Source organism: Hypomesus transpacificus, unplaced genomic scaffold, assembly GCF_021917145.1.
Source record: "Hypomesus transpacificus isolate Combined female unplaced genomic scaffold, fHypTra1 scaffold_143, whole genome shotgun sequence".
NCBI classification, from domain to species: Eukaryota; Metazoa; Chordata; class Actinopteri; order Osmeriformes; family Osmeridae; genus Hypomesus; species Hypomesus transpacificus.
In genome coordinates this window covers 38,419-182,597 of record NW_025813715.1, presented here as the reverse complement: position 1 = coordinate 182,597, position 144,179 = coordinate 38,419, and the positions used below count along the sequence as shown (strand labels likewise).

The window sequence follows — 144,179 nt, the reverse complement described above, 5'->3', positions numbered from 1 at the left end:
ACAGGTAATCTATATTAATTAAAATTCATTGAGAGGATATATATTATGTATATATTATGTAAATGTGACTATGCTGGGTAAATGTACCAATCTAGCCTTAAACAGAACAGTGAAAGTTAGGTATTCCTTTCCATTTTCACTGTGTACCGCAGGTTTGGTTCAAGGGACTGTGGATTTGCGGTTGATGAAAGTCAATTAATGATGTTTCCTGAGTCAGTCCAGACCATCAACTCATTTGGCGACCCAGACATCCAAGAGTATCTTGAACTCTCAATGGAACAAAATACACTAGTTAAACCAGATCATTGGGAGACCGCCTCAGAGCTGTATATTACACTTAAAGGAATAGCCGGACTTTAAATGTTTTCTGTGAAACAGCTGTCAAACACAACAGAACTGAGCAGGATATAATCCTGAAAACTCAGTTTTACTCGGGCATATGAGCCTTGACTACATGCACAACACCATGCTCTTTGTATTAGAGGACCCATTCATCTCAATAGTATATATGCATATCATATATAATAGTAATATATGTGATAAATGTCAAACAGCTCTAGTTTTTTGTAATACTCCATCTAAGACTCAGGAATTAATGTTCTTCACAATCTATAATGGCATCAGTGTTTCCCACACATAGACTAATTTGTGGCGGTGCGCCACAGAATCAACACCGGCCGCCACATATTGCGTTTCGTGAAAAAAATGTTTTATCGCTATTTAGGTTAAAACACGCAGCGTATTCGTTCAGCTGCATTTCCTTTCCCCTGCCCTCTCCGTCTCTCTGTCACTCATGCGTCTTTCTCACATATGCACAGTCACAACGTCAGCACACGTTAGCAACAATGCATACATACGCCGTTCTAGTAAGACCGACAGCTATATCAGCGAGCTTTCAGCATTAGTGCCGTAGCTAAAAGTCGAGGAAAGTTGAGGCTACTTTTCGCTAGGTACCTTACTCGAAGGTTCCCCTTCGTTCTTTTGGTGAGAAGTCTCAGGAGCTAGTTACTTACCCGGCGTCCTGGAGCCGACCAGTTAAATAGTTGTTTAGCACTAGCGTGGCTACATGCATAATGCAGAAATGATATATTAGTTGTTGTTAATTTTGTGAAGGTGTGAATCATTTAGGATTAATATTTAATGTAACAAATTATTAACAAATTAACTGTGTAACGAATTAATAACAAAGGAATTATTACGACTCCCCCCCCCCCCGGTCTGACAACCCCCACCCCCCTCCCCGGCCACAACGATTTCTACTCTGTGGGAAACACTGATGGCATTATCAAAAGACTTAAAGGAGACATGAAATGCTGTTTTTGGATGCTTTTAAATAGGCCTTAGTGGTTCCCTAATACTGTATCTGAAGTATCTTTCCCGAAATTCAGCCTTGGTGCATAGTTACAGCCACTAGGTTGCTTCCGGTGCGCCTAAGAGATGGCCGCGTCGACAAGAGCTCCGCAAAAACCCAGCTTTTTGTTTGTCTTTTTAGTGTTTGTTACTTGTTTTGTCAATGTTATATTGTCGTTTATTAAGTACGACCGGCAGACACTTCTGGACATTAAGTTGTCACTTGGCAAGGATCATTTTACGAACTTTAATTCCACTTTTCGGAGTGCGAGCTCGGACTGCAGCTGGCCCTTTGTTGTTTTGCCGCTCTGTTTACCCTTAAGACGGAGAAAGAAGAAACGTGGCCGGCGTGCTGGAGTCCTTGTTCGAACTCGGAAACGGTGCTTCAAACCTGCTCTTTCAACCATCTTACTAGCTAATGTTCAGTCCATTGACAACAAAATGGATGAACTTAACGCTCGTGTCAAATTCCAACGGGACATCAGGAACTGCTGTGTACTGGCGTTTGTCGAGACCTGGCTGTGTCCGGAGATCTCCGACGCAGCGGTTACCCTGTTGGGATTCACCATATACCGCCAGGACAGAACAGCTGATTCAGGGAAGTGCAGGGGCGGAGGGGTCTGTGTTATGGTTAACTCTCTCTGGGCTACGGATGTAGCGGTATTAGCATCTCACTGCTCTCCGGTCCTTGAGCTGCCAACTGTAAAAATCAGACCCTTCTATCTACCTCGGGAATTCACTGCGGTCGTCATGAGTGCAGTCTACATCCCCCCCCAGGTAGACAAGGCCGCTGCTTTGGATGAACTGTATGGGATTATCAATGGTCTGGAAAATGTGCACCCAGAGGCAGCCTTCATTGTTGTTGGTGATTTCAACAGAGCTAACATGAAGAAAGTCCTGCCCAAGTACTATCAGCACATTGACTTCTTCACACGTGGAGACCAGATCCTTGACCATTGTTATACAACATTCAAGGGCAGTTACAAACCCCTCCCCCGCCCTGCTTTTGGGAAGGCTGATCACACCTCCATTCTTCTCCTCCCCGCATATGAACAAAAGCTCAAACAGGTCAGACCGGTTGAGAGGTCAGTTCACCTATGGAGAGACGAGTGTGTGGCAACCCTCCAGGACTGCTTTTACACCACTGACTGGCTGATGTTCAAGGAGGCAGCAAATGGGGACATTAATGAATACTTAGACACTGTTTCCAGCTACATCCAGCACTGCATTGACAATGTTGTCCCCAAGAAGGTTGTCTGGTCTTTCCCAAATCAGAAGCCCTGGGTTGATGCCGCGGTCCGGGCCAAGCTGAGAGCCCGTACTGTCGCCTTTAATTCTGGGGACCCTGATGAGTACAGGAAGGCCGGACACGACCTTCTGAAGGCCATCAAAGCTGCGAAAAGGGCTTACAGGACCAAGGTGGAGTCCAGCTACCATGGCTCTGGCCCCAGGGGCATGTGGAGTGGACTTAAAGCCATTACAGACTACAAAGGGAGAGGCTACAATGAGACCCAGTCCTCTGTCCTACTGCCAGACGAGCTGAACTCCTTCTACGCTCGCTTTGAGAGGGACAGTGACCCCCCTGCAGTGGAGCTACCTGAAGGCCAAGCCAGTGGTGTGCCTACACTAACTGTAGCCGAGGTGAGGCCAGCTTTAAGAAGATCAACCCTCGCAAGGCACCTGGCCCAGACGGCATATCAGGTAGGGCCCTCAGGGGCTGCGCTGACCAGCTGGCAGGGGTCTTCAGTGACATCTTCAACCTCTCCCTTAACCTGTCTGTACTCCCCACCTGCTTCAAGAGGACCACCATCATCCCTGTGCCCAAGAACACCAAGGTCACATGTCTGAATGACTATCGCCCAATAGCACTGACCTCTGTCATCATGAAGTGCTTCGAGCGGCAAGTCAAATCATTAATCTGCTCCTCGCTGCCCCCCACACTGGACCCTATGCAGTTTGCATACCGGCCCAACAGGTCTACAGACGATGCCATCACTCTGACTATGCACACCGCTCTCTCCCACCTGGACAACGGGAATACATACGTGAGGATGCTGTTCATTGACTACAGCTCTGCATTCAACACCATCATCCCCTCCAGACTGGTCTCCAAGCTTGTGGACCTGGGACTAAGCACCTCCCTCTGCAAGTGGATCTTCCACTTCCTGACGGGGAGGCCACAGGTGGTGAGAATCGGTGACCGCACCTCATCTGTACTGATCACCAACACAGGCACCCCCCAGGGCTGTGTGCTCAGCCCTCTCCTGTTCTCCTTGTTCACCTACGACTGTGCGGCAACGCACAGCTCCAACCTCCTCGTTAAGTTTGCTGACGACACAACAATCGTGGGCCTCATCTCTGACAGTGACGAGTCAGCCTACAGAGAGGAGGTTGACACCCTGACATCATGGTGTCAGGACAGCAACTTTTCTCTTAACATCAGCAAGACCAAGGAGATAATTGTGGACTATAGGAGGCGGCAGGAGGAGGAGCATGCACCCCTATTCATCAATGGATCGGAAGTGGAGAAGGTCAGCTGCTTCAAGTTCCTCGGGGTGAACATCAGCAATGACCTCACCTGGTCTGTTCACACGGACAAGGTGGTCAAAGCGGCCCGTAAGCGCCTCTTCTTCCTGAGGAGACTGTAGAAGTTTGGTATGGACTCAGTCATCCTCACTAACTTTTACAGATGCACTATAGAGAGCATTCTGACTGGTTGTATCACAGTGTGGTATGGGAGCTGCACAGACCAGGACCGCAAGGCCCTACGAAGTGTGGTCCGTTCTGCTGAGTTCATCATCGGCAGGAAGCTCCCAGCCCTACAGGACACCTACCACACACGTTGCAGTGTTTCCCACAGATTAGAAATCTAATTGTGGCGGAGAGGGGTGGGGGTTGTCAGACCGGGGGGGGGGGGGGGGGGGGTCGTAATAATTCCTTCGTTAATAATTCGTTACACAGTTAATTTGGAAATAATTTGGTACATTAAATATTAATCCAAAATGATTCACACCTTCACAAATTAACAACAACTAACATATCATTTCTGCATTATGCATGTAGCAACGCTAGTGCTAAACAACTATTTAACTGGTCGGCTCCATGCCGCAGAGTAAGTAGCTAGCTCTTGAGACTTCTCACCAAAAGAACGAAGGGGAAACTTCGAGTACTGTAAGTCACTCTGGATAAGAGCGTCTGCTAAATGTAAATGTGAGTAAGGTACCTAGCAAAAAGTAGCCTCAACTTTCCTCGACTGTTAGCTACGGCACTAATGCTGAAGGCTCGCTGATATAGCTGTCGGTCTTACTAGAACGGCATATGTATGCATTGTTGCTAACGTGTGCTGACGTTGTGACTGTGTGCATATGTGGGAAAGACGCATGAGTGACAGAGAGACGGAGGGAGAGCAGGGGAAAGGAAATGCAGCTGAACGAATTTGCTGCGTGTTTTAACCTAAATAGCGATAAAAAAAAAATGTTTACGAAACGCAATGTGTGGCGGCCGGTGTTGATTCTGTGGCGCACCGCCACAAATTAGTCTATGTGTGGGAAACACTGCGTTGCCTAAGGAAAGCCAGCAGGATTCTAAGAGACTGTTCCCACCCATCCTTCAGTCTCTTTGCCCCGTTGCCTTCTGGCAGGCGTTACCGCAGCATCCGGTCGCGCACACGCAGACTGGACAACAGTTTCTACCCAAGGGTCATCAGGCTTCTCAATGGACACTGATATGGACATTTTTACTGCACACTAGTCACTTATACACTGTCACTTTCAGCTACTGGTTGCTCTTTCAGTAACATTGCACTACTGTACCTCACTGTACTTCGCCACCAGGCTCCTGTTTGGTCATTGACATAGTCACTGATCTGCAAATTTGCACTATTGCACTGTACTCCACTTAGATAGGTTAGATAGGTTATAGGGTTGAAACATGTTTTTTGTGCATTAGGGTTAGTATAGCATACTATTTATTGTTATCTGTAATTTAGGAAGTTTTAGTGTTAGGGTTAGTATAGTCGTTTATTTATTGCTATCTGTATATTTAGGAAGTTCACTTATCTAAGCTCAGCATAGATGTAAATTTGTTCCGTGTACTTATATGTTATGTTATGTCAGGTGCTTGCGTTGTCTTGTCTTAAGAATTTCAGTGCCCAGTCTAACCTTGTGTTGTTATGTGCATCTGACAAATAAAAGACTTGGACTTGGACTTAGAGCATTCCCTCAATGAGCTTTCCTCAAAACGCGCTGTTTCTGTGTCTGTAGCTTTAAATGCTAATGAGGAGGAGAGGGGCGGCAACATAAGCTAATGTTTACAGCGGATGTATCGCAATGGCTCGTAGCCCCCGTTGCTGTAAGATGCCTCAAATTTAGCCATTCTCATCTGATCACCCTGGTTTGCAAAGGTGCACACCTTTGGGGAAAGGCGGATATCGCGCACGCCATAACACCAACAGCATAACGGTTATCCAAATAACAAAGACGTGTACAACACTGGCGTTACAGCGTTTGTATTCACACACACACTTGATGCCATTTATCTTTACATTAGCAACAGTAACTCAGAGCTAATGTTACAGCCACATTCTAAGGATAGCAAGCTAGGTAACCATAAGCTAGGTAACCAAACTAGGTTGTAGCTTGACCAAGGAGATTTAGTAATGATCCAGAATTTTATTTCAGCAAGGCCAGCTTTGTGTTGGCTCAAGTTGAGGAAACAGTAGTGGCTGAAATGTTTGGCGCAGACATACAAAACTTTGGGAAGTTGTGTCAACGCATTTCCAGCGAAAATAAAATTAAGATACTGGTTGTGCCAAGGCATCGGATGAAGGAACTAAAAAAAGATTTTTCTTGCATTTGTACATCCAAGCACTGAGCAACTGTTATGCTTCGTTTGTTTGCTCACCATGATGTCTCTCCAGGAAAAACCGATATCGCACTCGCCCTTGCACGGTGGTAGCTCAGTTTCTCATGGGCGGGCCAGATGATCTGGGCGGCCAAAGCAGAGAGAGGGGAGGTAACCTTCCTCGTATCTACGTCACTTGGAGGAGATTTTCAAACAGAGCGTTTGAGCCTTCATTTTGTCAAAGGCGGAGAAGAACACCCAGGGCTTTGTTTAGACCTATCGAAAATTCTAGCCACTGGGGGACCAAAGGCAGGCTAGGGGAACTCATATCAATGTTAAATAACCTCATAAAATGAAGTTTTCATGTCATGTGTCCTTTAAAATTTGAGTGAATGTGGTTGAGCTTCATTTTTCTGTATAAAATAACATTTAATCAATCCTTCCATTAAATGTATTTTATTGCTGCAACACCTAAGCATTTTCAATAATGCAAAAGCCTGCCAGAGGCTGCCAAAGGCCTTACATGCCAGAGGGTCTTACAGATAGAACTTGACAAAGAAGATGTTGCTCTTATTGAGAGGAAAAAAAAAGGTTAACCAGGTACTGCTTAAATGCATCCAAATCCTGGAGAATTTTGTATCCCAAAGTCCATGTTTGTCTTAAACATGGCATATGATTGCAACAGAGGTAGCTTGACAGTATTCGCACAAGTGTTTGCCATTGGGAATGGTGAGTTGGTTAAAAACTCTATGCGTGGCTGTGGTACAATTCCAGCAGGTGGAAGTGATGACAGCCCTGTCGAAAACATCAGCAACTCCTCGAGGGACACCGTAGTTTGTTGTTGTTCTGCAAGAAGAAAAACAACAACATTGTATTGCATTATTCACATGTCCACTTAGTCTGACAAATATATATCAAGTAGAAACTTACAATTAATGGTTAAAGGTATGAAACCAGGAAGATTACATCAGAATTGATTACTGTCAAAATCCCTGACATACCTTCGCAATCAAGCAGATAGTCTGCCCAGAAGCTTAGTGCTTTGGCTTCCTCCAGCCTCCTGTTGCTTCCTACTGGACTGAGGTCTGCTCTGAACAAGTTTTATATGTCTTGAGTGGTCAGCTTCTTGTCTGAGTGGCACAGGATAGGAGCCAGCACACTGGAGTGCTGCTGAAGTGCTGTCAGAAACTGCAGGCTTTTAAGTCCATCTTTGAATCTATGCGGGCCAATCATGATGATGTATTTTATTTTTATCAAAGTTAAACATGTGTGACTGAATACTGTAAAAACGTTTACAAAACTGTCAATAATGGCCTATTAATTACACTTGTACATCATGAACAAGGAGGGTCTCTTAACTATGGCAATTTTAAGATTTAAAAATATTTGCGAATTTTCTGCTTTCAAACGTTACATGATTTCAAGTATTAGATTGTTAATGGAACATTAGGAATATTACCTCTCAATTACACCATGGTTTCTGTGGATAATGTACCACATCAGGTACTCCTCCACAATTGCATCCTTCTCTTCGACAGCGCTCACATGCCGGAAACACCCGGCGGTTTGAAGAAGTGTGCTGTTCTTCAGAAGGAGGTCTCTCAAAGATTCCAAAGAATCTGTGTTTTGAATATTCCCACAAATGAAAGAAAATTCCGACCTTGAATTTATACATCCAAAAGACTATTCTGTTGTAATGGAAATGTTGGTCATATGCATGGATGTATGTGTATGAAATCTATAATCTTCTATGTTCATTGGTAAGAGACAGGAAGGGAAGATAATTAAGTTGAGTTCAAAGGAATGTGAGGTGCTGATGGCTCTGTGGGCAGCTTGCCCTGGGGGATGGGTGAAGCATTTTATATGGCCTTCTGTCCTCTGGTCACTGTAAGGGGTCAATGAGACAGTTGCTCTGAACTTTGGCTAGAAGGACTGTGTCCTGTTTCATTGTTTGTGTTAATTAAAAGTATTGTTTGAAGATGGTCACACACAAAAATCAAAATTTTAAATTATTTATTTTTGGTTTGAACGTTTGTAATTTACGATTGTAAGCTATTCGGTAAGGGTATATGTCCATTGACAAGTTGTGAAATCGGAATTTGAGAGTAAAAAAAGAAAGGAAGGGGGTAATTGTGTCTTTATGTTCCTTTGTTGGTTATTGTTGGTTCAATGTGTTCAAATATGGATTGTAATTCGAAAGTTAATAGGGCTAAAGATGGTCTGGAGGCAGAATTAACCTGTCCAAACATCGATTACAGGAAGCAAAAGTATGGTAACGATAGTTTATTGCAAATGCAAAAATGGATTGATATATGTGGATTTAAGAGTGTGGGGTCATTTTGTTGTGAAATTATGAAAAGCTTGTGCAGAGAGAAATTGTTGCACGATTTGGAAAATAATAGATGTAAGCCTGATTGGATGGCTTTTCAGAATTGTATGGAGGCAGGTAGAGTCAAAGATAAATAGATATTAGAACAGATAGTGTGGGGAATTTGTCATCTATTTCCACACAGATTCACGATTCAAATTGTATGGCTGTTCCGCAGACAAACTTTGCGGTGGGTATTCATCCGTAGCCCGTAGTGGTTAGCGGGTGGATGAGATTTTGCTGGCAAAGCGAGAACAACTTTATAGATTTGCTTTGGATTCCCGCAAAGATTGCGGCTTGTGCTTTGACTTGCACTATTGCACTATTGCCTATTATTCAAAAGAAGGAGAAGTTAAAGTCCCCTCCGGTACAAAAGGGTTTGAGTCCCTGAACGAGTTTAAGAATGTTATGGCTTGGGTGGCATTGCTTCTGTCTCGAGGGACAGCACTGAGTTACAATTGATCAAAGTGAATGCAGAACATGTTTAAATGTGGTTGGAAAACATGTAGGAAAGTCTAAGACACAAAGTTAGGCCAACACGATTGGTTAGGATTGGCAATCTATGTTGAGCACAAAATGTGTGGTTTGATTGGGGGTATTTGAGCATTATGGACGTGAATGTACGGAGATGTGTCTTCACTGTTGAAAGTTTTCTGGAAATTGGGGGCAAACTCGCAAATTCGTGACCGGAAGTTGAGGTCCGAACTGGTGACGTACTATGTTGACACAGATGAAACACTTGGGAGAGACTTTGTTACTTTCTCTTCAGATTCTTATGGATGTTTATCGGTTATGACATTGTTGGTAGAGGAGAGACAATTGACTTGTTATATTGTTTTACAACTTTGTGTTAACCGTTATGATATTTGATGTTAGATTTTACATCTGTCTGATTTGTTTTGAGGATGGAGACAGTCTGTTTTTGAAAATGCTAATGTTAATTCTTTGGCTGAATTCTCCATTTGAAAAGAGGCGCATGCGCTTGAGTCTAACGGCTCATTCTGCGTGCAGTGGCCCACAGCATCATGAGTGATAAAAATAAAAGAGAGAGAAAAAAAAACACTCATCTGAAAGTGAATTTGACGTTGAAAATAGAAATGTATTGGTTTGAAAACACGTGTGTTTCTGTTTCTTTGTCAAAGTTAAGACAATATTGTGAATTGGCATACTTTTGATTTGGAAATCATGTACAGACCGATTATGTATCTTATGAGCTTGATTCGATATTGGATAGTAGGCTATTGCGCTGCTAAATTTCGGTTCTTGGGTCAGATAATTGGTAAAGGCCAGTTTTGGCAACAAAAGCGATATTCATTCGAAGAATTACAATCCAAGGTTATTGAAACGTTTATAGAAAGTTTTTATGTGTTCAAACGGAAATTTCAGTTCATGTTGTTAAAGGAATATTTTTTGTTTAGGCCTACGTATTGAATTGATCTGGAAATGTTGCTTTGGTTTTGTGTTATGTGAATGAGGTTAGTGTAATATCTACATTTGATTTTAACATGTGCGTACTAGATATCCATTGACATGGAAGCAATCGATGGTTTTTATTTTCATTTGTGTGGGAAATTCACAGATGTGATGGTTGTTTAAAGAAATAGCCTATGTAAAGGGTTGTGAAGACGTGATTAGAAAGGTTGATATGATTTTAGTTACGTTTTAAGCCAGTCTGTTGAACGAAGTCTGTTACATTTTGTTAGGATAGCTTTGGGATCTGAGAGGAAAAGATCAAAGCTGTGACTTTGTTAGCTAGCTAATGGCTAACAACGAAAACGTGGAGAAAGTGCATTTTGCTGTCCTGAGACCGAGGAGAGTCCAGGAAGTGGAATTTGCAACTGTGGTAACGACATTTGTAGCTAACAAATTTACAGACAGACTCAACAGCGATGGCGGCGGGTACAGGCTAGTAAAGGAATTACAGCTTGACATTTGAGATTCAGGATGAGCAACTGTGACGCATGCGCAGACGTAAATTAAGAAATTGACAAAGACGCAAATTTAGAGTAATAGATGAATTTGGAGCGAGTTTTACTAACTGATTTGGAAAATCAGTTACTTTTGGAAAATGTTACGTGATGAGTATTTTGATACATTTGTTAACAAGGTTTTTGTTTGTTTGAGTACATTTTATGTGTTAGAAATTCCGAGGAGAAATGGAGAAAGGTGGGGGCTAAAACGAGAGTCCCGTTACGTTGAAATCTTACAGAGGTGATAAGTGAAGAGAAGGTAAGCGCCAACCATCTGTGTTGTCAAAAGAAAAAAGAAAAAGTTTCAGAGTTTTGCTCTGTCCCAGAGCGCTTGTTTGATTCAAGTTTAAAATGCGCGCTGATAGACTAGGCTATGTATATTTGAGTTGATTCATTGAGTAAAAACTAAGAGTAAAAGTGAGAAGTGTTACATTAAACCATGTACAAACTACAAAATAGTCAAGTTAAATGTTTTCATTTTGGGGTTTTTGGTCCGCCAATTTGAGATTTGATTTGAGATCCGTGCATTACGCATGCTAAGGGTGTTTTGGCTGGTACATATAAGAATATTCAAAGGAGTATTCTGTATTACTCATAAGACATTTGAGAAGTTAAAGAACAAGGTTTTGTTTTATGGGGTTATGTTACTTTTGTTAAATTGAGAATTTAAAGGTTTAAAAAGAAAAAGGAACTATGTATATGCTTTGAAGAAGTATATGGGCAAACATTTTAAGTCAAAAAAGTAAAATCTAAGGTTTTTAAGAGTTTGATAGAGTATTGGATGTAATTTGGTTTTGAAATGAGAAAGAGAAAATTATTACAATGTACTTTTATTTGAGTTTGATTGTAATATGGTTAAGTTTTATTTGGGTGTTTTATCAGAGCCTGTCACAATGTTTGGGATGAACAGTTAGGCTGTGATGAGGATGTTTTATTGTGGTATCTGTGCATGAAGAGGGTTATTATAACTTTTGGGTTTGAAATGATTTGGGAAGACTCATTATGTCTGATAAATTGTGGTTATGATGGTTTGTGCTAATTAGCCTGTTTTGGACTGCAGCCAAAGCAAGTTATGAAGCTCTTCCTATCTAACCTATATAGAAATATACAGGGGGTATAAGTTTGGCTAAGGTCTATGTTTCATTTTGGAATCATACAAATCAAATTCTGATTTGGGGTAGTGGATGGTTTTCCTAATGTCTTGGACAAAGAGAGATTTGATTTGGTGAATTTAAATACAGAAAAATAGAAGAGAATCTAAAATATAAAGGTAGTAATTTGAACGGTTCCTAAAGTGTTTTTAAGAAAAGATAGGAGATTAAAGTTGAGGTTATTCGTAATTTGGTTGTTTTCTAAAATAGTTTGATTCTCTAAAGATTGGTTCAAAAGTTGGTTGCCTCAGTGTAAGCTTGTCAATTCATAAAAGGGAAAAGAGTTAAACACATTAGCTGATGGTTAAATACATCATTGGTGTTACATATGAATTTGGGAAAGGTATGGTAACAGAGAGTTTCTTATTTTCACCTGTAGAACAACTTGCTGTATGCAAATGTGGGGTTCACTCTAACAATGCTGATTATTTCACAGAGAAATGCTAGTTCTGAAACTAGCTGGGGCAGTTTCTAGACTACCTGCAAGCAACGATGAACTAACTTGAATGTGTTTTTTGATATTGACATATGTTTGCAGGAAGTGCTGAGATGGTGTTGCCATGTGCTGATAAGCTTAACGTAACAAATTTGGGTTTACAGGAGTCTTTCGAGGAAAATTGTTGTGTGACTTTGATACAATATTTGTCACAGATTCTTTAAGGGAAGCGCAGGCTCCTTAGAGAGGAAGAGATGACGTTCAGTAATTTATGACTGACTGATGACTGACTGATCCAAACAGAAAGTGACTATGGGGGTTTTATGGTTTTATGACTTAAGTGTCAGAAGTTTGGCTCTGTGGTAAGATTGTGGGGGTTTGATGAAATACTGCTAAATTGAAAATGTTTGACTGTATTTAACCCAGAGTGAGAATTTTGTTTGAGTCTATTTTACAAGAATTACAGAATGCAGCAGACAGATGGAGAAAGGAATGGTGGAATGGAGATTTGGACTAAACCACAAGAAAAAGCGTTTTGGAAAAAGGAAGGATATGAGAATGAAATGGAGGTTGTATGGTCTGCATAACACATTTATCTTGAGATTTTGCTCAGTTAACACATGGAAAGATCATGCCTCTACAGTTTGTGTGATATATTAATTTTAACATACAAGGGGATTTGTAATGAATGCATATTCATTTTGTCAGACTCATATGTGGAACAAGTAATATGGGAAAAGGAAATAAACACGTTAAGCTCCAAAGTTAAGGTTTGAGAAACTATTTGAGTATTGATAGATGGATTTTAGAGTTATATTTTGGAGATGTGATATTGTAATGGTTGTTAGATGGTAAGTTAAGACTTCTCTAGCAGATTTTGGCTCAGTGGCCAGCTTTGGTGAATTTAGATTATTCTTCAATTAGATTTTTCTTTGAGGATATATAATGATAATGGGTCACACTTGGTTAAGGAAGTTATTTTGGTGTTGATAGGAGTCAACATTGTGTTAATTACTTCAGTTGAATGAGAGAACAGAATCTTGAAGATGAAGTCAGACGACAAGAAGTCAGTTAACTTTTTAACTGACCTTTGTGAGAATGTGCTTGCTTATCACATTGCAACCCTTTGTAGTTTCCTTGTGTGAGATTCACAGGCAGGTGATGGTGACTGGACCGCTGCATAATTTGATACCAGGGGACTGGATCGTGGTGAAGGACCTGAAACACAAGTCCTGGTGCCATACCAGATTCTCCTGACGACTAATTCGGCGGTTAGGATCGAGGGGAGAGCGACGTGGATACACGCTAACTATTGTGAGCGTGCGCCTTGCCTGGAGACGGAAGGAGAGGATGGGCGTTCTGCGTGGTACCAAGGAAAACTCAAGAGTCTGTGCGTATAGTGCAGGTCTCTGAAAGTTGCTGTGAGCAATTTGATCGTCGTTTGCAATTGGTTCGACTAGACTACACTGCCTGAAAGAAGATTGCCTATAGCCAACTAAAGAAGAGGTCAATGTGAATGATAGTATGAAATCAGATTTACAGAAGAAGATATTAATGTGTTTGCTTCTTATGTTCTAAATATAAGGGTATGTTTAGATTGATGGGAATACATTTGCTTTGTGTATGTTTGTATTCGGTATGGATGTTTTTTACTGAGTTGCATTGCATACTTATTTTGATGTTGATTTTTATTTTTCTCAATGCACTGTTTGAGTTGTGGTGTTGTTTAAAAAAAAAAAAGAATGGAAATGTAATGGAAATTTTGGTCATATGCATAGATGCATGTGTATGAAATCTATAATCTTCTATGTTCATTGGTAAGAGACAGGAAGGGAAGATAATTAAGTTGAGTTCAAAGGAATGTGAGGTGCTGATGGCTCTGTGGGCAGCTTGCCCTGGGGGATGGGTGAAGCATTTTATATGGCCTTCTGTCCTCTGGTCACTGTAAGGGGTCAATGAGACAGTTGCTCTGAACTTTGGCTAGAAGGATTGTGTCCTGTTTCATTGTTTGTGTTAATTAAAAGTATTGTTTGAAGATGGTCACACAAAGGACAGTTGACCATTTGACTGGTCAACCCCTGTGGCTTTATTATCTACTGCTCTGGAGAGAGCTGTGACATCAAAGAACTTTGGGACACACTGGACACTTGGTATTGTTTCAAGCTGTCACTAAGTTGGGTTAGCCAATCACAGAGTTTGCTTCATTGATTGATTGACCTTATGGAATGCCATTTGATCTTAAGTTTATATAAGGCAGTGCATGTGTGATGGTTGGCCATCACTCCTGCGAACGACCTGTGTGGATGGCACCTCCTTCGTTGAGACTGATCAGCAAAGCTTTGTTTATGTAATTGTATAGTCTAATAAATTGTATTAAAACCATATCCCTTGACTATTCAGATCTACACAGTGCCACTCGAATTCTTCCTTAGCACTGTGCCATACTATGCTTCCACACAATATACTGAAAATGAATCCTCTTTCTTGCTTATATCCTCTACACTGTAGCCCCTAATTCAGTTTGATCTGGAAAAAAGATCTAATACTTCAGTGGAAGTAGACATTTCAGGTCCCCTTTAACAAACCTCATAGATCACAGAATACTTTATTCATGAAATCGTAATATTATTTGCCGATGCCTTTTTCAGATTATTTATGATCTTGTTCAAAAACTAGTGCCGCCTTTTTGCAGGGTCCCTTTTCCTACCTCCCGCAGAACTTTTCCTATCTCGTCATCTGTAACATCTTTTACAGTGGCGTTGAAACCAGCCTTCCCTATGATGTGATTCACAAGGTCCTTTGAGAGGAAACCTGGCCCTGGTCCTCCATGTACTACTGACCCAGCAATCATCTTGCCTGCCAAGAAATACTCGTCTTCCCTAACAGCTGTTATGCAAAGTATAGAAGTTCACATACAATCAATCACCATCTCATTTGTGAATGTTACATGACAATTAAACAGTTAGGATAAGAAAAGCATTACATTAAGCGGTTGCTTAACAGTTCAAGGGTTTCATGATTACCTGTAGAACTGTGAACAAGGTAACGGCTTTCTGGAGGCCCTGGAGATTCATCAGAAGGGTAAGAAATTCTCTTCTTGGACCACCTAAATCTATGCCCTCTTCAAAAGTGCCAGCATCATCGGTGAACTTTACAAGCATGTCTTGATTTTCAGAGAACGTGCCACGTTTAAACCCTCGGACAGCTCCATCCCATACATTTGACCTGGCTATGTTGAACCTGCTGATTTTTTTGTGGTCGATGGCAAGCGCCAAATTTTCAATGTCAGGCAATGATACACTTGTATGCCTAAAACATGAAAATGGTTGTTAGTAATATGTTTTTAAAAAGCTGTTAAAAGCTTAGTATATCACAATTCAAGCACAAAAGTAAGATTACTTCGATATAATATGCATTCATTACATTGTATTAAACTAACTGACCACACAGACACCAGTGTTAAATAAAAAGTTTTAAAAAGTTGTCTTGTTCATTTTGGTTTGTGTCAGTTATTCACTTACTCAGTCGGGTTCTCAGGGTTCTCTAGGACATCCAGACTTTTTCCAGTATCACTGAGATCCACCTCCTCGTCACTATCAGTAATGACAATCGGTGCATAGAGATCTGTGTATATGCTACAAAATGCACACATTTAGTACAGGTCTTTAAACATACACTCCCCCTTTCTTTCACTACAACTAAAACACACCTGTATGACGTGCTCTTGGTTGCTAAATGTGGTTGCAAAAATCATGTTTAACATTGTGGATTTAACATTGTAGTAATTTGTTTTGTTGGTGTTTGTCAATGTTGACTGCAAATAGAATATGGAACATTTCAGGTCAGATGGTAGAGTGTGATTTCAAAAATATAGTTTAAACAAATTTATGAAACTACATTTGGCCTGTAAACGATTAATAGCATAATACACACACACATAGTTTGAATTGGAGTGTGACAAGTAAGATCAAATTATAAATGACTACCTTTGGTGCTGCACTCTCATGAATCTCTTTCACATTTGAAGTGCTTTCAAGCTGAGGTTCAAATGGCTGAAAGTGGTGAATCCATAGTTGGAATCACATGATAAATATTTTTTAATATATGTTTTGCATTTGCTGTATTGTGAATAATATTTCTGAAAAATTTCACCTAAATGTAACACGACACTTACCAGTGTGTCAGCATGATCAAACTCAGCAGAAGTCCTACTTCTAATGACAACCTCATTGTCAGATTCGGAATTCTCTGAGAGGTGTTCATGATCTGCAAAACACAAAAACAAATATGTGGGTATAGGCCTAGTGTTAATTATAAACTGTGTAATAGAAAATAGTACAGACTAAATTTGTCACTGACCTTTCAAGTCTTTTTCAGGACATATAAAGAAGTTCAGTCGTTGATAGGTCTTTCCTATTTCTTCTTTGTATTCCTTTAGTATAAAAGGTTTTTATGTCCCTGGGACAGTAGTGACTTGGGATCCGTCTGGATATAGAAGGACGTACGGCCCTTCATCCATGTCTTTGTTGAAATCCCTTCTTTTTTTCACTGCTTGTGTGAGGAGTTGTGGTCCTGTGATTTCTATATGTGTGGTCAATACAAGGGAGTTCTCCCACGTACTGACTTCAACCCCCCATTCTGCATTGCCATGACTCCAACATTTATCTGCAAGAAAAACCATAAGCCCTATGGCAGCCACTGCATCGATGATTATAACTGATTCATACACAGCTTTATTAACTGAACACACTGCTTACCTGTACGTTCTTCTGTTTCTCCGTTTTTTTCCCTACCTTTCTAGGCAAGGAAAAGTTAGATCTTTCTTCCGATTTCTTTTGGCGGTAGCTCATAAACTGGTGTAACGTTGGGTTCAGTAACACTGTGAAAGCAAAACAATTGATGCTAGCTGTCGTTAAAATGACCCAAGTAGCTAGAATGATAGCTAAGTATACCCTAGCCAAGCTAATTTAGCTAGCTAAATAGCCAGCTGGCTAGCTTCATAAAACGTTACCTGAAGATGGTTCGTTCATCGTTTCAGTCGTTTCTTTTGGCTTGCTGGTGTCTTTTAAAATCTGCAACCCTTTGCCACAACCACTACCAAAATTTGGCAGATCAGAAAAATGCTTGCCACAGTAAGGACAATACATGCTTGCAACGTTGAGAGTTTTTATTTTTCTTGCCGCCGTGCAAAAGCACGTCATCCTATTTGGGGGGAGTTGACTCGTATGGGGGGGGGGGGGGGGGGGGGGGGGGGGGGGGGGGGTTCATTTGGAGGATGCTTTTAGCTTTCATGTTAGTGGGTGTGATTGCACTTCAGAGCCACCGTAGCTTTGGCCACTGAAGGGAAAACTGGGCAACTTTGACTTACTTTCCTCTTCCTCGAAAAACCCCTCCTTATGTCCATCTCGTCTGTGGAACAGTCATGTCTGAAGTGCTAGCTACATGCGTGATGCGTCGATCAAAGAGTATGGGAGTTGAATCTGCGTGCGTGATGCTGTTTTTCTAAAAAACGTGGAGTGGAATTCTATTGCTATGGGTATTCTCCCTACTGATAAAGTGGAACGGATTTGATTGTGAAGCAATGGAAAGATCGCTCGACTAGTAAACCAGTCATGCACTAATATTTTGATCACAAATGTGGGTGGGTCCAAACAACTTTTTTGGGGGGACCCCTCAAGTTACATTGCGGCGACGCCCAAGACTGTAGGCTACTACACACTGCCAGTGGCCGAGTCTGTGACTCTGAGGCTAACATCAAAACAAGACGCGGTCTCACTCAAATTCCAAGTTTTACACAAATAACAAAAATATGCTGACCCGCTGGCTGTCTTCACAATAGCCATATCTTTAAAACACTGCTCTCCATTTGGATGTATAATTGACCCTGGTACGAAATTAAGGAAAGACTCATCAGACGCAGATCGACAACACTGTTGTCGACGAGTGTCAACACTCGTCGACAACATTGTTGTTGCTGCCGCAATCGTCAATGGAGGAGGCTGACGGGCTCTCACGTAGTAAACAAATCAACGTTTTTACAGCAACCTACATTAAAATCTCACCACCTGGCTGTTTTCACAATAGTCATATCGTCATAACATTTCCCTCTCAGTTTTTTTGTGTAAAATTGAACTACAAAATTAGCTACGAAAAAACTACTATGACGCTTTCTAGCATGGCTGCCGCCTAAAAGACTAGGCAGTCTCACGGGCGACCCGCACTCGCTCAAATTACAAAGACTTTCACAACCTAACTCAGAAATCCGAGATGGCAGTTCCACTCGAAATCGCTTTCTCAACAAAGCCAAATGGTTGGGATTTTTTGGGGGTGGTATTTTTCACTCGTAATCCAAGCTCCAATTTGCGTGCTAGAACGTCTCTATCACGTTGTATCCATGCGTCGTTGCTAACGTGTGTTGACGTGGTGATGTAGCTAGCACAGATTACCCTTCGTCGACTAAAGGCACTTTGTTGCCACAAAAACGTTGTAACCTCCTAAACTGTGCAACGGAACGTAAATCCAAATACAAGTAACTCAATCGAGACCAAGACAAACATTTTGACACAGCTGTTATCTATGTAGTCCAAATATTGACTGAGCCTTAGGGGGCCAAAAAACACTAACTAGAAAAGGCTGTTCCTGCGAAACAGCAGTGAGAATGCTGCAAACCTGAATGGGGATAGCTGACCATGCTAAAAAAGCTGAAAATTGTCAGAATTTTTTGAAAGTTATAAGCTGAAACTTCAAAGTGCCCGAAAGGTATTTTAAATAGGGGCTGGAGCTGTGACGAAGGCATGAAACTATAGAAAAGAGAAGAAAAATGCAAGACAAAAAGTGAAAAAAATCTGAAAGAAGAGAAACAATGCATACAAATTTGAAAATTCAGCAGAATTTTTTTTGCTGGAGTTTCAAAAGGCCTGAAATGTATGTTAGAAAGGACCTGCAGCAAGATGAAGGCAGAAAAGTACAGAAAAGAGAAAAAATGCATAAGTACTGGCAGTTGGAAGATACTGCTGTGAAAGGTATTTTTGAAAGGACCTGGAGCAAGATGAAGGCAGAAAACAGAAGAAAAATGCTAAACAAAAAGGGGCAAATTTCAGAAAGATGAGCTGCAGGAAAATGTGAAAATTGAGCAGAAAACCAGTTACTGAAGTCTGGGTGAACGAATTTGAAGGTAAAAGGTCAACACTGGAATGACTTGAACTAGCTGGAAAAACTTAGCAACCGTTGGTCATTGGCAACAGACTGGCAACATTTCAAACCTATCAGGTTCAAGACGGAGGAGAAACTAATCATGCATGCCTGCACACCCTAGCCTGGCTTCCAGCCCAACTTAGCCCCGCCCACAAAAAAATGTGGTCGGGAAGTTGGGTCTGGAGGGGCTCGTATTGGGGACTAACTATATAAAACTGGGCGGACCAATGAAATTACCAGGGCGGGCTTTATACGATGATGGGCAGATGATCAACAGTAACCTAATCAACAACGTCACGAAAGAGCGCTTGGGTTGAATTTGTTTTCAACAAACAACATATTACGTTGCTCTGATTGGTTGTAGGTCTACTTCAAGTCTACAAGTCTTCAGGTCTTTTATTTGTCAGATGCACAGAACAACACAAGGTTAGACTGGGCACTGAAATTCTTAAGACAAGACAACGCAAGCACCTGACATAACATAACAAATAAGTACACGGAACAAATTTACATCTATGCTGAGCTTAGATAAGTGAACTTCCTAAATATAGAGAAAGCAATAAATGAACGACTATACTAACACTAAAACTTCCTAAATTACAGATAACAATAAATAGTACGCTATACTAACCCTAATGCACAAAAAACCTGTTTCAACCCTATAACCTATCTAACCTAAGTGGAGTACAGTGCAATAGTGCAAATTTGCAGATCAGTGACTATGTCAATGACCAAACAGGAGCCTGGTGGCGAGGTACAGTAGTGCAATGTTTGAAAAAGCAACCAGTAGCTGAAAGTGACAGTGTATAAGTGACTAGTGTGCAGTAAAATGTCCATATCAGTGTCCATTGAGAAGGTTTCGAGAACTGTTGTCCAGTCTGCGTGTGCGCGACCGGATGCTGCGGAAGCGCCTGCCAGAAGGCAACGGCGTAGAGAGACTGATCCAATTGAGCGAAGAGGCAATTGTTTTACGAGTTCGGTTGAAACACGCCCCATAGTCACAGCCCGACAGAGAGTTTTCAGACTCATATTCTGACTAGAATAATGAGTATGACAACGTCAGGCTATGCACACCCAGTCCTGTTCAGACACTTAATTTAGATGACATCAAAATAATCATTCATAGTGCAGGGTTGCCGATGTTGTCGTTGTCCCTGGTGAGTTTTTTTAATAGTAAATAATAAGATCATGCTACATCTAACCAGCGGATCATTTCTTGCAAGTGTGTCAAAGTGGTATGTATTAACACTATAGGCTTGAATAATAACCGAAGGCGTGAAGCTAGAGAGAGGATGCAATGGAAGATTTCCTTGATCTAGATCTACTTCAAATTGAAAACGGAGAAGATATTTAGAGTAAAGATGGGTCACTTTACATCTGTGTTCATATCGTCAATTAAAAGTAAAAACTTTCCAGTTACGAAGCGTTTGTTTGTAGGATTAACGCCAGCTGCAGCAAACACTTACCCCAGCCCTGGTTTGGCTGTTTGTGACGGTCAGCTATGACAGTCGAGCCTCCATTTTTGCAGATTTCTGTAAAAATTGTTAAAATTAAAACGATCTAGCTAGATTATGTACACTTTAAGATCAATGTACATACCTTGTTTGGCCAATTTGGTCGATACTGTAGTGGAAGAAAAAGTCGAACCGTTTTATGGAGAGCCATATCGCTAGCTCGATTATAAGGGACATTTACCTAGCATCCACACCTCAAACAAGTCAACCTAGACGCAAAGCTGTACGTCCAATCCAAAAAATAAGGATATTTTCCGAGACCCAAGACTCTGCCGAAACCATAGATATCCTTTAGGTGTGTGTGTGGTCAGAAAAACAACTCTTTTGCCAGTTTCCAAAACGTTTACCCAATTGCCTATATGCCACGTACCTCCGCTCCACGGTCTCAGCCACCACGTTCACTTCCTGTCTCTCTGTCAACGCAATAACAATGGCTGCATTTTTCACCCGCTCACTCCTGGATCTCCCAACAATATCCCTGACAGATGTGAGCAGAATTATCCAGGCTAATTCAGCCACAACCACCGCAAGAAAGGACAAATGATTTAAACTCTACGTTTCGAATTATGTCCATAATTATGAAGGTACGGTTAAAATTAAGTGTTTGCCTAGCGTACATGTTAGCGAGAGTAGCTAACGACGTTACTGTAACGCTCAGTTGCACTAATCATCCTTATTACTGTTGTATTTTGTCCAGTGTCTTATTGGTATAATGTATTTAACCGTAATTCAATGTTAATCACAGTTTCAAACCAGGGTCTGGCAGGGCTAACAATTAGGTGTCAGTGCTACCGATCAATGAGGATAAGTCAACCTTTATTAAGTTGTAAACAAATGTAATGCATTCCCAACAATCTTTTGTCATGAATTTCACTAACATTGCAGGTACCGGGAGACATTATCCTGATATTAACCACAGAAGAATTCACCTGGCATGACGTTTGAACAGTAACACAATGTTGGCATGTTGACTGTCCATGTGATGTCGATTCAACCTGTAGCTTCTCATGTAGCGAGCCACTTCAAAGCTAACAAGCACAACAAAAGTAGCTTGATACACGCTACAGGTTAAATCGACATCACATGGAGACTTAGCTTGCTACATTTACTGGTAGCTTAGCTCACTACATTTTCCAAGTAGCTTACCCAACACTTATTTTTAGGCTACACGTAGCCACGTACCCAATACACTGTCTTCTACAATCTATGTAACATTAGATTACATTGCAGCGGAAGTAAACGTGGTGACTGAGAGTTTTAGGCGGAAGTACGTCAGCTCACCGTGGCATATAGGCAATTCTGTTTTCATGGTGCGTGTCTGTTTGGTTGCCACGGTGATGGCGCAGCTGTGATCGCTAACGAGCTGGGCAGAGAGAATAACCAACATTTACCTAGCATCCACACCTCAAACAAGTTAACCTAGACGCAAAACTATACGTCCAATCCCAAAAATAAAGATTTTCTGAGACCCAAGACTCTGCCGAAACCAGAGATGTCCTTTAAATGTCTGTGCGGTCAGAAATACGACTCTACCGGCAGTTTATAAATCTGGTTGTTTTTTGCCTTTTCTGACGAATTTGTCACCAGATTTGTATTGGACTCGATGGGGCGAGAGTTGGACTTTGTCTTGCTTTCGTGGGGCTCTGAACAAATGTGTAAGTCTTTTGGATTCCACAGACAACTGTCTACGACCAGCACAAAATTAGCTATCTATTGATCCAAAAACGAAGCATAAAGAGAGAAAATTGTGGCAATGCTGGCAAATTAGAAATATGTTTTCAACGACATCTGAAGCTCCCCTCCACTCTAAGCGATTCAGTCTGCACTCTAGGCTTTCTCGTACACACGCATGTAAATCTCAGAAACGGTTTGAAAAAGTCATGAAACATAATCAGTGATATAAAAAAAAGGTTGAATAGATATCAAAAAGCTGAATTATAAAATAATAATTTAGGGTTTTGTCAACATTTTAAAGTTTAAATGGTGGCTGTAGCTGAAGAATTGAGGAAGAAGAAGGATTTCAAAGTTTAAGAAGTTTAAGAGGATTGAAAGGATAAAAAAAAAACTCAATTGGAAAACCATGTAAAAAATTTGATGAATATTGATTTATATTAATTCAAGCAAAAGAGGTACAAAACTGAAAAGTCATAGCGCCCATGGCATGAAACTGCTGAATTTTTTGATAGTAGAACGGTTTTAATAGCTGAAGATTTGAAGGCGCTGAAAGGTGGCGCGGAAGAAATAGAATAATAATATGAAGAAGTTGAATAAAGATTCAAAGAACAATACTTGGAATGCTGAAGCAGAATTCCAACAATAACTAGAAAAGGCTGTTCCTGCGAAACAGCATTGAGAATGCTGCAAACCTGAATGGGGATAACTGACCATGCTAAAAAAGCCGAAAATAGTGAACATTTAGTAGAAAGTTATAAGCTGAATGTCTTGTGAACATTGTAAAGGTTGAATGGTGTCTCCAGCTGAAAGTATGCTGAAGTAGTTACGTTTGAAAGAGGAGGAAGCTTTTTTAATGATTTGAAAGGATTTACCATTACTTTTAAAGGGAGAATAATTTGCACAAAAACCTTAATACTTTTTCAAGTATAAATGGGAGGAATACCAAAACACATAGCACACATCTCCTGAAGGAGCTGAACGTTTTTTTGAAAGATATTTAAATTTTTATTGCTGAAAATACAGAAATGAGAAAATACCCGCAAGCTGAAAGCTGAAATGAATTTCAAAAATGTGCGAGTCACACCAAAGAGGCAGTGTGGAAGCTGAACTGCATGATCTAATAAAGCTAAGAGCTAAAATAGCCTACAATGCGGGAGAAGCTGAAAGCTTTACTGTTAAACAGGAGAACAAGTAGGCTAGCTAGTCGTAACAAGAATATTATTGTTTTAACAGCTGAAATTATAGTTGGGATAGTAATAGCAGTAGCAGATGTAGCCTACCATTGAGTGCATTTACTCGGCTTTCTTAGTAGGATTCAAACATACAGCAGTAGGGCCGATACAAGAAGACACGGCGACACTTTGTTGCAGAAGGATGATGGTGCAAGTTTCGTCCGTGGAGCATACAACAATTAGTAAAAAATAATCATGTAGACGTGTTTATTGAGTAATCGCATAACTAACTACACATGTAAACGGAGTAATTGTATTATTGGCATAAACCGACAATTGCTAGTAATCGGGTTTGATGAATGATGAACTTTATTGGTTCGTCGAGAATAACAGAAATTTGCCTAGCATCCACAACTCAAACAAGTTAACCTAGACACAAAACTATACGTGCAATCCAAAAAATAAGGATATTTTCCGAGACCCAAGACTCTGCCAAAACCAAAGATATTCTTTATATGTCTGTGCAGTCAGAAATACGACTCTACCGGCAGTTTAAAAACACGTCTACTTTCGAAATTCTCTGACGAATTTTACCCACCTCTCTATTGAAGTTGGCGAGAGAATTTTGAAAGGCTGCTCTCGCTTCAAGGCTCAAAGCTGAAAATCTGTAAATGTGAGCTCTTTAGTAGTTACATTAGCTGAAAGAGGACAAGTTTTCCTACATTTTAAGGTAAAACTTGTTTCTGTAAGTTAAACTATATGAACGTCAGAGGAATTTGTTTGACAATTTAGTTGAATATCAGAAAAAGAGCAGCCAGCAGTGTGCCACTCTGCAGGCTGCTCAATCATAAAAATCAAGATGGAGCTACATTTTTCATGTATTTAAAACTGTCACAATTCAAAATTGGCTGAATATATTTGAAAAAGCTGAATCATTTGGGAATAGCTGAATGTCTTGTGAACATTTTAAAGGTTGAATGGTGTCTCTAGCTGAAAGTATGCTTAAGTAGTTACGTTTGAAAGAGGAGGAAGCTTTTTAATGATTTGAAAAGATTTACCATTACTTTTAATGGGAGAATAATTTGCACAAAAACCTTAATTCTTTAAAAGGTATAAAAGTGAGAAATACCAAAAGTCATAGCCATCATCTCCTGAAGGAGTTGAACGTTTTGATACAAACATTTTAGGAATTGGTGAAAGTATGCAGGACTAGTTAAAGGCCAAAGAACCTATGGAAGAACTAAGAAGTTGGAACTAGAAAAGGCATTTCTTGCTGAAAATGCGTTGGAATGCTGAAATCTGAAATCATTTTTTTTAAATGGCTGAAAATACAGAAATGAGAAAATACCTGCAAGCTGAAATTAATGTTAAAAATGTGTGACTCACTCTAAAGAGGCAGTGTGGTAGCTGAACTGCATCATCTCACAAAGCTAAGTGCTTAAATACAATGCGGGAGAATAAGTTTGAACGTTGTGAAGCAATTGAAGAAAAAGTTGAATTTCAAGAGGCAGTGTGGAAGCTGAACTGCATCATCTAACAAAGCTAAGAGTATAAATAGCCTACAATGCGGGAGAAGCTGAAAGTTGAACTGTTAAACAGAAGAAGAAGTAGGCTAGCTAGTTGTAACAAGAATATTATAGTTTTAACAGCTTAAATTAGTTGGGATAGTAATATCAGTAGCAGATGTAGCCTATCATTGAGTGCGTTTACTCGGCTTTCTTAGTAGGATTCAATGTGTTGATTGAATGAAACATTCAGGAAGACACAGCGACACTTTTTTGCAGAAGGATGATGGTGCAAGTTTTGTCCGTGGAGCATACAACGATTAATAAAAAGAATCATGTAGACATGTTCAAGTAATCCCATAACTAATTACTAGGGATGGGACACATGGCACTGATGCATCGATGCTTGTGTCGCAAAACCAATACGCACCAGGAGCTTGTGTGAAATGACGATGCCACGTGATCGATGACGTTCAATCCTCAGACGTCACAAACTGGTTCAAAGTTGTGGCGCACTTCTAAACTAATATAACTAGAGACAGCTACTTCTGTCTTCCAAGATGGCGTCCCCATTCATCTCTATGAAAAGTGCTCAGTGGCGCAGTGAGGCAAGCGAGAGCTCCTAACGGACTGCGCCATCTTTCCAGACCGACTCGTCCAGTTTTGCGCAGAAGCTTGTTCCTAGCTCCGAAACTCGTGCATGCTTGCAACTAGCTATATACGTCATACTTTGCGACAACCAGTCGCGAGCTTGTGAGCTGGAGCTAAGGCATTGCAGAAAACTGTCAGAATATGGTACAAGTCCGATCAAGAAGCAGATAGCCTACATGTGAACTTTACGAAAATCAATACTATTAGTACTGTAGTATTATACGTGCAGGGCCTATACGTTGTTCTTTTTGCTTTGTGTTTATAGTTTAACTGCTTATGTATTGTGTCGGATAAATAAACTGTAAACCTGAATATCTGGCTCCGTCGTTGTTCTAGCTTTGCAAAGCAAATTAAGCCTATACCTTTGTTACTATTATATTGATGATGAGTGTTGTTTACTATTACTAGCTTATTGTTAATGCCATCGTTGTGGTGTTAACTGACTTAGAGTTCTAACAATATAACGACCATAACAATATTGACGTTATCAAACATGATTTATTCATCTTTGTCTTTGCCTCAGAATAACATGTCAACAATATATAATGACGCCGTAACATGCCACGATATTATAACTAATTATGTTAGGCTATAATTACGTTTGTCATGCCATGAGCATAATAGCGTTCATTACAAAATGGTTAAATCTGCTTTAAAATAACTGAAATTAACTCTACAAACAACCATCATGTATGTGCAACCATTTGTAAAACGTGCTACAATAAAGGCAGGCAGATGTAGATGATCAAATCCTTTCTCCTTGTTCTCATTCAGCTCAGGAAAATCAGCGATTTGCTGATGCTCCCTTTAGTGCTCGTTCATTGTTCGTATCCGCGAGCACGTTTCCAGGCAACTTTTCTTGACGTAAGCAAATAAATGGGCTGCTAGTTTACCCATTTCGGATTGGTTTCAATCTTAGCAAAAATCTGGAAAAATTATTCTATGAAAAAGCTAGTGGTATGAGCCAGGTTCGAGAATCGAACAACATTTTTTGGGGGAGATGGTTTTAGATATGTTGACTGGAGTTAATAGAATAAAAACGACCGGACGAGTCGGGTAGAAAATCGGAAATGCAATACCACCTATATCCACCGGGGCTGTTGTCTCAAGCCGAGAGTCGAGTGGTGGGGGCTTGTTCTAAACCTTAGAAGAGGGAAAGAAACCAGTGCTTGTCGTTTTAATAGGAGGCGAACACTACATTAGCAGAAGCGCAAACAGTTATTAATAGAGTACATAGTTATTATTAGAGGACGATTAGAGAATTATCATTAGCAGACGAGAAGTAGGTTATATTAGCATAAGAGTATAGTTCAGCAGCAGAAGAGTAGTAGGTTATATTAGCAGAAGAGTATAGTTCATTAGCAGAAGAGTAGTACAGTTGAGAATTACTAGCAGAAGAGCAGAAAGTAAAAGACGATAGAGTATGGATGCAACCGGAGTAAGAAAGCGATTCCCCTGAACCCTGTTATGGTACACTGCCTTTGATATTGCACAAGCACACCCCCACTGTCCCCACAAGTATTCCCCCGATTCACAATACATATCACAAATGTAAGGAATGAGACAGCTATATAAGCAGAGTGGTTGTGTAAGCTACTAGCTGAATGAACACGAAAATTAGACCATCACGTAGCCTTACAAAAATGAACGACATTGAATAATTAGCGAGGCTACGTACCGCCAGAAACTACTGGTACATTGCATTCAGTTGGTTTAAACGGCTGCTATAATTTTAGCTGACCACTATGTCACTGTGCTCTCCAATTTCAATGAGCCAATAGTTTGGCTCTTTGGTTCGGAGCAATCCGGAACCACCAAAGCTTCACAAGGCATCGTTCGCCCATCCCTACTAATTACACATGTAAACGGAGCAATAATATTATTGGCATAAACCGACAATGGCTATCGGGTTTCTCATAGTCAAGTGAATGCACTCTGTGGCGTAGTAGAACAAAACAGTAGCCTACCATTAGCATAGTAGTTAGTAAAAGAGATATTAGCAGCATCTGCAGAATTAGTAGTTGTAGTAGTGGCATAAGATATAGCAGTATCGGTAGTGGTAGTAGTTGTGTTGTGGTGCTCTTAGTCTTTTAATGCGAAGAGGTGACTGAATAGCTTGTCTTGTGTCTCCACTAATCAGCTAATACCATAGAGTTAATATAATTAGAGTAAACTACTTTTGTCTTCCAAGATGGCGTCCCCATTCATTTCTATGAAAAGTGCTCAGTGGCGCAGTGAGGCAAGCGAGATCGCGAGACTGGACGCGGCCATCTTTCTACTTCCGTGTCTTCCTGTCTAGCTTTAAACCAGGGGTGTCGAGCTCCGGTCCTCGAGGGCCGCTGTCCTGCATGTTTTAGATGTTTCCCTGATCCAGCTCACCTGATTCGAATGAATGGTCGTTATAACAACCCTTTTAATTGAATCAGGTGTGTTGGAGCAGGGAAACATCTAAAACATGCAGGACAGCGGCCCTCGAGGACCGGAGTTCGACACCCCTGCTTTAAACAGTGGCTCTTTTTTTCCCTAGCTCCGAGAGCTCATGTAAATCGGCTATCGGCCAATGTGAACTTTTGTGCTCGTGCCCTGTTGGTATTCGCCAGCACATTTGCAGGCAACTTTCATTGACTAAGCAAATAAATGGGTTGCTAGTTTACCCATTTCGGATTGGTTTCAAACTTAGCAAAAATAGGGAAAAATTATTCTATGAAAAAGCTAGTAGTATGAGCTAGGTTCGAGAATCAAACAAAAATTATTGGGGGAGATAGTTTTGTAAATGTTGAATGGAGTTAATAGAATAAAAACGACCGGAAGAGTCGGAAACCTAACCGTACATGCAATACCACCTACATCCACCGGGGCCGTTGCTTCAAGCCGAGGGGCGAGGGGTGGGGGCTTGGCTAATACCAATCACCTGTGTAAGAGACTGGCGCGTGTTTGTGAGGTTGCCACGGTGATGGTGCAGCTATGGCTGCTAATGTGCTGAGGGCAGAGAATACCTAGGCTGTGTTTGAAATGTCTTAAAATGCGTCCTTCCTTCCTTTTAAGACAGCGAGGTCTGTTCGAAATGTCTTAAATCTTCTCTTCCTGTCTAATAAGATACCTTGAAATACGTCATATAACGTTAATTTTTTAAGAGAGCATATTATGGAGGATTACAGGGGCCAAAACAAAATAAATAAATACTTGGATAAATAAATAATTATATAACACAAAGCTTAAATAAATGACACAAAATATATAAATGTTACATATATTTTTGTGTATATATATATATGTTTACGTTTTCATGTGTTTACATTTATTTATTTATACTTACATTTATTTATTTATACTTACATTTATCCACGGTGAAACTTGCTGCAGCAAAATAAATCTGTCGTCCCCCCGTCACCAAGTCAGGGAGGCCTCACTCTACAGCTGCTAGGGGTGTGCGACACTGCACGATGTGGTATAGATCTGATACCAAGGAGTAAATACAGGGCCAGTATTGCCAATACCGATACTTTTGGCTTAGAAAAGCAGTGGAGGGGCAAAGTGAGTTTGAGCGAAGTTAGACGGTGTTTGCACAACCACTGATGTAAAGGGAGTTGTGTACTCATACTTAAGTATCGATCTTATCACGCTATCAATCAGGCTATTGATACCAACGTTGGTATCGATAGTGGCCGGGTCGATAGTTGCCGGGTTTCCCAACTCGGTCTTAAGATCGATATGCCCACCCCTATGCTGTATCATCTCGCTGAGGATCGTGAACACATTTTCATTGATGTCTGTGTCAGTTAGGGCATATATCATTCCTATAATTTCAGCGAAGCTCTCAATATGATGTAAAAAAGAAGTGAACTGGCAGGTGCCTCCATCTCTTCAGCTTCCGCCAACATTTCGGCCACTGTAGCATTCAATATTTAATTCATTGAATCCGCACAAGGTGCTGCCATCTTGGAATAGTCAAAAGCAGTCGATTCAAGTTGAACCACCAATCAGAGGCTTTAACCCGCCCCCTGACTTGGTGATGTGGGACGACAGATTTATTTTGCTGCAGCAAGTTACACCGTGGATAAATGTAAGGATAAATAAATACATGTAAGGATAAATAAATATATGTAAGGATAAATAAATAAATGTAAGTATAAATAAATAAATGTGAACACATTAAAACGTAAATATATATATATGCACACAAATACATGTAACATTTATATATTTAGTGTCTCATTTAATTTGTAATTTATATATTTTGTCTGTCAATTAGGCATAACATTATATAATTAGTCATTTATTTAAGCTTTGTGTTATAATATGTATTTATTTAGTTTTGGCCCCTATAATCCTCCATAGCATATGAGCTGCCTTGCTGTCTTAATGGCGGCACGTATTACCCATAAGTCTGTGCGCCAGAACCCAAATCAGAAATTTAAAAAAAAAGATGGCGACCGAAGTTCACATCAAAAGTGTTCATAAATGTAAGTTTCTTTGCTTTTTTTGCTTATTTTATTGAAAAGTTACCGAGAAATAAACAGTTTACTGTGTAATTATGCCATGATTTATTAACAAAAATAGTCTGAGTTCGTTAGCGAGGTATCCGTTAGCCAGGTCGCTATCGGTAGCTGAATATTGTTAACGGGCTTGCTAACGTTAGCTCTGGTATTTAGCACTATCTGTATTTAATTCAAGATAGTTAAAAAAGTGAACGGTTGTTTATGATGTGAAATTGTAAATGTGCACTGTAACTGCACACAAAATGTACTGTAAAAAGAACCTGCTATTTAAAAATATATCAAGGTGTCTTACTAAGTAACGCTAACTGTCAGTTGGTTGCTGTTAGCTAACTGTTAGCTGTAGTTCGCCAGCAAGATATCTAGTTAAGAAAGTGAACGATTGTTTATGTTCTAGAAAATGTGCATTGTGACCCCATACAAAATGTACTGTAAAAATAATCTATTTATAAATATCAAATGTTTTTCATAATATTTTATATCTATGTAGGGTCTTCAACAGAGGTATGTTTATTCATCAAGGCCAGAGGGGAGGCAGAGCACCTTTTTACGGGCCACAAGAACAGTGCCATGGACGGATGGAAGTAAGTGCCCAGCTAACACAGTTACGTCGCCCTTACGTAAGGACGTAATTTGATGACCAAACTTTCGTCGCCACAACGTAATTACATTAGGCCTACGTCGTGGCAACCAGAAAAGTGAAAGTCGTGAATTCGTAACGACAACGTAATTTGGTTACGTTAGGTGCGTTCGACATGACCCGACTTCATGCGGCGCCGCAGCCGCCTGCAGGCAGCTGACTTGAAAAAATGCATTCTGGTTAGACTTTTTGTCCGACTTGAGACGGCGCCGAGGACACGTCACTGTGACGTCGCCATCAAAGTACCGTGAGATCGATTCGCGAACTGCCGGCTGTGTAGCGCATTTTCTCAAGAGCAACTGCATGGGTTTAAGTGACGACACAGCTATTTCATGATTGGCCAGAATCACACAAGACAACTTTGACAACTTTGAAGCTGTTTTGGAATATTCGAAATATTCGGAATATTCGGCCAACGCTCAAAAAAGTTTAATTGAATTAAAAATGTGTTGAAGAAAGGGTTTTAGTCAGCCTCTTCACTAAAGGAAAGACCAAGTTAAATTATAAATAAAGTAAAGTAAGCAAACAGCGCTTGATCGGCCATGACTGACATCAACGCAGCAAACCACGAGAAGCTGGATTGTCCGACTTCACAGAGCCGTTTTCAACTCCTCCCCGACTGCAATCGGCTACTCTCGCCGGTCGTTTCATGCAGCCGCAGTCCATGTCGAACGCACCTGCTGGAATGTCCGACTTCACAGAGACGTTTTCAACTCCTCCCCGACTGCAAGCGGCTACTCTCGCCGGTCGTTTCATGCAGCCGCAGTCCATGTCGAACGCACCTGTTGTCAGATGGTCGTTGCAACGTCGTGACACCGTAATGTCTTCATAGTTGTCAGTTGGTCATCAACAGGTAATTGAAAACCGCAGCCTATTTTAGGGCGGACTTGCATTAGCTGCTAGCAGTCCTCATTTGCCCAAAACTATTCCGGCAGATAGCCCCTAGCCGTTTTTAAGCAAAGCCGATATTTTGCATGGCAGATAGACATAAATTATGAATGTAGTGTTGCTGTAGCAGTCGGCCTAGAAATTAGTTGGGATTACAACTAACTGTGTTGAGTCATTAATTATTTCGAGCTCCCTTAGCCATACCAACACACAACGTTATCCTATGTTGTAATTGTAAATGAGACAGGGACTTACTGGACCAAGTTATATGCAAGAACTTTATTTAAAAAGAAAACATGTCGAAAAGAAGGCCGTGGTTCCAGCAGCTATAGCGTTACTCCTCCAACTGAAGAGACCAGTTGCGCCTATCAACGAAACAATACACAAACAAAAAAGGTGAGTGTCAAGTCCACCCTATTTTACCTGTCTAGCCTTGAATCTGTCATTTTAAACATATGATACAATATAACTGCCCATTGCTATTTGTGACCTTAATGGTCTGTGCTGGAGTATGTTTCAAAGTCTCTCCTATCAGGATCTCAACCTCCTTCTCTCCCAGCCCTGTCCTCCATTTCATACCTGCTTCTGCAATTGGACAGACAACACAAACATATACATTCAGTGTTAAGTGAGATCATCAACATTTTAAGACATTTTATGTGATTCTTTCACAGAAAGAAGTGCTCAGACTCAACGTTTAATTGTTGTGCACACAGTTGTGCCAATGAAAGGCAACGTCTCCCTTTTCCCCTTGAAGCTGTAGCAACTCCAAACAGCATTTGTTGCCACGGACCGCATCACTCTCCTGACGCACTCTCCAGGAGTGGCCCCACCAGTGAGGCTGAGATGGTGAATCTGTTGAAAATAACCAGGCCTTGAAGGTAACCACATTCAACTGGCAATTTCAACAGTACATAATTCTTAGTTTTAAACTGTTTAATTTATGTTGGCAGTTAATATACCAAAATTAGGTAGGTTATAAATTACAGGACAGTTCAACTTGAATTAAGCATTATACTAGCGACCTATCACTCTCTTTCTGAACTCGGTCATCTTGAGGCGCTCCCTAAGATCCTGAAGTTCTTTTACGCATTGTGCCGCAACAAAGTTGAGTGCTGGCTCCTCACTTTGTCTTCCCTGGCTTCTGCGCAACTGAAGAAGTATCTCCCTCTGGCTTGCTTCAATTGTCTCCACCTTTCGAAGGAGAACTTGTAGTGTATCTGTAATTAAGAATCACCTTCCATTACCACCGCGGTCACAGTGTCTGCAAACATGCTAGCGATTATTAGGCTACTTTAGGCTATATGGTAGATTAAGTTTAAATATGATGTATAAAAAGGCATACCTTGCAGTTTTCTTGGCTCCCAAGCTGTCGCTGGCCAAGAGGGTCTCTTGTCTAATTTGGCAACATATTAATATCGTGATTATATGAAAGTCTGTGTTTTCTTAGGAAATGTTCAAAAATCAATTCATGTAAAATGGTCAGTTTACCTTCGACAAAATGCTGGGTCAGAGTCATGGAGTGCTGGGATTCTGGTAGTTCATCTGCAAGCAAAATACATATACAAAATACATGAAAATGATTTTGCAATGGTAGTTACATTATTAATTTAGATTATTTACCGTTAGTTCCATCTGTTGCCAGGGTCGGAGGTGGAGGGTTTGGGAATGGATCTGAGACTGTGGACATAGATGGGAAATACATTTGAGAATGTGTAGAATTATCGAATCAACAGTATTTTCTATGTTGTAGATTTGTAATTGATTACTGTGAAATATGTCAAATACTGTGTATCTTGAGTGACTTGGTAGTTTTTTGCCATACTTTTTGCTTTCTTTGGCCGGGGAGGGGTTGGAAGTTTAGCTGGAATCAGATTTGAAAGTTTGTCACAATGTAAAGTTTAAAGATATGCAGTTTTTCTATTAAACTGATGGACTTTCATAATGGCTAGTAAATAATAACTTTTTTATATACAACAAATAATTCACAAAGACAGGCGAATGAAAAAGTGAGGACTTTACCTATATCTATCTTCTTTTTTAAAGAGTCCGTAGTTGCTTTGGCTCGTGGAAATGGTCCATCTTAAGAGCATGCACATTATTAAGTTATTGCATTTAGCCATATTTCAATGGTCTATTACTCTATTGAATGAGTATACATTGTATACCTACCTCGACGTTTTGTATTTTTCATCGGCTCAACTTCCCATGATGAACCCTCATCTAAATAGGTCACATAACACACAGTCTTTGTTTTCCATGATCTCACTCTAAATCCTTTTTTCTGTTTCGTTTCAGCAGCAGACAAATGAGTACCACACCAAATATGTTTTTGGTAAGTTCTTACCTTCACTGCTGTCTCCAAATTTGTTAGGTCTTTTCTTTTTTCTCGGTTTGTCCTCCTCCGTTTCGACGGCAGACTTGTCCTCAGCGGTCTTGCTCCATCTAAGTGCTCTCTCAAAATCACCTTAAGTATCACATAGTAACAGTTAAGTAAAATCAAATAGCTACAGTTAGAGTTAAACAATGAATACATTTTTGTACAAAGCTAATGTCAATTTCAACTGACCAGTTGCTGCAAAGATCCGGACTCTTCTGCTGATCCACAGCTCCTCATCCGGGATCTCCTGTTTTTTTGCCCTTTTGGTCTGGTTGGATGGTGGCCAGTAGCTGTATTGTTGCTGAAATGCATAAAACACCATTGTAATTACTGTATAATATAAATATAAAATGTTACGTGCATACATTTTACAATTAATTATCCAAGATCTCCTTGTCAACAATTATTAAAAAGTTTAGCAACCAATCAGAATCGAGTATTCAACAACGCCACGGTATAAATAGTTAACAAGGGTTGTTAGAATATGACATTTACCTCCTTTTCTTCATAGGTCCAACACTGGGCCACTATTCCCACCAGGTTTTCCACAAGGAATTCTACAATGTAGTACATTCTGTTGAAAATAGTAAGACAAACAGTTACTTAAAACATTACCCTTTCCATAGTAAATAATATACTATGCGAGTATACTTTCACAACATTTATACATACTCATAGTTTGTGTAATATTTTCATGAAGATCGTTTTATCCCCCATTTGTGTCTTCATGGCGATACTCTTTATTGTTTCGCAGGGAATCCTTCTCATTGTTGTGGTTGTGTTCTTGTATTGAAACACTCCAATGATGGATGAGTTACAAGGCTCCAAAAACAGTGGTTGCGGATTACTATATACACGGCACAGGTGGCACCCATTTTTTTCTGTCTCATCAATGACATCGCAGCCTCCCTCACTATCCAGCCCGAACGCTCTGTCCTTTGGGCTATTTGTAATTTTCTGTTTTTGCACTTGCAGGGGTTCTTCTTTTCTCTTCTCGATCCTCTTCACCACCTGGGAAAGGGGGCATCTTCCATTCCTCACCATCCTCTTCATGGTGTGCAAGAAACTTTCAAATTTAAAGGCACTGCAGTTGTCCAACCCATCGAACAGAACGGCATCTGCAGTTATGTGGAGCATTGTGTGCGTATTGTACACAAGAAACGTCTTGCCATAAAGCTCCCGTCCTCTCACAACAAAGTACTGCAGTAGTTGTTGAGCGTATTGTGAATACTGCTTGAGAGTCGTAGAGCTCACTAAAATGCACATCGCCACACTGAAGGACAAGAAGTGGAGGTACAGGTCATCCCTCAGGATTCCCCTCAGCACCACCTTACCAGTGTACAGCATAAACTGCCGGAATTCCGTGGCTTTCCACCTTTCCAGCTCTTCAAGACCTCGTGGTTTGCGGGAGAAGATGGAGGGAATTTCAGGTTTAAGGTGAAGAAACCTGCTGCTCACCTCCTGTATTTGTGTCACAGACATTCTACAACCTTTCTCTCCTCTGCTCCAGATGAGGAGAAGCTTTTTCATGACACCCAAGCATGCCTGATGCATGTAGTCAATGGGGAAGGCTTTTACCATGTCGATAGGCAAGTTGAGCACATTAACTTTAAATGTTTTCTCTCTGTGTTGCAGGCCACTAGATTGTAGATCATTGAGGTCTGCCACCATGTCATCTAAAACATGCAGGTCGGTTGGCCGCTTGTTTCCGCACGTCAGTGTGATTGGGAAAACAGTGATGGGCTTGAGGTGGACAGCACATAGGACAGGCCACATAGCTTTCCCAGAGCTCTTGAACAGCGGCCATCCATCAATGTTGAAGGACAGATTAACTGTGTCGCAGTCAGACAGCTGTTCAAATGGGTATTTCTTCAGGGTGTCAAGCAATTTATCACGCAATGGATAATTCAGATACTCCATTCCAGACTTCTGTGTTGTATTTACCTGCCTTGGTGTTTTTAGCAGGGTACGAGCGGAGGATGGGAGATCCGAGTGGCCATGATTCTGAAGAATCTTCAACAACTGATCAACGGCATTGTTCTTCACCTGACAGTGAGTGGCCCAGGTTGCCAGATCTGATGCAAGTGATGTACTTTCTATGTTGTTTTCTTGGTCGGATTCCTCATCATTACTTTCTTCAAGGTCAGTGGGTACCTCCCCATCATCCTCAAACGCTACCTCCCTGTCGTCTTCATAGGCTTCTCCCCTGTCATCGTCCAAGGCATCCTGCAAGTATTCCTCCAACTCTAATGATGCTGTAATGGACTGTGGGGATGACATGTTTTCAGTGTCGTCCACATGGTTGTCCATGTGGCTGTCATGAATCAGATGATCTGTGTCTATCTTTTTGAGCACACGTTTAGCTGATCCCCAGGATCGGAGGTATTGCCTTGATCTTTCTTGCTTCTCATCACTCATTCTGTTGAGAAATTTGTAGACTATTTACTATTTAACAATTGTTGTGTTTTAGATTGTATCACACTCTGGGCAGCAAAGATGACCTTATTTCACTGGTTGCGCAATAAATGGAAACATAAATGTACATGAAACACAATAGCTGGCTTGCAGTGTCGTGAGACCTAAAGTAGCAAGCAAGCTTGTTCAGGGAAATGTAATTGTTGCTTGGCAACAGTACAGTCTGGAAACTGTATGTGTTGGCAGAGACAAATAATTTATTAAATATGCAGTAAATCATTTACAATTATTTACGGCACTCTTCAAAGAAGTTCCGGCCACTTGGCGTCAAACCTAGGAAGTTCTGGCCACTTGGCGTCAAACCTAGTTTAAGAATGCACTTGAACGAGGGGAATCATCCACAACACTCGGGAGAGGTAAGTTGTTTCATACAGAAGGATATGCTTGGTGTAGATTAATGGTGCCATTGTCACATAAATATTTGTTTATCAGGTATCATGATGTCGCGTATTTGAAGGTTACCGCGAGTAACGTAAGGCTGATCAGTACGTTAGCTCTAACGTTGACACCCAGCTCGCTAGCTCTAGCTTGTTCATTCGCTCGCGCAATTGCGTTTAGCCGTTAGCTCCGAGGTTATAACTGTCAGATTAGCATAGGGAACCTGACCTTACCAAATGGTTATAGTAAGAAAAATCTGATTAATAACTAAATCTTTCACATCCCCATCAACGCTTAAATACTTTACATTTACATGTACAACTACATACTAGTACACCAGTGTAGTCTCACCTGATTGTTGGTCATGGTCAGCTACCGTACCGTACAAACCTAGCTCTAGCTAGCTCTATATCTAACGTTAAAACTAATTTAACTACAATATACAGCAAAATATCTACAATAAATTACACTAAAAACACTAATCGAAAATAAAGGATTAAACTACATATAATATTAAACTATTCTTATGCTAAAAAATACAAAAAGCTAATCTATACACTATCTAACGCTAATAACAACTATCAAAAACGATTAGGCTACTCTATAAAAGATTAAATAACGACTGTAATAAAACTTAAAATTAAGTTAACTAAAAATACTAGCTAAACTCTAACTCTTATCTCTAGGTCTATAGACTAATTATTTGTTTGTAAACAATCGGGATGCGCGCGCACTGTGGCTGCAGAAAACCGGGAAAGGATAGCATTTTAAATGGCAAAAGGACCACACGGATAATACAAATAGTTAGATTTAAAAAGACCAAAAGCATCGGAGGGCATGCCTCTAGGAGAGAAAGCGATTACCCAATGATCTGTCGCATCAGAATTTTGATTTGGGTCACGAAAGTCTTGAAATTTGAGTGAGAATGTCGCCCGGTACAGACCGCATAGTCGAGCGGCAACTATGTCTTCACGTCATGTCACGAAGTTCATAATTTTACACTTTTACAGTTCATTCTACCAGTGTTTCCCACACATAGACTAATTTGTGGCAGTGCGCCACAACACCGGCCGCCACATATTGCGTTTCGTGAAACATTTTTTTATCCCTATTTAAGTTAAAACACGCAGCGTATTCATTCAGCTGCATTTCCTTTCCCCTGCCCTCCCTCCGTCTCTCTGTCACTCATGCGTCTTTCTCACATATGCACAGTCACAACGTCACACACGTTAGCAACAATGCATACATACACCGTTCTAGTAAGACCCAGAGCCATAGAAAATTTTCTATGGCTCTGGTAAGACCGACAGCTATATCAGTGAGCTTTCAGCATTAGTGCCGTAGCTAAAAGTCAAGGAAAGTTGAGGCTACTTTTCGCTAGGTACCTTACTCGAAGGTTCCCCTTCGTTCTTTTGGTGAGAAGTCTCAGGAGCTAGCTACTTACCCGGCGTCCTGGAGCCGACCAGTTAAATTGTTTAGCACTAGCGTGGCTACATGCATAATGCAGAAATGATATATTAGTTGTTGTTAATTTTGTGAAGGTGTGAATCATTTAGGATTAATATTTAATGTAACAAATTATTAACAAATTAACTGTGTAATGAATTATTAACGAAGGAATTATTACGACTCCCCCCCCCCCCCCCCCCCCCCCCCCCGTCTGACAACCACCACCCCCCTCCCCGCCACAACTAGATTTTTAATCTGTGGGAAACACTGTCTACATTTAAAAAGTCGAGCAGGGCAGCTTTCAAGAGATATGGGAATTCTGCTTTTAGTCAGCTTTATTTTTCTGATTTGTTTAAACTGGCAATCTGAGTGAGACTACATCCCAGTTACACTGTTTTGACGTTAGCCTCAGTCAGACTCGCTCACTGGCAGTGTGCACAATGTTGTATTTCACTCCATTCTACACCAGAAACGTCAGGGAGGACTGCCTTATGTAGATACGAGTCTGGTGAAGATAGCCAGAATCTCGGATTTCTTTAACCTGTCTGTGTCATTCGTCATTTGCCTGAGAAAGCGACCTCCGTTAGCCAGGCTAGTTTTGCCCAATCACTTGGACAGGCTATTTAAGGGTATCGGGGTCAAGTGACTTTTGTGCATAGACAAGTGAACGTAAATGTATTTGTCCAAAGGCCAAGAGCCTCAAAAAGCTAATATCAAGCCCTGCAATCCAGTGGCCAGAGATATATGGTGACCTGAACGACACTCCAAGAGTAATAGAACGGGGAGAAGTTCGTCTTTTGCAACCCACATGCGCAGTTGAGCCTGCTTGACAGTTGTGTGACGTAGGGTGATAATTGGTCTATACTGTACGTCTTGTTTCTCTGTAATCCACCAACAACTGCGAAGAATAACGTTAGCAGAATTTGAATGTTGTTGAACTATCCACGAGACGTTCCGACCATAGGCAGGTGCCGACCCGCAAGCTCAGTCTCTGGCTCTATTCAGACAGCTTGGTGTATTGCGTTTCTGTACCCAATATACAGACTTTTGTCCCATACGTGTTGTATAATCCAGTACTGTGTTAGTAGTTTATGTTGTTTTACTCATGGACTGTTGATGTAACTGACAGGCATTCTGTCAAAGTAACTTTGTGACCAATCATCTTTAATATATAGATGTTGATCTACCTGATAGCACTGTAAAACGAATATTACCCTCATAGAACATATCTTTGTCTCCAGTTTCAATTTCCCCGGTGTCCACATTTCTGAAGACGTCTCCTGGTCCCTTAAACCTCAGTGCAAGAAAGGTAAAACATTGGTAATGAAATGTGTTACACTTCAGTAGTTGTCTTAACTAAGACATTTATATTATAACATTACCCAAGAGATATATATTATAACATTACTTCCCATCATATGGCAATAGGATCACAAAGGAAGAGCTGCATCTCCTGAAATGTAACTCCAAGAACACTCACCTCGTGAGGCCATTTACCACTTTCAAAAAGTATACATTTGTATCTTATTCTACATTGAAAGTTTTGGTTTGCAATACAAAATTATGTTTTCTGACTCAAACCATCTGTGGCATGTGCGTGTCTGTCAATGATCACCTATGCCAGTCATTTTTCCCTCTGCCTCAGGAATGTCACACCAGACTGCCTACCGCTCCTCTGTTGTCCAACCACGCCACAACCTCGACAGTTCCACGTCTGCCATCCTCGCCTTTCCCTCATCAGCTGTCAGTAGTGTCTCCACAACCTTTAATACATTTACTTTTGCCAGTCCACTGATTGTAGCCAGAATATTGATTGTAGTCGAACATAGTGTTGTTGGGTTTGGTATGAACAAAAATACTGCTTCATCATTACTATAATGTTCCTCCAGATTTATTGACACACAAGGACTCAGACATATTGATAATTGAGCTTCCAGCTTGAAGTTACTGTCTGAATATAAATAGACTAATCATACTCAATAAATGTAATTCTCAGAATAATAATACCATAATGCGCCATAGTAAAACAATGAAACTGATGACAGTTTTTAATATGTGACTTGATAGGTAATATGGTTATGTTCTTACCCTTGATGCCACCAATGTTTTAGATGGTAGGCTATTCCACAGTTATTTAAAGGTAACAACGCAGGCTATTATTCATATAAGTTATAATGTGCTTGTATATAGCTAGGCCTACTTCATACTGTTTTAAACATTAATCATTTTATTAATCTTCATTCTCCATACAAAATATCTCAGAGGAATTGCAATTCTTGTGTGTAATGTTGGTGACAAAGGTTTGGTCATCAAATTACGTCCTAGTTACGTATGGGCAACGTAACTGTATTAGCTATAGTTGCCAGCTGGTGAGTTGTGACCAACGGATAATTGGTCACAAAGTTACCATTGGGAGACGTAACCACAACGTCATGGATTGGTAAGATCTGGTTTAAAACTCCTGGTAATGAAATGACCATCAAATGACATAACCACAACGTCTCTAGCTGGTAAGTCAGGAACCAACCAAAAAGTACGAACATACAACGTTGCCGTTACGTCGTGTGTTAGCTGGGTACTCCAAAGGCACTCTTCAGCCACAGAGCTACATATCTTATACAATTGGCTGTCTGTTCAGACAGGTGCTCGATACCATTGGCCTTGCGGGCGTGGTTAGCCCACTTCAGGCCCGTAAGAAGTGGGACAACTTAAAAACTAAATACAAGGTATGACCAGATAGTCACACATGACCCACCATTGGAATACTGCATGCACCGTTGTGGTATTTACTGTAGTATTTATCTGTAGGAGCTGAAGTGCTCACCTACGGGCACGGGGGCGAGCACAATGGGGAGGATACGGCTGCCTCGTGGCCATGGTACTCTGCCATGGATGAGCTGCTTGGCCAGAGGCCCGCGTGCCTCTTTGCCCTGCTGCTCATCCATGGCAGAGCCCAACTCTATGGGTGCCTTGTCCTCCCCACCAAGAAGTGCGTCTTCCTCACCACCGGGAGAGGAGAGCAGCCAGGAGGTTTCCAAGAAGAGGAGATACACCTTGGCCCTTGTGGGAGAAATGATGGAGAGGGCGGAGGCCTTGGAAATTGAAAGGCAGCGGAGAGAGGTGGAGCGGCAGAAGAGGGCCGATGTTCGATTGGACAGGCTTCTGGCTGTGATGGAGCGGTTGGCCGAAAAATAAAAAATTATAAACATTACCAATTAAACATTTACAGCATTAGTTTTTTTAAATAAGCACATGTAAATGAGGAGACAACAACATAGTTCAGTTAAGTTAAAATAAGTGTATTTTATTGGAAAGCTCCTAAAGCAAGCACAAGGGCAACAGTGACGAGGAAAAACTCCCATGTAGGAAGAAACCTCGGAAGGGCCCAGGCTTAGGGTGCGACCACCCTCCTTGGTCATTTGTGTGAGTGTAGTGAGTAGGGTGGGTGGAGTGAATGCGGTGTTTCAGGCTCCTGTCTGTGTTCCTGCAATGACATGAATGGTGTTATAACTTAATTAATGTAATTACAAAGTACAATCAAAGAACTATATAACAATGTATTAATCAAATAACTGTATAACAATGCATTAATCAAATAACTATATAACAATGTATTAATAAAATAACTATATAACAATGCATCAATCAAATAACTATATAACAATGTATTAATCAAATAACTATATAACAATGCATCAATCAAATAACTATTTAACAATGTATTAATCAAAGAACTATATAACAATTGATCAACAATAATCGTGTCCAGAGCGGAGACACTGAAGTGCGGACAGCTGATCTGCAATGCTGTCTCGCAGGGCACCACCACTTGCTGTTTCGCCATCCTCTCCCCGACGGGCTCCTCAGGGTCCTCTTCATCCACCGGTAGGACATCATCATTGCCCAGACATACATTGTGAAGCATAGTGCAACACACAATGACATCTGGCACAAATGAAACCTCCAAGGCACAGAAAAAGATGGACCTCCACCTGGTCTTCATCATGCCAAAAGCCTTCATGACATGTAATTACTCTACTTAATCTCTGTGTCATTGCAATTAAAATCACATATTTTAATGTACCAACCTCTGTTGTGCCACTCCCCTGAGTGGATTCTTGTATGGCGTGATGAGGGAAATGGGCCTCAGCAGACAGGGGTACCCCCCATCACCCAACAAGAAGGTATCAGGGAGTGGGTACGCGACAGACTGGAACCGGGGGCTGTGCCTCAGGACCTGGGTGTCGTGGACAGAACCTGGATAACCCACAAACACATCGATGAAGCGCCCTGCATGGTCACACACCGCCTGCAGCTGTATTGAATGGAAAGATTTCCTGTTGAAATAATTCTGGCCATGGGGCTCTCCCGGGGACTTGATACGAACATGGCAGCCGTCAATGGCTCCCATGGCCCTGGCAAAAGCCCCATGCCTAGCCAGTCGGGCAAAACCCTCCGATACTTCTCTCTGCCCCTCTGCAGTGGAAGGCAACCTGATGACCCTTGGCATCGCCATGACTACACAGCCACAGACCCGATGGAATATCATTAAATATCACATAATGGTTGTACGGTGATAATTTTACTTCTTTCTTACTTCTTACTTCTTTCTTCTACTTATTTTAAGACATTTTACTATAATAACGGATAGTATGAAGCTATCGTGAGCGAATACTGTACTGTATTTACCTCAGAAAGGTAAGGTCGACGGTAGCTAGCTAGATGCTGTACGTGGTGATTGTGTCTCGACGATAACTACATACTATAGCAGAATTATGTCACACACGGTGATAATTGACATTTTACTATAATCACGTATTTTCAAAATGATATTTTAAAAACTTACCTTAACTTAATTTCAATTTGAGCTAAATTTAAGTTTAAATACGACTATAACTTGACCTTAGTGTGACAATAAACTTGAGTGATAATGAAGTCTCGATATCAGTTGAAAAGCACGTTGAAACCGCTGGTCGCTGGAAGATGCAATGCAAATGACTGCCGTCTGACAGAGAACGCGAGTGCGAGCGCTTAAGTACACGCAGCGTGATGACGTACATCCTGTCTTAATAGGCTGTTCGAAAACAACGGTTTTTAAGATACCTTACCCCGAAGAGAGCTGTCTCGTTAGACACCTGTCTAGTAAGACATCAAGGATTAAGACAGCTGTCTAAGTTTTCGAACACAGCCCTAGCCTGGCTGCCAGCCCAACTTCTCCCCGCCCACAAAAAAATGTGTTCGGGAAGTTGGGTCTGGAGGGTCTCGTTTTGGGGACAACTACAGAAAACCAGAATCGGGACGGACCAATGAAATTGCCAGGGCGGGCTTTATACGATGATGGACAGATGATCAACAGTAACGTAATCAACAACGTCACGAAAGAGCGCTTGGGTTGAATTCGTTTTCAACAAACAACATATTACGTTGCTCTGATTGGTTGTAGGCCTATCCAATTGAGTGAAGAGTCATTTGTTTTACGAGTTCGGTTGAAACGCCCCGTAGTCACAGCCCAACGGAGAGTTTTCAGACTCATATTCTGAATAGAATTGAGTATGACAACGTCAGGCTAGAGAAAAACAGGAAACTGATTTCGAAGCTCCCCTCCACTCTAAGCGTTTCAGTCTGCACTCTAGGCTTTTCGTACACACCCATGTAAATCTCAGAAACGGTTTGAAAAAGTCATGAAACATAATCAGTGATATTTAAAAAAGTTGAATAGATATCAAAAAGCTGAATTATTCAAAAATAGTGTAGGGTTTTGTCAACATTCTAAAGTTTAAATGGTGGCTCTAGCTGAAAGATTGAGGAAGAAGAAGGATTTGGAAGTTGAAGAAGTTTTAAGAAGTTTGAAAGGATTTGAAAGAAAACTCCATTGGAAACCCATGTTAAAAATGTTATGAATATTGATTTATATTAATTCAAGCATACGAGGTACAAAGCTGAAAAGTCATAGCACCCATGGCATGAAACTGCTGAATTTTTTGATAGTTGAACGGTTTTAATAGCTGAAGATTTGAAGGCGCTGAAAGGTGCCACGGAAGAAATAGAAGAAAAATAATAAGTTGATTAAAGATTCAAAGAACAATACTTGGAATACTGAAGCAGCAGTCCAACAATAAAGAGAAACAGGAAAACAATAGTAACACCATTCTCACAATAAAGAGAAACAGGAAAACAATAGTAACAGCATTCTCACAATAAATATATATGTGAGATAACAATGGTTGTGCCCTTGCTGAAGGCAAAGCACACCCAATAATAATAATACTAACAATAACGTCAGCTTCGCTGCTTGGCCCCTAATAAATATAGCTGCAAGCAGCAATGGAGGGGCCAAGCAGTCCAGAGCAGGACAAGGCCTCCATAGCACTTGCGCAATAATTAAGTCACAGTAACCTGTTGCACTCATGCAACACACCAAGTTTAGTTGAAATATCTGTTTGCGTTCAAGAGTACTGAGTGTTCAAATTGTTTTTTTTTCTGGTATAACACCACAGGCCTCCTCTGCTCCTCATGGGAACGAAGGAACCCAAGTTGGGTGATGATCGGACACATTTTTGTTGAGTTATGCTCTCACGTGTCTTTTGCGGCTTCACCACCGCATGGTTTTGAAAATGGAAAATCCATCCGACACCTTTGTGAAGCTTGGTCTGAAGATCATCTGTGCCAAATTAAGTAAACATTGGACAAAATTTGGGGCGTGAAAAAGGTTTTTACACTTTTCCATTAAATCCAAAATGGCGGCCACGTCTATTCGGTTGTTATGAAATATTATCGATGGCCAAGCTTGATATCTCACAAGACATCAACAGACAAATAAATTACTTTATTAAGGTAAACACTTAAACAGTTATTAGCCAAAACACGTTTATGCTTCCGGCCACGCCCCCTTTTAGTCACATGACACAATTTTGGGAGGACATCCTTAGAATAAAGTTCCGAGTAGGCGTGCCAACTTTGGTGTCACTGCCTCAAAGAACTGCTGAGATATGACTTCACTTCCTGTTTGGCGGCTTTTCTGCTGAATTTGATTGTCTGTCACGGACAAACGGTTGTGAAGATTAATATTTTCTCCCATAACTTTTGTGAGGCTTGGTCTGAAGAGCATATCTGGTAATTTTGATTACCAGATTGTAGGATTACAAACATTTTAGGAGGAGTAGGCTTTCAAAGGTTTTTGATAAAACCGGAAATAGCGGAAAATCTATATAACCGGAAATTGACCCCATAGGGTGTGTTGAACTCGTCTTCATCCAGGGAATCCAATGGTACCTAATTTTTGAAAATGGGTCATACGGTTCAAAAGTTGCGTGTGTAAACACAAATCCAACTTTGACCCATTGGTGGCGCTAGAGTGCCCAAGTATGAGACATGAAACTTTGTGAATTGGACCAGGGGACTGTCCCCAATGAGTGCGCCAAATTTCACAACTTTCAACCATGCGCTTCTAGGGCCTGCCATAGGACCCCATGGCGGAAGAATAATAATAATAATAGAAAAACTAACAATAACAATAGGTGCCTCGCAGCTTCGATGCTTGGCCCCTAATAATACTAACAATAACAATAGGTTTCTCTTACCGGAGGAACCCTAACAATAGGATTCTTCCTTACGGAGGAATCCTAAAAAGCAGAGAAGAAAAACATTATGGGCAAAGCTTGTCTACATTGTATGCTTTTCGGCAGTGCGATACCACCGTCACCCCCCATACAGGTAGCATTGCTATCCAGGAATCTAAGTGTGCAGCTGCGTTGGTCTGAAGATAACCACGCCCCTCTCGTTTGCATGTGAGATCGGAAATAAATACAGCACAGAAATAAATGTGGTGTGGAAATATATGTGGAAATAAATGTGGTCCGTAAAAGTCTCAAAAAATAATTTATGTGGCATTAGGAAATAAAAGTCCCATGAAAGAAAGAAATGTTGTCTTTACAAAAACGTCATTTTGAAATAAATAAATGTATTTATTTATTGATGTCGGTAAATGGATTCAGCTACAGTGGGGCATAAAGGTATTTAGTCAGCCACCAATTGTGCAAGTTCTCCCACTTAAAAAGATGAGAGGCCTGTCATTTTCATCATAGGTATACCTCAACAATGAGAGACAAAATTAGAAGAAAAAAATACAGAAAATCCCATTGTAGGATTTTTTATGAATTGATTGGTAAATTCCTCGGTAAAATAAGTATTTGGTCACCTACAAACAAGCAAGAATTCTGGCTCTGACAGACCTGTAATTTCTTCTTTAAAAGGCTCCTCTGTCCTCCACTCGTTACCTGTATTAATGGCTCCTGTTTGAACTCGTTATCAGTATAAAAGATACTTATCCACAACCTCAAACAGTCACACTCCAAACTCTACTATGGCCAAGACCAAAGAGCTGTCGAAGGACACCAGGAACAAAATTGTAGACCTGCACCAGACTGGGAAGACTGGTTCTGCAATTGGTAAGCAGCTTGGCGTGAAAAAAATTAACTGTGGGAGCAATTATTAGAAAATGGAAGACATACAAGACCACTGATAGTTTCCCTCAATCTGGTGCTCCACGCAAGATCTCACCCCATGGGGTCAAAATGATCACAAGAACAGTGAACAAAAATCCCAGAACCACATGGGGGGACCTAGTGAATGACCAGCAGAGAGCTGGGACAAACGTAACAAAGGCTTCCATCAGTAACACACTACGCTGCCAGGGACTCAAATCCTGCAGTGCCAGACGTGTCCCCCTGCTTAAGCCAGCACATGTCCGGGCCCGTCTGAAGTTTGCTAGAGAACATTTGGATGATCCAGAAGAGGTTTGGGAGAATGTCATATGGTCAGATGAAACCAAAATAGAACCTTTTGGTAAAAACTCAACTCGTCATGTTTGGAGGAGAAAGAATGCCGAATTGCAGCCAAAGAACACCATACCTACTGTGAAGCATGGGGGTGGAAACATCATGCTTTGGGGCTGTTTTTCTGCAAGGGGACCAGGACGACTGATCTGTGTAAAGGAAAGAATGGGGCCATGTATCGTGAGATTTTGAGTGAAAACCTCCTTCCATCAGCAAGGGCATTTGAAGATGAAACGTGGCTGGGTCTTGCAGCATGACAATGATCCCAAACACACCGCCCGGGCAACAAAGGAGTGGCTTCGTAAGAAGCATTTCAAGGTCCTGGAGTGGCCCAGCCAGTCTCCAGATCTCAACCTCATACAAAATCTGTGGAGGGAGTTGAAAGTCCGTGTTGCACAGCGACAGCCCCAAAACATCACTGCTCTAGAGAAGATCTGCATGGAGGAATGGGCCAAAATACCAGCAACAGTGTATGAAAAGCTTGTTAAGACTTACAGAAAATGTTTGACCTGTCATTGCCAACAAAGGGTATATAACAACGTATTGAGATGAACTTTTGTTATTGACCAAATAATTATTTTCCATCATCATTTGCAAATAAATTCTTTAAAAATCAGACAAAGTGATTTTCTGGATTTTTTTTCTCATTTTGTCTCTCATAGTTGAGGTATACTTATGATGAAAATTACAGGCCTCTCTCATATTTTTAATTGGGAGAACTGGCACAATTGGTGGCTGACTAAATACTTTTTTGCCCCACTGTATATAATTACATAATGCTATATTTATATATTCATTGCAATCTTTTTTTTTTTTTAAGTATTTATCTATTTATTTAATTTTGACTAACTCTGCGTTCCATACCCGCCCTGCTCTGCTTCTGGTAGGCTTGTAACGTTAGTTATAGCTGCGTTCCTGTCATATGATTGGTAGGGGAAATCAATTGACTCAGAAATATTAAACCGCATGCAAGTTCCCCCCCCAAAAAAATTATGGAAATCCGGCACGGTGCCGGAATACTTTAATTCCTGTAGCCTCCCTCTTAACTTTGGTCTTCTCAGCCAAACATCTCTTTTAGCCATATTAAAACAATGTCACTGGCAATGCAACAATTGTTAAGATATGCAATGACAGATAAGTGAGACCGGACACTAGGAAATAAAAAGATATTTGTTTATTTTGGTTCCTCCCCACCAGTAGTTTGTCAACAATCATACTGAATTTTTTTTAACAGAAGGTACATGAAGAAATGCATTTTGTGGATTTATTTTCTTCAAACACTAATTGAATTTAATGAAAACAGTATTATGTGGAATACTTAAGAGAAATATACCTCATCAATATATCTTCACCATTCAATGTGTGAGTATGGGTAGTGGTGGAGGTGTGGGGGTGGGGGCAGTGAACAGCAAACTAAACAAAGCCCAACCATTGACGAGTCAGTTGCATACCAGGGAACAAAACAAGGATCACCAACAGCTTGTTATTAATAAATGAATAATCTTTCCTGCCATCCAGAGGCTGCATCCAAACCAAACAGATCCACTCATGAAAGCCCAGTAATTGTCTTATTACATCCAGGGAATAAATATATCGCCCCTTTTGTAGTGAAGAATAACAGTTAAAGTGCTTCCTACAGACATAAACATAGATATAATTTCACTGAGAATGCTGCTTCTTTCGTCACCTGACAGGATTTGATTGAGATGTCAAGCTCAATATTTCGGCTGATGTGAGTTCAGTGCAGGAGAACAGAACGTGTGTAAGGCATGACCAATAGATCCCTTGGTTGGCTATGGTAAACATGCTTTTTTCATATGTGTTTATACTGCATATGAACACATACACAAAGTACAGTGGCATTCACAAGGGACAGAGGTGAGACTGGTTTCAGTTTGAACCAAACTATTTAACGTTTTCCAGCCATCAAGCTTACATTGACATCAATACATTGAAGGATTAATAAGAATCTGCACCAATATTTATACATTAAAAAGATATTCCAACAGTTTAACACACCTCATCACACCTAATTTTCCACTCACCCTGGTCCTTTGTGATAATTTCCCCAGAAACATCATAGGTCTGTGTTGAACCTTTTTCCATTAAATATATATAAATATATATATTTGAATAGGATAATCACTTAGCAAACAAGACAAGAGCTCGTCAGACTTCGCCAGGGTCAAATAGAAAATGAGCAGTAATCGTTCAAACTGCTGGAGCATCCCTTCAAGGTGCCTTTGTGTTTGTAAACTTTGTTCCACATTGTTCCTGACCTCACTAACCTCTCCACTGACCAATGACATGATTGCAATTGCATTTAAAACTAAATATTAAGGTAAAAGTGAATGGGTGGGGGAGGGGAATAGAGGGATAATGGGGTCATCTTTATCAGTCCGTTATATCTGGAAAGAGAAAGTGTGAGATGGTCACTAAGCACCACGTCCTGTCTTGAAGGACGTTGTTTTCTCAGCTTCGCAGCCAAGCAGATCACTCTGTATAAAAATATAGACATTTCAAAACCCTGAATAAATGTTCATATGCAATTTCCTCTGCAGCAAAAACAAAACATCAACAACAACGACCAGATATAAAGTCGTTCCACCACATGGATAAAGTCTTTACACACCTTGCCTCACCCCATCCCACCCACATATATTCTCCCACTGCTTTTAAGAAGAGGGAGAGGGGGTGTAAGGTGATGTTGGGTTCATTAAGAACTACTTTCACATCACCACAGAACAGAGATTGGTCAACTAGAATATTGTTCTCATCATGATCTTCTTCGTTTACAATGGTCGAGGTGTTCCATCACCTTGTTTAACTGTCTCATGTGAAGCAGATCGACAATAGAGAGGAGCGTCTACGTGAGCTTCTGGCCTGTGGTCTCCTTCCCAGGTCTACATCAGCATGTCCTTGTGGTGGCGAGCTATGTGTTGGCTTTTCTCAGAGGGCCGCCTAAACCCCTTGAGACAGTAGTCACAGCGGTGGGGGTACTCCTTGGTGTGGATGGAGATGACGTGACGTTTGAACCCCGAGGCGTCCGTGCTGTTGTACTCGCAATACTGGCACTGATACACCTTCCTGCCACTGTGAGTCTTCATGTGCTTCTTCAACTCCACTGGCTGTCTGAAACCACGCCTGCAGCGCTTACACTTGAAGGGGAGGTCCTTTGTGTGCACTGACAAGATGTGCCGGCTCAGGGTGAAGGGGTCGGAGGTGGTGAAGTTGCAGTGCCGACACTGGTGCACCTTGTTGCCCTTGTGGGACTCGGCATGCTTCTTGAGCTCGGAGGGCCTGTGGAAGCCCTTCTCGCAAACATCACACTGGTGGGGGAAGTCCTTGGTGTGCACTGAGATGATGTGGCGTTTGAGGTCAGAGGAGTTGGTGCTCTTGTGCTCGCAGTGTGGACACTGGTGGGTCTTGTGGCCTTGTACCACCTCCATGTGTCGCTGCAGCTCCAGCTCGTCGGCATAGGCCTGAGGGCAATGGCTGCACTTGTAGGGGAGGTCTGCCCCATGCTTGCTCTTAATGTGAGTCTTTAAGTTGGACTGGTCAGCGCACCGGAATTCACAGTGCGGGCAGTGGTAGGGCTTCTCTCCTGTGTGCGTGCGCATGTGCTTCTTTAGCTCTGATGGATGTCGGAAGCCCTTGGCGCACTCCACGCACACGTGTGCAAAGTTCTTGCTGTGCACGGCCAACAAGTGGCGGTTGAGCAGGCCCTGCTCGGCGGTCTCATAGTCACAGTATTTACAGTGGTGGAGTTTGGGTTCCTTATCTCTCAGGATGAGCTTGTTAGATCCTAAAGGACTTGCCTCATGGTAGCGCCGTGTGTACTCTGTATACTCAGGGCTGCGGTCGCCACGCTCGCCTCCACCTCCACCGCTGCCACCACCTCGATGGATCAGCAATTTGTGGCTCTCCAGGTGGTTGTGGAAGTTGACCTTCTTGTTGGTGGTGAAATCGCAGTCAGTACACTGGTATTTCTTCTTGAGCAGATGGTCTGGGTGGTTTTTCATGTGGCACTTGAGGAAGCCTCGTGAGCGGAACTTCTTGCCGCAAACGTGGCAGGGGTAGACGGTGAGAGGCAGGCCGTCGGGACCAATGATCACTGCTGAGAAGCACAGAATGACAGGGAGTTATAGCACACAGCTTTCTGAGAAATGTTTACGGGTTGCGCAAGCCTGTCATTCATCTATGACCCCATTCACGCCTTGTAACATCAGCTACTTTCATACCGGTCTGGAATTGTCGAGCCTCCCCTTTCTTCTTCTTCTTGGTCTTTTGTTTGAGCATACGGTTGGCCGCAAGACTCTCTCTGATCTGGAGGTAGGGTGTGGCTGCGCCGTTCTTCAGGGCGTCTGGGTTGTTTCCTACACCTGTTACCCCTGTAACACAGAGATACACACATGCCGTTACCTACAATGGTCACATCAGCAACACAAACTAAATGATACCTTTGACATAAAGAGGTTTTCAAATATACAGTATAACACAGTCACATGTTTATCTGTATACATATCAGTGTTTCCGCTATGTTGATTTTGCGGCCCGCCATGGCATAATTTCTGCCGCCACGGTATCAGAAATAGGGCTGTACAAAATGTTGGGCCGTCGATCAGCAGTGATTGTTAGAGTGCATGTCGGAGAATAGCAGGAACACGCACTTCACAGCGCAGTTGAGATTGCGTGTGTGCGTCCTTGAGAACTGTAAATCGTATAATTTATGTTGTCAGTTCATTTAAGCCTGTTATTGTATTAGTCCATAGTTCCTGCAAATATAAATCCAGTTCACTGGTGATTTTTGTTGTTTGTATCCTTCCCTTGCTAGCGAAATTGCACATGTCGATTCGATAGCGATTTCTGCCCTGGCTTACGTTTGTATTTTAGGTGCATTATTATGCTCAAGTATTTTTAATTAATAAATAGTGGGTATATTGTTATTATTTGCTACAGAATGCTTTGCCTATCAAGATCAAATGAAGCAGACAGTGTACATGCTTCCGAGTGGTCTACCTTAATCGATAGGCTAAGCTACTGACCAGGGTTTTTCCTGGGTCAAAATGGGTCTTCGGTGCTCCCCAAAATTATGTATGTATATAGACATTCTTCCCCCCCATTAATGTAATGGTCTAATTGCTAATTTAATATTGCACATATTTTCGTCCTATTTCCCCTAAGGCAATAAAGTTAGGCTACTTAAAGACACCTTACACTCAAAGTATGTTTTGAATGGCATAAATGCTGCCAATTAATACTTGACGTTACAACTTATTGTAAATGGTCAGTAGCCTAGCCTATCGATTAAGGTAGGCCACTCTGAAGCACATACACTGCCTGCTTCATTTGAACTTGATAGGCTAAGCATTCTGCAGCAAATATTAACAATAAACCCACTTTTTATTCATTCAAACTACTTCAGCATAATAATGCACCTAAAATACAAACCTGAGCAAGGGCAGCAATCTCTATCGAATCAACAGACATGTGCAATTTAGCTAGCAGGGAACAATTCAAACAACGAAAATAACCAGTTAACTTGATTTAAATTTGCAAGAACTATAGACTTATACAATAACGGGCTGAAAACATAAGTTCTACGACTTACAGTGCGTGTCCACTGCAACGACGCGAATCGCTTGCCATCGCTTGCCTTCCCACAGTTCACCACGCTCGGGGGCATTTCAAACAGATAAATGTAAAATGTAGTTCTCTAAAGTCACTATTGTAGTTGTCATGGCCAAGTGTGCAGACTTGGGTTTACGTAGTTGCAACATCGATCAAAATACAACTTGTATACAAAATTCAAAACTGTACTGACATACACGTTGACATGTGTAAAAAACATTATACTATATTCCTCAGTCTCTGCTAATCTGTCGATACGATAGGGAGTTCCAGCTGGGCTCGCTAGCTAGTTACCATAGAACGAAGTTACGTAATGTGACTAAACTGAATTTGAAAGTACAAGCACCCACAACTTCGGCAAACCTTGCGCCATGCATCTTGCACAACATCTCTGTACGAATACAACTATGTATCTTACAGGACTGGGTAAGCGGCCACACAAACGATTAGTTTCTTCTCCACCTTGAAACCTAGAAATGTTTACCATGGTTGCTACGTTACGAGAAACAAGAAAACACTCCGATTGGCCATCGCTAGCGAAAATCGCTCCTCATTTGCATAAAGTTGAGAAAATCTCAACTCTGTTGCGTCGCTGCCCACAATGCACCACGCAAGCGATTCGCCTGGCTCCATAGAAAATGAATGGAAAACATGTTGTCGCTCGCATCGTGTCGCTGCAGTGGACACGCACTGTTACAGTTCTCAAGGACGCACACACGCAATCTCAACTGCTCAATTTTGTACAGCCTGGTTTCTGATACCGTGGCGGCAGAAATTTTGCCATAGAGGAAACACTGCACTATATATTATCATTCCAGGTTAAGAATACCAATGGATGCTGCGTTTGAAATCGTAAATTAAACTTTTGTCAGCATTTTGAGTGAAAATTTCATTTGCATAGGTTTATTCATGCATGTCGGGCCGGCCCTCGCAGTGGAACGACAGTTTAGTAGCCACTCGGTCCATTAGCGCACCTCACAGTTGCGTATTGATCAGACAAGAAGACACGCTTATCAACTCGATTACTATTGATCAAAACAGAACGAGGGTTCGGCTGTAGCCTGCTTGAAACATAATATTGAGAACATATTCGCTGACATGCATTGCACGCGAGAGGAACAGTTCTTTTTTTTTTTTTGCACTTTTTTATGCCTTTGGCGCTCTGGATTTGTCATTGGCGCTCAGGAAAATGGCTTTGGCGCGCGCCAACATTTTCTCTTTGCATGAAAAACCCTACTGACCATTTACAAGTTGTTGCCTCAATTATTAATTGGCAGCATTTATGCCTTTTAGAACATACTTTGAGTGTAAGGTGTCTTTAAGTAGCCTAACTTCATTTTTTAAAATGGAAAATGTGTGTATATTACATTAGCTATTAGACCATTACATGAATAGCAATGGTCCATTACAATGGTCAAACCTGCTACGAAATATTAGCCTGGCTCTGCCCTCCTACGTACTTCCGCACAATTTGGATTTTGCTTCTGTACTAGGTCTAGGAGTTTGACTTTGAAGTCGGTTTTCAGAAACACATTTTTTGTAGGTCCAATCAGCGAATAGAGGGAGTGGCTGACAACAATGACGTTAATGTTGTGCACTAGTTTGAGTAGTTCAGTAATGGCGGCGGAGAAAGATGCGAGCGAAGCTATTCTGCGGTTGTGGCAACGCTGCCGAATATCCATAAGTTAAAGCCGGAGCAAGAACATTCCTTGCTGAGTTTTGTTGGTGGCCATGACGTTGTGGCCCTCCTCCCCACAGGGTTCGGGAAAAGTTTAATTTTCCAGCTACGGCAGCTAGCTCCGTTACAGTAGTGGTGATGGAGTTGGCTTAGGCAAACGCTTGCGATTGGTTATGGCAAATCAGAGTGGCTCTGAGCAGATCCAATAGTTTTAAACTTCAACAGAGGACCCGCCTTCAAGGAAGTTAACGTTTGTCAATGGAGCGATCCCAGACCCTCTGTACAAATGAAATGTACGAGGGTCTGGTTAGGACCAGGCTAACGAAATATAGGGTTGGCACTTTGTTTCGGCCGGGGACACACACACACACTTGCCCCCACTGCTAAAAAAAAATCCCATATACTACGGAAATAACAACCACATGTCTTGTGGTAGTGCGGTTTATATTTTGAAGCCTCTTATATAATCTTTTTATAAGAAAACACAAGTAGAAATACTTTTTTCGTGAATGCTATTTAACGCCTGGGACACACTGACTGCGAAGCGCCTGGACGCGCTCGGACGCGTCATGATCGGCTACAACTGGCTCAAGGCTGTTCACACCAGAAGCGCATTTCTCCGCGCCATTCACCAAGCCCTTCAGCTACTCTGAGCTTTCCTTTTTCACATTAAGTCCAACAGCATCCCAGCATTGATCCTCCTTTACGTTGTCCTTGTAAAAATCCCTGTACTTTTCAACTTCAACAAATAATTTGATGTCGTCCTGTTGAGGCGCCGCGATTGCCTGTGATCTGCAGTGATCGTTTCGGCAGCTGGTCGAATGTGCTCGCGAGAAGCTTGCGAAATTGTCAGTAGGATGATAAAAGACACCATACTCAGACCTGCAAACTTGTCCCTTTTCGGCGACAATCGCCATTTTCTTGGTCAATTGGATCATTTACGTGAATTGTGTAGAACCTTTCTTCTGCATGCCATGCAGGGCAGTGTTTCCCACACATAGACTAATTTGTGGCGGTGCGCCACAGAATCAACACCGGCCGCCACATATTGCGTTTCGTGAAACTTTTTTTTTATCGCTATTTAGGTTAAAACACGCAGCGTATTCGTTCAGCTGCATTTCCTTTCCCCTGCCCTCCCTCCGTCTCTCTGTCACTCATGCGTCTTTCTCACATATGCACAGTCACAACGTCACACACGTTAGCAACAATGCATACATACGCCGTTCTAGTAAGACCGACAGCTATATCAGCGAGCTTTCAGCATTAGTGCCGTAGCTAAAAGTCGAGGAAAGTTGAGGCTACTTTTCGCTGGGGATCTTACTCGAAGGTTCCCCTTCGTTCTTTTGGTGAGAAGTCTCACCAAAGTACCAAAGCAAGTTGCAGTATTTCCAAGCCGTGATAGTTTAACTGAGATGACGCAGTAGATACAACGTGCATATACAGTGGGGCAAGAAGTATTTAGTCAGCCACCAATTGTGCAAGTTCTCCCACTTAAAAAGATGAGAGAAGCCTGTATTTTTCATCATAGGTATACCTCAACTATGAGAGACAAAATTAGAAAGAAAAAAAGTCCAGAAAATCACATTGTAGGATTTTTTATGAATTAATTGGTAAATTCCTCGGTAAAATAAGTATTTGGTCACCTACAAACAAGCAAAAATTCTGGCTCTCACAGACCTGTAATTTCTTCTTTAAAAGGCTCCTCTGTCCTACACTTGTTACCTGTATTAATGGCTCCTGTTTGAACTCGTTATCAGTATAAAAGACACCTATCCACAACCTCAAACAGTCACACTCCAAACTCTACTATGGCCAAGACCAAAGAGCTGTCAAAGGACACCAGGAACAAAATTGTAGACCTGCACCAGGCTGGGAAGACTGAATCTGCAATAGTTAAGCAGCTTGGTGTGAAAAAAATCAACTGTGGGAGCAATTATTAGAAACTGGAAGACATACAAGACCACTGATAGTCTCCCTCAATCTGGTGCTCCACGCAAGATCTCACCCCGTGGGGTCAAAATGATCACAAAAACGGTGAACAAAAATCCCAGAACCACACGGGGGGACCTAGTGAATGACCTGCAGAAAGCTGGGACCAACGTAACAAAGGCTTCCATCAGTAACACACTACGCCGCCAGGGACTCAAATCCTGCAGTGCCAGACGTGTCCCCCTGCTTAAGCCAGTACATGTCTGGGCCCGTCTGAAGTTTGCTAGAGAGCATTTGGATGATCCAGAAGAGGATTGGGAGAATGTCATATGGTCAGATGAAACCAAAATAGAACTTTTTGGTAAAAACTCAACTTGTCGTGTTTGGAGGAGAAAGAATGCCGAATTGCAGCCAAAGAACACCATACCTACTGTGAAACATGGGGGTGGAAACATCATGCTTTGGGGCTGTTTTTCTGCAAGGGGACCAGGACGACTGATCCGTGTAAAGGAAAGAATGAATGGGGCCATGTATCGTGAGATTTTGAGTGAAAACCTCCTTCCATCAGCAAGGGCATTTGAAGATGAAACATGGCTGGGTCTTGCAGCATGACAATGATCCCAAACACACCGCCCGGGCAACGAAGGAGTGGCTTCGTAAGAAGCATTTCAAGGTCCTGGAGTGGCCCAGCCAGTCTCCAGATCTCAACCCCATAGAAAATCTGTGGAGGGAGTTGAAAGTCCGTGTGGAACAGCGACAGCCCCAAAACATCACTGCTCTAGAGAAGATCTGCATGGAGGAATGGGCCAAAATACCAGCAACAGTGTATGAAAAGCTTGTTTAGACTTACAGAAAACGTTTGACCTCTGTCATTGCCAACAAAGGGTATATAACAACGTATTGAGATGAACTTTTGTTATTGACCAAATACTTCTTTTCCATCATCATTTGCAAATAAATTCTTAAAAATGTGATTTTCTGGATTAAAATTACAGGCCTCTCATCTTTTTAAGTGGGAGAACTCATACAATTGGTGGCTGACTAAATACTTTTTTGCCCCACTGTATGTGCTAGGCTGGATAGAACTAGCACTATATGGGATAGACTGTTGCCCAGTACTAGTAGCTTAAGTACTATCTATTGTGCCGTGGTGTACTGGCAGCATCATACATTTAAGCAATTCAAGACTTGCATGTGCAGTAAGTAATGTCACATTAACTAATGTATTTAAATTCAAGCTTGTGTGGTGCCTCGCTGTCTCCAATGCCACAGGCTAAACTAGGTTAGGTCAAAACAAAAGTTTTTCAATTCTGGCACATTCAGTGAAGTTTGGCTAGCAGCATCAGCTAGGCTAGCTGGCTCGTAGCTTCTTCATGCAGCTTCTCCATGCAGGGCTCTAGACTGAGACCAAATGGTCGATAAATATCAAGCTTATTTACGTCTTTGGGGGCATATTTTCAGTTAGCAGATGGTACTGTTTGAATCGCGATTCCATCTGAAAAATACTGCTGTTGACAACGTTGTTAGAATAGCTAGTTTCAAAAGGACGCAACCGACACACGCTCTACAATTTCCCCCAGGAATTGTACCATCTCTAGTTCCTCTTTCAAGTAATAAGCCCCTGTGTTCAAGTGTTGAGCATTAAATTAGCTTCATGGTCTGTAGAGATCTTGGGACAAAGCTGCAATAGCGTACATAACAGAAGGTGTTTCATTCTGGAGAAATTGTGTAAATGTTTTATGTAGTTAGATGGTCCGAGGAGAATGAGTGGAGTTGGTGAAGCGCCAGTGGCGGATCTAAGGGGTGGCTAGGGGTGGCAGCTGCCACCCCAATAAAAAGTACTGCCACCCCAATTTTTTAAAATGCATTTAGCAGACACTTTTATCCAAAGTGACTTCCAAGAGAGAGCTTTACAAAAGTGTATAGGTCTCTGATCATAATAACGAGATAGCCCCAAACATTGCGGTTAGCCAAAACAAGAAGCATACATTGTGAAAAAACAATCCCAAAGGGAAGAACCATAGGAGCATGTAGTGAAACAAGTTACAATTAAACAACATGAACCTCAATCTTCCCATGGAAGATTATTATTTGTACATTACAGAACATTTCAATAAATAATATTAATGTTACTGGTTAATTTAAACTACAATGTTGTAGCCTAATCATTTACCATAGGGAGTACTGTACCCCCCCTACTTTGGGTTTGATTCGCCTCCAGGAGGCCACCCAACAACTTCCTTCTGCCACCCCATTGCCACCCCGAATGAAAATCTCTTGAACCGCCCCTGTGAAGCGCCCTGGTGAGTTGCATTCATTCGCCATATTTCTAGTACTAATCTGATTCTAGTCTCCATAGATATCTATATTATGTCTATGGATATCTATGCCTAGTCTCCTCCACGTTTCCCAACATGACCTCATCACCAAATTGCGCTAATATGCTAATGCTAACACCAAAAACGACAAAAACTAGTCTTTAACACCATTTAGAGACACCATTTGTAGATTTTTTTAATGATATACATATTTTGAGTGCTTCATGTACCCATATATCAACAGTGATGTTTAACCTGCAATATGGCCTTTAATTCACGCTCAGAATTGTGTCATTTGCATATTAAAATCACAAAAAAATCCAGCCGGGGGCACGCCCCCTCCCCCCCCTTTTTTTTTTACTCTGAGGAGTATGTAGGTCTGCATATTAGTTGATTTGAATAAAAAAAACATGTTATTAAGATTTTGCTACATTAATTGTAGACTACGGTGAACATTTGTTAAGTTGTAGACTTTATAATGATTTTTTTATATTACTTTGAAGGCCTACGTACTTTACCAATATTAACCCTATATTAAACCTAACAACACAATGTTGAAAACTAATGAAAATAAACAGATTGATCTGTTGAGCTAGCATGCCCGTAGTTGTTTTGTTTGTTTGAGAGAAACAAGTTGTCACGCGTTGCACACAACACACAAGCGTTCAGACATAGTCTACCGAAAGAGAACCACCAAGTTGATTTTGAAAATCAGCGAGAAATTCAAGGAGATGGACAATATCAAATTAATTCTCGAAGTTGAAAAGCACAGGGAGTTGTATGACCCCCAGCACCAATTTGACAAGGACAACGTAGAAAAGGATCAATACTGGGATATAGCCAATGCCATGTTTATGTAGGCTACCATGTCAGCGTAAAGGCTTGGTGACCGGCGTGGAGAAATGTGCGTCTGGTGTGAACAGCTTTTGCTCAGTCATAGCCGATCGTGGCGCTGCGCGGCGCTTCCAGGCGCTTCGCAGCCGGTGTCCCCCAGTCACATATGTGCGTAGCCGGTGAAGCGACCTCCCTGAAATTCGTTTTTGCTGGTTGGGAGGTCTGCTAGCATGGTAGTAGCATTCCAATGAGTATTATGCTAGCTAACTTAGCCCGGAAGCTAACTAAAGCTAGCTAGCTACTGTTTCAGAAAAATAACTCATATCTGTCATAAAATATTTTGAACTCACGCGTCTAAAGGTAAATATTAAGTAATTGCCGGGCAATAGAAAACATACATTATGCACTTACTTCCATTTTCGAAGTTTGCAGGCATAAAAACGGGCCAGGGGTGAAAAAGGTGAGAAGGATATTACTAGGGCTATCCCCGACTAAGATTTTCTTTGGTCGATCAAGACTTGACTAAAACGTCTGAAAATCGACTAATCGAACTTTGAAACGCTTTTTTTTTGCTGAGTGGGGAACAGTAGCCTGGCTCTGCCCTCCTACGTACTTCCGCTCAATTTTGATTTAGCTTTTGTACTAGGTCTGGCCATTCGGTACGCAAGTCAGATTTTTCAGGATGATTTTCAACCGGCCAATCAGCGAACAAAGGGAGTAGCTGAGAACGATGACGTTGATGGTGCGCTAGTTTGTGCGCTAGTTTGTGTTATAGTTCCGTAATGGCGGTGGAGAGATTTTGTTCTCTTGGCCGGAGAAGATTGTCATTCAATATGGATGTGATTCTTATAATAGGCATATTCATTTTTCAACCCAGCGCGTTAGCATGAGCGAAATAGGGCTAGGCCAACTTACGTTTTTCAGGTGGTAAGCTACATCATATTCAACGTCGAACTATGAAAAATAAACCGTTGTTGGCAGAGTTTGCATTCAACGTTATTCGAGTCACCCGGTACTTTGTAAATGTAAATCTACTTTTATGAAATGCTGCCATACCACAGATTTCTTTGCCATTTCGACAAATAACACCGACAAAGTAGGCTATGGCAGAGTTTGTAGTTCTGCAGCCAACTGTGCTGGCGCTGTGTGCAAAATACCAAAACAAAACAAAGTGCAGATTAACGAGGGAAAACAGTCACACCTTTTCTTTTAAATTAAATATTTTTAGAGTTGCTTTATTTGTCTTAAATAATATAATCTTCCATTTCTGTAGAACATTTAGTTAATTCAGCAATGATGACACAAGCGGGAATCAGATCTCACACTGCCATATGGCAGCTCGACTAAAAAAATCGTAGTCGACCAAGAGCATATCGACCAGAAAATCTACTAGTCGACTAAATGGGGACTGCCCTAATTTTGAGATACTTTTTTTGCCAACCTGGGGAGAGCTGGAGAAACGTAACTTCAGCCATGAGTCAAAAATTATTATGGCCTCCTTACTAAGTATTATGCAAGCCATTTCATGTCAGCCTGTCACTGGGTCTAACATTTACAATATATGAGGCACAATGTGGTAAGGGCACAACAAATGGCTTAATGTATAACCCCCACAAGAGATGGTGGACATGCTGTAATTTAACTTGTTTACTCTTCCATCATGATTGACAGCCAATAAAAGTAACAGCGTACTTTCAACTAAAAATGCGTATCCGGTACACAAATTGCGTACAGGTTGGCAGGTCTGCTTATTGATAAAACGAACGGTTGACCACTTTACCTTCTGGCTTGTCAGTCCCCTCACCTCAAAATCTAAGTCCCAAAAAAGGAATTGGCAGATCTAGCGACAAAGTCGCTGAGTTGGCAACACTGGTTCACGTATCAGTCTTCCTCCGTTACCAGATTAGTCACAAATTCACTATCATATTCCTGGGGATTTTCAAGTCGGATCTCATATTTGCTACGGCGAGTATGAAAGTATAGGCTACATGCGCACTACATTACATCCATTCACGACGAAATAAACGGAGACAAAATAAAACATTTGCAGGCTCGCATGAAGTGGGATTTCGATTGCACTAGAGCAAAAAACACGTTAACACGAATGTCCATTTCTTTACACTGCGAACTATTCTGGCTCATGAAAAAGTTGCTAAATCGTTACGTATTTATTTACTACGTTTGCCTTCAGGTAACGTCTTGTTTTGGCTTCTTCTAAAACAACTGGTTCCCATAAACACTACCCAAATGTAGGCTACTAATCACGTATTTGGGGTTGTTTCGAGGCAATAGCCGTATTTTCCACAACATCAAAGCTCCTTCTGGCACCACATATAAAAAATTCATACTAAAAACGTCGCTGCTAACCCAGACAATACGATCAAAATAGCCCACGCTAACCCTTTGAAACACAACATGTGTCTATTCATTTCCTATGCAATTTTGTTTTTGGCTAAGTGTTTCTTCGCTGTATCTTTTGAAATCAATTCATTTCATAGTTGTATATGTAGCGAGCACTACATTACAGCCATTCGCCAAGACAAAATAAATGGAAGCTAAGAAAATAAAAGATAGGAGTGAGATTCGATCCCATGAGCAAAAACACACCCATCATTGAAGTCCTTTGCATTAACACAGAAACCTACCGAAGCAGATGGGAATTTCAGGTATTCAGTCACAAATTGTTTAACTACAATGGACTTCAGGCAACATTTTGTTGTGGCTTCTTCTGAAACAATTTGTTACCGTTGACACTACCTGAATGTAGGCTACTAAACACGTATTTGGGGTTGTCTCGAGGCAATAGCCATATTTACCAAGATATCACAGCCCCCTAATGACACCACATATTGCAAAGTAAGATTGTCGCTGACAATATCAGCTTAAATGCATATGTAGTGCTTCACATAATAAATGAAATATGATGGTAATACATGTGTCGTGTGTTTGTTAGAAACAAAATACAAATGTATGAATCATTGAAACCTCACAAAGTGGATGCTGGATGCTCAAATATGTGTTTAGTAGCCTACATTCGGGTTCGGTTTCTAACAAACGCACAGCTGGGGAACCAGTTAGCGTGGTAACCAGTTGGGCGACAACAACGGCATGCTGTACTGCCTATACTCATGCATTGCTTGGCACCATTGTTCCCGTATCAAGTGCGGCATATATTCCAGTGCGGTTTAACACTATATTCAGATTTACAAACACAAAGCTCCCATTCAGGTGGGGTGCGGATTATATAAAAAGGGTTATTTTCCCAAAAATACTAGAAGTTTGGTATTGAAACCTTAAAGACCCGAAAGTATCAAGCAGCAATGTTCCTAGCTACTCCAATAACAGAATGACAGTGGGCAATTCCATGCAAAGGTCACCCTTACCATAGAAAAAAAGAAATTTTCACTTAGGTCTATATTTTGTTGCATGTAACCACTCTGATCTACATTTATAGACAATTGCACTCTTTTACATAATATACAAGTTGTGCACTCATGCAAACATTTTTTTGTCAAATGGCCGTTTTGTACCATTTCAAGAACGGGTAAAATGTTACCATTTAGCATTTTCCTGATTGACAAGGGAATGATATAGCATTGTGTATGCTCAGCTTGAGTTAAAAGCACAACTCCTTAAATGCATTAAGCCTCTTGTTTATGAGTCAGTGAGTTCCATGGCCATGTCACGTCCGTAACATTTTGTAGAATAAGTTTATGTCTATCAAACAGTGCCGATGCTACAACATCCAAAGTTTCTGTGCAAAGCTTATTTATACCAATGGTTAGTTTAATAAAAAAATCTTGCCCCTTTGTTACTTTTAAAAACTTTAATGATGTGTTATGGACATGACGTTACGGACGCTACACAATGTAAATCTTCACAATACACTGTTCAAAACACAATGGAAATGTTCTCAAATGAAACGGCAAAGCAAACAATTGTGTTTTCGGCTGTTATAACCCCTTTCACCGACGTGTTTCAGTGAAACAGACATTCCATTCATGATTATAGTCGGAATCATGGGTAACATGATATAGCCTAAACGATCGACATCTTCTCCAGTGATACTGAAATTTCGAGTAGCCTAATTGTCTTGCCGTAACTGTCTTTGCCATAACCTCGATCCCCGCTCCATTTTTGTATATTTACTTCCTACTAGAGAGGCAACTTGAAAGTGCTCGAGGGACTCGATTGGTTTAGGCATTTAAGGCGGCGCTCTGTAATTTGCTTGCGCTACCTGTCGGATCAAGCTGAGGTAGAGTTGACAGCTTCGATCAAAGATGTCTTAAAGGGGTCATTGACTGTGTTTTGGGGGTATTTCACACAGTTTATTTGTAACTCAATGTTTTTAATTTCAGTGCTTAGTTAATAGTTTAATGTTGAAAATCACTATTCATGTAGGCGTTTTATGTAATTTGCATAAGACTGGTCCAGACGCGTTCAAACGTCATATCCGAAATGCTGGTTTCCCAAAAAAGACAAATATTTAAAAAAATACTTTTTTTGTGTTCATTACTCAAAACCATTTGTAAGACTGTGTGAGAGTATTCACAGCTAAAGATGATTGTGACCATTCTGAACTTTTATAATAGTAATTTGACAACAACTCCATCTAAAACAAGATAAGGGGTCCTTTTCTTGTACCCAGCGCAATTGACTTTGTACACTGACGCAAGTATCATTCCTATTTTGCACTCAACGGAAAGTAGACTTTTCCCTTCACAGATGCACGTCGGTAAATTAGGGAAGGAACTTGCGCTCCCAGGGCAGTTCAGCGAAAAGAGGGGGCGTGTTCCGCCCAAACGTTCCTTGGTGTTATTTTGCAGTTTGCAAAAAACTATTCCGCCACTGACCAGGAAAAAGTTAGTCTAAAGTCAATGGCGCTTTATTCAGATGCTATTTTAAGGGTGCATGCTTGGCCCGTGTGCACTACTGGCAAGGCCAGGCTCCTTTTCCTGCAAGCTACAATACAGTTCTTCCATGTCAATGATTGAAAAGAGTTTCATGAGTCTCTGTATGTGAACTTGATTTTTTACAATTGTGGCAAATTCCGTTATAAAAGCAATCCGCAAGATAACAAGCGCGCCTGCTCTTAAAGGAAATGTGAGATGTTGCTCTGATTGGTTTATTGCACGTTACGGCCAAACCACACCTATGAGTAATGTAGCTACTTCAGACCAACCCATTTTAGATTTGCGCCAGGCGCAGAGTCATTTATCCCGCCGGTATAATAGCAACAACGCCGGAGTCCCGCCCACAAAGTCACTTGTGTTTCACTTTTTGATAATTACGTTTCAGATTGTTAAAATAGGGCCCAAAATGTCATTATCAATGCTATTTTGATGGCCATCTTGAAAATCTCCAGTGACATTTCAGATGTTTTTTTTAATGTTAAAACTATTTCACAAGTTATTTTAGATGTTGAGAAAAGCGCTGTGAAAGTTTGATTCTTGATAACATCAAGAATCATAACAGAATAATGTCACATCCATAACGCAGGTTTTTCCTCATAAAATTCTGCATAAAAGACTGAATGTTTTAAAAATTGCTATTTTTATGTTCACCTAAAACTCCATGATCATGTCAATATCAAACTTTCTACATTAAACTTAAGGGTTCACAGAGTTACAGAAAAAGTATAGTCTCCAGAAAATGACTGTCATTTCTCGTCACATTCATAACGCAGGTGTTTCTGTAATAATTTTGTGTCTGAAAAATATTTTTTGCAAAAAATTGTTTTCTTCCTCTATTCTACCCATTGAGTACTTTCAGAATATGCATGACTAATTTAAATATTGTAAGAAGCTTTGTTTTACTGAGAAATGTTTCTTGTCATTTTGAGTACAAATGTCACATCCATAACGCTGGAATTGCCCCAGTCTACTACAATAATTCCAGCTATAGCTACCAGCAGATTATAGTTATAACAGCTACAGGCTGTTCTTTTTCAACCAGTATTAGGTTTCATTTGTGTCTGAAACTAGCTCTTCATGATATCAAAAATGAGCAGTGTGTGTCATCCAAGGAACGTTCTGGATTAATTTACCACAGGCAGCAGCCCAGGACACGGGGACGAACATCTTGTTGTTGGGGGATTCATCCAAGTGGGAGTCCTGGTTGGCAGCTGACTCATCCTCTCCTACTATAACCTCCATGTACACCTGCTCAGCCATGTCCGATACGTCTGCTACACACACACAATCAATCATTTAGATCTGTTACCCCCTCCCCTGTCCCTTTGGAGATCAATAAAGTATCATGTTTTGATTTGAGCACCACTTTGATCCATACTTACTGAGTTCCTCCTCATCTCCCTGGGCAGGGTCTTTGACAGCCATGTAGACCATCTTCTCTCGCCCCAGCCGAGCCCCAGACCCAGACTCCAGCACTGCATGGCCGTTTTGGAAGTCACACTCTGACACAACCTCTGTGCCTCCTGAAGACCCAGAGCAGACACAAACATGGTTACAGATCTTTTTAGATCATTCATTTTAAAGGCAGGGTCGGTAATGTTGAGATGCACTTTTTGTCATATTTGCTGAAATAAACTGCACATAAAGTCAGATTCATTCATGTCTGCATGCCTATCTCCACGTCGTCATCGGCCTCGGCTTTGAAGATGTAGACCTTGATGACCTCAGATCCATCCTGCTTGTTCTGTTCATCCTCTATCCCTTCCGTTCTGATCTCTAAAGGAGTGTCTCCGATGTCTAGCTTCTCCCCCACATCATCCACTAGAAACACACAGACACACACATTAGCTTCACATGTTAAAATGTCTTTACAAAAAAAAACATGGTATGTTGATTATTTGGTTTATTGCTTTTATACAATGGTTACATAATATGGAGCTTTTTTTAAACAAACAATTAACATTTTTGTAAATATATATATTTAAATTTAGCTTGGTTGTTTCCTGGTTGCTAGAAATAAACAATAACTTCTGGAAACAAAGGGATGTTGGACAATAATTTAATAGGCAATCTGTCAAAACTAATTTCCAGAATACTACTCACATTGACCAGTCACCCCCCTCCCCACCCCATAGCAGCTGCTTATTTCAATATCACTTTACAGCCAGAAGAGCAGTGCAGACTCACAACACTGGGATAGTAGTCTGAATCAACTTGCTTCAATGGTTTCCTTTAGGATGCAAATGCTGACTAGGAAACCAGCAGCAAGACAATATTAAGTGGATACTTTATTTTCAGTAGAGATGCAGGGTATTTTGGCTATTTGTTATTGAATAAATATGTGTATTGATAATTCATGTGGATCCGCAGTAATATATCTACTAGTACTGCAAAATGATTTTACCCATGGTATATCATCAATATACTATGAATCTGTCAATCTGATTGCAAGGTCAGTACTACCCATCACTCAATGAAAATGACCTCACAGGAAATACTACTACTTTTATTCAGTCTAAAACAGAGGTGTCCGTCAAACTCACAGGAGATCATGAGGTAGTCCTCGGAGTTGCTCCTGACATCCTCCTCTTCCTCGTCTGTCTGTAGAGCCACAGTCTCCCCACCCAGCTCCTCCCGATCCTGGGCCTCATCCTCCTCTTCCCCTAGCACCTCTTCTTCAGCCAGTTCCTGATCTAGCACCCCCTGCTGGTGCTCTGACAGCAGTTCTGCCACAAACACTTGGTCTGGCATGTTGTCATGGTGATGGACAAGTTCAGAGGTCAGGACGTGGTGGTGAGAGTCAAGGGCATCCTCTATCGCAACCTCTGACCCCAGGATGGACTCTGGCATCATCACTCCATCCGAAGATATGTCCTCCTGGTCAAGGTCCTGCTCCTCTTCTTCCACCTCCGTCTGAAGGCCTTCAACCTCTACCTCTGCTTCCAGGCTTTCTATAAACTCTGCCTCCAAACCCTCTTCCTCCACTTCCAACTCCTCCTCCAAGCCATCCACCACTTGTGCCTCAAGCTCCACTACCTCTGTTCCAAGGCCTTCCACCACCTCGGCATCTAAGCCCTCCACTTCCTCTTCCAGGCCATCGACCACATGTGCCTCCAAGCCATCAACTTCCACTTCCGTCTGTACACCCCCCACCTCTAGGCCATGCTCAAGAAGGATACCTTCATCAGTCATCACGTCAGACAGCAGCATGCCCTCGGGCACAGACACTATGATGTGCTCCCCGTCAATGTGAGCCAAGCCTCCCATCCCTGCTACTATAAACACACATGAAAATACATGTAAATGTATGTGTTTCATGTTTGAATGGAGTGGAAGAAAGGATAGCAAAAAAAGAGGTTTCACATAAAGGCCTCCAAAGAAGCAGTATAGCAATAAAGCACACCCTTGTCATTCATTACAAACATTCCTGTTAAGGACTAACTGCTATAAAAAAACTACATACCAAAATCCTGCATTATCATCGTATGGGGCATCTTCAACTCCTGGGTGTGCAGCTCCAAGACCCCTCCACCATGGTCCATCTTTAGCGTCTAAAGAAGGCTTTGATAGACAGTTCACCAGTCAACCATGGTTTTATTTTCATTATTTTATTTGAACATTTCTATTAAAAAGATTTTAAGAAAGGATTGGACAAGAGATGCACCGATACTAGTCGTTGATAAGATAATGTTTGTTGTCAGTTAGCCAGACTGTTTGTAGCTGGCTACTGGCATTGTGAAAAAAGGCACTTACACACTTTTACATTTCAAATATTGAACAGTTTCTTTGAGTAACTAGAAATACTATCTACCATACTTTCCTCAGTATCAACCAATTCTATAAAACTTAACACTTAGTACTCGTATCATACTCTTCTTAGTATCGGAGCACCTCTAGAATGGAGATTTGAAACACAGTGTATGTGATGCGTACCTTCACATTTGATGCAAAGACTAAAATAGCAACAAGGTTCTGTCCCTAATCCCTTCTTCCATTAGGATGGATAGTCCTGTGTTCAAAATTGAAAGATTGTGTTATGGAACAACAGATCACCCTTGTTTAAGAAGGACCTTGAAACATTTGTCTGCATGAACATTATCACAGTGAGATATTACAGAAGGAGAATGCAATAGTACCATGCATTACACAATGTACTTTGTTGCTGCAATTAGTAGCTAGCTACACAGTATACATGTAAAACACTTGTAGCATCTTGTCTACAGAATAGCCACTCACAGCTGCTGGTAGGCTCAGATGCACCGTTCAACAAGCTGGGAAGTAGTACTGTGGAAGCAGGACATTTTATTTCTTTATTTAGATGAGACATATATATCCCCAGTTGCAAGTCTGCCATTAGATCAACATTTACACTTAATGACTGACTACGATCAGACCAGGTAAAAATAGTTACAACCATATTGAGGGAAACAAAGACGCGTTGTTGTTTGCGCTTTACTACACGGGTTTAATTTCAGATTAACGAAATCCATTGTTTGGATGGTTTTCAGACAAAAATGAAAGGATGTCGACTGGTACAGTACTGTTATGCACTTGTATGGTGGCGAACTAGTGGGTTGTGACTGCACACACTCCCTCCTGTCCTTAATAACAAATGCATTACAGTAGCTACGATAAAATAAATCTAACTATATTGGCAGTTTGGGCTTTTTAGCTAAGCTTACATGCTGAATTTGGATAGGAGGAGGGACATATGGACACAACCGTGGTTTGAGCTATCAAGCTAATAAGTTCACAATATTCATGCTAGCTAGCTAGAGCTAGCTCTGTCAGGCTTGGTAGAATTATGCGACAGATTCAGACATCTGGATCCACAATACATAGACTGAGCATTTAAGCAATGATGCACACGTCTAGATATGTGAATAATAGAAGATATTGCGCGATTTCCACATTTGTCCTCACTCTGGAACATCTATTTCTATCTGAATCGCAGCGCCCACAAGCAAAATGGCTAGCAAGTAGGCGAGGTCTTTCTCCGATCCGCCATTTTTTTTAGCCTAGTGCTAACACGGCTAGCAATCGTCCACCGTTAAAGTACTGTAGATATTGAATCAATACTTGCATTGCACAATAAGTATCAAGTCAAAAAATATACACAGACTAAATTGAAAGTACAGATTCCGTGCAAAATGCGTTAAAGATGTTGTACGGCGACGATTTAGCTGACTTGCAAGCTAAAAAGCTAATAAGCTAGTGCATGCGGCATAATAATGTTTCCGCATCGGCCGACTGGGCCCTAGTCTCACGTTCGGTTTACATTTTCAATCAGTCTGAAATGATTTACCTGCTTATGAACTCCTTCAAATATATCGCTGATTTTTATCCTTTCTTGATTTAGTCTGTTAGTGTTTTGGTTTATTTTTCGACAGTAAGCTAAATGCGGCCTGTACTTTTGGATCCCCGGGCACTCTTTGCAAGGCCTCGGCCAATCAGGTTCGTCGCTGACAACCAGAGGAAGGCGGGCGGGAGGGGTGGGGGGCAGACAAAGCGTGGTCTGGTTTACCGCTTATCCTGGTGAATTTGCGTCACGCAAAGGGAAAAGGGTATCGAGACCCAATTGATGTTTTCAGGTTTTTTACAATTTGAACAATGGTATGGACTTCACCGGGCATGATTACAGTAGAATTCAGAATTAATTAATGCAAGAGTGCACGAACGCGGTTGGGCGTGGCTGTGAAGTGTGCACCCAGTGGATAAAGAGCTGAAATACAATTCAATTGTGTACTTGAATCATAAGATAGTGGTGGAAACAAAAATGAATCACATTCAGCATAATGCTAAGCTGAAGTAAGGGATGTGTTAATTTCCTCACAGAATGTTAGACTGCATTTAATTAAGGACAGTATCAGCCGTTGTTGTCAGTATCACAACGATTTGCGTAAAAAATAAAATACAATAACATTCTTGGTAGTCTTTATTTGTCATTTTACTTCTAATTTCTACAGGCACCACTTCAACATAAGAGTGCATAGCTGATTAAAAGCATGTTCATTCTAGCATTGTGCATGAACAATTTCTTTATTGTTACAGTGGTATCCGTAAGCAAGACTCAAGTTTGGCCTGTCAATTTGTCATAGAAACAACTGGTAAATGCACACACCATTTAAGTGTACTTTAGAATTTAAAAACATTGGTTCAGCTAGGATTATATTTTAAAGTAGTTGTAAGGGAAGTGTGTGGCCCAACAATATTGCATTGCTGAGCCAGCAAAACAATACAACATTAATATTTAAACGCAGGTAGCTTGAAGATCAAAAATACTAATCACATTTTAACCGATTAGTACATTTGCATGAGGGGTGAACGACTAAACTATACCAGAACCATGCGACACCCAGATCACCATCATTTGTTAGGGTCACACAGTTAGAGATACAAGACACTTCATGTATTACTAAGGATAGGCGCGCTCTGCTTCCAAAATAAATAAAAGGTGATTTCGGGTGTGAGTAACTTGAAGTAGAAAAAACCGCACTCTCAAGCTTGCTCGTTGCTTCTTTTGACCAGTTTATTAAGATGACAGACGCGTCAGCATACACTGACGATGGCTTAGGCCGACGTCATTGTATGCTGACGTGTCTGTCATCTTAATAAACTGGTCAAAAGAAGCAACGAGCAAGCTTGAGAGTGCGGTTTTTTCTACTTCAAGTTACAAGACACTTTATCCCATATCTTAATTCCAGGTACAACTACAAGACAACAGCAACAAATGACAACTCTTACAGGCAAATTCCAGCAATCTCCCATTGAAAGAATACACAATGTACTGGAAATAAACTTGTTTAAAAACACAAAAACTTCCTTTGGAAACTAAAATTCTGTACGAAAAGTTGCAGTGTGTGTGTGTCAGTGAGAGGAGTCTGCTGCTGGCCACTGATGGGTGAGCAGTACAGTTCCAGTGTTGTAGCTTGTCTGCGGGGGAGTGTTCTGGCATCCCAGTTACAGTACATTGGTGATTGTTGCTCAGGCTAGGTGAGGTACAGAGGAATATCTGAGATGTGCGTCATCACTTTTAGGACTCAGTAACAGCCCTCTTTCCATGACTCGTCTAGCATAGGCCCACGACTGGATATTCCCAAAGACCTGGAAATGACAAATTAGCACTCAAATCAGCACTGAACACAAAATAAATGATTCCTCATCCCCCTAGTATGGGCTGGTACTTAATACACTGGTAACATCAACACTGATCAACACTGTTGCAGCGAGTCTTTTAACAATATCCTGTTTCAAGCTCCCTCACCTGGGTGTCTGTGAGACTCTTCCCCCGGGGGTTGGTGTAGTTCCAACTTGTCCCCGGGCTGTTGTCGGCCTACCTGCCTCAGGCATGGCTCTTCCACTTGGGTAGGCTCCACTGTTACTTTGGCCTGGAGACTGCACCCTCCGCACTCCTCCAGTAGGGCCAGCATTCTGCACCACGGGCAGGCCCCTGGAGGGCTGTCGCACCCCTGTCATGGAGCTCACAGGGCCTATGGCCTTGACTGGGGCCCTGAGGGAGAGAGGGGACTGGCCACTGCTGCGTAGCCTGCTGGAGTTAACACCTAGCGGGGCACAAGGAAGGCATAGAGCCAAGGTTAAATCTCTGAGCAGATTATAGTCCAGGGTATAGTAATGTTTAGAAGTTAGAATGTAAACCTTCTCTTCTCCTCACCATCATGGCTGAATGACTTAACAACAATTCAGTATTTACATTCTATATATACAAGGTATATTACACAGAGAGCTGGTAAAATGTGTGGTTGGTAAAAGTTGGGTATCTGCCAGTCATTCTGGCTGGTGAACTAAGAAGTTCATTTTTATTCCTTGCTTTAGGCTCTGACCCCTGTGTTGGTGGAGATAGGGGGTGATTCAAGGGGTCGGGGGGTGGGTCAGGGGGCAGTAGAGGACTGAGGAAATTGTAAGGGGAAGTTTAAGGTGCTAATTGTAGAGGAGAAAGAAGGGGTTACCTAAAGATGGGGTTGAGTGAGTGAGGACTGGGTTACCTGAGGAGGGGAGAGTGGGAGGGGTTACCTAAGGCGTGGAGAGTGAGAGGGGTTACCTGAGGAGGGGAGAGTGGGAAGGGCTACCTGAGGAAGGGGAGGAGTGGGTAAGGCGGGACATGCGGCCACCGGAGCTTTGAAGGTTAGCCTCCATGCTACGGCTGTTCCTGACTGCCTCCAGGGTACGCAGACTGGTACGGGGGGCAAGGTTAGGCATGCTGTGCCTCAATTCCTCTGGAACATCACACAGGCAGACACACACAGAATATTTAAAAGCAGTAATTGAACTGACACAACCTTGTCAGTAATACCCATGAGTACCAATGTACATATACTGTCCTAAATCCTATTTGCTTTCAATCCAGGGTAGCAGATCCAAGCATGTGAATGCAATGAATATCAGACGATCGTTGAACGTTTTTTTGCGTGTGGAATACATATACATATCTATGGCAAACTAGAATACTAGAACATATACAGTGCCCTCCAAAAGTATTGGAACAGTGAGGCCAATTCCTTTATTTCTGCTGTAGACTGAAAACATTTGGGCTTGACATCAAACGATGAATGTGAAACCAGAGATCAACGTTTCAGCTTTTATTTCCAGGTATTTACATCAGGATCTGATGCACAAATTAGAAAATATCACCTTTGTGTTCGAACCCACCCATTTGTCACGTGAGCAAAAGTATTGGAACATGTGACTGACAGGTGTGTTTTGTTGCCCAGGTGTGTCCTATTACATACATTATTCAATCAATAAATACCACTGAATGTCTACACTCAGGTTCAGATTGGGTAAGATAGGTTTTGTCTATGCAGACTGTATTCAGAGGTGAAAACAACATGAAAACCAGAGCGCTGTCTTTGGGTGAAAAACAAGCAATTGTGAGTCTTAGAGAAGATGGAAAATCAATCAGAGCCATTGCAGAAACATTGGCCATAGCCAGTACAACCATTTGGAATGTCCTGAAGAAGAAGAAAACTACTGGTGTACTAAGTAACAGACGTCGAACAGGTAGACCAACGAAAACATCAGCAGTTGATGACAGAAACATTGTGAGAGCTGTAAAGAAAGACCCTAAAACAACTGTTAGTGAGATCAGCAACAACCTCCAGATGGCAGGAGTGAAGGTATCACTATCTACTGTTCGCAGAAGACTTCATGAACAAAAGAACAAGGGCTACACCAGAAGATGCAAACCACTCATTAGCAAGAAGAATAGGAAGGCCAGGCTGGAATTTGCCAAAAAGTACAGAGATGAACCTCAAAAATTCTGGGACAAAGTTTTATGGACTGATGAGACAAAGATTAACTTTTACCAAAGTGATGGAAAGGTTGAAGTTTGGAGAAAGAAAGGAACTGCTCATGATCCCAAACACACAAGCTCATCTGTGAAACACGGTGGAGGTAATGTCATGGCTTGGGCTTGCATGGCTTCTTCTGGGACGGGCTCATTAATCTTCATTGAGGATGTAACAGATGATGGCAGCAGCAAAATGAACTCGGAAGTCTACAGAAACATTTTGTCTGCCAATTTAAGGAAAGATGCAACCAAACTGATTGGCAGAGCCTTCATCATGCAGCAAGATAACGACCCAAAACACACTGCCAAAACAACAAAGGAGTTCATCAGGGGCAAGAAATGGAAGGTATTAGACTGGCCAAGTCAATCTCCAGACTTAAACCCTATAGAGCATGCATTTTACCTGCTTAAGAGGAGACTGAAGGGAGGAACCCCACAAAACAAACAACAACTGAAAGAGGCTGCAGTGAAAGCCTGGGAAAGCATCAAAAAGGAAGAATGCAAAAGTTTGGTGACGTCAATGGGTCACAGACTTGCTGCAGTTATTGAAAGCAAAGGATTTGCAACTAAATATTAAGTCTTATTCACTTAAATATGTTTTAAGTATATCTGTTCCAATACTTTTGATCACATGACAAATGGGTGGATTCAAACAAAATGTGATATTTTCTTAGTTGTGCATCAGATCCTGATGTAAATACCTGGAAATAAAAGCTGAAACGTTGATCTCTGGTCTCACGTTCATTATTTGATGTCAAGCCCAAATGTTTTCAGTCTACAGCAAAAATAAAGGAATTCGCCTCACTGTTCCAATACTTTTGGAGGGCACTGTACCATCACTATATAATCCATCATTCATTAATATAACCAAATGTATTTACAATATAGTTTTACAGGGAGGTCAGATGGCTGAGCGGGCTAGTCGGGCTAGTAATCAGAAGGTTGCTGGATCGATTCCCTGCCGTGCCAAATGACATTGTGTCCTTGGGCAAGGCACTTCACCCTACTTGCCTCGGGGGGAATGTCCCTGTATTTACTGTAAGTCGCTCTGGTTAAGAACGTCTGCTAAATGACTGAATGTAAATGTTATATACACACTTTATATTTGGACAATACTCTAAAGGTCTGTTCACACCAAGAACATAAAGAGGTCTGTCATTAACCATTGATCAATAATAAAGATTACAAATAATGATTACTATATTACTTTTGTACTGTTTCTAAATATAATAAACAATATTTGATCTATACCCTGATATATTAGCTCATAAGAACATAACACTTGGTAATCATTATTTGTAATCTTTATTAATGTTAATTATTGTTAATGACAGACCTCTTCAAACAATAAAAATAACTATAAAGACAGTTTAAAGAATCGTTCTATATTTAAAACAATAGCAGAGTCCACACCACAACGATAACGACAACAATATAGTGGAACAATATTATTGGGATCACAAATAAATAAACATCAGTTGATGAACTATAAAACACTGACAACCAATCAGAATTCATCTGAATTTAAAGTGCCCGCGCATTTGAAATGGCAACAACATAATGAGAAGCTAATGGTCGAGGTTGGTGTGGAAGCAAATCTAGTTTGATATGTTTATTTCAAAATCTCCATCTACCCTCACTCTTGGCGAACTTGAGCAACTCTGGACTGGGTCCCTGTAGTGAGCGCCGAGGAGCCCTTGTTCTGGTGGCCCCAAGCCGGCTCTGGTGGTATTCCCCCTGCCCCTGTGTAGAGGGGGACAGGCAGCGGGGAGAGCCCAGAGGAGATGGGCTATAGCGGGGCCGACGCTGGGGCAGGGAGCAACATGCATCCTCCTCGTCCTCTAGGCTGTAGCTGTCAAATTCTTGGTCGCTGTAGGTCCCACCCCTACGCAGTGACTGAAGGGAGGCGGAAGAGCTGCGGCGAGACACAGAGGCCGAGCTGGAGGCATAGTCCTGGCGCAGGCCTGGGAAAGTACAAACACACAAAAGCACATGAAAAAACATACATAAAGATCCCATCTTATGGGAGGCATAAGCACAAACTTCTTCAAACGGAATGTGTCCCTAGCCTGGTCCTAACCAGACTTTCGTACAATTCATTTGTACAGAGAGTCTGGGATCGCTCTATTGACAAGCATTAACTTCCTTGAAGGCGGGTACTCTGTTGAAGTTTAAAACTTTTTGGATCTGCCCGGAGCCACTCTGGATCTGTCATAACCAATCGCTAGCATTCACCTTAACCAACTCCTTCACCACTAACGGAGCAGGAAAATCAAACTTTTTCCGAACCCCGAGGGAAGGAGGGCCACAACATCATGGCCACAAACAAAACTTAGCAAAGATTGTTCTTCCTCCGGCTCTAACTTCTGGATGTTTGGCAGCGTTGCCACAACAGACCAAATGGCTTCGCTCGCACCTTTCTCCGCCGCCATTACTGAACTACAACTCAAACTAGGGCTTCAACTCATCAACGTCATCGTTCTCAGCCACTCCCTCTGTTTGCTGATTGGGCCACCCAAAATGTTTCTGGCAAAAAACAACTGATATACCGAAAACCCAGACCTAGTACAGAAGCAAAATGAAAATTGAGCGGAAGTACGTAGGAGGGCAGAGCCATGCTAATATGTCCCCTGGTGCGAAGCAAATCAAGCAAAGCAAAGCTGCATTTTCAATGCAGCCAGACAAACGGTGAAAGCGATTCAAGTAAACAGAAACAAAATATTTTTTACTTTATTCAAATGAGGAGAATTTGCCAGGCGGTGGCCAAACTGCTGAGGTTTCTACTTCACAAGAAACATTCATCATGATAAACATTTCTAGCTAAGTGCCAACTACAATAAATAAAAACCTAAAAACTTTTTCTGCCTACCTGGCCATCAGTTCGAACAGCCGTGACATCTGTGAGAACCACAACTCTGCAGTCACCTGTCTGACACCCCCAGAGCGAAGAGCAGTTGATGGCTCTGGCAACTGTTAGTGATTCGCTTTGTGCCAGTGGTCACACACCGTAAGGTGATAATGTGTGAAGTTGAAGGAGGCTGGAAGCTGTACTCACTGTCTTCCTGCAGACGGGCCATGATCTGGACGTCTGTGAGGTCCTGCAGCTTGTAGCCCATGGATATGGAGTCATCTGAGGTGCTTAGCTCACTGTCTATAGAGGACTGGGAGCTCAGGGCCGAATGAATGCTCATGTATCCTGCAAATACCACCACAACCACCACCACGACTTAAGTTCAAACTGACAGATCACCTCTGAGATGGTAACTGACCCCACCTTACTCTAAGTTTGCTTTCACACCTAGCTCTACGAGTCAATTTCACTGTGGAACATTTGTCACTTCAGTTCATTTGGTAAGGTTAGAACACAAAAATTGCAGCCAGTTGTGAACCAAAGAACCATGGTCCGTTTGAAATGGGTGGTCTGGGGCCACTTCCAAGTGAACCATGGCAGGGTTTCTCATTGAGAGTATAATCAGACCCAGACACAGGACAAAAAACCCAAACTCTTTGTTATGGATTAAATACGCTATACTATAGGCCTACTACTGTTCAACTGTCAACATTATTTAACTACAGTTAGCAACATACACAGAGCAGTAAAAGAAAAACGCAGCCTGTCCTGAAAAGTGTGAAGTCAGTGGTGTCATCAAATGTATTTTGAACATGGCTAAACAAGGTTCCATGATTTCCAGGGATTTGGGTTACATTTTAGCATCGTCAAGGGGATACTTTTTATGCATCTGATGCTTCTCTTAAGGCTGTATGTATGTATGTATGTATGTGTGTGTGTGTGTGTGTGTGTGTGTGTGTGTGTGTGTGTGATGCATCACTAAGTAGGCATAATTGAGCCTAGACTAGTAAAAGTGTCTTTAACAAATGTATTTAAGCTGTTAAGTAAAGGATCTGGCATTAGTCACTAGGGCTGCACGATTATGGCCAAAATGATAATCACGATTATTTATCACGATTATTTGTTGATTTTAACCAAATCAAATTGTATTGTCACAATGTACCTGTATAATGGATGTGAATAAAACTAAAAATATACATTCAATAAAAAACAAATATTCCATAACTGAATGTAACCAAATGAGAACATTTCAGAACCATGCAGAAAAGACTAGTTTACAGGTTTTGGGAAAGAAACACTAGCTTGTCAACATTTTCTGGCCCTCATACATTCATCGTATTGAACTTTGTGGTGTTTTTTTAAGTGGTTAAAAAGGTTCATCGTGTTGCTTTGTGGCGCTAACACAACTTTATGGCACTCTTTGCATATACCTGTTCTTGTTTTATGTCACTTGCCTTGAACCCAAAATGCTTCCAATGGATGACAATCCGATTTTCGGGATAAGGCCCTCGGCCTCGCCCTCTGCTACGTTAGAATTTCTCTTGTTGTCTTTGTTAAGATAGTAGCCTTATGACCGACTGCTATCTGATATGGAATTTTCCTCACATTACTCTGTAACCTCCTACATCTAGAAACTAAGCTGCGTGTTGCAGGGAACAACTCTGATTGGCTCATGGAGGCACGTGATCAGACATTAGGCGTATTCGACTCCATGCAGCCCCGCTGGTGGCTGCAGCCAGATTGGACGGCTCCGACCTTACGGAGCAGTTTATAACTCCTCCCCGACTGCAAGCGGCAACTCTTGCTGGCCGTTTCATGCAGCTGCAGCCGATGTCGAATGCACCTATTGGTTTACGGAGCGCTAGATTGGCTTTGCAACAAAAAAAAACTTTGATACGGAGCGTTCTATGAACGGAATGACGCATTTTAAATATCCATCACGCAAATTTGATTGTAGGAAGCCACAATCGTGATCGTGATTAAAATATGATTAATCGTGCAGCTCTAAAAGTCACCAATGGGAAACCAAGCATTCACATGCAAAAACTGTTACTTAAAATTCAAATCACCAACAGGGCATTGTTGGTTTGCTCTGGGGGTTTGTTATGTATGGGACACATGGGGGATGGGGGTGACAATATGACAAAGGTGCAACGTATCGTGAATTCACACCACTGGAAGATGAGCTGGTAAATACTTTATTACCAAGGTTGTAGATGTCGGACTAAAACTCCTCCATTCCTTTCTCACACATGCCATACAAGACGCAACCCTCTGAAAAGTTATATTGGACAGTTACACAACTATTCACCACAACAGTGAAGAATCCTACAGTACAACGCCAATTCCATAAAAGATGTGCAAAATGTAAATATAAACAGAATGCAATGATTAGCAAATCTCAAAAACTCATATATCATTCACAATAGATCTTTGAAAACATATCAAATGGAAAATGGAAAACATAAGGTAATTTAGAATTTGATGGCCCCAACACGTCTCCAAACAGTTGCGACAGTGGCAAAAAAAGGCTGGAAAAACTAAGGATTACTAAAAATAAACAGCTGGAGGAACATTTGCAACTAACTAGGTTAATTGCAAACAGGTCAGTAACATGATTAGGTATGTAAAGAGTATCTCAGAAGTAAAGATGGGCAGAGGTTCACCAATCTTTAAAAACCTGTATCTACATATCGTGGAACCATTTCAGAATAATGTTCCTCAATGTAAAATTGTGAAGACTTTGAATATCTCATCATCTACAGTACATAATAAAATAATTCTGAGACTCTGGAGAAATCTCTGTGTATAAGGGACAAGGGAGAAAATACATTCTGCATGCCTGTGATCTTCAGGCACTGCATGAAGGCATTGCATGGGATCAGAAACACATCCAGAACTCATTGTTTGTGAACATAGTTTGCAGTGCCATCCACAAATGCAGGTTAAAGCTCTATCAGGCAAAGAAAAAGCCATATGTGAACATGATCCAGAAACACTGCCATCTTATTTGGGCAAAAGCTAATTTAAAATGGACAAAGTGTAAAAACTGGTCTGTGGTCAGACAAATTGAAATCTGAAATTATTTTTGGAAACCATGGACGTTGCGTCCTCTGGACTAAAGAGGAGAGGGACCATCCGGCTTGTTATCAGCGCTCAGTCCAAAAGTCTGCATTTCTGATGGTATGGGGTTGCATTACCGCATTTTTCGGAAATAAAACCAAGGCTTGTACCCCGATTTTACAGTTTTCTTGTGGTTGTACGGCTTATATTTAGAAGCGACGTGTAGCTCAATTTTAGAACAAAACATTTTCTTTGTCCCAAGATCTCTATAGACCGTGAAGCTAATTTAATCCTCAACACTGGAACGGGGGCTTATTGAAAGAGGAATTGAAGGAGGAATTATTTACTGTTGTCGTTTCAGGGCTTGGAAATACAGTGACTTGCTAAAGTGGGCAAATGGCTAGTAGAACATAACATTTCATAATAATTTCAGTAAATCAAACAGCTGCAAGATCCAGTGAAATGTGATATACAGCTAGAAAACGAACGTTAGCTAGCATTGCTAACGACATTGGTTAATTTAACTTCGGTAGGCTATCCTCGGGATTTGCAAGCTAACTAAACTTCTACTATATCTAAAATAATTTTGTAGACATAACAATGGATTTTGCCACGGATCGACACACTATCCACAAAAGAAGTGTGTTACGGCATGCTGTAAGATCGCTTACAGCCTACTCGTGCATTGCTTGGTAGCTCTATCATTGTTCCCGTATCAAGTGCAGCATATATTTCAGTGCGGGTTAAAATACGATTCACAAACACAAAGCTCCCATTCTGGTGGGGTGCGGGTTATAGAAAATGCGGCATGTTTTCCGAAGAATACGGTAGTGCTTGTAGAATGGGCAACTTGCACATCTGGAAAGCCACCATCAATGTTGACAGGTTTTAGAGCAACATTTGCTTGCATTCAGGCAACATCTTTTTCAGGGAAGGTCTTGCATATTTCAGGAAGACAATGTTAAACCACACCCTGCATCTGTTACAACTGCATGGCTTCGTAATAGAAAAGTCCGGTTGCTGAACTGGCCTGCCTGCAGCCCAGACCTTTCACCAGTTAAAACTATTTGGTGGATCATAAAATATGACAAAGAAGGACCGTTGAGCAGCAAGAATCCTGTATCAGAAACAAAAGGGACAACATTCTTCTCCCACAACTCCAGCAACTGGTCTCCTCAGCAGACATATACAGACTGTTGTTAAAAGAAGAGGGAATGCTACACATCGGTAAACATGGACTTGTCCCAACTTTGAGACGTGTTGCAGCCATCAAATTTTAAATTACCGTATTTTTCCTTAAAATTGTACATTTCATCAGTATAAAATTTTATGTTTTGTATGTTCTATAATGAATAACATATGGGTTAATGAGTTTGCAAATCATTGTATTCTGTTTTTTATTTTAAACAACGTCCCAACTTTTGGGGAATTGGGGTTGTATATAGATAGGGGTGTCAATGTCCACCACACCGTCTTCTAGAACCCCAAAACACAGAGGAAGAGGAGAAGCAGCAGTGTGATGTGTGTTAATGTCATCATGCCATACCTGAGCTGCCACACGTTAGTAGAGGTTTGTTAGTGGATTTATGGTACCCAGGAGACAGCAAGCCTGAGGACGAGCAGCCAGCCTCCACCGAGGTCGACGGACTACTGTAAATGTTCTTCCACCTAGAAGCTGGACAGGACATGGGGAGTAAGATTGAGAGGACAGGAGAAAGGAATGATGAGGAGGAGTAAAGGAGAAAGGTAGGGGAAGGGAACAGCGGTGGGAGGGAGTAAATAAGAAAGGGGAGGAGTAGGATATGGCCGGAGGAGGAGGAGAGGAACAAGGGATAAAATAAGAGAATAGACAACGAACAGAGCATAAGATACATCTTGAGGACTTCACAAAGCTCATTGATTAGCCGCGTCACATCATAGCACCATAGAAAACTGGCGGGTCGTTGTTATAAGCTGTTACAACCTGACAGAGGAAACAACTGACTGATTGGAGATGAGTTTCAAGATTTGAGTTGCAGGAAAATATCTCAGACTCTTGTACTGTACAGCCCACTTTTTAGGGCACATCTCCCCAAAAAGCTTTAGGGAGGGCAGGTTATGCCTCTGAACAAGTACGTGAACATAGCGTCCTATATAACACATACAGAGGGATGAAAATATGTTTGTGTTTAACAGTAAACTTTCTTTGATCTCATGCATTCTCACTTTTATCAGTATCATTGGACAACATTCTTTTTTTGTGGTTCATGTTGTTTTAATTTGTAACTTGTATAACTGCATGCTCTTATGGGTCTTCCCTTTTGGCACTTGTTTAGTTTTTTCACAATGTATGCTTCATGTTTTGGCTACTTGCAATGTTTGGGACTACCTCGTTGTTATGATCAGTGACCTATGCCCTTTTGTAAAGCTCTCTCTTGGAAGTTGCTTTGGATAAAAGCGTCTGCTAAATGCATAAATGTAAATGTAAACATTCAGTGTTTCCGCTATGTTGATTTTGTCGTGGCGGCCCGCCACAGCAACATTTCTGCCGCCACTGTATCAGAAATAGGGCTGTACAAAATTTTAGGCAGTCTATCTGCCGTGATTGTTAGAGTGCATGTCGGAGAATGGCACGGACACGCGCTTCACAGCGCAGTTGAGATTGCATGTGTGCGTCCTTGAGAACTGTAAGTCGTATAACTTATGTTGTCAGTTCATTTAAGCCTGTAATTGTATTAGTGTATAGTTCTTGCACATTTAAATTAGGTTAACTGGTGATTTTTGTTGTTTGTATTCTTCCCCTGCTAGCGAAATTGCACGTCTGTTGATTCAATAGCGATTGCTGCCTTTGCTCAAGTTTGTATTTTAGGTGCATTATTATGCTGAAGTAGTTTTAATTAACAAATAGTGGGTATATTGCTATTATTTGCTACAGAATTCTTAGCCTATCAAGATCAAATGAAGCAGACAGTGTACATGCTTCCGAGTGACCTACTTTAATCGATAGGCTAGGTCACTGACCATTTACAATAAGTTGTTACGTCAATTATCAATTGGCAGCATTTATGCCGTTTACAACATACTTTGAGGGTAAGGTGTCTTAAAGTAGGCTAACTTTGTTTAGGGAAATAGGACGAAAATATGTGCAATAATAAATTAGCTATCACACTATTACATGAATCTGCTCTGACAAACACTGACATTGTTTGCCCTTGACTGTGTGCTAGTGGGCAGTCATGGACAGCTGGGTTGAGGTGCCTCTGTGTGTTTGTGTGTGTTATGTCATTTGACCCATGACTTAATTTGATCCTTCAGACTAATGTGAAAGATTCTGTTATTGCAGTTCCGCAGTTGGCAAGATGTACAAATTCATACTGGAATATTTCTATACCGTTCATACGGGCCACCCCATGAAACTTAAAGGCACTGGTAGAGTGACACAATGGACTCCCTACATAACCATTAACTGAACTACGAATAGACACAGTGATATTATAATAGTATATACATTTAATGACTTAAAAAAATATATAACATACAACTATATGCCATGTTCTATAAATAATCGAAAACTCTAGTGTGTAAATTATGTACTTAAAAAGAACTGGGCGCCGCCATGTTTAAATTACGTACACATCTGACATCACGAGAATGGTTATATATATAGTTAACACTGACAAGTTGTACAACACCGAGTGGTGTACTTGTAGCTGGCTACTTGTCGTAACTGCAGACAATGCCAACACACAGAATCGATCTGATCAAAGAGGCAGACCTGCATGACCTGGGTGTTGGTGGTCCACCAAAATTATCGTTCATCATTGAGCACAGGCTCTTTCCCATGCTGTGTGAGGAGAAATACCTTTTATGTTAACTTATCATAGTTGTAACCTATGCTCGGTCTGACCCTGTGTTATTCTATGCATCTGACAATAAGTTTGGAGCACCATACACATAGCTGGTAGCCTGAAGGCCGAAATATGCTTCTGCAACTCCGTTTACGGATGGGCGGGCGCACGGATAAACAAGGATACGCACGGATATGGACGGATAGACAGCGTTTATGATTCTCTGTAAGCTGTGGGTGCTGAAAACAATTCACCGCCAGAAGAGTAGGTGGCACAACGTTTTTTTGTTTAGACGTCGTTGAGTGTTTATTTACCTAGGTTAGATTAGCCGTTTCATCAATAAAATACGCAAATTTTCAGCAACTACACTGCCATTTCTCGTCACATTTTAATTCAGATGCTCATTTACATGTACCGTTTAGCTGAAATATTAATTGTAAAAACTTTACAAGCAATGGCGGTCAAAGAATTCTGTTCATCCTGCTATCACGGCAACCCTGCCCCCGCCCCTGACGTAAGCGGTACTTAATACTGACCAATCACAGCCAAGGGGGTCTCCGTAGCTCTCCGTAGCTACGACGGACAGTTAGAAAATTCAGGCGGTGCAAGTCAAGCTCTCCGAAGCTCTCCGAGTGCTGACGGAGAGCTCGTAGAGGGCGTTCCATGGAGACGAGGGCGTTCCCATGTGTCCATTTTTGAAAAACGCAGAAGCATATATCGGCCTTAAGTTCAGTTACTCGTAGCCCCTTCAAGTTGTGTGAGACAAGCTCACTGATTGAGTTGATAACTTGTTCGCTGCTAGGTTAAACAAACTACTGTGTAGGAAACGTTACGTAACGGATTTAGCTTTGGCTACAATCAGATGTGAATTTAGGAGCTAGAGTTAGCTAGCGTAGCTATGTCAAAAACGCCAGTGTGTGTAATAACGTTAGCGTATTTAACAGGTTTATAAATATAATCCAGTTCTGTAAAGTGATCCCTGCAAACGCTGAATCCGGGGGCAACTGGCGGGCTTTCGCCTGAATAGCTAAAAGCCATTTTCGTAAAACCGGCGGCCACTTGGGTAGGACATGATAGTGAATGCCTTCTGTCGTGTAAAATTTGTTTGTACAACCAGCCAGTAAGATCCTACTTTGCACCTTGTTTTAGCTGGTTCGTTTAAAAACATTTATACCTCTGTTCTCCCTGAAAATCTATCAATGTCTATCTTGATGACTGTTAGCAGCCGGCAGTCACAGTACCTAACCATTCTCGTGACGTCACAGACATGACGATTCAAAGATGGCCGCGCCCAGAAGTTAAATAGTAAAGTTTAAAACGTTTTTATTAACAAATGGAACATTTTGCTCTTTTAGTTGTTAGATAAAGTGTTGTGATTTTATTTTAATAATTATATGAGCCGTACTTCATAAATCAGTTCAGTTCCACTTTAAGTGTGTTCTGATCCGTAGATTAAGTTTTCATGAAATCCCTAATATGGAATTAGTGTGTGTTAGTGGAGGAAATAACAGCAATATAGTGAGGAAATCGTTCAAATGGTGACACAAGCGTGAAATTTGGGCGTCAAATCATCGTTGAAGATCACTTCCATTTAGGAATCGGGGCCACTCGAAAATCAAAAATGGCCACCATTTATTTCAAGATAGCCACTATGGTTAGACAAATTTGGGCGTCAAATTTGGGCGTCAAATCATCTTTAAAGATCACTTCCATTTAGGAATCGGGGCCACTCGAAAATCAAAAATGGCCACCATTTATTTCAAAATAGCCACTATGGTTAGACTGATTTGGCATTTCTTTACCTATACTTTGTAGATGTCAATAATATCAGAATCCCATAGTATGCTTTTTAACATTTTCAAACAGGAGTTACCAGTTATAACCATCTGAAACATTTCTAAAACATGTCATAGGCTAAATGTGTTATAGGACACGGGGAAAACTGTGAAGTTTAGGGTTAATTAGAGGGATAGAGGTATTTGGGGGATATACAGTAAAGGAGAACAGTACAAATAGTAGCTAGATTTGTGGCTAGTTGCTTTTTTTCTTCTTTTTTGCACTGTGGCATGCAACATTTTAAACCCAAACCCCAATATTCGCTAGATTTGTTCGCTAATCGCTTTTTCAGACATCGAAAAACACTAGAATGACCGAACAATTAGTTTTGGCAGTTAACAATTAACAGTTCAAGACCTTTATGGAAGGACTGAAAAATCACAATGAATCAGCATTTTACAAAGCAATCAAGAGGAATCCAGTTGCTTTCTTCAAGCCTAAAGCTCCTACCATCGTTTCCAAGAAGAATGCCCTGAAATCAGATTGTCAGTTGTTTTCATCTCTTGCCAGACAAGGCAGTGTGACTTGGAAGAATTCTTCATGCATGAAAACCAGTCAGCTCCTGCTTCGCTGAGTGATAATGGAATGCTTCATTCATCCCAGAAGTCAGAACTTCTGCACATACTGGAATGTGGAATCACCAAGCCTGATGTAGAGCCACAGGCTGTTGCTATCATTATTGATGGGTCAGCCTTCATCAATGCAAACCCTCCACGTGAACCAAAAACATTTAAGGACTATGATGCAGAAGACATCCTTCCTAACGGTGCGTGTCCACTACAGCGGAGCGGAGCGGCGCGGATCGTCGGCTTTTCATTTTCAATGAAATTGGGCGTTGACGCTCGTGTAGGGCATTATGGGAGCGTACGCGAGCATCAACGCCCAGTTTCATTGAAAATGGATTGGAAGCCAACGCTCCGCGCCGCTCCGCTCCGCTGTAGTGGACACGCACCGTAAGATACAGGCATATTGTTCGAAGTACAAGCGAGTTGACATAGTCTTCAACGTTTACAAGAAGTCCAGCCTGAAGTCAGAAACCAGAGCACAACGTGGGAAGGCCATTAGAAGAAGGGTAACAGAATCTAGTAAGGCTCCATTAAACTGGAAAAACTTCCTATGAGATGATGACAACAAGACTGAACTCTTTAGCTTTCTGGCAAGCAAAATATGTCAAGTAGTAGCAGAAAGCACTATTGTGGTGACAAACGGAGAAGAGATAGTCAGCAACAAGAGTGAAATCACTGAATCTTCAGACTTGACCCCATGCTTCCAAGAAGAGGCAGATACGAGAATATTCGTCCATATGCGACATGCAACAACAAATGGAAGTAGCACAGTGATAAACGACACTGATGTTGTTATTATAGCAATATCCTGCTTTCAATCCTTCAAAGCAATAGATCTGGAAAAGCTGTGGATTGCTTTTGGTCAGGGAGCCCATTCACAATGGATTCCAATCCATGACATTGTTTCAACAATTGGGCCAGAAAGATCCAGTGGCCTACAAATTTTCCATGCATTTAGTAGGTGTGACGTTGTGTCTGCATTCCGTGGCAAGGCTAAGAAATCTGTATGGCAAACATAAAATTTGTGTGATGAAGTGTCAGGGACATTTACTAAGCTCAGTCACTGGCCCACAACCGTTGATGATGATGACGCCCAAATGCTGGAGAGATTTGTGGTCATAATGTATGACCGATCAAGTGCAGCCACATCTGTGAATGATGCACAACTGCATCTGTTCGTCCGCAAGCAAAGGCCATATGATGCCATGCCACCAACAAGTGCAGCCCTCAGGAAACACATTAAACATACAGCCTACCAAGCAGGAGCTGTCTGGGACCAAGCAACTGTCACTCAACCAGTTTTACCAAGTCCTGCACAATGGGGATGGAAACTGCAAGGACAAATGTGGTTGGTGAACTGGACAACACTTCCACCAATTGCTGCAAGTTGCCAGGAATTGGCAAAATGCTCATGCAAAAACAGCTGTACTAATGGCAGGTGCAAATGTTTTTGTCTGACTCTGTCTTGTACAGCCTTGTGCAGCTGTGAATGTCACAGACGTTTGAGGCCCAATTAAGTTATTTTGACTTGACACTGAAACAATTGCATTTTCAGACTTATTCTAGCCAAATAATCGCTTGTAAAAAACAATTTAAAAAAACAACTTAAATGACAAATCAAAGAAAAAATAACTAAAGCACAACATACAAATTACAAAATAACAAAAACATATTTATCTATACCACAATTGGTGAAATGTTCCCCAAATATGCAAGAAATATAGTTATGACTTAATGATTTGGCGGCCATATTGAAAAATGACCGCCATATTGGATTTTTGGATGGCCCCCATTCTAAAGTTAAAGAGATGACCTAGAAGAATGTTTATGCCAAATTTCATGCTTGTATTACAAAATGAACGATTGTTCCCCTTATTTCCTCTACTATGTATACAGGTGCTTACTCTGATCCAAACGGTTAATCAGGGTTCTGCAGGCCACTTCTGTTTCTGGGCTGGGGTGATCCAGAACCTTTCGGCACCACTTGAGAGGAGACTCTGGACCAGGCTTCGCTATTTGCTTTTTAGGAGACACGTATAACCTGGATATTAAAGAAAGAGAGAAAGAGAAATGGAACCTTAGTGACATGTCAACAAATGAAATCTGTTAAGGAGTCCCTTTGATCAGCTAAATCCTCGTCAAAAGAAATGAAGGGTTATTACAAAAAGGAAGCACGTAAAGTGAGTAAATAGGGGAAGAGGTCTAGAAGAAGAAAAAAAGTGAGAAGAGAACATGGGGAGGGATTTTAAGAGAGAGACATAGGCAGACAAAGAAGGGAGAGATTCATTTAGCATCCAGATCAGAAACAGAATCAGAAAGGGATTTATTCGCCATGAAAGTTTGCACAGACAAGGAATTTGCTTTGGCAGGAAGTTGCATACAATAAACATATAGGAATCTTAAATTTAGATATAAGGTCTAACTATACTAAGGATACATAAACTAGCAATAATAAGTGGAACACAATATTAGTGGGCATAAAATAAAATATAAGTTGCCAATTTACAATATAAAATACAATATAAAATACAAATATTACAGGAATTGAATGTAGTGCAAAATGTAAATAGTTTTAAGACATGAAGTCATTAAAGTCAGTGTGAGCTCTTGGCCTTGTTGAGAAGGCCAACAGTGGAAGGGAAGAAACTGTTTGTGTGGCGTGAGGGTTTGGTCCTGATGGGCCGCAGCCTTCTGCCGGAGGGGAGTGACTGAAACAGGGAGTGTCCAGGGTGGGAGGAGTCCGCCACAATCTTCTTCTCTCGTCTCAGGGTCCTCAAGGTGTGCAGGTCCTCGAGGGAAGGCAGATTGCAGCCAATCACCTTCTCCGCAGTGCGGATACGCTGCAGCCTGCTCTTGACCTTGGCAGTGGCAGCAGCGTACCAGATGGTGATGGAGGAAGTGAGGATGGACTCAACGATGGCTGTGTAGAAGTGCACCATCATTGTCTTTGGCAGGTTGAATTTCTTCAGCTGCCGCAGGAAGTACATCCTCTGTTGTGCTTTCTTGGTGAGGGAGCTAATGTTCAGTTCCCACTTGAGGTCCTGGGAGAGGATAGTGCCCAGGAAGCGGAAGGACTCCACAGTGTTGACTGGGGAGTCACACAGGGTGATGGGGTGAGTGGGGCTGTGTGTCCCATACATGACCCCTGCAAGCTACCAACTATCAGGAACTCTCAGGGGGCTATGCCATCTTCTGTGCCAGCAAGCCTTAATTTTATTACTAGCTTCACTGAGAAAGAAGAGTTCAGTTCACCAACATAACACATTTGTTATGAGCAAAACATGCCTAAAACAAAGTCAGACATGACAGTGAGTTGTGGGAGCATTGAGACAGTTATCCTAAAGCAATGCATCTTTATTTGGTTACAGCACCAGCTATGGCTTTGATTGTACTTTGTTGGGTTGATTGGAAAAGTGTCAACCCACATGAGGGCAGATTATAATTTTGAGTTGACACCAGCAGCTGAGTGTTAACTGGTTTTACAGTAATCAACTTTGGCGCAACTTCCCATTTGGCAAACACAAAAGCAGCAATCTTTCCCACTGAAATGAGCAACAATACTGACAGGCTTATCCAGGTCACACTGCATCAGGCAATGTTATGCTGAGATTGAAGAGAAGAAAGGGAGACAAGCAAAGGGAGAGTAGAGGAGACTATCAAGTCACAGAAAGAGATGTATGTTATTTTCTCCACTAGTGCACAGTACCCGTGATGCAGGCGGTGATTAAGATGTCAGTGAACCACACGAATACAAATAACTTGAACTATAGATAGCAGTAGGGCTGGGCGATATGGGTAAAAAATTATCGATATAGATATTTATATTTACATTCGATAACGATAATTAAACGATAGACCACAGATCTGTAGTAGTAGCTAAGTAAGTCTCCTCCTCAACTTTTTCCCTACACTCAGCATAAAGTTTCAGCAGAGCGGCTTGAGAGAGATGTTTGCGGCCAGGGAGCACATACCTGGGGTCAAGTAACTTTAGGTTTTTAAAACCTTGTTTTTTATCAATAGCCTACCTATCAATACAGTGGCGCAAACTCACACTTTCTGCATGTTCCAACGAGTGCTTCAGGTGGTAAAAAAAGGTTTCTTATATATTAGTATTATAATTGGACCAATACGCTGTTCTTATTGGTCCAGAGACATTCAAAGAAATCCGCAAAACCGTTTGCAGACCTCTCCAGAGGTCCGCAAACGATTTATGGACCTAGCAAGCGGTTGCCTTGGAGATGTTGACAACATGGCGTTTGCTCCAGATTCGTTGTGTCTGATTTGGGATTTTCCTACATGTTTTTATATTATATAAAAAAACAAATATGGACTTTCGACAGGTCTGCCAACACCTTTGTAAGCTCGACCTACGGTCTCGGTTAACAAACGTTTTAACAAATCTCGGTTTACAAAGGCGTTTGCAGACCTGTCGAGGAGTTAATATTTGCTGTTTGTCGTATTACCAGACATGGTAGCCACCTGTTTGTTTACTACACCAATTTGCACCGAACATTGCTCTGCTCTTTGTCGGATTTCAAAAAGCCAAACAACTTCCAAATAAGAAGACGACAAACCCTTTTTATCAATAATTTCTTAATTGGAAGTTGCTCCCTCGCCATGGCTATCGCTGCCACTGTTTTCAGCAATAAGACAAATTTTCCGCGGCTAACATTAGCCACTCCACTCGAGGTGCTCAGTATATTTTAGTGAGCGTAGGCTACCATTTCTTCGCAACTTCCTGCTGCATCACAGAAATTAAATGGACTGCTGTTCCTAATTATTCTCTATCGACATTATCGATATTTTGAAAATGAATTAATGTTACGATATCTTTATTGAGGGAAGTCATTACTTCGATAGTTATTTTTATCGATTTATCGCCCAGCCCTAGATAGCAGTGCTTCCCCTAGGATTTTTTTCAAGAGGGGGGCGATAGACCTAAATTGGTTCTTCCCTTAATGTTCAATGGAAGTCACGTGACAAGCTCCGCAAGGCAGTGTGAGCAGAGCCGTATAAAAAGAGAGTTGTGACACTTCCATAGACTCCCATTGTTATCGAAGAATGCGGAAGTAAAGCGTGTCACATGCGACCTATAGTTCCAAACACTGTATTTTCCACTGTTCAACCCCATTCATTTTCAGTGTCTCCGAAGCAAGTTAGCTGGTAAATTGATGACAATCCTGCATTTTCTCATATTTCTACCATCACATATCAATTGTATTGGTAGTATTTTATATAGCCAGCTTTGGACAAAGTTTATTTTAAGATTCTAGCTTGTTAGATTCTAAATGTAGTTAGAGCTAGACTGTACGTCACTTTACTGAAGCTAGCTAGAAGAGAACACGTGTATCATAACCAGAAGACAGTTGGTTTATAGTCTGTCAAATTAGTTGTAGTTATTGGTGTTCGTTGGCATACAAAGTTAGTCTTCTCTTATTTATGTTAATTGCTGAAGTCACATTTAAAATGTTTAATTAATCAGAATGATTTAAAACTTGGTTTGAATGAATGATTCAATTACTCACTCAAATACTTCATTTGTTTCATGGATGAATAAGCATTTTTGAACGAATCTCCTGAATGAACGATTCAATTACAAATATTTTAAGTCATTATACCATGGTCTGGGTGAATACTCGATTCTGCAGGGGTGTCCATTGTCAGATGATAATGTACACCTACTAAGTAGTTCCAGTAAAACTGTCTTTTCACCGTTCTAAATTATTGCGCTCGCTACATAGTATGAGCCTGTACAAAGTGTCTGAAACAACTAACAGGGTTGTTTACAAACCATTTACAAAAAGACGCAGTCAAAGCCTCAATTTACAATTTTGAAAGACTTTAACAAGCTAACATGTCATTACAACATTGAGTGACTTCAATATTTCTTTTAACCTATTTGCTAAATGTTACTTTTCTGAATTTACTGTGTCAGTGTCACGTAACCGCTCATCTCACATCCCATTCACCTCGCTAGTCAATCTACTTCAGACAGGCTGCAGCCAACACGACATGCCGATCATTTTGTTCGTAAAAATCTTGATGTGATTTGGGGTCAATGACATGGCTGGATAGCTGTCTTGTTGTTAAACATACTGTCAAATTCGAATTACTGTTTGGAGAATGTCAACTTTAATAAGATCATCTCACATCCATTTGCTGTTCAACTCACTAAACAGGCTGCGGCCGCACTGTAGCCTAGTACTAGTATATGGCCGATACCTTGTTCGTAAAAATCTTGATATTGATTTGGGGACAATGACAGCTAGTTAGTCTTCTTGTCAAACATATTGTCGAATTATATTTACTGTTTGTCAACCGTACACAATGTTATTACCTATGAATCTTTGAATCTTGCTAGCATAATTTAGCTTTCTGGCTAATAGCTCAGTCCTCCGCTGCGCGTAAACGTAAATGGGCGGGGCCACCTACTGGGCGGGGCCCATGGGCTGGAGTCCAGTCAAGCCCAATGGTAAGTCCGGCCTCGGTTATGTGCCAGTCATTAGGCCAAGTCTATTTAACCGATTTTAAAGTAGCTAGCTAACTTTTTTCCTCTGTTTCGGTGAATTTGAAACTTTCATCTTGGTAAATTCTGCAGCAAAAAGGTCGAGGAGGACAGCCTTTAAGAGAGAAAGTAATTCCCCATTGATCTGTTGCATCCAAATTTTGATTTGGGTCACAGAGTCTTGAAATTTGAGTGAGAATGCGTCGCCTGCATAGTCTTAGGCAGCAGCCATGTCTTACATTAACATTTAGTCATTTTGCAGACGCTCTTATCCAGAGCGACTCACAGTAAGTACAGGGACATTCCCCCGAGGCAAGTAGGGTGAAGTGCCTTGCCCAGGGACACACCGTCATTTTGCACGACCGAGAGTCGATCCGGCAACCTTCTGATTACTAGCCCGATTCCCTCACCGCTCTGCCACCGGACTCCCAATGTCTTAGTCCCCCCGTTACACTGTTTTGACGTTTGACGCTATTCGAAAAACATTCTAACAGGTTGACAGCAGTGGGTTTTTTGGAACTACAGTGAGCTACTTGAACCACATGATCACGTGTCGGCGGACCATGGCGTGTCGCAACTCTCTTTTTATATGGCTCTGAGTGTGAGATATACCTGGCAGAGCGAACAGGCAGCCTATCAAGAGAAGCAAATCCTATTCCATGCCTTTCAGGGCTCCCAAGTCTCAAGCATTCGCCAAAGTTATTTCTCACGCTGAGAAGTAAGGGATAACTTGTCCAGCAATAGTTAATGGACGAGTTAAGAGCTGTGTCCCAATCAGAAACACCAGTTCCCATTACCTTGATGCAGCTGGTGATTATACTGTCGTAACACATTTTCAATGTGCAGGCAATCAGTACACATTAATTTATGTCTCAAAATTCACATGCTGAATGTATCCACTTCATATTGTCGCTCTGTTAGCTAGCCAGAATTTCATACATAAAGAAAATCCTTTAAAAGCATCTAAATTTATATGCCAGCAGTTAGCATTGCTAACCTGGCCGTATTGGCTATAAAAGCGAATTTGCTTCAGTAAAAAACATAAAGTACCCAAGAACGTATTTGTGAATTGCTAATTGAAAGGTGGTGCCTAAACCTACCACTTTTCATTGCTCCAGACTGCGACCAAATGGTCGCATTTTGCGACCAGTTTCTGAGACAGTGCGAGCATATGTGCAACCTCCAAATTCTGAATTTATTGGGTGTGCACAACGTCAGCACACGTTAGCAACGACACATAGAAGTTCTAGATAGTGATATCAGCAAGCCCTCAGTATTAGTACCACAAGGTACCTATAAACCTAGCTAAAAGTCTTGGAAAGTTTAGGCTATTTTTTGCTAGGTTCCTATGATTATGTCTTAACCCTTAAATGCTTGAGTTCTAAATATGCGTACGAGTGGGGTAGACAAGGGATATTCCCACGGGTGGTGTTTGGCCGTAGCCACGAGGCCGGAGGCCGAGTGGGAATTGTTATAAAACTATTTTATTGTCAACCAATTAACATTTAAACACAAAGTTATTGATAAAAAAAAAGTTTATTTTGCCATTGTTGCTCCGCAACAACAAAAAAGTTCCATAGTCAACGTCTTCGTTGCCACGTAACCAACATTCCAGATGATTGTTCCTTTCCTATTTGTAGACATTTATTTGTACATTTCCCTAGATGGTGCACCCATTTAGATATGGATTTTCTCTGCTCTGATCATTTGTGTGACATAGGCCTATGCATGGGGTGCCAGGCCTTTGCATCTTTGCCATGTCTCTGTTGCCGTGGTCTCCCAAAATATGGTTCCAGCGCTTTTGCTGTCCAGCGAGGGTCACCAGTAGCTAGCGAGGGAGCTCTCCGATCTATGTAACATAAACGAAGAGACCGCAAGAGAAAATTTTAGCATCACAGCGCTTAAAAAGCTTTTGTATGGCTGTGGCACGAACGCTGTGGTTGGTATAATCTCACCGATGTCCCTGCCCCCTGGCACAGACGAGGGAGCATTTTGCCCAGCTGTTTCACGCAAAGGGGAATTGACATGTACCAAAACGTGTAAAACAGTTAACGGCCCACAACGTTTGCTTCACCGTATTACAGTGTCGGAAATAGTGTTGCAAAGGGCAAAACTGCCCCCAAGAAATATAATTTTGTAATTTTATAATTCAATTAACTTGTCAATAACATTGTGACCCGGTCCAGTTGCCATATAATGTTTTTTATTTTCACCTTGACTGATGTTGCATGTGCGTAAAAGCCGAACGTTCCAAAAAAATGGAGCGCTTCTTAATCAGACTTGTGAGTGACTGCGAGTGTGAGGAGAAATGAGAACACAGTCTCCGTCACCATCTCAGGGTTCAAAGATGAAATTCACTCACCCAGCGACCATCTAAAAATGGAAGCTAGATGGCTTGGGGTGGACGGAGACGACGACAAGAAAAATACCCCATATCCAAAGTCGTTGTCAATCCGGCACAGGCGAATTCTTCTGCTGACTCTAGTTGAACGAAAACATTAAGAAATACGTGGCCTTTCGTCACCAGGGACCAAGCAACACGGTGATAACTAGTAATAATTTAAATGATTTAGTTCACTTTAGCTTGTTTAACGTTAGTAATTTAATGTTAGCCTAGCTAACATTAGACAGAGTGCAGTCAGTGAGCGATTTCCCCCCCTCCTCATAAGTAACTGCCATCTTGTGGTTGACAACCAATCCTCTTTTTGGGTCAAGTTGAGTGTGCAGTAAAAAAAAAGTTGAAAAATAAATTTAATAATAACAATAACCACAAACAAAGAAGAACAAAATTGAATATGATGGTCTGATTTCAGTTTTTAGTTCAAATAAATCTAAGAAAACAATTTGAAACTGTAGACTACTGCTTGATAGTCATATTATTGCCATTTGATGACAATTGCTCATAATGTAACCCAAAATAAATATATTTATAATCTTGAACAAAGCTTAAATGCTTTTTCAAAAAGTGCCCCCAATTCTTTTTTATGCCCCTGGATGATGGTCAGTGGGGTCAAAGATTTCCCCCAAAAAAATATGTAAATGTCCTACCCTGCCGTATTAGCTTCATGTCGGCTCCTTTCAATTGAGTCCAGATCATCTGCGCTGATGGAGACCCACCTGGACACAGATGCGCTCTCCTGCTTGAATGTATTAGGCCCATCTTGTTTCTCGTCATCAGACGATACATAGATTAAATCAAACGTTATTTTAGGAAAATCAATCTCCATATTTTTTTTCGATAGGCGTACTACTCACTTTTTGGAATTATAAGAACTTTGAATAAACGTTTATTGCTTAATTGTTTCAACGCGCTATAGAATGTTTAATCGCGGAGTGATTTATTGTTAGCTGTGAAATTACCTCTAGCAATGGTAAGTATTTAATATCAGACATTTTCACAGCAATTGCTCTAATGTGATTACATTTCAGACTTGGCCCTATGTGTGAGGGAAAATGTGGTCCCTGCTTTCAACCATGGTCACAGAAGGCCCTGGATCACATGAGGCCTAAATCCAATCGTAAACAATTTAGTAAACAGCAACGAGGACAAAACAGATTATAGTCCTCAGGGGATTATACTGTGTTGTGGTTGTGATAACCCATGGAGCACATATGGTCTGGCTAATGATGTGAAATTGAGAATAAGTCATATCAGTTTTGGACTACTAAACTCCACCCGGTGGCATAGCTTAACTGTTAAAGTAGCTTGCAGGAAAACAATAAGATTATGTGTAAGAGACAAGGTCTAACTCTCCTCCCACTCACAACCTAAAATCAGCTGCACTTTATGTGCCTGGGAGGGAAATATATCCTATTTGAAATGTTTTCAAAATGGGATTATTTGAAATGAGCTTCTTGTCCATCTGATTGTCCACCACCATTCCCATTGTCCTCAACAATATATTTTGTAATTATTATTATTTTCACCCATTCTGTCTACCAATACAGGCAGACTGGACTAGCCCAGCATTTGCCAGCCAGCATTGGTGCAAAGTACCTAGCATTCATTAAGGGATTTGCATCCTTCAAACCCAAGCTGGTTTGACCATTGCCAGGGGCTTGCTACAGTAAGCAAACATGACCCAGCTGCAGTGAAAGAAACATTTGATTCTTTGAAAACAGGATCCTTTGCTATATTACTGTACTGCAAGCGACTACAGCAATGGGCTTACAGAGAGGACAGAAAGAGAAACAGCAACACATAGGCCAGCGTTGTAGTTAAACAGATGGTCACGCACACCACTAGTCACAGTGCACCCTAGGAAAACATTAAAAGGGGCCTAAAACAGTGGTTCTCAACCCTGTCCTGCACGTTTTAGATATTTCCCTGCTCCAATCCACCTGATTCAAATTAATGGGTCGTTATCTAGTTATGCTCCCCCTTAAGGACCAGGGACCGGTTGCACAAAACACGTTACGTTTTTTCCTTAAATATGACACTTAAGGGTAAATTTCTCCTTAGCTAAGGGATTTACTTAAGGGGGTTGCACAGAATCCCTTAAATGGTTTCCTTAGCTGAGGTGAAACGTTAAGGGATTTACTACATTGAACGTGATTTCCCAGCAGTAAAATTCAACAGTTTCCACGGAGACCGCGATGTTTAGATGTGTCGCTAGTGCATCGCCTTAGTAGCTAGAGCTAGTTAGCTATATAGATCTAGCTAGCTTATAGACCTACAAAAAGAAGGTATGAAAACCAAATTGGTCAGAGGAGGAAAATATTGTGCTTCTACAGGAATACAAAAAAAAAGCACATACTAAAAAGGTAAATGTGATCCACAAATAACTGCAAACAAAAAACAATGTAGCGTTAGGACAAAATTGCATAAAAAATAAACTAAACGAAGTTTGGTGAAGCGGTCAATTCAAGAAATAAAAAATATAGCTAGCTATATTATAACTTGACTGCTATGTCCAAAAAAGAGAACCAATTTCAGGAGAGAGTTCAATAAAACTGATGATATCAACTTAACTTATAGGTCTTGTTGCTACACAGTAACGTTTAAGTGAGAGCTAGCTTCTTAGGTAGATCAAAATTAGATCAACACTGCATCGGCGTGAGTCTAGGCTAGCTACTTTATTTAGAGCGTTAGCCTTCATGTTTAGTCAAGTCAAGTCTTTTATTTGTCAGGTGCACAGAGCAACACAAGGTTAGACTGGGCACTGAAATTCTTAAGACAAGACAACGCAAGCACATGGCATAACATAACATATAAGTACACAGAACAAATTTACATCTATGCTGAGCTTAGATAAGTGAACTTCCTAAAAATACAGATAGCAATAAATAAACGACTATACTAACCCTAACACTAAAACTTCCTAAATTACAGATAACAATAAATAGTACGCTATACTAACCCTAATACACACAAAAAAAAACAAAAAAAAAAACTGTTACAACCATATAACCTAATCTAACCTAAGTGGAGTACAGTGCAGTAGTGCAAATTTGCAGATCAATGACTATGTCAGTGACCAAACAGGAGCCTGGTGGTGAGGTACAGTAGTGCAATGTTGCTGAAAGAGCAACCAGTAGCTGAAAGTGACAGAGTATAAGTGACTGGTGTGCAGTAAAAATGTCCATATCAGTGTCCATTGAGAAGCCTGATGACCCTTGGGTAGAAACTGTTGTCCAGTCTGCGTGTGCGCGACCGGATGTTGCGGTAACGTCTGCCAGAAGGCAACGGGGTAAAGAGACTGAAGGATGTTTAGACTGCAGCACAGTAGCCTAACAGAGTGCTATAGGTGTGGGATGGGTTAATTTATCTCCATAAACTCAGCCAAGTTGCGGTAAAGAATAAGCCAGAGGTACCTTAAGTTTTCTTCCTGACTTTGTTTGCTAAGGTCTTTCATGCAACGCTTTAACAAACTTTAAGGGAATCCTTAAGTATACGACCAAGATAAGGAGAAAACCTTAAATACTTAAGGGAACATTTAAGGTAACCTTAAGGCAGGGCTCCAGACTGCGACCAAATGGTCGCATTTTGCGACCAGTTTTTTAGACAATGCAAGCATTTTTTACAAACACTCGCGCATGTGCGACCGACAAATTTTGAATTCATTGAGTGTGCACAACAGTGTTGCCAGATCCGCGGTTTTCCCGCGGAAAATTGGGATACTTATGAAGTTCTGGATAAAACAGACGCATCGACAATCAACTGGAAATTTTAGCGACTAACTTTTTTTGGGTAGCTTAGCACAACTCGTTCTTTTTTATGAGCTAAAGATTGTGTAGATGCCAGACTGTGGAGCGGGATTAAACGATAACAGGGTTCACCTTACAGCCTAATCCCCTCATTTCCCATACATTGATTCATTTGAGGCAGCCTACCTGCCACAATAAAAAAATTGAATTTCAACGTTAGTTTTTTTCATTGCTACATGCAGCGCATTGTTTCGCTGAGCCCCTTTTTGCCCGCTTGCGATCTCTCTCACTGCAATGGACCCATCTGTGAATAGTCCCCTCTCCCTGTGCACGCTCTGCTGAATCAAAGCGCTGGACAAATGTCTTTTTCCTTCAGAGAAAACGGCATTTCAGTAGAATCAATCAAGTTTACGAACGGTTAGTATCCTAATTCTCTGCACACATTTGTCCAAAACGGATACAAGTTAACTGATAAGTTTGTCTATTTATAACTAGGACTGTGAAAAATAACGCGTTATAATTAAATTACAGGATTAATTTGTTATTTTTGTTTAACGCATTTAACGTAATTCCACCCAATCTGCAACTTCTGGATGAGAAGTTCGTGTTCCAAAAAAACTAAGATCCATTAAAACCAAAGTGATATGCATACTATGCGGGAAGACGTTTTTGCTCTGGATAAGAGCGTCTGCTAAATGACTGAATGCTAAATCTGAATGTTAGCGTTTCACCGAAGCAATACCAGCCTAAAGTAACCTATACCACCTCAACGTGAAGCATGCGTTGGTCGGCGAGGGGAGTTCAAGTAAAATGCGTCAAACCACCCTCACTGAACAGCGTAGGGCTCTCACTAAGACTGTGACAAGGTGACTAGCACAGTTGCCAAATGTATTGCAAAAAGCTGTAGACCGATTGATATTGTTGAGGACGAGGGGTTCGCCAAAGTTTTGAGAGTGGCAACGGGTGACTCGAGCATCAAGGTACCGCAAAATCAAAGACGCACACTAATGAGAAGATTCTGAAAATCGGTCATACGTAATTAATCATGATTAATCCACAGAAACCTGTGATTAATTTGATTTAAAAAAACAAAACATTTCACAGCCCTAATTTCAATCTAAATTATTCGAGTATAATTATGCATTTGCATTTCTGCACAACCATGTAAAAAAGTTAGGCTACTGGGTTATGTATTGATTAATAGTAGGCTATTTATTTACACATGAGGGTAGGGGTGGAACGGTACACTTAAGTCACGGTTCGGTTCATACATCACGGTTCGGTACGAATTCGGTACAATGGAGGGAAAAGCAAAACAAAAATGCAGAAGCAGGGCTCCAGACTAACTAGTCTACATACAAGTCTTAGCTAAATGTCTTAAATGTATGATGCGCTTGTCGATCAGTCCTCCTGCACCACAACACGATAGGCTACTTGCTGAGCAACAGCGCAAACACAAGCAGGGATACAGTAGCAGCAACGCTAGTGCTAAATAAGTATTTGACATGTTCGTAGTCTAGGTATAGCGAAAAATAGCCTAACTTTACTAGACTTATAGCTGCGGTACTAATGCTGAGGGCTTGCTGATATTGCTTTCTTACTAGAACGTGCATTAGTCATATATATAGCAGATGCTCTTATCAAGATCGTCGTATCTATGAGTCGTTGCTAACGTGTGCTGATGTTGTGCACACCCATTACATTCCAAATTTGTAGGTCGTACATGCGCGAGTACGAGTAAAAAATTATTGCACTGTCTCAAAAAATTGTCTGTAGAACTGACAACTTGAAGCAATTTTTTTTTATCGTGTCTCTTTTTTTATTAACCCATCCCACACCTATAGCACTCTTGTTATTCTGTATCACCTACAGTCTCTCCCCTGAGCTAGCTGCAACAGCATCAAGTGTGTAAAGTATTAAATAGTAAGTACCCCACAATCTCCATACTCCATATGTAACTTGTAAACTAAGAGTTATAAAACTGAAAATACAGCATCTCTTATTTATTAAGTACATAGAATACCTCCTCACTAAGTCCTTGTCCTATCCACTAGTGATGTGTCGTTCGTGAGCGATTCGTTCATTTTAAACGAATCCTTACAAGGACTCGGGTGTAACAAGTCCTCTCAAAGAGTGATTTGTTCATTTCCCGACGCGGCCTTTCTACGAGTCTTTGGATCATTTTTCACGTGACCTGCATAGGCTCTGTAGCTAGAGGAAACTAACGATTCGTTAATTTCCCAACTTGGTCTTTCTACGAGTCTTTGGATCATTTTTCACGTGACCTACACTGGCTCTGTACTGGTAGCTAGAGGAAACGAACAATTCGTTCATTTCCCGACTCGGTCTTTCTACAAGTCTTTGGATCCTTTTTTTCACGTGACCCGCGTTGTATTTTTTAGTAGAGGAAACAGTTTCCTCATTCCCTTTCGCGTGGCCGCTGTTTTAGTAAGACGTGAATGATATTCGCTCAAGTCATCATACTGACTGGTTTTGTTATTTTCACTTTATATTTACACTTGCAGTTTAGTGCAGTGTAATTGTTTGCCGTGATAATTAAATGCTAGTGTGATAATACATGACCAAATCATACAAACTGTCATGATACATTATTTTACTTTACTGAACGAGATTCAAAGAACCGAATCCGTAAAATGAACCAAACTTCCCATCACTACTATCCACTTCTCTCTCGCCTGTACGAGAATAGCGTTAAGTGACTGGGAAACCGAAGTCGGCAGGTCCTCTAGCTCATGTGTGTCGCCACCACTCGCCATATTCGTCTTTAGTGCTGCTGCTAGCTATCTCTGACTCACTCGGCTACACAGGTGGCAGCGACAATCAGGGCTAAGGCGGTGCTACAGATTAGGTGTTTCTAAAGAACACTAGTATCTAACATTAGTTCCGCATAACATTAATTAAATTGCACGCAAGTTTTATAAATTTTTATACCGTGTATTCTCCGTGTAATTTCATGCACCGAACCGTGACGCCCGTATCGTACGGTTCGGTGCGAATACATGTACCGTTCCACCCCTATTAGTGGGTGTCTGTTTTTTAATCAACAAAGTAACTAAAGGTCTAAAAAAGGACCTCGACCTGGCTTAGAACGATGACGTTGATGTTGTGCGCTAGTTTGTGTTGTAGTTCCGTAATGGCGGCGGAGAAATATGCGAGCGAAGCCATTCGGTCCGTTGTGGCAACACTGCCGAATATCTATGAACTAAAGCCGGAGCAAGAACAAGTTTTGCTGAGTTTTGTTGGTGGCCATGATATTGTGGCCCTCCTCCCCACGGGGTTCGGGTACAGTTTCATTTTCAAGCAACGGCAGCTAGCTCTGTCACAGTAGTGGTGAAGGAATTGGCTAAGGCGAACACTTGCGATTGCATGCAGCAAGATAACGACCCAAAACACACTCCCAAACACACAAGGAGTTCATCAGGGGCAAGAAATGGAAGGCATTAGACTGGCAAGGGCCGCGTTTCCCAGATTCGATCGTTCTTAAGGACTTAAGAAGGCTCTTAAGAAGGGTTTGGCTAAGAAGGAGTGCTAAGATAGGGGTGTTTCCCAGACGCGTTCTTAACTGCCTTCTTAAGATCCCGCCAAAGAAGCTTCTTAAGAAGCTCTTAGTGGGAGCTGTCCACCGCCGTGGTGTTGAAACTAAATCAATCGATGCCAGGAAAATCGATCACCCACCACTTTATCAGCGCACGAATATCACACAACACCGTGTGGTCCCAAGGCCGTAATCATAATACACATCCCCCCCAATATTCAAATCTGGTCAAAATGTCCCCCCCAATATATTGATATAAAAATATAAATGTTCTACGACAGGCAACCACGCACAATGTCCGAAATTATCAAAAAAAATGTAATTCATACCCCCCAATGTTGACTCCATGGCTACGGCCTTGAGCCCTATACATGATAGTTGATATGAGTTGTGTGATGGTAGTGGTCGTGGGTTTATTGTTGGGAGTAGGCTGGTGCTGATATCTGTGCTTGGTGACTGGTGGTGATGGCGTATAGGGGCTGATAGACATCAAAGAGATTGACAAGCTCCTCTCTGGTCTGGACACCAGCTTGGTGGAGTGCTGCTCGGGATTCGCGGGGGGCGAGGTTGGGGGCTTCATCTTCCGATGATTCCCCATCTTCATCCTCAGGAGGCCACTCATCTGCTCCAACGCGCATTGCTTTGTTGTGCAGCATGGCTGTGACAACAATCACGCGGCAACATTTTACAGGTGACAGGCGCAGCCCCCCCCGACGAACGATGGACACATCGGAAACGACACTTCCACCTGCCAAACATCCGTTCAATGTGGGTCCTGGTGTGTGTGTGGACTTCATTGAACCTCTCCTCCAGTGGTGTTGCTGGGTTGATCATCGGTGTCACGAGGTAGCTCCGGAGAGGGTAGCCACTCCCCGAGGAAGATGCTCCTGCCATAGCTCCTCTGCCAGCTCCTGGCCACCTGGCAACGATGTCTGTGATGAGGCCATTGTGGTCCACTGCCACCTGGGTGTTGATGGCAGGCAGCGTAATGTTTCCTCCCAATCCAGCACGGATCCACCAGGGAGGGATTGTGGATTGGGATCAGTGTGCCATCCACGACACCGATTACCCGGGGGATCCCAGCCATGGCATGAAATCCACTGTGGACCTGGTAGACCTCGTCCCGTGGTGGGCATTTGGATTTGTCCGGGCATGGCGCAGGAGGATCGGTGTCACGGCTGCCACACCCCGTAAAACCGATGCCTTGCTGAGGATGGTGCCGTCCCCCACCACATCCAGGAAGCTCCCCACTGCGTAAAAACGCAGCAAGGCCAGGAGCTGCACCTCCGGGCTAAGGGCAAAATTGCAGCGGGTTGCCCTCCGGATGTGTGGTGACACTAGCGTGACGAGGCGTTGGATCCCAATACGGGGAAGGCGGTACTTGGACTGGACAGCCCGGTCCGACAGCACATTCAGTAGGGAGAAGTGCTGACGCACATAGGCATTTATATAAAATATCTGGAATTGCGCACGGCGACGCTGTTGATTAGCAGCGAGAATATGCTGTATTGCAGCCATGGTGTCTCACTCGCGTGGACTTCAGCAAAGCCTTTATAGACTGAGGTGCCTCGATCTCTTGATGAGGTTGCAGCCGAGTTCAATTACACCTGTCAGTTTCCCTGATATCTGTGAAATACCACTGGATTGTTGATGTTTTTATATCTAATGTAAACTCATGCAGATGCCGAATGTTTGTGAAAACGTAATGAGTGATGGTAATGATGATTCAATTAATTTATGTAGCTACAGGAAAACATGGGGAATTATTTATTTTTATATCGTTATTTTTCTTCTTATGCTATTATATTTCTTGCGTCAGTGTTCTGCAGCTGTGGGCGCACATTTATCATCATGGTTTTAGTATTCCTTTGAGTGTCAGATATAACTTTCCCTGACGCGGCTGCAGGGGGCGTTTGGTCGCTAAGAAGGTTGGTAAGAGTGGGTCAGGCTGATCTTACATTTCCTTCTTAGTGAAAGATCTTCTTAAGCTAAGAACGACTCTGGGAAACGTCCTTCTTTAAGAGCGCTCTTAAGAAGCTCTTGGCGCTTAAGAGCTTCTTAACGAATCTGGGAAACGCGGCCAAGGTCAATATCCAGACTTAAACCCTATATAGCATGCATTTTACCTGCTTAAGAGGAGACTGAAGGGAGGGAACCCTACAAAACAAACAACAACTGAAAGAGGCTGCGGTGAAAGCCTGGGAAAGTATCACAAAAGAAGAATGCAAAAGTTTGGTGATGTCAATGGGTCACAGACTTGCTGCAGTTATTGAAAGCAAAGGATTTGCAACTAACTATTAAGTCTTATCCACTTAAATATATTTTAAGTTTATCTGTTCCAATACTTTTGCTCACATGACAAATGGGTGGGTTTGACCAAAAGGTGATATTTTTTAAGTTGTGCATCAGATCCAGATGTAAATACCTGGAAATAAAAGCTGAAATGTTGATCTCTGGTTTCACGTTCATCGTTTGATGTCAAGCCCAAATGTTTTCAGTCTGCAGCAAAAATAAAAAATTGGCCTCACTGTTCCAATACTTGTGGAGGGCACTGTATATCTATATTTATTAATAATAAATCATATAATAATCCCATATTAAATCACAATTGCAATATTAGTAAAATTAATCGCAATTAGCTTATTTCCGAAATCGTTCAGCCCTACTCAGAATGTTAGAGTGATCAATGTAGATCAAACAAATTTGATGCCAAGTGGGGCTGACAGCCGGTAGCCCCACTACAGCGTCATTTCGTATTTCAGACCTGTTTGGCTGTCTGTCTGTCTGGCACCAACATTAGTCAGCAAGAAGAGCAAGGAAGTAGATTGTGAAGCTAACAAGCTAGCTAAGACAAACGACAGATAACTTGAGAAAATGAATAAAGTGGATTTCATAGTCGAGCACAGGTTTGAAAACCTTAATTTGGAGGAGAAACTTTGTGCCCATCAGCCACGGGAAATTGTCATCACTCAAACTGCTGGTAAAAGTAACAACGGTTAGCATACAAAAGAAGGCACTCTTCTGTTTTCCATGTCTGCTATTTGGTGGAGATGGTACTTGGTCAAGGAAAGGTTGCAAAGATTTGAAACATCTTTCTGAGAGGATTGCAAAATATATGAGAGCAGCGAGAGTCATCTGGACAATGCTGTGAAATTGGGCTCACTTGGAAGGGTAAATGTTGCAGCCCAAGTTGACAGTGCATACAGGCGCTCCATTGAGCAGCATAACAAACAGGTGGAGGAAAACAGGTACGTTCTCAGTCGGATCATAACATGTATTAGGAACATGTAGGAAGAACCGCCGCGCCACCTTTCTCTTCAAGTGTGCCCTCAAGCCTTGGTGAGTGACAGCATATTTTATCATCATGCCTTTGTGGTGCTGGTCCTTGCATTGGTCATATTTTTGTGCTGGATCGATTGATATAAACCCCTCAAAAAAAGTTTGGAAAGTTTGTCGGGCAGTTTGTCGGGCCGCCACGACAAGTTTGGTTATTTTTGGTAAATGATTCCTCCCCTTCAATAATACCAATTGGTATTGTATTTTATATCATTGGAAAGCCTGATTAGTCACCTTTACAACGAGGTACAACTTGTAAGGATCGTGCATTCGTGGAATGAGCAACACAGCTAACCGTGGCTAGCGGCCCCAAAAAATTTGCTAAAATCCTCTGCAATATTCTTCTGTTGGTATTCACTCTCGTTTTGAGCTTCAAGTGGGATCAGCTTGTCCATGCGTATTGTTGTAAAGTTGTCTTTCTGCTTTGCCTTCAGTCGTTTTGAGCTCATTGTTGTTCGCGTAGGCACATTGGTTCTGAGCTTGATTGAATTCCTAGTTTAGGTTTGTAAATGTGACTGTGGTCATTTTACATGTGTGTGAGAGAGAAGGAGAGCAATTACACAAGAAGGTCTCTCTCTCTCCAGTATGTGTACTACAACACCTGGGGCCTGATCCATAAAGGCCGCTCAAATAAATTGGACTGAAAGTCCCAAACCAGACTTGAATTTGCTTAACAAGTCAAGTGGGGCTAAAGCGGTTCCATAAAGGCCAATTTCAGCTCCCGCAGTCCTACTAATTCAAGTCAGATTTAAGTAGTCAAGCTATTGGCGCATGCACCCTATTCTTAAGCAGCGCGAGAGGTAAAACATGGATCATACAATCCACCACGGCAAAAGCAATGCGCACGGCCACGTGACTTCCAAAAAGAACGTTCCCTGTAAGCCTTGTACTATGACAGCTCCCTCATCCACCGCTTCATCAAAATGAAACGACACGCCATAATTGACGTGAACGATAGGCTACATAGGTCGAGGTCCTTTTTTAGACCTTCAGTTCTTCGTTGATTAAAAAACAGACACCCTCTACACATGTACATTTTCTTTTTTGACAGTTTTAAATAAATAGCCTACTAATAATCAATACATAACCCAGTAGTCTAACTTTTTAACATGGTTGTGTCGGGAAACTGGAGGATGTTGCCTATGGATTTAGGTTTGTTTTGCAATTGTAGACATGTTATGTTAACAACTATATAGCTATGATAATTATACTCAGATAATTTAGATTGAGATAGGCCTATGCCTGATGCCTACAGTAAACATTTGAAATCACAAACTACGCTACGTAACGTCAAATCATTGTTCATCATGGTTTAATGCATTAGGCAAAATTTTGGAGCCTATGTAGGCTATTCAGTGTTTCCCACAGATTAGAAATCTAATTGTGGCGGGGAGGGGTGGAGGTTGTCAGGTTGACGTTGTGACTGTGTGCATATGTGGGAAAGACGCATGAGTGACAGAGGGTGACGGAGGGAGAGCAGGGGAAAGGAAATGCAGCTGAACGAATACGCTGCGTGTTTTAACCTAAATAGCGATAAAAAAATGTTTTACGAAACGCAATGTGTGGCGGCCGGTGTTGATTCTGTGGCGCACCGCCACAAATTAGTCTATGTGTGGGAAACACTGCTATTTAAGTAGATTTTCTATCAATGTTGAACATGAAAATGAGAATATCCGTGGTAAATCATTGTTTTCCCGTTGGGTCAGTGTTACAGGAAGGTCTGGTTAAGCACCAAGTCACGCTAAGCCTGACAGTTAGCCTGCCCCGGACCAGACTAGTTTTCCAGCCTAAGTTTCCATAGTAACCGATTTTATAACCAATCAGGGTTGGGTTATAAAAAATTATCCAAATTTTGAACATCCCACGGAGCACCATTAAAGCCATTATAAAAAATTTTAAAGAATATGGCACCACAACAAACCGGGCAAGAGAGGGCCCCCCACCAAAACTCACGGACCAGGCAAGGATGGCAAAAAAGAGACCAAAGATAACCCTAAAGGAGCTGCAAAGCTCCACTGCGGAAATCTGTCCATAGGACCACTTTAAGCCGTACACTCCACAGAGCTGGGCTTTACGGAAGAGTGGCCAGAAAAAAGTAAAAAAATAAACAAACACTTTGTGTTTGCCAAAAGGCATGTGGGAGACTCCCCAAACATATGGAAGAAAGTACTCTGGTCAGATGAGACTAAAAATTAGCTTTTTGGCCATCAAGAAAATAAAATCTGGACCGTGTGAACACTAACCAGACCTAATTAAAAATGCAACAAAGTAGCAACTCATCCACTGATTCGGACCAAGCAAACGGACTAATAGGTGTGAAAGCACCCTAATTCTGTGGGAACCACTGCCTCTAGTATTCACATGTCATTCAGCATTCTGACTCTCAATAGTATTGGCTGGCCACCCCTCACAGTCTTAAGGATGTCTCTCTTTTTCTGACATTTACATTTAGTCATTTACATTGTCATTTAGCAGACGCTCTTATCCAGAGAGACTTACAGTAAGTACAGGGACATTCTCCCCGAGGGTGAAGTGCCTTGCCGAAGGACTCAACGTCATTTGCACGACCGGGAATCAAACCAACAACCTTCTGATTAATAGCCCGACTCCCTAACCACTCAGCCATCTGACCCCCAGATAGCTTTTCTTGCCCTTTTTCTCTTTGACTCTTCTGTCCCTTTTGCTCTCCAGTTCTATTTCATATCTCTCACAAGCCCTTGTTCTTTGTCACATTCTATTTTATTCCTAACCTACTCATTCTCAATGTATGCCATTCCCATAAATTCATAGTCCATGCTTTTTAAAAGGACCTCAACTTCGCACAGTAATTTTACACACACACGCACAACTGTGAAAGCACATATTGTACTGTACAGTCCTGTATTTGTGCACTGCAATGATCCAAAACAAGTGTGTTAAAAAGAAAATATATATATATATCAAGTGGATTTAACCCTTTAGGTAATATATCAGAGCAGCTATGTCTGAGCACAAGAAAATCAACACGTGTCAGTGTTTCCCCTAGGATTTTTTTTAGCAGGTCTGTCCGACCCCCCCCCCCCTCCCCCTTAGCCGAAATAAAGTTCTAACCCTATATTTTGGAGTAGGTTAATGTAATAGTCTAATAACAAATGTAATATTGCATATATTTTTGTCCTATTTTCCGTAAAGCAATACAGTTAGGCTACTTAAAGGATGTTCTAAAAGGCAGAAATATGCTGCTAATTCATAATTAACGTAACAACTTATTGTAAATAGTCAGTAGCCTAGCCTATCGATCAAGGTACTCGAAAGCATGTACATTGTCGGCTTCATTTGATCTTGATAGGCTAAGCATTCTGTAGCAAATAATAACAATATACCCACTTAATTAAAACTACTTCAGCATAATAATGCACTTAAAATACAAACGTGAGCAAGGGCAGCAATCGCTAGCGAATCAAGAGGCACGCAATTATGCTAGCAGGGGAAGAATACAAACAACAAAAATCACCAGTTAACTTAAATTTGCAATAACTGTAGACTAATTGTTAGAAAGACCAGACACCGCAACAGGTTGCGCATGCGCAGAGATCGGGAGTAGGAGTTCGCAGCAAAAACACCAGAAGAGTCTGCACGGTGCTAGTCCGGTGGTTATTCCTATATACAGAAGTTTAATTTGTACAATTAGTCGTGTTACCTGTTCTCAGACATGTTTGTGCGTCACTGACGAAACGTCAGTCGTTTTTTACTGTTATTTCAATGTACGCGAGAATTCAGGACTGTAATGACGTTGGTTTGGTTAGCAGCTGGCATGTTAGAGTTTGTTAGTATGTGAAGACGTTAGCTGTATGTCTGGCTACTCTAAACGCAGTTTAGGTTAACTGTTATTAATGTTTGTGAGTATGTTAGACTTGTGTAATATGTGTAAGCTCTCAGTTATTATTAATTGTAATGTGAATGAGTATTCTATTTCACCCGCAAAGATGCACGTTACCGACTTGGTTATAATTATAGGTTACTGAAACGGACGTAAATGAGCACTAGATGGCAGCAAAATCACATAGTAATCACCATTATTATGCTGTTATTAGCAATTGGTTGTGTGTCTGCGATATGTTTATATTAGGGATGTCACAAGAACGGATACTTACGGTACCTTACGATGCTAAAATAACAAAACACCGACGATGCCCATTTTTTTGAAGCACCGTAAGTACCGTGAGCGCCGATGCCAGATGTTAGCATCGGTGCTGCGCCTTCAGGAGTGTTCCAGTCGACGTTTACATTAAGAAAAACAAGATAACAACTGCTGCTTTTGCGATCGCCCCGCTTCGCCTTGTTGACAAGAAAGGCAAAAAAAGTAGTTTGCGTTTGAGGCAGATGACCGTGGCGTTATAATTAATCCGCAGGAGCCATTATGCAAAAAACGCTACCGCAGTCTTCAGACCAAGGGGGAATACTTCCAATTTAGCTAAGCACCTGAAAGATCGTCATCTGGATTTGTTTAAAGAATTCAAGGCAAGTTCTGATTCAGTTCCAGAAGAGGCGCAGCACCGATGCTAACATCTGGCATCATACAAAATAAATCAATGTTCGTTGAAGTCGCGGCGAAATTCTGAATACATCCAAAGAATGCTCTTTTTCTGTTTGTTTAATCTGTCATACTAAAATACACGTTACACGATGTTTGAGATGGTGGGCACGTGTGTTACAATGGCTTATGTACATAGTTTAGGTTAGCTGTAGTTTTAACGTTAGCCCATAGCTTAGAAGGTAAACTCATGTCATGTTCATCTTGTTAGCTGAATGGCTTAATTGCACTTTTATGTTGTGCTATGCTCTATTGCACATGTTTTGTATGTCTTTGTATGACATTTTGCTATTTTTCAAATATTTTTCAATGGAATCTTAGACAATCCCCTTTTTTTTACCATGGTATCGAAATTGGCATCGAGAATCGTGTTATTTTAATGGTATTGGCACCGACTACTGAATTTTTGGTATCGTGACACCCCTAGTTTATATTAAACCTGTATGTGAATGATATGTATGCATACTAATGTATAATCTGTATTTGATTCTCCTTTGATAGACCACAAACAAGAAGATAAACTAGTTACACTAATATGCCTGAATCCTGTGTATTGCTGTGCTGCCTACAATAGCCACATAACTTCAGAAGAACGCATTCCGACTCCAGAGGTGTTCTAACAGACACACCAGGGCGACACCACCATATCTGAACCTGAACCTATACAGTCCTTTAACCCGAACTGTTTATCAGTTTTACACTAATACAATAACAGGCTTTAATGAACTGAAAACATGAGTTATACGACTTACAGTTCTCAAGGACGTACACACACAATCTCAACTGCGCTGTGAAGCGCGTGTCCTTGCTATTCTCCAACATGCACTCTAACAATCACTGCTGATAGACGGCCTAAAATCTTGTACAGCCCTATTTCTGATACCGTGGCGGCAGAAATTTAGCCGTGGCGGGCCGCCACGACAAAATCAACATAGGGGAAACACTGCGTGTGTTGACCACTTACTTCAGTTCACTCTGATGAAAACGAACAAGCATGCCAAAATGTCTCATCCAAAATTCAAATAGTCTTCCAAAAATCTTTAATTAAATTTACCAGTTTTAAAAGGATTAACATTTACTTTTAGTCAAGATTTGGTTTGAAGTCAAGGTTTTTCGTAATGACCAAACAGCTATGGAGTCACGCAAACAGCAAGCCAGTTTTAGATGGGTGCTTTTCTGAACAAATGACATGACTCTTTTGGCTGCAAGGACTGATATAGGATATTGGTAAACTCACAAACACATGCACACACTCAGTATGACACATGTAACAACCTCAGATGTAGTTCGAGGCTGTTCTTAATCCAATATCATAGTAAGCATTTCCTCCCATCTACATATTAAAAGACATGAAAAAATTAGGGATGCACGATATTGAATTTTAGCCGATATTCGATATGACGATATTTACAAGCTCATTTTGGCCGATTGCCGATGCCGATACCGATATATACACCTCTGCTTTTTAATTATTGAAAAGTCTAGAATTAATCTGTTATTATGATGGGGTACTTGCTGTAGATACGGGACATTAAAAACTTGCTTTGTATCATTTTAGAAATAGACATTCACTCATGAAAACGATTGAAATGATTTCAAATATGGCAGATTTATTTATATTTTCACGTCACAATTTTCATACTTGAACAGTACCTCCTTGAACTTGAACAACTACAGTTTCCTTAAAACTGTGTTGTTGACAATGACACATTCTTGACACATATGCACAGAAATGCAGCTGTAACTCTGTAAACTTAAAATGTATCGCATCACTGACACTTAAACTCCGCAAATAGCCATTTTGTCACCATCCGTCGATACTGTGAAGTCCTGCAACACAGCCGACATGTTGAATCATGTTGTTGGCGCTCATAGTAACTTCTAAAACTGATCGTTCCAATCCTTGATTCTGATTGGCTATATCGCGTTCCATGTTGTTGTAAAATCCAGCATAACCTTACAGGTTGTCCTCATAACATTCTTTGACATTCCATAAAAAAACACAGCAAAGGTGTGCATCTGGCTATACTTTGTAGGGGCGGAAGAATGACGGTTTATTATTAAACTATTTTGTTTCTAATTGTTTATAGCCTATTTATGAAACCATATCAAATATTTGTAGCAACAGTTTTAGAAAAGCAATAAGCCCCGCAAGTCCGTGGTTTACGCTGATTTTAGAACAGGTAACCCAGCTAACACATGACGTTGCGGCAACGTTGTCAGTAAGTGCTCAGTTGGTAACCCGCGACGTTACATTCTGGCAACGTCTTGGCAACGTCGTAGCAACATTATAAAGGGAATGTTGCCAGTTGGTCCCATGGACAACGTTGCCGCGACGTCGTACCTTGGCCGGCTGGTAACGTTATTTTTTGGTCCCATGGACAACGTTGCCGCGACGTCGTACCTTGGTCGGCTGGTAACGTCATTTTAAGGTCCGTGGGCAACGTTGCCGCGACGTCCTACCTTGGTCGGCTGGTTACGTAATTTTTTGGTCCCATGGACAACGTTGCCGCGACGTTGTACCTTGGTCGGCTGGTAAACACAGGCAGGGATACAGTAGCAGCAACGCCGGCCCTGGTCCCTTACATATACAAAAAAACACGGACGTTGATGGAGCGCGAGTTGTCAGCTGAACCCTCCGTTTCACTAACGACTGATGGTTGGACTTCTCGTGCAACCGAAAGCTACCTCACGGTGACTGCTCATTTTATTGACTGAGTGGGAAATGAAAGCGTCATTTCTACAGACACGGCCCCTGTATGAGCAGCACACAAGCACTCACCTAGCTGGATAAAAGCGTCTGCTATACTAAATGCACGTTCTAGTAAGACAGCAATATCAGCGAGCCCTCAGCATTAGTACCGCAGCTAAAAGTCTAGGAAAGTTTAGGCTATTTTTCGCTATTCTTACACTACGTACATTCATATTTAGCACTAGCGTTGCATGAGCTAAGGCAGGGCTACAGATTGTCCCTAAAGAACACGAATATCTTACAGTAGTTCGGCATTACATTAATTAATTTGCACGCGAGTTTTATTAATTTTTATACCGTGTATTCTCCGTGTAATTTCAAGAGCCGAACCGTGACGCCCGTACCGTACGGTTCTGTATGAATACATGTACCGTTCCACCCTTAGTGGGCTGACGTTTAACAAGTGGTGGGAGACCATGAACAGAATGGAGGAGAAAGAGTTTAAAAAGACGAGGCATGCAGAGAAGACAGAGGCTGAAATCGAAGCGTTAGCAAAGGCAAGGAATGAAGCCGGCACTATAAATACGATATGGGCCGTCCACTGTTTTCAATCTGTTGCGTGGCAACGATTTATGTAGGAACTATACTTTGCAGTGGCGGAAGAATTACGGTTTATTATTAAACAATTTTGTTTCTTAAATTTGATTGTCTTTATTTATGAAACCATATCAAATATTTGTAGTAACAGTTTTAGAAAAGCAATAAGGCCCGCAAGTCCGTGTTTTGGCTGATTTTAGAACAGGTAAGGGGAGTTGTTATGCACAACCCGACAGGCATTAGGGAATCGGGCTAGTAATCAAAGGTCGCTGGTTCGATTCCCGGCCATGCCAAATGACGTTGTGTGCGGGCAAGGCACTTCACCCTACTTGCCTCGGGGAGAATGTCCCTGTACTTACTGTGGTCGCTATGGATAAGAGCGTCAGCTAAATGACTAAATGTAAATGTAATTAAACATTTGGTTCGCGTGCGCATAATTTGCACGTCACCCTATCGGCCAGGTACATCGGCAGAAAGTTTCATATCTGCAGATGCCGATAATTAAGTTTGAAGCTTTTATCTGCCGATACCGATGACGTGCAGACATTATCGTGCATCCCTAGAAAAAACAACACTATAGAATAGTGGGTTCATCATATGTTTATGATGAAATTAACTACAATATTTATTTAATCAGTCAGTAGTGCTACCTACCAACTATTTACCCAACTCGTAACCTAATTCCCATTACGCTACGTAGTAAGGGATACCTCACATCTGTATCTTAAAATAAAATGGAAGTAGAATGCCCCCTGTGAAAACCACAGACACTGTTAGTGACACTTACCAGCTGTCTTCATCCTCAACCTCCACCCCCTCCTCTTCTAGGTCCAGAACATCCACTTCATCCAGAGCAGACTGGTCCACTCCTGAGTCACTCTCCGCCATGGTCTCTGACTCATAGCTATCCAGAGAAGGGCTGTCTGGGGTTAGGCATCCCTGCTCCAGAATCTGCCCCTGTCCTTGACCTCCATTACAGCAGGGCAGGGTTAGGAAGCCCTCGCACGCACTCCCATCCTCATCCTCGCCGTCATCCTCCTCTAGCCTGTTAGTCTGAGGCAGAGGAGACATATCCTTGCAGCTGTTACTGTCTAGCGGGGGAGACAGCTCAAAGTCACGGCTACTCAGTTCCTCAACTCTGTCCACCAAACTCAGGGGTGCATTTGTCACCTCATCACAGGAGAGATGTTTGTTGATGTTGCTGCCTACAGGGTGGTTGCTGTTTGTAGCTCCACCATGGTGGATGTTTTTGCCCCTGTTGCGGAGACTTTGGTTTTGGACCTCCAGTCTTCGTACAAGCTCCTGCAACTTGCGTACCTCCTCCAGCTCCACCCCTGCAAGCTCCTGGTCCTCCTCTTCATATCCCGGCGCAGAGTTCTTAATCAGCCCGCTGGTGCTGCTGCCATGGTCTGCCTGCGGCTGGAGTACTCCTGCACTATCCGGCACCACCATGATACCCGCTCTAGATAAGAGATAAAGAAAAGTGAGAAAAGATGCCTACAGGAGTTAAAGATCACCAGTCTAATGCACCTAACCAATAATTGTTGAAACAAAAACACCACCATGTACCCGACGCTTTGGCATATCACTTGTTAAGTGTTATATTAACATATTTGGTAATAAACTGCACTGAAATGGTAGTCGGAAGGCTATTTTGTTGAGCTCACACGGACACTATATTGCTCCATGATTTCATTAAATATTGTACCCGAGCTGGGTTTAGCTATTGTTTGGTTACTTTGCATTCAAACCAATAAGAACTGTCCGAGCTACAGTAAAAGTAGCTTAGCTACAGTATTCGTCAAAAATCGCAAGCAACGGTCGATCCATAAACATTAATCAATGTTGCATGATGTACACGCCAGTTAACATTATAGTATCTCTGCTATTCAAATGATGAAACGGTAAATGATCTCTAGATAACCAATCTAGCCAACACGCTAAGCAAAACAAGCCTACCAGAAGAGCCGGTGTAGTCTTGTATTGGACGCTGTATGTAAATGTAATTGCTCAGTCGCTAACTCGCAAGATTCTAGGCGCGAAAGTGTACGTCCATAGATAAAGTGCAACCATATACTGAAATGTAATTCAAACCAAAAAGCTACATGTTAAGCCAAGTCTATAGTTACACCATCTGCTAGATTTTTTCCAAGAAAAGCTAATACCAAATAGTAGCTTCTAGCTAGCTAGTTACTAGCAAACTAGCTGGATGATGGACAGTAGTTAGCCCAATCAAATTCACAGGATTACCAGTATTGTCTCCTCCCCTTGTTTTCGACGCTTTAACGCTAGTTCTTCTTAAAGGATCTGGGAAACCCGGCCAAAAGCGTTTCCACGGCATTTAGAAATATACAACCGCGCAAATCTCAATTTATATCTGAAATGCATGAGCAGGCGTCAAACAAAACAGGTACTTTATGTAGCAAGCTTTGTATATTTCTATATTAGACATTCTCTGCCGGGACCACGTTATTCCTCAAACAACAAGAAGAATAACTGTGCGTTTACACTGCAGCGACACGAATCGCTTGCCATCGCTTGCCTTCCCCCAGTTCGGGGGCGTATCAAACATATTAATGTAGAATTGTAGTTCTCTAAAGTCACTGTTGTAGTTGTCATGGCTAAGTGTGCAGACCATAGAGTTAATAGGTGCGTTCGACATGACCCGTCTTCATGCGGCGCCGCAGCCGGCTGCAGGCGGCTGACTTGAGACGGTGATTCTGGTTAGACTTTTTGGCTGTTTATCAATCCACGTTTTTTCCGTTCTTGTGTTCTTGCGAACTCGTTTGACGTCATCTTTTATTGCCCAAGTATGGTTCCAATCCAAAGAACACTAGTCACCAAGAACGCCAATAATACCCGGAAATGTTCCTGATCCGCCCCTTTTATCGAGGATGCATCGGATCAGTGGCGGATTTAGTGATTTGGGGGCCCCAGGCGAAGACAGGCATGGGGCCCCCTTAACTCCTATTCTTACTCTTTTCAATCCATATACTCATTATTAATATATATATATATATATATATATATATGGATTGAAAAGAGTAAGAAGATATTGATAAGCTATAGCAGCCTCAGTTGAAAAGTTGGATCAAATGAAGATATTGGGCAATGCGGTGAAAACGGACCTAACCTCTATGACTTTGTCACCTATTACCCTTCTAGGGATATTTTCAAGCATTTAGCCTACTCATATTGCATTGATTCATCAAGAACCCCCTTTGAAACAAGCTTTTGTAAAAACATTGTCACCGGCAGTATTTCAGATGGAATGGCAATTCAAACAGTACAGTAGTTACCATCTGTTAACTGAAAATAGGCCCCCAAAAACGTACATAAGCTTGACAATTATTTAGGGGGAAATGCTTAATTCAAAAAACGTTTGCTGGAGGCGATCATTGTCAGTACTAATGCCAAATCTGGTCTCAGTCTAGAGCACTGCGTGGAGAAGCTGACCCCGGTAAATTGTGCTACGAGCAAGCTAGCCTAGCTGCTGTTGCTAGCCAAACTTCACTGAGCAGCACTTGTGCTAGCTGCCGCATCATTGAAAACCAGTGGAGAAAAATTATGTTTCCTTCTGTAGTTTCAGTTTGGCAATTACTTGTTTACCCTCCTCTTTTGTCTTTCTCTTTTGTGCTCCGCTTGGGGAGTTTCGTTACATTTAGCAAATTGGTTTTTGCATTCACTTCACTCTTCTACTGTCTCACATTAACAAACTGATATGATGTGCTTTGCTGCGCAGTTGCTGCAATCGATGGAATAGTCCACAGAAGTATCGGGTGGGAGGGGAAGCCTGCGTTGACACAAATAGTATAAACGCTCTGTTGGTATCTTTGTTGATACTTTTGTGGAAGGTTATGACTTTTAATCGATTTGTATTATTATTATTGATCATATAGTAATTTTATGTAGTCTTTCAAGGGCACCCCTGGCAGCTGGGGGCCCCCTGGCGGTTGCCTATCTTGCCTAATGGGTAAGTCCTCCTCTGCATCGGATGGTGACTTGACCAGCGAGAACGCTTCTGATTTCCCAGAAGTCATTGCAAGATGTCAAGCGAGGCGGACAAACCTCATAACTGTAATTTTTTACTTTTCATATTTCAGCTAAACGGTGCGTGTATATCAGCATCTGAATTAAAATGTGATGAGAAATAGGCAGTTCAGTCGCTGAAAATGTTCTTATTTTATTGATGAAACGGCAAATTTGTAAATTTGCTCTGACTTGTCGATAACCTAGCTAGTAGCATCTCAGTGCAGTGCAGACACTAGTTAACAGGTACTGTAAGTTAGCAAGGGCTACAGAAAACGTAAAATTACAGGTAGACGGACCATGTTTTAGCTTTGTTATCTAGTTTTTGTAGTTAGTCAGTGTTATCATAATGCTGCGTGTCCAGGAAAACCCTAACCATCTCAATTCACTCTCCGTCCTTGCGTCCTTGCAAGACCATTCTCGCAAGGAGGCTTGCCAGAACGTTCTTCAAAATAATGTACTTGCGTTCTCAGCGTTCTTCGGATTGATAATGTAGTCGGTGAATCGAAAGGCCAGAGACGCTTGGTGTTCGTCCCTGGCTTGGGAACCACAATTCACCTTAGGTTAGATTCTCAGGGAGATAATTGACTCGTTAATATCTGACTCCAATTTTAAGACACGTGCACAAGTGCGTTACCTGTAACCTCGAGCGCTAAACAGTTAATGACATGAAACTCTGACGTAGGTAAAAATCGTCTGCTTGATCAGAGCACCGACCCTAAAGTATTCGTGTTCACTAAACAATCGTTTATCTCTACTATAATATAGATTTAACCATAGTAGACCTAGTAGGATATGTAATCGATCACTCAGAGGCCCCGGTAAATTCCTTCGGAGCGTGGAGATCCACTGTAAGTGACTCAGAGGCCTTAAGTTAAAACCTACTCAAAAGTCTATGTTTATAATCAGTCAGCCGCATCAACCAGACTAGATCTAAGTTTTCACCGCCGTAGCCTGATAGATTTGTTTCAAAGAGAACAAGTAACGTCAAAATGCACAATAATAGTTTATTATCTAAATAGTAAGATAATCAATACAATTATAATGAAATATCAAATACAAAACATACCTTCAGAGCAATGGTTAACAAAGGTATGTCACAATGAAGACTAGGCGCCTAACGCAACGGAGCTGTATCGTAAACAGAACTCGAAGTGTTTGGTAAAACCTCTTCCTATATACACCCAAACCTGACTAAAATGGGGACACCGGTCACATGATCTAAAAGTTGTCTAACGCATACAAATTCAAATTAGTTCATTAATCAAGGCTGCAGTAGACCAAGTGGTGCCCTTGCAAGACAAGGGAATATGTTAAACACATGTTGGTCTGCTGTAGGCACAAACTCTGTAAAACATGTACATGTTACAGTATTACAATTATTACTAGCATGTAATACATAAAATAAGAAACAAAAGCACATCAAACATGACATTAAAAGCTGTTTAGAACCTTATTTTCAAGAACACAACTTTTAATGATAATTTCAGAGTCTTCCTCTGTCCGCCTTCCTCTTCAACTGTAGAGACCACCTCTCCAGAGGTGTGTCATTAAGGTGTGATTTGTCATTTTAACATTCATGCAAATCAACAACTGTCCCAGATGAGTGTCTGGGTGAACAGTGACAAAGGGGCTGCCAAAACAGCCCTACAATAAACAGCCTTTGTCTGACTTGAGACACGTCACTGTTACGTCGCCATCAAAGTACCGTGAGATCGATTCGAGAACTGCCGGCTGTGTAGCCGAGCGCATTTTCTCAAGAGCAACTGCACGGGTTCAAGTGACGACACAGCTATTTCATGATTGGCCAGACTCACACACAACAACTTTGACGCGTGTTTTGTAATATTCGGACACCTTCAGTTTCGCCAACGCTCAAAAAAGTTTAATTGAATTAAAAATGTGTTGAAGAAAAGGTTTTAGTCAGCCTCTTCACAAACGGTTAAATTATAAATAAAGTAAAGTAAGCAACAGCGCTTGATCGGCCATGACTGACATCAACGCAGCAAACCACGAGAAGCTGGAATGTCGACTTCACAGAGCCGTTATTAACTCCTCCCCGACTGCAAGCGGCAACTCTCACCGGTCGTTTCATGCAGCGTAAGCTACTTTTGTCTTCCAAGATGGCGTCCCCATTCATTTCTATGAAAAGTGCTCAGTGGCGCAGTGAGGCAAGCGAGAGCGCAAGATTGGACGCGGCCATCTTTCCACTTCCGTGTCTTCCGGGCTAGCTTTAAACAGTGGCTTTTTCCCCCCCCTAGCTCTGAGACCTCGTGCACGCTTGCAACTGGCTGTACACGTCATACTTTGCGACAACCAGTCGCGAGCATAGATTTATATGGTTACGAGCGTGTAAGCTAAGGCATTGCAGTGGCAGAATCTATGGGCAGAAAGTCAGATAAGAATCAGAGACATGATGCAAACTTAACGGAAATGTATTCTTTCACTGTATAGTGTTCCTTCCACTTGTTTTTTAGAAATAGGCTATAGGGCAATTCTAGATGGAACTCATCACATATGTTGCTTTTTTTCTTCGTGATATGAGTATGATTTCCAACGCATTGTATCGGATGAAATAAACTGTTAACATGAACAGCTCTGTCGTTGTTCTCGCCAGGCAAAGAAAGCTTAGTTATTTTGGTAACCGAAATCTTCCATAATTCAGACTTACCATAGCTTACTGTCAACTTTATATTCAAACGAAATGCCACAAAATTCACACTGCCTTCAATTTATCATCAGTGTAAAAATGTGGCCAGTGTTTTATATGTTCATCCTACAAAACCAAACGCCTATATAACGTGATCTAACAAGACTTGGTAATAATATAATATATAAAAGCTTGAGAAGTGTGTCTGAAATATACTTTATTGAACATTTGCCTTTGAAAGGGGCTTATTCACAGAACCATATAAGCTACAACACGTTTCCATCAGATGTAAGTGGGGGTGAAACATAATCACTGAGGACCTTCATTGTCCCACAGAAGCAGTCTGGCACGATCAAAAAAAGAATAATGGGTGTGTTTAACAAAAGCTTCTGAAGGCAAGACTAATATTATTTAAATATATATAATTTCCGATTGTGGTTAACATTTAAAGTATTAATCTTCGTCTTTGCTCCAGATACACATGTCAACAATATGCTCGCGCTTAACATACGTAATATATTTTACATCATGTCATGAACATTTTTATGAAATATCAAATCTGTTTTAAAATAACGGGAATAAACTATATTAACAACATTTCATGTATGTGTGACAACGATTTGCTAAACTTGCTACAACAAGGCAGGCAACTCAAGCCATTTCTCCCTGTGCTCATTTAATATAAGTTTATGGCTCATTCAGATCAATGTAAATCGGCTATCGGCCAATGTGAACTTTTGTGCTTGTGCCCTGTTAGTATCCGCGAGCACATTTGCAGGCAACTTTTATTGACGTAGGCAAATAAATGGGATGCTAGTTTACCCATTTCGGATTGGTTTCAAATTTAGCAAAAATCTGGAAAAAATATTCTATGAAAAAGCTAGTAGTATGAGCCAGGTTCGAGAATGGAACAAAAATTATTGGGGGAGATAGTTTTGTAAATGTTGTCTGGAGTTAGTAGAATAAAAAGGACCGGAAGACCGGGAACCTAACCGTAAATGCAATACCACCTACATCCACCGGGGCTGTTGCTTCAAGCCGAGGGGCGAGGGGTGGGGGCTTGGTGCAGACTTGGGTTTCAGCAGCGGCCGGCTCATAGAGGGCGCTAGGGCGCCGCCCCACCACTGCTGCATCACATTCCGACCTGAAACTTAATTTCATAAGACTTAACAAAAATGTCTAATGAGTAAAGTCAATATTATATAGCTAATATAATATTGAATCTGCAAAAAAATGTGGAAGAAAAAAAATCTACATTGTCTAAAGTTAGCTGATAGGCTACGTATTTACGGCTGGGCGCAAGTTACTTGACTGCCCAGTTACTGGACATGCGTAGTTCACTCCTCTCAATGCAAGATATAGGACCAGAGAATGGCTGTTTATCAATCCGAAGTACGCTGAGAACGCAAGTACATTCTTTTGAAGAAAGTTCTTGCCATTGCAAGAATGGTCTTGCAAGGACGGAGAATGAATTGAGATGGTTAGGGTTTTCCTGGAATAAACTAGATAAAAAAATGGTCCTTCTACCTGTAATTTTACGTTTTCTGTAGCCCTTGCTAACTTACAGTAGCTAATGTTAACTAGTGTCTACACTGAGATGCTAGCTAGGTTATCGAAAAGTCGGAGCAAATTTACAAATTAGCCGTTTCATCAATAAAATAAGAACATTTTCAGCGACTACACTGCCTATTTCTTGTCACATTTTAATTCAGATGCTGATTTACAAGTACCGTTTAGCTGAAATATGAAAACACATTTTTTACAGTTGTGAGGTTTGTCCGCCTCGCTTGACATCTTGCAATGACTTCAGGGGAATCAGAAGCGTTCTCGCTGGTCAAGTCACCATCCGATGCATCCTCGATAAAAGGGGCGGATCAAGAACATTTCCAGGTATTTTGGGCGTTCTTGGTGACTTGTGTTCTTTGGATTGGAACCGTACTTGGGCAATGAAAGATGACGTCAAACGAGTTTGCAAGTACACAAGAATGGAAAAAAACGTGGATTGATAAACAGCCATTGTCTAATAAAGAGAGAACTCCCACTCTCGAGAAACTTCCGGGTTCTGAACTGGTTGCAGTTCCATATGAGGGCGCTAACGGTCGAGTGCAGAATGAATGGAGGTCTATGGAACTATACCCCTCAAAATCCACTTTTCTCAGGATATAATTTTTTGTCTAGTAATTTGAATTCTGAAATCGAAAGGGGAGGCAAAAAAAACACACACCACTAAGTCGCCTTTTCTGTTCTAAAAAGCCTTTGAAAATGGCATTGATGTCATACACATCGTACGACCAGATCTACTGCTTGATGGCAAGCTCTGGTTACTTCCACTTTACTCTCGAGGCATCGACAACACAGCTGACAGGTTAGGCTCTGCCTGTCAATACACATGCTAGAAAGAGTTTTGGCTTGCTAATGTTGTTGCTAATGTTGCTAATGCTCTGACATTCTGGTTCTGCTTCGGATGCCATCAAGCAGGATCTCTGGTCGTAGTCAGTCCTTCACTAACCAATCAACATTTGTTAGCAGAATGCTAGCGTGTTATGGGCAACAACGACTTACCCTGTAAGAAATCGAAAGGACATAAGTACTCGTTCATTCAACTTTTGACCTGCAATCCATGTTTAACATGCAAAAACTATAATCAAATCTGAGATTTATCAACGATAATCAGGTGAAAGAGACAAATTTAGCCATTTAGCTCCATAGACTCCCATTCATTTTGCACTTGACCGCGATCACTCCCAGTGGAACTCTGGTGGAACTGCAACAACATTCGGTACATTGGGGCTTAATAGGGAGTGGGCAGGCTCTCCTTAAACAGGCTCTGATAGGACCTCGCCGGGGCGCAGAACACCTGTGCCCCAAACTACTGATTTACTAGAGGGCTTATCAAATACATTATGATAGGGCCCATTATGCCTGTCACATCCAATCACATCACTCAACACATTTAAGAAGTTGTTTATTTACGTTGTTATGGTGTTCTCTCATAACAGAACTTGTAGCTACCATAGCTCTAACGTTATAAAGCTGGCTAGCTAGCTAACGTCATGATGGAAACTTAAAATTCAGTCAAGTCGCTTAACCCTTGTGCTACCTTCGGGTCATTGTGACCCACCGTCGTGTAGGTAAATAATTTTACCTAACCCTTGTGCTACCTTCGGGTCATTGTGACCCCCAAAGTGAATATACCACGTTATATCACTAGTTAACACTAGGTGGCTAGAGAGAGAGAGAGAGAGAGAGAGAGAGAGAGAGAGAGAGAGACCGACCACGCGGAGTCTAAAGAAAATGTTTCAATTTATTTATTTATTTTATCATGAAAAGTTGAGTCAAATGAATTGCTTTCTTGGATTCTAATTAAACACTTTGCATCGTTACTCTCGGCCAGAGAATATATATATAAATATATATAAACATCCCTCTCTCCCACTCCATTTAGTCCAACCACGGCCTTCACGATCGTCGATCCCTCTAGGCGGGAGAATTGTCTGGGCGTCCCTCCGGCCGGCCCGGAGGCGCGTTAGGCCTGTGAGGTCAGGTCGAGCGTCAGGGGAAACCGCGACAGGACATGCCTGCCCGCCCGCCCGCCGGTCCGCCGGCCGGCCGGCCGGCCCGGAGGCGCTTTAGGCCTGTGACGTCAGGTCGAGCGTCAGGGGAAACCACGGCGGGACATGCCTGCCCGCACGCGAGCCTGGCGTGGCCTGACCTGGCATGGCAGGCCTCGCGGAGTGGAATAATATCAAGCTATTGTGATTATGAAGAACGATCGTGGGTCTCGTGATAGACGAACTTACCAGTTGGTCACTTTTATAATTTCATACTTTTACGTAAATACATAAACATCCCACTCTCCCACTCCATTTAGTCCAACCACGGCCTTCACGATCGTCGATCCCTCTAGGCGGGAGAATTGGCCGGGCGTCCCTCCCGCCCGCTCGCTCGCCCAGAGGCGTGTCACCCCTCGGAATTCGAGGCCTGTGAGACGTCAGGTCGAGCGTCAGGGGAAACCGCGGCGGGACATGCCTGCCCGCCCGGACGCCGGCCGGCCCGGAGGCGCGTCAGGCCTGTGAGGTCAGGTCGAGCGTCAGGGGAAACCACGGCGGGACATGCCTGCCCGCACGCGAGCCTGGCGTGGCCTGACCTGGCCTGGCATGGCAGGCCTCGCGGAGTGGAATAATATCACGCTATTGTGATTATGAAGAACGATCGTGGGTCACGTGATAGACGAACTTACCTGTTGGTCACTTTTATAATTTCATACTCTTACGCCTGCCTTTATATACATTTATATAAATACATAAACATCCCACTCTCCCACTCCATTTAGTCCAACCACGGCCTTCACGATCGTCGATCCCTCTAGGCGGGAGAATTGGACGGGTGTCCGTCCCGCCCGCACGCTCGCTCGCCCAGAGGCGTGTCACCCCTCGGAATTCGAGGCCGCGGCGCGACATGCCTGCCCGCCCGGACGCCGGCCCGGAGGCGCGTTAGGCCTGTGAGGTCAGGTCGAGCGTCAGGGGAAACCGCGACAGGACATGCCTGCCCGCCCGCCCGCCGGCCGGCCGGCCCAGAGGCGCGTTAGGCCTGTGAGGTCAGGTCGAGCGTCAGGGGAAACCGCGACGGGACATGCCTGCCCGCATGCGCGCCCGGCATGGCCTGACCTGGCCTGGCCTCGCGGAATAATATCACGCTATTGTGATTATGAAGAACGATCGTGGGTCACGTGATAGACGAACTTACCTGTTGGTCACTTTTATAATTTCATACTTTTAAGCCTGCCTTTATATACCTTTATATAAATATATAAACATCCCACCCTCCCACTCCATTTAGTCCAACCACGGCCTTCACGATCGTCGATCCCTCTAGGCGGGGAGGCGGGACATGCCTGCCCGCACGCGCGCCTGGCATGGCCTGACCTGGCCTGGCCTTGCGGAGTGGAATAATATCAAGCTATTGTGATTATGAAGAACGATCGTGGGTCACGTGATAGACGAACTTACCTGTTGGTCACTTTTATAATTTCATACTTTTAAGCCTGCCTTTATATGCCTTTATATAAATAAATAAACATCCCACTCTCCCACTCCATTTAGTCCAACCACGGCCTTCACGATCGTCGATCCCTGTAGGCGGGACATGCCTGCCCGCACGCGCGCCTGGCATGGCCTGACCAAGTCCAACCACGGCCTTCACGATCGTCGATCCCTCTAGGTGTGAGAATTGGCCGGGCGTCCCTCCCGCCCGCTCGCTCGCCCAGAGGCGTGTCACCCCTCGGAATTTGAGGCCGGGGCGGGACATGCCTGCCCTCCTGCCCGCCCGTCCGCCCGCCGGCCGGCCCGGAGGCACGTGAGGCCTGTGAGGTCAGGTCGAGCGACCAAAAGTTGGTCACTTTTATAATTTCATACTTTTATGCCTGCCTTTATATACCTTTATATAAATATATAAACATCCCACCCTCCCACTCCATTTAGTCCAACCACGGCCTTTACAATCGTCGATCATATCATCAATCATTTGTCCATGTAATCACGTGAGCTGTAGGCAAGTGCTACTAACACACATTCGTTGGGGGTCAGGACAGCCGTTGTCTAGGGTCACGCAGCTATGGCTCGGGATTTCAGTGCCCTGCAAGTTCTACAACAGATGTTTGCAAATATCGAGCAAAGTGAGTCAGAAGAGGAGGCCGAGGATGTGTCAGAAATAGAAGACTGCGAAGAGTGCGTGGAGCATGTGGCAGAAGAGCAGGAAGAAGAAGAAGAAAAAGACGACGGGCAAGAGTACGCGGAGCATATGTCGGAACAAGCAGACGGGCAAGAGTATAATGCGGTCGACGACAACTCAGCAGCGGCCGCCGCCGCCCGAGCCCCTGAAATCGACAGAGATACTTTCTTGTCGAAAGATGGCAAAATTGAATGGCGTTCGGTTGCGTATCTGAGGAATCCGAGGCTGCTGTCGCAACGTGACAGCCGTGAGAGGACCCCCAGAGGACCCACAGCGTACGCCGTTTCCCACACTCTCGACATCGTCTCTGCGTTTTTACTCTTTGTCACGCCACAAATCGAAACAGTGATCTTGGACGAGACAAATCGGGAAGGCTATCTGAAACGCGGAGAGGAGTGGAAAGCCATGGACGCCTCTGACCTACGTGCCTACATAGGGCTGCTAATCCTGGCAGGGGTGTACAAGTCCTGTATGGGATCAAGTCGTGGGTCACGTGCAACGCAAAATCAAGCTACGCTTGGAAGATTCATCTTCAGCGTCATCTTCAGCAACATCTTCGTCATCTTCAGCAACATCGTTGACGTTTCCTCCTACAACGCCTTTGTGATATGGAGAGAGGTCAACCCCAACTGGATGCCGCGTAAGCGCAACAAGAGGAGGTTTTTCCTCGAGCAGCTCGGAAGGGCCCTCGTGACTCCGCTGATCGAGAGGAGACGATGTCTGCCCCGCGCGGAAGCTGCTGCCGCGGTTGTGAAAGATCTACGGATGGCCAGCTGTCGCGATCCACCACCTCGACGACAACCCGAAGAGGATGGCGCAGCAGCAGCCGCCGCCTCCTCATCGGCAGGACCGACCTCGCCGGTCCCTGCCAGTAAGAGGAAGAGATGTCAAGTCTGCCCGGTGAAGAAGGACCGTAAAACGTTTGTCGCGGTTGTAAGAGGCATGTCTGCAAATCCTGTTTGCGTGTATACTGCCCCACATGCCCCACCGAGCTGGGCTTCGGCCAAGGAGAGGTTCCCGTTGACCCCGGACGACCTGCGGGAGTGTGTGCAGGAGACTGAACAACTCAGTCGAGTGCAGAAGATGGGCTTTGCTCAAGTCAAAGCACAGTGCTGCTGCTGCCGCTGCCGCTGCCGCCGCCGCCGCCGCCGCCGCCACCACCACCACAACCACCAGCAGCACCACCACCACCACTACATGCATGGGATGAATAGATGATGTATCAGGACGGCAGGCTGGAGGTCTATCCATAGTGCTGTCTGAGGGTCATTGTGATGCACGGTGTCATGCACGGTGTGACAACTTTTCATGGTACAAAAATAAATAAAGTGAAACATTTGATTTTATTCCTCGCGTTGTCTGCCTAGTCTATGACGCCACTCTCGTGCCGTTTCGGGGTCGTGGTGAGTCAAACTGACATTGTGACAACTTTTTCATAGCCAAAAATAAATAAATAAAGTGAAACTTTTTATTTCTAGCCTTGTCCACATGCCTATTATTACACTCTCGCGCTGTATCCTAGTCTGCGCTGTGACTCACCATACCTAGTCTGTTATGCCACACTCGTGTTGACGACCTTTCGTAATACAAAAATTAAAGTGAAACATTATCCGTCTACATAAAAAAATAAAAATAATTCATATTTTCCCTGGCCGGGGAGCAACTGTGGAGTTGACAGCCTCGCAGCCTTGCCACTAGACCACAAGGGGAGTTGCTTGTTCTTTGTGCTGTCTCTGCCTGTTTATATATTTTTTTTTTTCTTTTACACTGCAACGTCTGTGTCGTCTATTACGCGACCCCGCACTGTCTCCGGTTCCTTGTGACCCACAGCGGTCTTCTGACAACTTCTCATAATACAAAAAAAAATAAAAATAAAGTGAAACCTTTATATTCCCCCAGTGTGGGTCACAATGACCCCGAGACAGCGCGAAGGTGGCGTAATAGACGGAGCTGTGGGTCACAACGACCCGGAGACAGCGCGAGGGATAAATGCAAGCTGCATAGACAATGAGGAGAGCGTGAGGGTTAAAAATACGCCCTTTGAAACAAGAAATGTTCAAGAAAAGCTCAAAGTGAAGGAGCTTGGACCTGATCGGCCTGACCAATTTTGGCTCAACTTCGCATGTCGGTTGCAAAAGACGAACTTCTACCGGGTATAATACACTTGGAGTGTTGATCAGGTCATCATATATCTCTGTTCACTGGATTGCAGGACTTGACATTAACTTTTTAAGGCACTTTACGTTATTTACGTATATTTACGTTTCACTTGTCAATGCACAAAAGTCACTCGACCCCTTTATATAGCCTGACAAGTGATCGGGCAAAACTTGCCTGCATAACGGAGGTCGCTTCCTCAGGCAAATGATGAATGAAACAGGCTTGGTTAAAGAAATCCGAGATGCTGGCTATCTTCAGCAGGCTCGTATCTACGATAGGCAGTCCTCCCTGACGTTTCTGGTGTATAATGGAGTGAAGTACAACATTGTGTACACTGCCAGTGAGCGACTAGTCTGACTGAGGCTAACGTCTGTTAAGGAAGAATTCGAGTGGCACTGTGTAGATCTGAATAGTCAAGGGATATGGTTTTAATACAATTTATTTAGACTATACAATTACATAAACAAAGCTTTGCTGATCAGTCTCAACGAAGGAGGTGCCATCCACACAGGTCGTTCGCAGGAGTGATGGCCAACCATCACACATGCACTGCCTTATATAAACTTAAGATCAAATGGCATTCTATAAGGTCAATCAATCAATGTAGCAAACTCTGTGATTGGCTAACTCAACTTAGTGACAGTTTGAAACAATACATCTCCGGTGTGTCCCAAAGTTCTTTGATGTCACAGCTCTCTCCAGAGCAGTAGATAATAAAGCCACAGGGGTTGACCAGTCAAATGGTCAACTGTCCTTTGTGTGACCATCTTCAAACAATACTTTTAATTAACACAAACAATGAAACAGGACACAGTCCTTCTAGCCAAAGTTCAGAGAAACTGTCTTATTGACCCCTTACAGTAACCAGAGGACAGAAGGCCATATAAGATGCTTCACCCATCCCCCAGGGCAAGCTGCCCACAGAGCCATCAGCACCTCACATTCCTTTGAACTCAACTTAATTATCTTCCCTTCCTGTCTCTTACCAATGAACATAGAAGATTATAGATTTCATACACATACATCCATGCATATGACCAAAATTTCCACTACACGTCAAAAACAGTGTAACGGGAACACAGTCTCACTCATATTGCCAGTTTAAACAAATCACAAAAATTATCGGACCAGCTGGCTAAAAGCAGAATTCCAATATCTCTTGAAAGCTGCCCTGCTCAACTTTTTAGATGTAGAATTGACTTCAAAACTGTAAAATTATGAACTGTGACATGACGTGAAGTCATGGCTGCAGCTCGACTATAGTCGCATATATACGGTCTGTACCGGGTGACATTCTCACTCAAATTTCAAGACTTTCGTGACCCAAATCAAAATTTTGATGCGACAGATCAATGGGGAATCGCTTTCTCTCTTAAAGGCTGTCCTCGACTTTTTTGGTCTTTTAAAATCTAACTATTTGTATGATCCGTGTGGTCCTTTTGCCGTTTTAAATGCTATCCTTTCCCAGCTTTCTGCAGCCACATTGCGCGCAAATCCCGAATGTTTACAAACAAAAAATTGGTCTATTAATTCAGCAACAGTCAAATGCCAGGGGAAGACAATACACCAGGTCGTTTTCATCACTTCAATTGACAAATGAGTAAATACATTTAGGAATGCACCAAAATACTGCTTTCTGGTGTTGAGATAGCATTTTTTTCCTGAGGGGGCATGCCCCCGGACCCCCCCAGCAAAGCGAGATACAAGGCTAGGGGTAAGGGGTAAGGGGGTGTATTGGGATTCGGCCTAAATATACTTGTAGCCCCTCCTGGAAATAAATGCACCGGCCGCCACTGTTGGGTTTATGTACTTGCAACATTGATCAAAATACTACTTCTATACAAAATACTAAACTGTTTAATAGACATACACGTTGACATATGTTAAAACTATTGGCGTATCTAGCCCTAAAGTTTCATGAGCCCCCCCAATTTTTTTCAATTATATTTAAAAAAATAAGATTTTTTTTTCTTCATATTTTAAATCTAAATATGTTCATTTGTCTTCCTAAAACCCACTAGAGGACACAATTTAACCCTCACGCTCTCCTCATTGTCTATGCAGCTTGCATTTATCCCTCGCGCTGTCTCCGGGTCGTTGTGACCCACAGCTCCGTCTATTACGCCACCTTCGCGCTGTCTCGGGGTCATTGTGACCCACACTGGGGGAATATAAAGGTTTCACTTTATTTTTATTTTTTTTTGTATTATGAGAAGTTGTCAGAAGACCGCTGTGGGTCACAAGGAACCGGAGACAGTGCGGGGTCGCGTAATAGACGACACAGACGTTGCAGTGTAAAAGAAAAAAAAAAATATATAAACAGGCAGAGACAGCACAAAGAACAAGCAACTCCCCTTGTGGTCTAGTGGCAAGGCTGCGAGGCTGTCAACTCCACAGTTGCTCCCCGGCCAGGGAAAATATGAATTATTTTTATTTTTTTATGTAGACGGATAATGTTTCACTTTAATTTTTGTATTACGAAAGGTCGTCAACACGAGTGTGGCATAACAGACTAGGTATGGTGAGTCACAGCGCAGACTAGGATACAGCGCGAGAGTGTAATAATAGGCATGTGGACAAGGCTAGAAATAAAAAGTTTCACTTTATTTATTTATTTTTGGCTATGAAAAAGTTGTCACAATGTCAGTTTGACTCACCACGACCCCGAAACGGCACGAGAGTGGCGTCATAGACTAGGCAGACAACGCGAGGAATAAAATCAAATGTTTCACTTTATTTATTTTTGTACCATGAAAAGTTGTCACACCGTGCATGACACCGTGCATCACAATGACCCTCAGACAGCACTATGGATAGACCTCCAGCCTGCCGTCCTGATACATCATCTATTCATCCCATGCATGTAGTGGTGGTGGTGGTGCTGCTGGTGGTTGTGGTGGTGGTGGCGGCGGCGGCGGCGGCGGCGGCAGCGGCAGCGGCAGCGGCAGCAGCAGCACTGTGCTTTGACTTGAGCAAAGCCCATCTTCTGCACTCGACTGAGTTGTTCAGTCTCCTGCACACACTCCCGCAGGTCGTCCGGGGTCAACGGGAACCTCTCCTTGGCCGAAGCCCAGCTCGGTGGGGCATGTGGGGCAGTATACACGCAAACAGGATTTGCAGACATGCCTCTTACAACCGCGACAAACGTTTTACGGTCCTTCTTCACCGGGCAGACTTGACATCTCTTCCTCTTACTGGCAGGGACCGGCGAGGTCGGTCCTGCCGATGAGGAGGCGGCGGCTGCTGCTGCGCCATCCTCTTCGGGTTGTCGTCGAGGTGGTGGATCGCGACAGCTGGCCATCCGTAGATCTTTCACAACCGCGGCAGCAGCTTCCGCGCGGGGCAGACATCGTCTCCTCTCGATCAGCGGAGTCACGAGGGCCCTTCCGAGCTGCTCGAGGAAAAACCTCCTCTTGTTGCGCTTACGCGGCATCCAGTTGGGGTTGACCTCTCTCCATATCACAAAGGCGTTGTAGGAGGAAACGTCAACGATGTTGCTGAAGATGACGAGGGGCCACCGGGCCGTCTTCCTTTTACAGCTGTAGGCCGCGATGACCTTGTCCAGATTGTCTACACCTCCTTTGTTGAGGTTGTAGTCTAAGACGATGGTCGGTTTGCCGTCGTTTCTGTCGCTGATTTCGTCGTTTGTGTGGCGTGTGCTCATGAGTAAAACGTTCTTATTTTTCTTTGCGAGGTAGGAAACCAGAGTGGTGGTGGGAGTGAAGGCGAACTGCGACGACAGCACCCGTCGCCTGTTCGTCGTCGTCAGCAGCTCGGACGGGAGCTCGGACCTGTTCTTTCGCACGGTGCCAACCATGGTCATGTTTCTCGTCGCCATGAGCTCTCGTCCGAGGTCGTAGGATGTGAAGAAATTGTCACACGTGACATTGCGATCCTTCAGGCCGTCTGTCATATCGAGCACGACGCGCATCCCCTGGCTCCTCTCCGGGGCTCCGTTGCTCGACTTCCCGGTGTAAACTTGCATCTTCCAAGCGTAGCTGGATTTTGCGTCGCACGTGACCCACGACTTGATCCCATACTTTGCCGGTTTGCTCGGCATGTACTGCCTGAAAGGACACCGTCCTCTGAACGCGATCAGTTGTTCATCCACGGTCACTTCGGGCCCTGGGTCGTAGAGGCGGGGTAATCTCTCTACCCACATATCCCAGACCTCTCGTATCGCCGCCAACTTGTCCGTGGCGCGTCTCGCCGCTCGCGTCCCACGGTCGTCAAATCGCATCAACGTCGAATAGGTGTAGAAGACTTTCAGCTGCATGGTAGCGCGGAAAATCGCTCTGCCGCTCTGCGCGTCCCACAGACTGGCGGCCGCTTCGCCTCGGGACTTGTACACCCCTGCCAGGATTAGCAGCCCTATGTAGGCACGTAGGTCAGAGGCGTCCATTGCTTTCCACTCCTCTCCGCGTTTCAGATAGCCTTCCCGATTTGTCTCGTCCAAGATCACTGTTTCGATTTGTGGCGTGACAAAGAGTAAAAACGCAGAGACGATGTCGAGAGCGTGGGAAACGGCGTACGCTGTGGGTCCTCTGGGGGTCCTCTCACGGCTGTCACGTTGCGACAGCAGCCTCGGATTCCTCAGATACGCAACCGAACGCCATTCAATTTTGCCATCTTTCGACAAGAAAGTATCTCTGTCGATTTCAGGGGCTCGGGCGGCGGCGGCCGCTGCTGAGTTGTCGTCGACCGCATTATACTCTTGCCCGTCTGCTTGTTCCGACACATGCTCCGCGTACTCTTGCCCGTCGTCTTTTTCTTCTTCTTCTTCTTCTTCTTCTTCTTCCTGCTCTTCTGCCACATGCTCCACGCACTCTTCGCCGTCTTCTATTTCTGACACATCCTCTGTCTCCTCTTCGGACTCACTTTGCTCGATGTTTGCAAACATCTGTTGTAGAACTTGCAGGGCACTGAAATCCCGAGCCATAGCTGCGTGACCCTAGACAACGGCTGTCCTGACCCCCAACGAATGTGTGTTAGTAGCACTTGCCTACAGCTCACGTGATTACATGGACAGATGATTGATGATATGATCGACGATCGTAAAGGCCGTGGTTGGACTAAATGGAGTGGGAGGGTGGGATGTTTATATATTTATATAAAGGTATATAAAGGCAGGCATAAAAGTATGAAATATACTATATATAAGATATATATAATATATATAAAAGTGACCAACTTTTGGTCGCTCGACCTGACCTCACAGGCCTAACGCGCCTCCGGGCCGGCCGGCCGGCGGACCAGCCGGCGGGCGGGCAGGCAGGCATGTCCCGTCGCGGTTTCCCCTGACGCTCGACCTGACCTCACAGGCCTAACGCGCCTCCGGGCGGGCCGGCCGGCGTCCGGGCGGGCAGGCATGTCCCGCCCCGGCCTCGAATTCCGAGGGGTGAAACGCCTCTGGGCGAGCGTGCGTGCGGGCGGGAGGGACGGACACCCGGCCAATTCTCTCGCCTAGACGGATCGACGATCGTGAAGGCCGTGGTTGGACTAAATGGAGTGGGAGAGTGGGATGTTTATGTATTTACGTAAAAGTATGAAATTATAAAAGCGACCAACAGGTAAGTTCGTCTATCACGTGACCCACGATCGTTCTTCATGATCACAATAGCGTGATATTATTCCACTCCACGAGGCCTGCCAGGCCAGGTCAGGCCATGCCAGGCGCGCGTGCGGGCAAGCAAGTCCCGCCTCCCCGCCTAGAGGGATCGACGATCGTGAAGGCCGTGGTTGGACTAAATGGAGTTGGAGGGTGGGATGTTTATATATTTATATAAAGGTATATAAAGGCAGGCTTAAAAGTATGAAATTATAAAAGTGACCAACAGGTAAGTTTGTCTATCACGTGACCCACGATCGTTCTTCATAATCACAATAGCGTGATATTATTCCACTCCACGAGGCCTGCCAGGCCAGGTCAGGCCATGCCAGGCGCGCGTGCGGGCAAGCATGTCCCGCCTCCCCGCCTAGAGGGATCGACGATCGTGAAGGCCGTGGTTGGACTAAATGGAGTTGGAGGGTGGGATGTTTATATATTTATATAAAGGTATATAAAGGCAGGCTTAAAAGTATGAAATTATAAAAGTGACCAACAGGTAAGTTTGTCTATAACGTGACCCACGATCGTTCTTCATAATCACAATAGCGTGATATTATTCCACTCGGCGAGGCCTGCCAGGCCAGGCCATGCCAGGCGCGCGTGCGGGCAGGCATGTCCCGCCGCGGTTTCCCCTGACGCTCGACCTGACCTCACAGGCCTGAAGCGCCTCCGGGCCGGCCGGCCGGCGGACCAGCGCGCGGGCGGGCGGGCAGGCATGTCCCGTCGCGGTTTCCCCTTACGCTCGACCTGACGTCACAGGCCTAAAACGCCTCCGGGCGCGCGGGCCGGCGGATGGGCGGGCAGGCATGTCCCGCCCCGGCCTCGAATTCCGAGGGGTGACACGCCTCTGGGCGAGTGAGCGAGCGGGCGGGAGGGACGCCCGGCCAATTCTCCCACCTAGAGGGATCGACGATCGTGAAGGCCGTGGTTGGACTTGGTCAGGCCATGCCAGGCGCGCGTGCGGGCAGGCATGTCCCGCCTACAAGGATCGACGATCGTGAAGGCCGTGGTTGGACTAAATGGAGTGGGAGAGTTGGATGTTTATGTATTTATATAAATGTATATAAAGGCAGGCGTAAGAGTATGAAATTATAAAAGTGACCAACAGGTAAGTTCGTCTATCACGTGACCCACGATCGTTCTTCATAATCACAATAGCGTGATATTATTCCACTCGGCGAGGCCTGCCAGGCCAGGCCATGCCAGGCGCGCGTGCGGGCAGGCATGTCCCGCCGCGGTTTCCCCTGACGCTCGATCTGACCTCACAGGCCTAAAGCGCCTCCGGGCCGGCAGGCCGGCCGGCGGACCAGCGCGCGGGCGGGCGGGCAGGCATGTCCCGTCGCGGTTTCCCCTGACGCTCGACCTGACGTCACAGGCCTAAAACGCCTCCGGGCGCGCGGGCCGTCGGATGGGCGGGCAGGCATGTCCCGCCCCGGCCTCGAATTCCGAGGGGTGACACGCCTCTGGGCGAGCGAGCGAGCGGGCGGGAGGGACGCCCGGCCAATTCTCCCACCTAGAGGGATCGACGATCGTGAAGGCCGTGGTTGGACTTGGTCAGGCCATGCCAGGCGCGCGTGCGGGCAGGCATGTCCCGCCTACAGGGATCGACGATCGTGAAGGCCGTGGTTGGACTAAATGGAGTGGGAGAGTTGGATGTTTATGTATTTATATAAATGTATATAAAGGCAGGCGTAAGAGTATGAAATTATAAAAGTGACCAACAGGTAAGTTCGTCTATCACGTGACCCACGATCGTTCTTCATAATCACAATAGCGTGATATTATTCCACTCGGCGAGGCCTGCCAGGCCAGGCCACGCCAGGCGCGCATGCGGGCAGGCATGTCCCGCCGCGGTTTCCCCTGACGCTCGACCTGACCTCACAGGCCTAAAGCGCCTCCGGGCCGGCCGGCCGGCCGGCGGACCAGCGCGCGGGCGGGCGGGCAGGCATGTCCCGCCGCGGTTTCCCCTGACGCTCGACCTGACGTCACAGGCCTGACGCGCCTCCGGGCCGGCCGGCGGACGGGCGGGCATGCATGTCCCGTCGCGGTTTCCCCTGACGCTCGACCTGACCTCACAGGCCTGACGCGCCTCCGGGCCGGCCGGCGGACGGGCGGGCATGCATGTCCCGTCGCGGTTTCCCCTGACGCTCGACCTGACGTCTCACAGGCCTCGAATTCCGAGGGGTGACACGCCTCTGGGCGAGCGAGCGTGCGGTCGGGAGGGACGGACACCCGGCCAATTCTCCCGCCTAGAGGGATCGACGATCGTGAAGGCCGTGGTTGGACTAAATGGAGTGGGAGAGTTGGATGTTTATGTATTTATATAAATGTATATAAAGGCAGGCGTAAGAGTATGAAATTATAAAAGTGACCAACAGGTAAGTTCTTCTATCACGTGACCCACGATCGTTCTTCATAATCACAATAGCGTGATATTATTCCACTCCGCGAGGCCTGCCATGCCATGCCAGGCCAGGCTAGGTCAGGCCACGCCAGGCCAGGCTCGCGTGCGGGCAGGCATGTCCCGCCGCGGTTTCCCCTGACGCTCGACCTGACGTCACAGGCCTGACGCGCCTCCGGGCCGGCCGGCCGGCCGGCGGACCGGCGGGCAGGCATGTCCCGTCGCGGTTTCCCCTGACGCTCGACCTGACCTCACAGGCCTGACGCGCCTCCGGGCCGGCCGGCGGACGGGCGGGCAGGCATGTCCCGTCGCGGTTTCCCCTGACGCTCAACCTGACGTCTCACAGGCCTCGAATTCCGAGGGGTGACACGCCTCTGGGCGAGCGAGCGTGCGGTCGGGAGGGACGGACAGCCGGCCAATTCTCCCGCCTAGAGGGATCGACGATCGTGAAGGCCGTGGTTGGACTAAATGGAGTGGGAGAGTGGGATGTTTATGTATTTACGTAAAAGTATGAAATTATAAAAGTGACCAACAGGTAAGTTCGTCTATCACGTGACCCACGATCGTTCTTCATAATCACAATAGCGTGACATTCTTCCCACTCCGCGAGGCCTGCCATGCCAGGCCAGGCCAGGTCAGGCCAGGCCATGCCATGCCATGCCATGCCAGGCGCGCGTGCGGGCAGGCATGTCCCGCCGCGGTTTCCCCCTGACGACGCTCGACCTGACGTCACAGGCCTAAAACGCCTCCGGGCGGGCCGGCGTCCGGGCGGGCAGGCATGTCCCGTCGCGGTTTCCCCTGACGCTCGACCTGACCTCACAGGCCTAACGCGCCTCTGGGCCGGCCGGCGGACGGGCGGGCAGGCATGTCCCGTTGCGGTTTCCCCTGACGCTCGACCTGACCTCACAGGCCTGAGGCGCCTCCGGGCCGGCCGGAGGGACGCCCAGACAATTCTCCCGCCTAAAGGGATCGACGATCGTGAAGGCCGTGGTTGGACTAAATGGAGTGGGAGAGAGGGATGTTTATATATATTTATATATATATTCTCCGGCCGAGAGTAACGATGCAAAGTGTTTCATTCGAATCCAAGAAAGCAATTCATTTGACTCAACTTTTCATGATAAAATAAATAAATAAATTGAAACATTTTCTTTACACTCCGCGTGGTATCTCTCTCTCTCTCTCTCTCTCGCCACCTAGTGTTAACTAGTGATATAACGTGGTATATTCACTTTGGGGGTCACAATGACCCGAAGGTAGCACAAGGGTTAGGTAAAATTATTTACCTACACGACGGTGGGTCACAATGACCCGAAGGTAGCACAAGGGTTAATGAACACCCCTCCTCTAGTGCTAGAATGTTCACTCTGAAATGGCTTCATTAAGCCCACCATTGGAATTTACACTGGCTGTAATCCGGGGAAATAGTCCGTCCTCACAAAAAACAGACCACACACACCTCAGGACTTAACATTTTCGTTTTGAATCACAGGGGGGGGGGTTGTTTTTAAATCGACTGTCGTAATTCAAACAGGCACTAAGCCTAGTACCAGGTCCATCCTCACAAAAAACACAACAACCACACCTCAGGAATAAAAATATTCGCACACCCACCACACACCTGGAATGTGATATAAAATGCAGCCAACTGCTAATTGTAGAACAAGGAGACATATGTAGACATAATATAGACACAAACATTCTCATCGAAATGGGATGAGTGTTAAATTGACTGCGCAATGGGTCTTCCGTAGCACATTTGTGACTTGTATAACAACAGCCCAGAGGTAGCAACACAGAAATGTACACATACACAATAAAATTAGATACAACAACGTGTTAAATGTAGGGTTGATTCATACGTTTTATTCACTCCATTGGTATAATACATAATGTGGAAAATACAGGGATGGGATGATATCTGACACTGCTATTGTTATGTAAGCCTGAAAGTGCCATATTACAAAGTTTCAATCCCTGGAATTGCCAGCTGATCATAACGATTGGACTCCCTATGATGCTACACGTCTCACTGGATAGTCATGTAGACTTTTCACTCCTGGACCTGGAATGTAAGCCGCAACCATGGCTAATATTGCGTCAAGATAATAGTAGTGTGTCAACTGTATGTACATGGGTCTGAAGAAGTGACTGCCTGTAGGTCCTATCATGGTGTCAGCATCATCGACGATAGAGAAAGTTATGTTGACACTCTGTAAGGTTTCTTTCTCAAATTTTGTCAGGATCCTGTTCTCCAAGAGGAGACAATCATAAAACTGCTCCATTATGCCCGTTGATAATATTTCACGGCGAGTTGACAAAAGCTTTTCGGGAGACGGAGAGGTCGCGATGTCAACTCCAATTGTGTAAATGACTTGGGATTTTAATTCTGTGATGACTCCATGGTTAATATGTTGGTAGGTAGTGACAGGAGGGTTAGGTATGTCTGATTTATTCTTACTTTCTGGGTGAGATGGAATCTTCAACTCTTTTTATGTTGTACATTATGTAGTTTCTGTAGTGTTAAAATTGTTATTGTGAAAGTGATACAAACCCCTATGTCATTCACTAGGTGTCTGATCGGCTGCCACGTCTATCCGTTCTTCAAGAATGAACATCTTGATGCAGTCTACCTCTGCCCAATCTGCAAAGTTTCCCAGTTTGTGATAAAACAAAAAGTGAATGTTGGTTGTGTGTGAATAAAACGAAATTTGATGTGGTACAATGTTCAATGCTTCTTTATTCACACTAACACAGACAATCCTCTATGTCGAGAGAAATAATGACAATAACAAAGCATGTATTACATAACAATTTCTGCAAGCATCTGGCCTATAAGGTCCGACCGCTTTCTCTGTTGCTGTTTGGCTATATTTTCATGATGAAAATGTTGGCTGACATGGGTATGAAAAACAAGCTGTTTCTAGTAACCGGGTCAAACGGAGACTCAGACGAGGATGATATCATCGAGCGAAACATGACCGATAAACTGGTGTCATTTCACCAGAAGTACTTGGACTGGCAGGACTGTAAGGACAAAAGCGTAATTGTGACGACACCTGAAGACTGTGAAACACCCGACGATTGCCATACCGGCTCCACAGACAGACCTGCTGGATTCAAGGATGTATTCGTATCGACTTTTGCGAACCCTGAGACTATAGACGTTTCTACATTGAGGGACGCCTGTCTGCAATGTAAGAATGTAGAAGCTGACATGTTACTCGTGCAGTTGGCAAACCTTCTGGAAGGTAGTGTGACAGTTTGTTCCGGAGACTCAGACGTTGTGGCAGTGCTGACGGCTAGTGGACGCGAAGGTATCACTTTGAGACTAGAAAACAAGAGCTACCAAGAAGATCAAGACATGCACACGTCGACATTCGGGGATCTTGTGTTCGATATTCCTGACAGTCCGAGTTTCTATTTAAGGAGATGACTTCAACTGACGGTAGGTTCAGAATGATGTGCAACATCACAGCTGAGGACGAACATCTGCTGCAGACGGCTCGAAAGCAACACGACTCATTCGAGGTCATTTTGGATAAACACGCCAATGTCGACTTTAAAAAGATGGCAATTAGGTTCTTATACCTAAGCGGGATCAGAGGCTCTGTGTATTCAACCTTCCTAGCTAAGTTCTTCAAGTCGAATGTCAGGCATATATTGGAGGATTTGGGAGTCATCGAAGGTTGTGTCAGTGGCAATACGGTTTGTCAAATATTCAAAAGACTAGACCTCGCATCTGACGAGAGTGAGCTTTCAGGGTATGATTCGAATGAACCTCTGTCCACTGGTACGAAGAGGAAGATGTCATGTCTAGAGGAGAACACCGCCACTCAGTTTAACGTAGACAACAGCACAGAACATGGGGTTGTCAACAACAAGAAGAGGAAGATGTCATGTCTGGAGGAGAAGGCCGCCACTGAGTTTAACCGAGACAACAGTGCCGAAAATGGGGTTGTCAACAACAAAAAAGACAACAATGTCATGGATGGCCTCAAACGGTTAAGTACTGCATACAGGAAGGGGATGGTGCCACGGGGTAGTTATGGACGCTTTTTGAAGTTGAAACAAGCCGGACGGCATTTTTTCATGCAAATAAAAGGAATTATAACACAAAATGAGATGGAACGAATGGAAAGAGTGTTTTTCATGGCACTCTGTGGGACGGATTATAACTATATTCCGAAGATGCTGGGGATTAAAACATTGATGACCGGAGTGGTAACCAACTACAAGCGCTTTTCGTCATGGTGTAAAGAGATGGAGAGTGTTCTCTGGAATGTGAGCGGTTGCTCCTGTGCGAAATGCATCGATTATCACAAAATTGGCCTGGAGTTGGCAGATTTGACAAATGTCTCATTGAAGAGCCAAGCTAAACACTGGACTGCTGCGAAGTGTGAATTGATGGTCAGGACAATGAAGTACACCTGTCAAGTGTGGAGGCTGAAGTGTCCGAGACCGGGAGTAGAATATGGGTTATGTGTTAGTGACGGCGTTGTAAGATTCATCAACGAGTCCTCACTCGGCGACTCGTCGGTGACGTGTGATGTAATCTAACGTGCAATGTGGATATGGTAGCATGACATACTATACCATGTTCACATTTTTCTATATGCAAGATTATGAAACACCAATTCTCTAGAAGTATGATTTTTTTAAAGTGTGTTGTCTATAATAAAGTTTCTAACCACAACTGTCTGATAATTTGTCATATACCACGTTTACAAACTTTCAACTTGGCATCCATCCTGTCTTGTTACCTCCCACGGAGCCTCATTTAAAAAAAAATGCTGATTTCATAAGCATCATGAATGAACAGTCTGGGTTTTTATTAATTGGTAGATACCCATAATATCACTTTACCCTGAAATGAATCTCAACCCTTGTAGTAATAAGGCAAGAACGACATACTTGTTGTCACCCCACCGTGTTAATTGCATTTACAATACACAACTGTGAACAATTCAAATGTATTACACAAAGAAAAATACATCTTTCATTGACATGTATTCAGGTACATCAAAGACATGCATGTTACAGGAAGCGACTACCAAAGAGATAAAGCGTCTGGAAGATGATGAAATTGTTATGTCACTACACAGTTTCCTCAATAGTCTAATCATAACATTGTTATCAAATTGGTATGTCATGAAGTCGTCATATTCTTCGGGAAGTAGTTGTCCTCGCTCCCTCAGTATGTTGAACGCGAACATTTTCCATTTGATTTTACGGTTGTAAGCCGGGAGCAGGGGCATTATGTACAGATCTTCGACATTTTTACCAAGTGCAACGCGCACCCTGAATGACAATCTTACTGCGGGAGGGTGCTTCCTCTCTGAAACAAACACACAATTACTTTAATGTGGGGTAAGTTGTTGTGATAACATGCCTTATGTTCACTAGAAAAAGGTTTCTTCTCACCGAACTTTCCACGCGGTCCTGTTTCTTCCAGATCTTTAAAAAGATAACCATTCAGCTGTCGGGCAACCGTGAGGAATGTATTTGCTCGCTCGTTTGTCTTGAGGCTGTGTTCAATTAACTTATACATCATTCGAACCGAATTAGTTTTACTGCCATAAGACGCGAGAAGATTGTCTTCGTCACAGTCGTTTGCCAGGACCATTTCCAATAATTGTCTGGAGCACACATGCCGCTCGGCTATGTCGTCCTTGTAGAGGTTCAACATTCTTTGTGAAGACATCCCGACTACGGTTGTGAATATTTGAGTATACTGGTGTAGGGGTGTTGAGTCGTGATATATATATGTGTGTGCGACCCACGGTTGGATACATTTTAGTAGTCGCAACACAACAGGTCAACGGTTGGATGGATTTTAGCAATCACAATTTCACATATTCACTTTACCAAGATATTCACAGTGGTAGACTACAGGTTTATATAAAGAATCTGTATAAAAATATGTCTCCCCTGAACCAGGTTTCTTGATGTGCAATTCTATGAAATGTTTGTAGGTTTCGACGACACGGTCTGATTTCCAGTAAAGCATACGGACAGAGTCGTGTTCCTTCAGTAAAAACATTTTTTGACACGAGCCGTTGACTTTGATCCAGGTTAACACCAATTCCATTGGCGCTGAAACCTCCAAATTCACACAGGCTGTGTCAGCTGCAAGCTCAATGATAACGGATGTAGACATGGTTTTATATGTTGAACGATGAGCCTCAACCACGGTTAGCTTACATTTCAAATCGTGAGGAGCAGAGCTGATGTAAGAAAGTGTTATGATTAAGTTATAAGTAAGGCAAACGGTCATCTGCACTTCCAACTGTGGAATATGCCAACTTCTAGTGTTTCATGGCTAACCAAATGAAGCTGAGTGAAGTTTCCATGGTTGGAGAAATGTATCCAACGGTTTATAGTTTGATACATCAGCCATGGTTAGACACGCAAGCTGGGGTTGGGTGATGTGCAGATAGTTTCTTGTCCAAGTGGCCATGCAGAAGTACAACTGTAAAAAAATTATGAATTTGCCATACTTTGTGTCCTTTATTGTATTTTTTTATTTTTTTATCACACTGGTATTCCATCAAACAGTTTGTCCAACAGAATGAAATTCGACATGAAACGTCTTCTGTCACAAAGTAAGAGTTATAAAACGTTACAGCTATGTTATTGGCAAAGACCTGGAAACCATTAATGCTGACCTAGACAATTGTCAAAGGTTTGTGGCAAAATAAAAATTGTTCCTGGGAAACCTAGATCACTCGTGGACGCCTCACAACTTTCCCTGTAATCTTATCCCTGAAACAAAAGTATGGAAACACAAAATCACATCTCTAAACCGGTTGTGTCATTCTAAATGTCTTTGTTTGTGTACATGTTACAAAACCCTGTGCTGTTTATGAAACTCAATAAAGTGTTTACAATTCACCTTAAGACTTGGATCTTTTTTTTTGTTCTTCAGAATAATGCCTCTCACACGTAGTACTGCATCTGTATGCAGGAAGAGAACGCTAGAAGAATCATCCGACCAATGTGATGACTGTTCCCACATAAAAATGATAGCAAACTTGAAACGTGAAATCCTGGAACTTAATAAATTGATCGACATGGACCGTGAGGCAAGGACTGAGGCTCTCCATGAAAGAGACATAGGACCTTTGAAATGGGAAGGTAACAACATAACATCAAAGGGAGATATAACTATGGTAGACACCACATCCAAGCCCACATCTATAAAAGCTGAAATGGACAGGCTGAGCGATACACACAATCAGACTTTATACGAACTGGAGTTGTGTAAAAATGAATTGGAGGACACAAGAGAGGCTCTCCGGGAAGTGTCTGCAGAGGGAGAGACTTTGAGGGCTACGCTGTCAGAGATCCGGACGACTCCGGACGTCACCAATATCAAGGAAACAGCTGGTGAAACTAACAAGACCGAAGATGTACACCCTCACTTAGACTGGGTAGGGAGACACTATCTGGCGGTGTCAATCCCGGACGATCGCATGTTCAAACCTGGACAGTCTGTCACTCCGGTCGGGGTATTGCAGAAACTGTTTGAGATGAGGGTTTCTGATAAACTCGCGACAGGTTTCAGCGTGCTGTTGGAGAATATAAACATCATGCTATCTCACCTCGAACCCGAGTGGTACGCGAAACATTTTGGTTTCTGTCGACCCTACGTGCATGGCAACAAGTATATAGCTACAGACAGGGTTGACACAGAGGAGTTCGCTTGGATGTTGTTTGAATACAGGGCACACGCTCCCTTGATCGAAGTGTTAGCGGCGCTTCAAAATTTTCAAAACAGCACAGGAAAGAGTGGGGTGACGAACGCATCTCTACACATAAGCAGGACCGTTTACAGCTCATTTGTGGCTCTGTTCAGAGACACAGTGTCAAGGGCTCACAAGACGTTCATGCACGTACGAGAGAGAGCCCTGACGACGAGGAAGTCTCAGGGTCTAGTGTACGTGCCTCTCACGGCAGGCTTGTGTGTGGATCAGAATGAATCTCAAGAAACTTCCAACTCTGTCAAGACTAGAGTCTTGCAGTCTGTACTGGAAGGCATTGACTCTCCCCCTCACATCAACCTCGATTTGGCG

General features: G+C 42.6%; 5 protein-coding genes across 13 annotated transcripts; 1 reads left to right on the top strand and 4 right to left on the bottom strand.

Moving 5' to 3' along the window:
- Nucleotides 1-31,740: 31,740 nt before the first annotated feature.
- Nucleotides 31,741-35,713, bottom strand: LOC124488562. The gene is made up of 12 exons (XM_047051252.1): nt 35,103-35,713; nt 34,727-34,805; nt 34,421-34,532; nt 34,199-34,318; nt 34,024-34,074; nt 33,874-33,933; nt 33,677-33,715; nt 33,475-33,531; nt 33,343-33,396; nt 33,197-33,247; nt 32,979-33,071; nt 31,741-32,706 (listed from the first exon to the last, which is right to left on the bottom strand). Exons 1-12 carry the CDS (start codon nt 35,711-35,713, stop codon nt 32,549-32,551), a joined length of 1,485 nt encoding a protein of 494 aa, XP_046907208.1. The 3' UTR covers nt 31,741-32,548.
- A 163-nt stretch (nt 35,714-35,876) lies between these two features.
- Nucleotides 35,877-41,735, top strand: LOC124488554. Of its 2 annotated transcripts, XM_047051234.1 has the most exons (8): nt 35,877-36,094; nt 36,194-36,283; nt 36,429-36,459; nt 39,775-39,853; nt 39,962-40,016; nt 40,179-40,276; nt 41,172-41,259; nt 41,342-41,735. In XM_047051234.1, exons 2-8 carry the CDS (start codon nt 36,230-36,232, stop codon nt 41,726-41,728), a joined length of 792 nt encoding a protein of 263 aa, XP_046907190.1. In that variant the 5' UTR covers nt 35,877-36,094; nt 36,194-36,229; the 3' UTR covers nt 41,729-41,735. The 2 variants fall into 2 exon arrangements, 1 of the variants encoding a protein (XP_046907190.1); XR_006958717.1 differs by lacking the exons at nt 35,877-36,094; nt 39,775-39,853; nt 39,962-40,016; ... (1 more) ...; nt 41,172-41,259; nt 41,342-41,735 and having other exon boundaries at nt 36,129-36,283; nt 36,374-37,427.
- A 116-nt stretch (nt 41,736-41,851) lies between these two features.
- On the bottom strand, nt 41,852-43,036 carry LOC124488555 (putative nuclease HARBI1). Its single transcript, XM_047051235.1, has 2 exons — nt 42,622-43,036; nt 41,852-42,017 (listed from the first exon to the last, which is right to left on the bottom strand). Exons 1-2 carry the CDS (start codon nt 42,942-42,944, stop codon nt 41,852-41,854), a joined length of 489 nt encoding a protein of 162 aa, XP_046907191.1. The 5' UTR covers nt 42,945-43,036.
- A 7,170-nt stretch (nt 43,037-50,206) lies between these two features.
- Nucleotides 50,207-70,160, bottom strand: LOC124488557 (zinc finger protein 711-like). 3 transcript variants are annotated; one of them, XM_047051241.1, is made up of 10 exons: nt 69,976-70,160; nt 68,907-68,954; nt 68,604-68,679; nt 68,134-68,231; nt 67,214-67,945; nt 66,342-66,491; nt 66,053-66,193; nt 65,804-65,941; nt 51,609-51,758; nt 50,207-51,484 (listed from the first exon to the last, which is right to left on the bottom strand). In XM_047051241.1, exons 4-10 carry the CDS (start codon nt 68,210-68,212, stop codon nt 50,271-50,273), a joined length of 2,604 nt encoding a protein of 867 aa, XP_046907197.1. In that variant the 5' UTR covers nt 68,213-68,231; nt 68,604-68,679; nt 68,907-68,954; nt 69,976-70,160; the 3' UTR covers nt 50,207-50,270. The 3 variants fall into 3 exon arrangements, with proteins under 3 accessions (XP_046907197.1, XP_046907196.1, XP_046907195.1); XM_047051240.1 differs by having other exon boundaries at nt 50,207-51,481; nt 65,804-65,944; nt 69,976-70,158; XM_047051239.1 differs by having other exon boundaries at nt 65,804-65,944; nt 69,976-70,157.
- Nucleotides 70,161-71,276: 1,116 nt separating this feature from the next.
- Nucleotides 71,277-116,206, bottom strand: zgc:66447 (SLAIN motif-containing protein-like). 6 transcript variants are annotated; one of them, XM_047051244.1, is made up of 9 exons: nt 116,162-116,206; nt 114,314-114,988; nt 88,025-88,161; nt 81,438-81,566; nt 77,033-77,173; nt 75,612-75,941; nt 72,758-72,904; nt 71,935-72,232; nt 71,277-71,774 (listed from the first exon to the last, which is right to left on the bottom strand). In XM_047051244.1, the coding sequence occupies exons 2-9, from the start codon at nt 114,976-114,978 to the stop codon at nt 71,711-71,713; spliced, it is 1,911 nt and encodes a 636-aa protein (XP_046907200.1). In that variant the 5' UTR covers nt 114,979-114,988; nt 116,162-116,206; the 3' UTR covers nt 71,277-71,710. The 6 variants fall into 6 exon arrangements, with proteins under 6 accessions (XP_046907200.1, XP_046907199.1, XP_046907201.1 ...); XM_047051243.1 differs by lacking the exon at nt 116,162-116,206 and adding an exon at nt 115,777-116,117; XM_047051245.1 differs by lacking the exon at nt 116,162-116,206 and adding an exon at nt 115,486-115,746 and having other exon boundaries at nt 75,618-75,941.
- Between the last annotated feature and the right edge of the window lie 27,973 nt (nt 116,207-144,179).

Excerpts from the sequence above, each read along its gene's own strand:
- LOC124488554 (XM_047051234.1), top strand. The coding sequence starts at position 36,230 with ATGATTCTGAAGAATCTTCAACAACTGATCAACGGCATTGTTCTTCAC. Across the intron at positions 36,460-39,774 it reads GTCATCGTCCAAGGCATCCT|TTTCAATTTCCCCGGTGTCC; the intron begins GCAAGTATTCCT and ends CTTTGTCTCCAG. Across the intron at positions 39,854-39,961 it reads GCAAGAAAGGTAAAACATTG|GATCACAAAGGAAGAGCTGC; the intron begins GTAATGAAATGT and ends ATATGGCAATAG.
- LOC124488562 (XM_047051252.1), bottom strand. The coding sequence starts at position 35,713 with ATGTCTGTGACACAAATACAGGAGGTGAGCAGCAGGTTTCTTCACCTT. Across the intron at positions 34,533-34,726 it reads GGACCTATGAAGAAAAGGAG|CAACAATACAGCTACTGGCC; the intron begins GTAAATGTCATA and ends TATGCATTTCAG. Across the intron at positions 34,319-34,420 it reads CCGGATCTTTGCAGCAACTG|GTGATTTTGAGAGAGCACTT; the intron begins GTCAGTTGAAAT and ends GTGATACTTAAG.
- zgc:66447 (XM_047051244.1), bottom strand. The coding sequence starts at position 114,978 with ATGGTGGTGCCGGATAGTGCAGGAGTACTCCAGCCGCAGGCAGACCAT. Across the intron at positions 77,174-81,437 it reads ACTAACGTGTGGCAGCTCAG|GATACATGAGCATTCATTCG; the intron begins GTATGGCATGAT and ends TGGTATTTGCAG. Across the intron at positions 72,233-72,757 it reads CCACTCCTCCCCTTCCTCAG|GTGTTAACTCCAGCAGGCTA; the intron begins GTAGCCCTTCCC and ends GTGCCCCGCTAG.
- LOC124488555 (XM_047051235.1), bottom strand. The coding sequence starts at position 42,944 with ATGGGAGCCATTGACGGCTGCCATGTTCGTATCAAGTCCCCGGGAGAG. Across the intron at positions 42,018-42,621 it reads AGGGGAGTGGCACAACAGAG|GAACACAGACAGGAGCCTGA; the intron begins GTTGGTACATTA and ends ATGTCATTGCAG.
- LOC124488557 (XM_047051239.1), bottom strand. The coding sequence starts at position 68,212 with ATGGACCATGGTGGAGGGGTCTTGGAGCTGCACACCCAGGAGTTGAAG. Across the intron at positions 67,946-68,133 it reads GATGATAATGCAGGATTTTG|TAGCAGGGATGGGAGGCTTG; the intron begins GTATGTAGTTTT and ends GTGTGTTTATAG. Across the intron at positions 66,194-66,341 it reads CGATGACGACGTGGAGATAG|GAGGCACAGAGGTTGTGTCA; the intron begins GCATGCAGACAT and ends CTGGGTCTTCAG.